A 121,896-nucleotide genomic window follows, 5' to 3' on the forward strand; every position below is an offset into this window, starting at 1 on the left:
ACCCCACCACACACACAACAGCAGCCCAAACACACACAGCACCCCTCGCACACAGCGCACAACTCTCTCACACACACACTGCACCCCTCACACACACAGACTGCAACCCTCACACACACACACTGCACCCCTCACACACATAGTGCACCCCTCACATACACACACACTGCACCCGTCATTGTCTGTCTGTGTGTATTCAGCAGTCTGTGTGTTTGCATTCAGCAGTCTGTGTGCGTGTGTTCAGCAATCTGAGTGTGTGTTCAGCAGTCTGTGTGTGTGTACTCAGCAGTCTCTGTGTGTGTACTCAACAGGCTGTGTGTATTCAGCATGTACAAAAAATAGGGAATAATCTGCTAAATCAATGATGAGAAAAGAACATAGTGTATAACTGTGTATATGAATGAACCATAAGTGTAAAATTCACAAGTGGCCACTCACACTTTCACTGAAGTTAGAAAGCCTTTAGCATAAATTCCTTTTTTTCAGCATAAATGCCTTTTCAGAATCAATTATTCCATCTATATTCAATGTCTCATGAACCAGCTGAGATGTAAGTGCTCAGGATGAGGAAGTCCCATACACGGACGAAACGCGTAGGACCCCTGGTGGCGACAGAGAGATTACACCCATTGTTTTATACTGTGATGTAAGTTATTAAATGTATTTTTATTATACTTCTGAATGTGCACTACAACTTTATTGCATCTTTTCTCCTGAGCACATACATCTCAGCTGGTTCATGAGACATTGAATATAGATGGAAGAATTGATTCTGAAAAGGCATTTATGCTAATACAAGAGGAAGTCTTTGGGGAAGTTCTACCCTGTTCAGGGAGGTTCTTTTCTGCATACATTTTACTGAGCACCTATTGCACTGTGGTTTGTGTACACATAAATTGTCTTTTTGCACCTGTGTGTATTCAGCAGTCTGCATGTATTCAGCAGACACACAGAGCACCCCTCACACACACAGCATTCTTCACGCACACAGCATCACTCACACACATACACACACACAGAGCACCCCTCACACATACAGAACACACACAGCAGACCTCACAAATACACACACTCACATACACACACACTACCCCTCACACACACATAGCAGCTCCCTCACACACACAGCACCTCACCCACACCCCTCCACATACAGCTCCCTTCAAACACAGCAACTCTCACACACAGAGCATGCCTCTCACACACAACACCCCTCTCACACACAGAGCACCCCCACACACACAGTACCCCTCCCACACACAGCACACTTCACACACACAGAACCCTTCATACACACACACAGCACCACACACACACACACACACACACACACACACACACACAGCACCTAGCATACACAGCACCCCTCACACACAGCACACCCCTCTCTCAAACACACACACACACACTGCAACCCTCACAAACACACACACACTGCACCCCTCACATACACACACACTGCACCTGTCATTGTCTGCCTGTGTGTATTCAGCAGTCTGTGTGTTCAGCAATCTGTGCATGTATTCAGCAGTCTCTGTGTTTGTACTCAGCAGTATCTGTGTTTGTACTCAGCAGTCTCTGTGTGTGTACTCAGCAGTCTATGTGTGTGTCCTCACCACTCTGTGTGTATTCGCAGTCTGTGTGAATATATTCAGCAGTCTGCATGTATTCAGCAGTCCGTGTGTACTCAGCAGTCTGTGTGTATGTATTCAGCAGTCTGCGTGTGTATACAGCAGCCTGTGTGTATTCTGCAATCTGTGTGTATTCTGCAATCTGTGTGTGTGTATTCAGCAATCCGTGTATGTGTATTCAGCAATCTGTGTGTGTGTATTCAGCAATCCGTGTGTGTGTATTCAGCAATCTGTGTGTTTGTATTGTATGAATTAATTGCGTTTCTTGGAGGTACCAATAAATATAAGCTTAATCACAATCCTGCAGCAGATAATCTGTTTTTGAAGTGCTTGAAATGTATCTGGGTTCCACAGGCATCTCTGGCCTAGCTGCTATTTCTGACACATCTAAGGTGTAAGTTCCTTTTCTGTAACAAATATATCATAAATTTTAGTTCTCTAAGTGGATGAAATTAATTGGCTGGGATCGTAATTTTACACAGGAGGAAATTCCATCACTAATGTAGGGGCATATTATTATATTAAAAGAGGAGGCTTGATCAGAAGTGCCTGGATGACTAAAAAAGAGAAAATGGAGCTGATATTGTAAACACCAACAAACTGGGAGTTAATGAATAGACACATTGCCACCATCACCCCGTCGCACTCAATCTGTCAAAATCGCCCCCCCCTCAGACAGTCACCATCATACACACACAGAAACCTCTCAAAACACACAAAACAAACCTCACCATGCTTAGACACACAAGTATGCATTCCAGGCACAGTCATAAATACACATACACAGAGAGATGCAATCAGAGATATATTTCTGCCAGGTTATACCTATGACTCATATTTCATGGTGACCAGGAATTTATAAGTACCTACTTAAAATAAACATAAATAATAGATGGATACAGAACACAATAACAATCATCTGTTCCATGTTAGATCTTAAAATTAGGTAAAATACAGCCTCAGATGAACAACAACTAATGGCACCGTGTCATAATTTATTTAACAAAATTAAAGCCAAAATGGAAATGCCATGTGTGAAAAACTAAGTAAACCCTTTCTTAAGGACACTGGTGGGGCTAGTTTGCTGACACTGGCCTGCTGTTGCGAGGTCATGAGGCCCCTAGCATACTCTCTTTCAGCCGATGCCCTCTTTATGGAAGCGATGTGTGCTCGTCGCTGGGTCTCGGCATCCTGCCGCTGTGCGGGTGTCAAGGTGGGCGTCCCTCCGGCCTCGGGCTGGTATGCAGGCCCGCATCCTTAGGCCACAAACTCGGCTACCACTAGGGTCCGGGTTTCCTCCACTTGTGGTGATACCGGAGAAACTGACGGAAGCCAAGCACAGAGAGATGGACACAGGTTTCTTCAGGAAGGAAGAGATTCTTTATTCGGTTCACCGATCGGGACTCAGAGGGACTAATGTCACCAAAATACAACAAGTTCTGAGCCCCGGACAATAGTGCAGGCTCCTTATATAGGCACATAACTCCTCCCATATTAAGCTCCACCCGCACATTCTCTTAACCAATCAAAACAAATAAGAATTAACTTCCTGCTTGACCGCATGGCTTGTCCAGCACAATGGAGGAGGGGAATACTACATCCGGTATTCTTGCACATGCTCCGTACACTACTGATCGTATCTTTGCCACGTGCAATCAACCGACCGATACGTCAGCATATGCACGTACGCATGCCACGTGGTAATCTCGGCCTACTAAATTTATTTTTACCGAGATTCCACCACATTCCCCCCTTTGATGCCTCTGATATTTCATAATTACTTGAGGCATCACTTAACCTTGGTTTGCATACACCTCAGGTTACCATGAATCAGACCAGACTTTTCTATGATGTGAATCCCTCAACACTCCTCTTCCTGCATTGGTTCTCCCTGATTTAGAGCCTCATATTTATATATGGCCATTATCTGTGCTGCAGCCTTCCTTTCTGCTATATTTTCTATCAGGCTCTGCACAGACCTAACTACTAAAGGAATAAGACATGGCAGGAGTAGACACAACATTAAAATCAGTATGACTCCGCCTACCAATGCTTTAAGCACTCCAAACTGCTCATACCAGTTACCAAACCAACTACTTGGATTATACCCTTTCCATACCTGAGTAGGCACATGCGCTAGTTTAACCATATGGCTAGTAAGCTCAGCTATTGCTTGCCCTTCGTCATCTATTTGAAGACAGCAATTGCTCAGGTTAAACTTCCCACATACACCTCCCTCTACTACCAATAAGTAATCCAAGGCTAATCTATTTTGGTACACTGCTGTCCTCATCCTGGTATTATGCTTTGCTAGAAGATTGAGCGCTTGTGAGGTCTCATTAGTAATTATCTCAACCACCGCCTGTAACCTTATAATGCGGTTGAGCATATAAATTGGGGTTCTATATCTGAAAGTACCATCCTCTGCCCAAGTGGCTGGCCCATAATAGTCTATAATACGCTGGGGAGGCCATTCATCATCTTCCCAGGCGCCTATCTCTATGGGTCCTCTTTTCTTTCTATGATTCACATCATACACTTTAACTCCCAAAGTCTCACCTGTTTCAATAGGTAACAAGAAGAAGGCTGGTTTGAGCATACCCAACACACATGCCCCTTCCCAATCTTGTGGCAACTCCGAATAGGCCTTCTTACCACAGATCCAGTACAAATTTGCTGGGGCTTTCCAACTAGATGTGATGGATAAGTAAAACCATACGTCCTTTAAATTGGCATATCTTGCAAACGGGTTAGATGGTTCTGAGACATTTGAAGCCGACCACCAAGTTGTATTCTTTGTATCATCATCATAAGCTTTTTGCCCTAGACAAGTTAATTCTCCTACAGAAGTATTAAACATCATTCCTTTCCTTGCTATGCAAACATAACCTATGATGGATGTTTTCAATCTCCACTCAGATTTACTTCTAACACTCATCTGATAATCGGCTTGTGTAGATATTAATTGTTCAACTGCCTCAGAACCGGACATTACCTCCTTTGCTTCCCAAGGCCATTGGTCTCCCATGTTAGTACCTCCACACACATAGCAGTTGGTTACATTAAGACTACCAGCAATACTCTCAGCTAAATCTATGAACAGGTTTTTAGCGTTATGGGGGATCTTATTATCTATACTCATCTCTTCATAAAAGGAATGGAATACCTGATGCGTTTGGGAGGTTACAGTATCGGTCTCTATCCCTATAAACAATATTGTCCCAGGGTCTACACCCGTCCCATATATTTGAAACCCAAATAAGTTACCATATTTATCTAAGAATTGGTCAGTATTATTTATAAGAATATGGACTGGATTGCATTCCGTAGACTTACAGTATGGATTGGTAGGCAACTTAGTAACAATCATATCCTTGTCTGCTGTCTGTCCCCAAGTTGCCCACCCCACACAAGACCAATATGGGCAAAAATGATATTCTCTATTTGGGCATCTTGGACTCACATACTTATTTTTACTACTGGGGCAAATATATTTATCATTAGACCCATATGTTCTCTCCCATCTAAGATCCCCACATACATTCCACGGCTTTCTACCACTTGATATCGCTTTACATGCATCAAATAGCAGAACACCCGAAGAATGTACGGATTCTAACACTGTTTTATTTATTAGGGTCCCCTGAGGATCTCCATTCCTGAGGGTCAACCAAATTGTACGGGGTTGATACTCCGGATTGAAGCACTTAGGTTCTCCTACTCCTAAATGGCATACACTATACTCTACATTTAAGAATCTACACCTAGACACATCACCTTTACACTCATATTGCGAATGCCAAATTAGGGTCTGGGAAATATGATTACCTGTTCTTGTAGACTTAATGCAAACCTCACAGCTAGGAGTGTCGGTACCTCTACCTTCCTGAATATAAAAAGACATATAAATAAACATTATCATAAGCACATCTTTCATCGGCTGCATCCTCAGTCTTCGTCCGTGCGATGGCACCTCAGCTTCCAGGATGTAAGGGCTGCAGGGAATGGAGTTCTGCTCGTCTTCACAGGGGTCCCTTCGAGACTTTCCTGGCTTTTAAATAACACGTTGGTGAGCGGACAAGCGTTATTATGGCCGTCTAAACACTCACTTACCAATCTCTGAAACAATAAAATTTGTAATCCACAAGGTTTCCTCGTCACTCCGACTGAGTCGTGCGCTTTAACCGGATCTTGCAGGGATTCTCTGGATCTGGTGTAACTTGCCAAGAATCTACTGCTGCTGGTTTAACCCTGGAGTGATGAATCCACGGAGTCACTTCGGCCACTTTTATCGCTGTAGGGGTAGACAAAAGAACAACATAAGGACCCCTCCACTTAGGCCCTAACGGTATATTATTCCACTCTTTAATCCACACTTGGTCTCCTGGATGGTAACTATGAACAGGGGGATAAATATTCACAGGTAATCTATCTTGTACCCATTTCTGTACCTCCTCCATAGTCTTACCCAACTCTACAACCTGCTGCCGGGTAATTCCTTCTCCCAACTGACTCAAATCCCCCCTTAAGTTACCAAGTACGGGAGGTGGACGCCCATACATGATTTCAAAAGGAGAGAGGCCCATCCTTCTGGTAGGTGTACTGCGAATTCGCAACAGAGCTATAGGCAAAAGAACGTTCCACTTAAGCTTGAGTTTCCTGACACATTTTTGCCAACTGATTCTTAATAGTTCTATTCATTCTCTCTATTTTACCAGAACTCTGAGGTCTATATGCCGTATGAAGTCTCCACTTTATACCAAGCATATAAGTCAGTTGTTGTAGGCACTGATGAACAAAGGCTGGACCATTGTCCGATCCTATAGAGCAGGGTAGTCCATATCGGGGTATTATTTCTCGTAGCAGGAATCTCACAACTTCTCCTGCTTTCTCTGTACGAGTAGGACATGCTTCTACCCAGCCTGAATAGGTGCACACAACTACTAGTAGGTAGTGATGTCCACCAGATTTAGGCATAACTGTATAGTCAATTTGTAGATCGGACATAGGGAGTCCCCCCATATACTGAACTCCTGGTGGTTTTACTGGTCCTTGCCTTGCATTACTTTTAGCACATGTTGCACATCTTCGTACAATGGCTTGAGTTAAGTTGGACAATCTTGGTATGTAGAAATGTTTTCTGAGAGATTCTTCTGTACTATCTCTTCCAGAATGTGTCCCGTTGTGATAGTTTTGGACAATTTCTACCGCTAGTGATGCTGGAATAACTATTCTCCCATCTTCTAACTGATACCATTTGTTCTCCAGGTACTTTCCAGGTTCAGTCTTTAACCACTCCCCTTCCTGAGCTGTATAAACTGGAGTCCATTGAGACAGTGGAGTCGGTATAAGAGCAGCTATATGTTCCACATATTCCTGTCTTCCTGATTCAGCGGCACGCTTAGCTGCATTATCTGCCATCCGGTTTCCTTTAGTTACATCACCATCTCCTCTCAGATGCGCTCGACAATGTATAATACCGACTTCTTTCGGTTCCCATACTGCTTCCAATAGTTGTAATATTTCAGCTGCGTACTTGATTTCTTTGCCCTCTGAATTCAATAGTCCTCTTTCTTTATACAAAGCTCCGTGGGCATGAGTGGTTAAAAACGCATACTTGGAGTCCGTGTAGATGTTCACTCTTAAACCTTCAGCCAATTGTAACGCTCGTGTTAGTGCTATCAATTCTGCCTTTTGTGCTTATGTTCCTTTTGACAGTGGCCGAGCTTCTATCACCTTGTCTATCGTTGTTACTGCATATCCTGCATAGCGAATCCCTTCTTTCACATAACTACTGCCGTCTGTATAATATTGGACATCAGGGTTCTGGATGGGAAAGTCACGAAGATCTGGTCTACTTGAAAATACTTCATCCATCACCTCCAAACAATCGTGTTGACTTTCAGTAGGTTGCGGCAAAAGGGTAGCTGGATTTAAGGTATTGACAGTCTCTAAATGCACTCTTGGGTTTTCACACAACATTGCTTGATACTTGGTCATACGGCTGTTACTGAACCAATGATTGCCTTCGTAATCCAACAACGTCTGTACTGCGTGTGGGACTCGTACATAAAGTTCTTGACCCAGAGTGAGTTTATCGGCTTCAGCTACCAGCAGGGCGGCTGCAGCTACGGCTCTTAGACAAGGTGGAAGACCACTGGCCAGTGCATCCAATTGCTTAGACATATAGGCAACAGGTCTTTGCCATGATCCTAAGTACTGTGTCAATACTCCCACAGCCATTCTTCTTTGCTCGTGTACATATAAGTAGAATGGTCGTGTGTGATCAGGTAGACCTAATGCTGGGGCACTCATCAAAGCCTTCTTCACATCTTCAAATGCCTTTTGTTGTTCTGGGGTCCATAGGAAGGGGTCGTGTTCTGTACCCTTGATAGCTGCATACAGTGGTTTCGCCAATATCGCATAACTGGGAATCCATATCCTACAGAAGCCTGCTGCCCCCAAGAATTCTCGCACTTGTCTTCTATTCTTGGGTATTGGTATTTGGCACACAGCTTCTTTTCTCTCTGGCCCCATTATTCTTTGACCTTCAGAGATATGGAATCCCAGATATTTGACAGTTGGCAGACACAACTGAGCCTTCTTCCTAGACACCTTGTATCCTGCCTTCCAGAGAATGTGTAGTAGATCATGTGTTGCTTGCTGACATATTTCTCTTGTGACTGCGGCTATCAACAAGTCATCTACATATTGTAATAATACACACTCTCCTGGGATGGACTTGAAATCCAGTAAGTCTTGACTTAGAGCTGAACCAAATAGGGTAGGTGAATTTTTAAACCCTTGGGGCCAGGGGAGGGCTGGCAGCCTTTGGCCTGGGGGGCAAATCCAGTCAAGTGGCCCATTGCACCAAGAGGAGAGTAAAAACACCTTTCCCATGTGATTGAAAGGGGGGGCGGGGGGAGCAGTCACCTAAACAGACACTCAATGACAAGCACACACACACTTGCTGATTTGGCGCACACTAAAAAACACAAACTCACTGACAGGCACACGCACACACTCACTGACAGGCACACAGACACACACAGAAAGACACACTGTTACAGGCATACTGACTCAGACAGACAGACAGACATACTGACACACACACACACAGGCATACTGGCTGACATACACACACACAAACTGGCACACACTGAGACATACTTGCACGCACACACAGACATACTGGCGCACGCACACACACAGACTTTACACTTTTAAAACCAGTAGACAGTGGCTGAGTATAGGGACAGGGCTGTAGTGGGGGGACAGGGGCTGTAGTGGAGGGTATAAACTGTAATTGGGGGGTTTAGGAAATGTAGTTGGGGATAGGGGCTTAAGTAGGTTGATGGCTACAATTTGGGAAAGGGGTTGTGGTGTGGGTGATATGGGTTGCAATTGGGGGAAGAGGGGCTGTAGTGGGGATGTTATGGGGCTGTAGTGGGAGGCATGGGGCTGAGAAAGGGGGCAGGAGCTGAGGGGGAAAAAAGGAGCAGGGAAAGGGTGGGACAGAGCCTTACTAAGGGACCAGAGCCTGACTAAGGGACAGGGGATGGCTGAGGAGGGGGCCAGGGATTGAGGAGGGGGGGAAGGGGCTGAGGAGGGGGACAGGGGCTGAGGAGGGGGGGGGCAGGGCTGAGGAGGGGACAGGGGCTGAGGAGGGGGGCAGGGCTGAGGAGGGGACAGGGGCGAGGAGGGGACAGGGGCTGAGGAGGGGGGGCAGGGCTGAGGAGGGGGGAAGAGAGGGGGCAGGGCTGAGGAGGGGAAAGGGGCTGAGGAGGGGGGGCAGGGCTGAGGAGGGGGGAAGAGAGGGGGCAGGGCTGAGGAGGGGACAGGGGCTGAGGAGGGGGGCAGGGCTGAGGAGGGGGGAAGAGAGGGGGAAGGGCTGAGGAGGGGGCAGGCGCTGAGGAGGGGGGAGGTAGGGCTGAGGAGGGGGGCAGGGGGCAGGGCTGAGGAGGGGAATAAAAAAAAAACCTAAAGTGTATTTCCCCCTCCCTGAGTCTTACCTTAAGCCAGGGAGGGGTGGGCAGCAGCCAGCATTCAGCAACAGTCAGTGAAGTCTGTAGCCTGCAGTCAGTGGAGTCGGCTGGCCTCTCCTGATGATGTCAGGAGGAGGGGGCGTGGCTTCCTCTGCTCTTCTCCCAGACTCCCCAGCGGTCCTGGGAGAAGAGCAGTGAAAGTCACGCCCCCTCCTCCTGACATCATCAGGAGAGGCCGGCCGACTCCACTGACTGCAGGCTACAAGAAGAGTGAGGTAAGTCAGCCAGAGGCAGGGGATTCAGATTTTCCTTTTTTTGGTGGATGTGGGCAGCCCTGGCCCCTGGGTTTAGGGCGGCCTGGGGGGCAATTGCCTCCCTGCCCCCCTTCCCAGCCCGCCCCTGCTTGGGGCAGTCTTGTCCAAGTCATCTGGCGTTTCGAGCCCGTTACAGCCTTTTCCCATTGGAAAGCGAAGATACATTGGCTTTCTGCGGCAATTCGGAGGCAAAAGAAGGCATCTTTGAGGTCTAAGACTGTAAAATAGGTAGCCCCGCCCGGAATTAAAGCAAGCAGGTTATACGGATTGGGCACAACTGGATGTATACTGACAACCGCATCATTGACTGCTCTCAAGTCCTGCACAGGGCGATACTCATCTGTACCGGGCTTTTGAACAGGCAGCAATGGGGTGTTCCAGGGGGAAGTACAGAATTTTAGGATACCATACCGTATGAACTTATCCAGATAAGATTGAATATTCTTCTTAGCCTTCTGCGGGATATGATATTGCCGTAGGCTCACTGGATAAACCCCAAGTTTTAGTTCAATTCGAATGGGTGGAATATTGCGGGCCAGTCCTGGTGGGTTGTTCTCTGCCCAAACTCCTGGTATGTTGAATAAGGATTCATCACTCTTAGGGTTTTGGCTAGTCAATGCTGTATAAAGTCGCCACTCTTCTTCCTTTGGTACAGATAATGTCATAATACCTGAAGGTCCATTAAACTTTAAGGATGTTGTTCCATTTGGTAGGAACGTTATCTGCGCTTGTAATTTTGATAGCAAATCACGTCCCAGCAATTGGACTGGACATTCAGGCATATAAAGGAATTGATGTTTTACTACGTGGCCTCCCAATGCACATTGTCGACTTTTAAGAATCGGTTTTGCAGCACTTCTTCCAGTTGCTCCTATTACGGTAATAGTTCTTCCAGATGGAGGAGCAACCAGATCAGTCACCACCAAATGTTCAGCACCAGTATCAATCATGAATGCACTCTTTTTTCCCCCTATTGATACTTCGACCATAGGCTCCACTCGGCCAAGGGGGATGGAGCCCGGTCGGTATCAATAGTCATCCATGACCGTGTCAGCCAATCCTACAAAGTCCCTATCTTCTCTATCGCGGGACCTTTGCGCTGCGGGATAATATCTGTCTTCCCTAACACTACCTCTGTCATTACCATTACTCCCTCTGGGACCTCCTCTACCTCTCGCTCTACCTCTAAAGTTTCCATATCCTGCCCTGGGTGGGTCTCTCTCATACTGCTCTCTTTTTGGACACTCGCTTCTCCAATGCCCTTCTTCTCTACAGTAAGCGCGCTGATTCCTACTCAGGGGTTCCCTATTCCACTTGCTATCGCCTCTATCCGGGCCCCGTCTATCTACGCCTGCGATCGCTACCGCTAGCATATCCGCCTTTTTACGCATCTTGCGCTCTTCCTCTTTCTTACTCTCTGATTCCCTATTCATGTAAACCTTATTAGCTACCTCCATTAGTTGGGTGATAGACATTCCTACGAACCCTTCTAACTTTTGTAGCTTGCGCTTAATGTCTCCGTAGGCTTGGCTGACAAAGGCAGAGTTTATCATTCGGGAATTCTCAGGGGCTTCCAGATTAAAGGGGGTATACAAGCGGTATGCCTCCAATAATCGGTCATAAAAGACACTAGGTGCTTCATCACTTTTCTGTATCACCTCAGCCGTCTTAGACATTGTAACGGAGCTCCGTGTACTCCGACCGAGTACCCTCCATTGATGGATGCTCCTAGCGCTCTCAGAGGACTCCAAGCACTGCAGACGACACCACAACCACCGCACGCTCCACAACCGCCGGAGCTTAACTGGAGCCGCGCCGTCTTCCTTCCACCCTGGAATGAACCTCCAGCATTCAGGACCGTGTGGGGAAGACCTCTCCTCCAGGAGAGCGTATCCGGAACAAGCTCTTAAAAGAGCTAAGTGATTAAGCTCAGGGGAATATGCAGAGCATAGCAATCCCCAGTGTGATACAGCAATTCCCTCCAATAACGAGACAAGGCTACGTTTTGAAGGGTCAAGAAGAACTGAGGACTGGAACACCCAGCCTGCTTTTTATTAGAAAAAGGTACACACAGGACACCCCCAGGGGGGGGATGAAATTAACCAATCATATGCATGGTAACACCCCCACGTCTCCTCCCCTCAGATAACCAGTTAACATAATTAAAACGTACATTATTTTACCCAAGTTCTGGATGTACCCCAAAAACAGGGGGTACAGCTTTAAATCTGGTATCCCCAGATAGCCCTTGTTCAGGGGACCAACATACCTAAAAATCAGTCAATTCGGATGAATAATTCGGGAGATACAGAGTTCCAAAGTTTTGACCGACCGCACAGACCAACTAGCCGAAAATAGTTCCATGAGTTTTGGCCTTGCGGTCGGTCTCCGTTCGCACGGTGAAAAGACACGAAAATCTTGCCATCCATTCGAATCTTGGTGTTCGCTGAAATCCCCATAGACGATTAAGTATAACTACCGAATGGTGGGACGTTCGGTAGTTTCAGTACGAATTTATGGAGGTCTGGAGGACTCAGCGGTGTTCGCCTGTTTGCGTATCCGTTTTTAGTTCCATGCGGTTACAGGCAAACACCGCTGTTCGTGCGCAAGATGGCCGCGAACACGTGTAAAGTCCCGAAATGGCGGCCACCTATTCAGAGCACAAAGAATTCGTATGAAATCATACGAACGGCTGCCTTCTCCAGTAATGGTATTTCCATGCAATATATATTCGTATAAATCCCCCGGCTGTTCGGTTATATTAGCAGTCCAGACCTACAGCATAGTTAAAGGGCTAGAGTCAGCCTAATACAAATCCATATGCCCAAATATAGTGTTTAAAGTGCAATACAGTCCAGGACCATAGTCGCAGGGGAGGAGGCAGGCAAGCAGGCCTCTCCAGGACAAAGTGGCGAAGGGCACTTCGTCACAGACATATTTATGGCTTTCTTCCCTCCGGCTTTCATGCCAGCAATTATAGCGTCTCTATAGGCTTCTTAATGAACCATGTCTGCGCCATTAACATCCCATTCGGGGTCAGCATTAGGATAATGAGTTGCGGCCCATGCTGCTGGATTAGCTTGGTTTAAAGTACGGGCTTCTTCTTCCAGCGCTTTAATGGCAGCTTGGTTTATCCTAGTCCTCTCCTCGTTGTTAAACAATGTCATTAATAATTGCTGGCAATCAGCCCAAGTTGGATTGTGCGTCTGGACTATCGAGGTGAACAGGTCGGTCATGGCTTATGGTTTGTCAGTATACGAGGAATTATGGGTTTTCCAATTCAAGAGATCGGTAGTTGTGAATGGGACATATACGAAGATTGAGTCAGCATACACCATTTGACCTAAATCATTAAGGTATGCTGACCCGGGAGTCAAACGAAGTGGCATCTGATAATTTTTAGGTTTTTGGGTACCGGTCAGTTGTCGGGTTAGTACAGGGCTTCGTTGAGGGGCGTCAGTTAGGGGTTCCGGTCGAGGGGTAGTAAGGCATGGGGATGTGGAAGCTTTATTGTGGGGAAGGTCGGTGAATAGAATATTCCGAGCCGGGCTAGAGGAAGCCTGACCGGAAGCTTGAAATGGCGCCAAATCAGGATATGTGGGTTTAACGGGGGTTGGTACCGGAAGGGGGGGTTTAGTAATGAGGGGGATGGACTAGAGGAGCTAGAGGAGGAAGCGGATGGGGACAACGGGGGAAGGGGTGTAGAACTTCCTGTATCACTTCCCCTTGAGGAGAAGTAAGGGGGCGGCATAGGGATCTCGGACTCAGGGGGCGTGTCCAAAATGGGCGTAACCATGGCCCTAGTGGACAAACGAGTCCTGGCCACCATGAAGCGACATTGCTCCTCGTGGCATATTCGGATCCATCTCGGCGAGTCGTTTACGGCCTGTCTCCAACAATCAATGTATGGAAACTGTCCGTAAAGTTCAGGCCTACCTGATACAGCCACGTGTACACGCTGTACCAGATTTGGATCTAAACTGCCACGTGGCGGCCATGCGGCAACCAAAGTAGGCCATTCCCTAGTACACAAAGTGATCAAACGTGCAGGAGACATTTTAACCCCAAAATCACATACTGTAAATCCCTTTTTAAAATTCTTTATCATACAACCTAAGGGATCTAAAATCGTCGACTCCGACGCGCCCATACTTATCAATGGAGCGTCGTTTCCAACAAATACTACACACGCACTCTATTCAACGGTCACACCCGTTCCCTCGGCAACAGCACCACATGGTACAGTTACCAAGTGAAACGTACACAATAAAAACACTCAGGGAATTCCCGTACACACACAGCTGTTACACCAGTCACTAAATAATAGATACTATGCCCTTTGGCGAAACTATACCGTCACCCACGCTATAATTCCTATATATGAATTACCCGTCTATAACATACCACAGTAACATCGTCTTTACAAACAGTAGTTACAGTACGGTTAGCATAGGTCAAGTACAATTTAAGGTCACAATACAATTATTAGTGGTTATGGTGTTAGACATGCAATAGACGACAATTATTAGTATTCATATACAGTGTCAGTAAATATACAGGGTTATGGTACCGTGCACTATAATACAGCTACACACTATTAACACTCTCGCTAGACGGCAGAGCTCACGCTATCTAGCAAGATATACACGCTACTAAACAGTCTTTAACACATATACAATCCCAACTAATCTATTGGCCAGTACCTTGATGGACTACCTAAAACTATCTACATCCATTTTGGTTAGCCACACTGCCCAAGCACCACATATAGCGAACTAGAGGGCGTAATTTACAACAGAACTCTTTTAGTCTATCTACTATATCAAAAGTCTAGTGGGTTCCAAATTTACACGCCTTCCCACTTAGCCAAGATAGGTTGAGAGCTAGCGGACCGAATTTACACAGACGCCGCTTAGTCTCCCGGTCCCTCCGACCTAGCGAACAAATTGTACACCCTAGAACGCTAGTCTAGACAAGACACCGGTGTCCGGCTAGGGCTATTTACACAGAACCCCGCCTGACTCCAAACCAAATTAAACGGTCTTACTAAAGAGCGTTCAATTGAGCGGTGCGCCTTTGCTCCTTCCCTCCGACAGAGGGGGCAGAATCCGTACACAAATAACCCCTTATGGGCCTACCGCACAATCGGTATACCCCTAGTGGGTCCGCCGTCTAGAACAGCGGTCGTCTTACCTCCTCGTTCCTGAACCTGAGTTCACACTCATCGACGGGGACACCCCAGCACTTACTACGTAGAGGCCGATGATCTCCTGGACAACAGACCAGTGGCGCCGAGACGAAGGGAGGTCCACGCAGAAGTTCAGGGGTGCAGCCGTAGAGAACGTGGGCAAAGATAGACCGTCTCACGCCTCTGCCTCTCAGCTACCGTTGAACGATGAGCTTCCCGGCCAATGCACCAAATGATACCGGAGAAACTGACGGAAGCCAAGCACAGAGAGATGGACACAGGTTTCTTCAAGAAGGAAGAGATTCTTTATTCGGTTCACCGATCGGGACTCAGAGGGACTAATGTCACCAAAATACAACAAGTTCTGAGCCCCGGACAATAGTGCAGGCTCCTTATATAGGCACATAACTCCTCCCATATTAAGCTCCACCCGCACATTCTCTTAACCAATCAAAACAAATAAGAATTAACTTCCTGCTTGACCGCATGGCTTGTCCAGCACAATGGAGGAGGGGAATACTACATCCGGTATTCTTGCACATGCTCCGTACACTACTGATTGTATCTTTGCCACGTGCAACCAACCGACCGATACGTCAGCATATGCACGTACGCATGCCACGTGGTAATCTCGGCCTACTAAATTTATTTTTACAGAGATTCCACCACAGTGGGAGTGACAGAGGGGCTAGTTATGGTCCGTCTCTTACGTTGCTTGTACCTCCGTTGATGTGGTCGATGCTTCTGGGCTCTCTGCCCTGTGGCCTGTGGCCCAGGTGGGCTACATAGCGTGTGGGGGTGTAGTTGAGGTGGCGTTGTGCCCAGGGGTGCCCCCCTCACCCCCCGCCTTCTGCGTCTTCGCTCATCCGTCGTCGGTAGTGTAGGTAGCTTGTTTAGGGCTGCTTGTTGCCGCTGTATGAGGATATCCCAGAAGTGGTTCAATATCGCCTATATGCTCTGCAGGGGCTCACTCCAGTGCGGCTGTGTCAGTCGCATGGTCATCCTGCATGTCCCGCTGCTGCCCGCCATTTTAGGTGCGCCTTGTAGGGGGTTGCAGCCTTGCATGTCTGGGTCAGGCTTGTACTGCTGTCTCAGCTGGTTCTTGTGGATGTCGAGTGTGGGTCAGGATGACCCCCGCCAGCCCGGGTGAGGAAGGCGGGTGCACTGACGGTTGTGTGTGCGGTGTTACCAACCAGAAGTGCGGCCGCCTCTCCCTGGCTCGGCCGCAAGTAGGCCCTGTGTGCTTTGCTTGGGATCCCGGGCAGTGTGAGTCTCGCTTGTGGGTTCCTTCGATGCCCCCGGGTTTCCCCAGCTCGTCTTGTGCCCTATGACTTGTGGGTGAGTTTGTGTTCGGAGTATTTATCCCCATTATTGTCACTTCTTGCAGGAGATGATTTACAGCACGTCTATCCTGCTCGGCAGTCAGGCTCCGCCCCCGGGAGACCGCTCTCTTAATGCTTGATTACCTACGAAACCTTGCCCATTAACATTTCCATTGGTGCCTTACACAAGGAAGGCATAACTTTTCAAATTATTGCTTTTCCTTCTTGTCCCGTAATATTAGGCTTTCCTTGGCTTACTAAGCACAATCCTCATATTGACTGGGCTAATGGGAAAATATTGGAATGGGGCAAGGATTGTACTGAGAGGTGTATGTTACACATTACCAAGAGAGTGGGCATCATTACATTACCCACTACTACACCTCAAACCTCCGAAGTTCCCAGACAATACTGGGAAGTTAAGGAGGTATTTAGCAAAACTCAGACCAATATTCTATCTCCTCACAGATCATATGACTGTTGCATACACCTGCTACCCGGCGCTATGCCACCCAAGGGAGCAGTATGTGCGTTATCTCCACAGGAAAGTAGAATAATGGAGTAATATATCAAAGACTCCCTTAGTAAGAGCCATATACGTAAAGCATCCTCACCTGCTGGTGCAGGATTGTTTTTGTGTCTAAAAACGATGGTGAGTTATGCCCATGCATTGTCTACAGAGCATTGAACAAAATCACCATTGAAAATGCCTACCCCATTCCCCTCATTTCCGAATTGTTTGACAGACTCCAGGGTGCTAAAGTTGTAACTAAACTTAACCTTAGGAGTGCGTACAATTTGGTAAGGATTAAGGAAAACCATGAGTGAAAAACGGCATTTAATACCAGAAATAGGCTCTATGAGTACCTTGTGATGCCCTTCGGGTAATGCTCTGGCTGTGTTCCAAGACTTTATTAAATATTATTATTATTATGATGTTATTATTTATATAGCGCCAACAAATTCCGTAGCGCTTTACAGTGGGTGGACGAACAGACATGTAGTTGTAACCAGACAAGTTGGACACACAGGAACAGAGGGGTTGAGGGCCCTGCTCAATGAGCTTACATGCTAGAGGGAGTGGGGTAAAGTGACACAAAAGGTAAGGCTAGTATTAGACTAATTATTCTTGCAAGAGAGGAATCAGTTGGGAGCTATTAACAGTTTAATTGATACGCTTTTATGAAGAAGTGGGGTTTTAATGATTTTTTTGAAGGAGTGGAGACTGGGAGCGCATCTAATGGAGGAGGGAAGTGAGTTCCACAGGAACGGTGCATTTAAATGTAGGAGGTGCCATGATGTCTAGTTGAGATGAGAAGGTGGAATTGTAGAAGGAGGTTGCAGAGCTAGGACAGGTGAGGTTTGACATAGGTAAAAGGAGAATTTGGAGATTGGCGGAGAAATGCTCTAGGTCAAGACATTGGAGGTTTCTGTGAGATTGATGTTCAGACGGTGGTGTCAATTGGGTCTTAGGTATGCCGATGTCAAAAGCCAGCAGATGGTGGTCAGATAGAGGAAAATGAATATTGGAGAGATTAGAGGTCGTACAGAGATTGGTGAAGGCGAGATCAAGAGTGTTTCCCACTGTATGGGTTGCTAAATTGGACCATTGCGTAAGGCCAAATGAGGAGGTTACAGAGAGCAGACGAGTGGCATCAGTGCAATTGGGGTTGTTAATGGGGATATGGAAATCACCAAGTATAAGGGAAGAAGTGCTAGATGAGGGGAAGTGGGGAAGCCAGGAAGAAAAGTGCTCAATGAATAGTCTAGGATACCTAAGGGGGGGGAGGAGGCGGTAGATTATAGCAATTCTTAAAGGAGTGGGTTTAAATAGGCGGACAGTGTGAACTTCAAAAGAAGAAAAGGATTGGGCAGGTGGAGTTATGATAGGTTGAAAGGAACATTGAGGGGAAAGAAGGATGCCTACAACACCTCCTTTACAGTTGAGTCTGGGAGTGTGAGAGAATTGTAGCCCACCAAAACATAAAGAGGGACGGAGCAGGTGCTCGAGCTGAATGGGCGCGTGAGGATGGAGCTCCCGAGCTAGCGGCTAAATAAGCATATTAATCAGCGGCAAATCAGCACGAAGTTACCCCTACCTAACGAATAACTCACCATGTCACATAGGGGAACGAGAAAAGCGGCAGACACCAAAGAAAAACATTCTTTCTTTGCGGCAAAACCAACAAGCCAAAAAACGCTGGTGCACACAGCACAAGATGGCGACGGCAGTGGCAACGACAGAGAAACATCTCGGCCTCAATCTCCTCTGGACACCATGCAGATACAGGGTGACCTGTTCCAGAGAATGCTGGATGACATGGCGGCTAAAATTCAAGCTACAGTACAATTCGCCATAGCGGACCTCCGGCGAGATATAGCAGACATAGGTAACTGCACAGCCCACATGGAGGGCAAGATGGCGGAATAGAAGAAATGGGAAAAAATAGAAATGGAAAAAATAGAAGAAATGGAAGCACGGCTGGAAAAACAAGAAATAAAAAATACGGACCTCGAAGACAGATCCTGGTGCCAAAACCTACGGGTGAGACGGATACCTGAAGAGGTACAAGCAGCAGACCTCATGGCCTACCTCCCAGGCCTATTTCAAGCTTTAGCCCCCAACATACCATCTAATCTGATGGGTTTATGTATATATGGATGGGGGGATGAGTGAAGTCGGTGTAAGGAGAGATTCTTATACTGAGGGAGAAGGAGGAAATAAAGAGGAGGAGAAGACAGATCATTGCTAAACTGTGAAAAAGTAAATTGGAAATAATTGGAATATCAAGAGCAGGTAAATATTACGTTTTATGGGTTAAGAAAGTGCAGGAGTGTACTAATAAGAGGCAGTGTGTACACCTATTTTTACTTATCTAAAATTTGGGTGTGACAGACAATCTATAAATGTAATAATGAGCATGGGGTGGGGTGGTGAGGGGAGGGCGGGCGGGCATCAGACTTTCAGCAGTATTGGGATTTGGAAATCAGGCTTGCTTATTGCAGATGATCAGCTGATGGAGCACTGAGTTTCTTACAGCAATATTGGGGTTTGGAAATCAGGCTGTTGAAAAAAGATATGTGAGGGTCAGATAGACTTGCAATAAAGCTGAGGCAGGGGGATATGTATCTAGGCACAGAGATGCAGGGATGGTTATTCAAATAAAAACAAACATATCAATAAAAGAAGGGAGGGGTCAGAGGTCAGTAAGAAATCAGAGGGGAAATAGAGGAATGCGTTTAGGTGAATAAAACAATTACATGCTCTACATAATTCATTTTCTGCACTTTCAGAGTGTAGTGGTGTCGTGGAGAGAGGCACTGAGGCTAGTGGTGTTGTGCAGAGAGGCACTGAGGCTAGTGGTGTTGTGCAGAGAGGCACTGAGGCTAGTGGTGTTGTGCAGAGAGGCACTGAGGCTAGTGGTGTTGTGCAGAGAGGCACTGAGGCTAGTGGTGTTGTGCAGAGAGGCACTGAGGCTAGTGGTGTTGTGCAGAGAGGCACTGAGGCTAGTGGTGTTGTGCAGAGAGGCACTGAGGCTAGTGGTGTTGTGAAGAGAGGCACTGAGGCTAGTGGTGTTGTGAAGAGAGACATTGAGGCTAGTGGTGTTGTGCAGAGAGGCTTGGTGAGGCCTAATAGAAAGCAGTTGTTGGTGGGGGATTCCATCATAAGAGGTGTGGAGATGGACAATGGTGGTCTTGTGAGGTGTCTTCCCGGAGCTACTGCTCACAGAGACAGGAGACGTATCGGTAATATTGTTAAGCAAGCAAAGCAGGAAGGGGAATTGGATGTACTTGTCCATTTAGGGACAAATGACTTGGCTTGCAATGAGGTTTCAGAGGTTAAGGAAGTTTTTAGTGTTTTTGCCAATGATATACGGCAGGTTGCTTCCACATTGTCATTCTCTGAAGTTCTGCCTGTGCATAACACTCAGAATGACAGGCGGATGCGTATTAGGGACTTTAACTTGTGGCTTGGTGAATGGTGTCGGGAGCAAGGATTTGGCTTTATTGCTCATGGTAGCTCTGTTTGGAATGGAAATAAACTGTACAAAAAAGATGGTTTGCATCTTTCTCAAAAGGGAACAAATGTTCTCAGTGAGCAGTTCAGAGGTTTTGCTAGGATGTATTTAAACTAGGAGGGGGGGGCAAAAGGGTGATAAAACATCAATCCAATTGTCCCCCAAAACAAGGACAGAAGGTGCCTGTAGCAAGTGTGTTAAAAAATGATAAGCTTAGAGTCATGTCTACAAATGCTCGCAGTTTAGGGAATAAGATCCATGAACTTGTGGCAATAATGGCAACTGATAGTGTAGATTTAGTCGCTGTTACTGAGACATGGTATAATGAGAAAAATGACTGGGACATAGCAATACCAGGGTACTCTTTATATAGAAAAGACAGGGAAGGCAAGAAAGGGGGAGGGGTGGCCCTGTATGTAAAGAATAGCATAAAATCTAGCCTAATAAAGGTTAGTGAGGCGAACATAGAGTCAGTTTGGGTTACGTTAGAATTTGGTAATCACACAGTAACTCGTGTAGGTGTGATTTATAGGCCCCCAGGACAAATTGAAGAGTTAGATAATCTACTAGTTGAAGAAATAGCTAAAATGACAATGAAGGGGGAAGTTATCATCATGGGTGACTTTAATCTTCCTGATATAAATTGGAAAACAAAAATAGCTACTTGTGCCAGGAGCACACATATTCTAAACTCCCTACTGGGATTGTCTCTAAAACAAGTCGTTGAGGAGCCAACTCGTAAAGAGGCCATACTAGATTTAGTGTTAACAAATGGAGATTTGGTATCAGATATTACTGTAGGTGAAAGTTTAGGATCCAGTGATCATCAGTCAGTGTGGTTTAATATAAGAACAGTGACTGAGTCACACCACACAAAAACAAAAGTTTTAGACTTTAGAAAAACAGACTTTTCCAAAATTAGAATATGTGTAAAGGAGTCATTATCAGACTGGAGCAATTTAAATGGAGTCCAAAAGAAATGGGATTATTTAAAAGTTGCACTACTGAAGGCAACAGAAAATTGCATTAGGCTTGTCAGTAAAAGCAAAAAATTCAAGAAACCACTGTGGTACTCCACAGATGTAGCCAAAATAGTAAAAAACAAAAAGTTAGCATTTAGTAATTATAAAAAAACCCAGAGTGAGGAAGACAGAATGACCTATAAGATTAGGCAGAAAGAGGCTAAGCAAGTTATAAGAGCTTCCAAATCACACACAGAAGAGAAAATAGCACAGTCAGTAAAAAAGGGGGACAAAACCTTTTTTAGATACATAAATGAGAAAAGAAAAGTAAAACAAGGATTAGTTAGATTAAAAACAAAAGAAGGAAGGTATGTAGATGAGGATAAAGGTCTAGCTGACTGCCTCAATGAATATTTTTGTTCGGTATTTACAGATGAAAATGAAGGAAAGGGACCTCAGTTAAGAAAAAGGATAAATGAGTCATTTATTACACGTGAGTTTACAGAGGAAGAGGTTCTATTTCAACTGTCAAAAGTAAAGACAAATAAGTCAATGGGACCTGATGGAATACACCCAAAGCTATTAAAAGAGCTTAGTGGTGTACTAGCAAAACCATTAACAGATTTATTTAACCAATCATTGATAACAGGAGTAGTCCCAGAAGATTGGAAGTTAGCGAATGTTGTGCCCATTCACAAGAAAGGTAATAGGGAGGAGTCGGGCAACTATAGGCCAGTAAGCCTAACTTCAGTAGTGGGGAAAGTGATGGAAACCATGTTAAAGGATAGGATTGTTGAACATCTAAAAACACATGGATTTCAAGATCAGAGACAACATGGGTTTACTTCAGGGAGATCATGCCAAACTAATCTTATTGATTTTTTTGATTGGGTAACTAAAATTATAGATCAGGGTGGTGCAGTAGACATTGCTTACCTCGATTTCAGTAAGGCTTTTGACACTGTTGCACATAGAAGGCTTATCAACAAACTACAATCTTTGAGTTTGGATTCCAATATTGTTGAATGGGTAAGGCAGTGGCTGAGTGACAGGCAACAGAGGGTTGTAGTCAATGGAGTATATTCGAAGCTTGGGCTTGTCACCAGTGGGGTACCTCAGGGATCTGTACTTGGACCCATTCTCTTTAATATTTTTATTAGTGATATTGCAGAAGGTCTTGATGGTAAGGTGTGTCTTTTTGCGGATGATACTAAGATATGTAACAGGGTTGATGTTCCAGGAGGGATAAGCCAAATGGAAAATGATTTAGGTAGACTAGAAAAATGGTCAGAGTTGTGGCAACTGACATTTAATGTGGATAAGTGCAAGATAATGCATCTTGGACGTAAAAACCCAAGGGCAGAGTACAGAATATTTGATAGAGTCCTAACCTCAACATCTGAGGAAAGGGATTTAGGGGTGATTATTTCTGATGACTTAAAGGTAGGCAGACAATGTAATAGAGCAGCAGGAAATGCTAGCAGAATGCTTGGTTGTATAGGGAGAGGTATTAGCAGTAGAAAGAGGGAAGTGCTCATGCCATTGTACAGAACACTGGTGAGACCTCACTTGGAGTACTGTACACAGTACTGGAGACCCTATCTTCAGAAGGATATTGATACCTTAGAGAGAGTTCAAAGAAGGGCTACTAAACTGGTTCATGGATTGCAGGATAAAACTTACCAGGAAAGGTTAAAGGATCTTAACATGTATAGCATGGAGGAAAGACGAGACAGGGGGGATATGATAGAAACATTTAAATACATAAAGGGAATCAACACAGTAAAGGAGGAGACTATATTTAAAAGAAGAAAAACTACCACAACAAGAGGACATAGTCTTAAATTAGAGGGACAAAGGTTTAAAAATAATATCAGGAAGTATTACTTTACTGAGAGGGTAGTGGATGCATGGAATAGCCTTCCAGCTGAAGTGGTAGAGGTTAACACAGTAAAGGAGTTTAAGCATGCGTGGGATAGGCATAAGGCTATCCTAACTATAAGATAAGGCCAGGGACTAATGAAAGTATTTAGAAAACTGGGCAGACTAGATGGGCCGAATGGTTCTTATCTGCCGTCACATTCTATGTTTCTATGTTTATACAGGACTAGCAAAACTATACTTTAGCATAACAGACACGATATAAAGGCAAGAAAATATACAATGCACACAGGATATATAAAATAAAATAAATGTACAGGGTGGTTAAATTGTATTTTATTGTACCCTAATGTAACAATGCAATGTTTTGTGGACCCAGCATATACTTGAAAACGAGAGAAATCCCAAGAATATTTCCTGGTAAAATATTTTATAAAAAATTAAATATAAACGTTGCTGTGCAGAATAGAGTCATAGTGTGGTCTTCCAGAAGGCTACCTTGCTTATTGCAGCCGATCAGCTGATGGACCACTGATTAATGACGTACTCAGGGATTATGTTTATTCATTTGTCTTAGTCTATCTAGATGATATCCTTATTTATTCCCCTGACCTTCAGACTCACCATGAACATGTCAAACAAGTGTTGCAAACCTTACTGAAAAATCAACTTTATTGTAAACTGGAAAAATGCATTTTTGATCAAACATAAGTACAGTTTTGGGGGTATAACATTTCTGCCTCTGGGTTTCAGATGGACCTTCAGAAACTTGAAGCTGTTGTACATTGGCTACTACCCAATGGACTAAAAGCCATTCAAAGGCTTATTGGGTTTGCCAATTATTACAGGAGATTTATCAAAGGGTTCTCTTCTGTGATAGCCCCCATCACCAATATGACACGCAAGGGGGCTAGCAGTATGATATGTTCTAGAGAGGCTTTTGAACTTCTCAAACAAAGGTTTGACTTGGCTGACATATTGAGCCACCCTGACACAGGCAAACCTTTCATACTGGAGGTTAATGCATCCAAAACGGGGGTAGGGGCATGAAGATTGCTCCCAGTTTCCTTGGTCCGTTCCGTATCATTAGGAAAATTAATCCTGTCTCTTTGCGTATTCCCAACACCTTTTATGTCCTTGCTCAAACCACTTATTTGCAATATATATACTGTCCCAAGTGTTCCTCCTCCTCCATTGGTTGTTTCTGGACAGGAAGAGTATGAGGTCTCCCAAGGCCGGCCTTAGGCATTTGGGCGCCCTGTGCAAAAAATCTTCACAGCGCCCCCCCCCTCCCCCACTCCTTACCCCTTCCCACACACCCTGTCACACACACACACACAGGCAGGCAGACAACCACACACAAACACACACACACACAGACATAGAATGTGACGGCAGATAAGAACCATTCGGCCCATCTAGTCTGCCCAGACAGTCACACATAGGCAGTCACACACAAACACACACACACACACACACAGGCAGACAGCCACACACACAGCCACACACAAACACACAGGCAGACAGCCAAACACACAGAGGCAAACAGCCACACACACACACACAGTCACACACACACACACAGACAAACAGTCAAACACACACAGACAAACACACACTGTCAGACAGCCACACACACACAGACAGACAGACACACACACACACTGGCAGACAGTCACACACACACACGCAAACAGTCACACACACACACACACACACACGCGCAGACAGTCTCACACACACACAAACATAGGCAAACAGTCAGACACACACAGGCAGACAGCCACACACACACAGTCAGACACACACACTCACTAACAGACAAACACACTCACAGACACACACTAACAGACACAGACACACTAACAGACACAGACACACACTAACATACACAGACACACACTAACATACAGACACACACTAACATACACAGACACACACTAACAGACACAGACACACACTAACATACACTAACAGACACAGACACACACTAACAGACACAGACACACACTAACATACACAGACACACACTAACATACACACACACACATACACTAACAGACACACACTAACATACACAGACACACACTAACATACACACACACACACTAACAGACACACACACACACTAACAGACACACACACACTAACAGACACAGACACACACTAACATACACACACTAACATACACACACACACACACTCACCCACATTAACACATTTTTTTAAATTTATTTAGACACCCCCCCAGCCTCCTTACCTTTGGGAATGCTGGGGGGGGTCTCTTCCTCCCTGGTGGTCCAGTGGCTGCTGGGCTGGGTGGTCGGCCGGCCGGCGAGGGAGCACTTCCCCTGAGCTGTTTGCTCAGCTCCCTCGCGCACCGCAGAGTGAGGCTGGGAGCCGGAATATGACGTCATATTCCGGCTCCGCCTCCCAGCCTCACTCTGCGGCCGGCGAGGGAGCTGAGCAAACAGCTCAGGGGAAGTGCTCCCTCGCCGGCCGCCCGCCCGATCGCCCAGCAGCCAGGCATGTCTGTTAGCCGCAAGGCTAACAAGACATTTGCCTTGGGCATTTGGGGGCGGCTTTTTTTGCCGCCCCCTGGAAAATGCCGCCCAAGGCAAATGTCTTGTTAGCATTGCGGCTAACAGACATGCCGTGTGAGCTATGCGGCCGCAGGGCGCCCCCTGCACCATGGCGCCCTGTGCGGCCGCACAGCTCGCACACCCCTAAGGCCGGCCCTGAGGTCTCCTCCATAACTAATTCCAGGTTTTCTTGTGGCACCTTACAGTATTTGGTTGAGGGGGACCTTCTGAACGTTCTGGGGTTACAGCCTGTGACATCCATTCTGGCCGCAAAATTTGTTCTTTCCATGGCAAATTTCCTCTCAAGCCTGCTCCATCTTGCCCGGTGGGCTGTCTTCAGGTGTGGGGTAATGTAACATATTCCTCCTCACCTTGTGGTATTTGCACCCAGCTGCCACGCGTCTGTATAACTGTCTCTTGCAACATGTTAATGGCCGCTGGCCGCTGCGGATCCACGCTAAATTATACCCCCACATCCGCCCACGTTGATGACAACGTCGACGTGTGCATAACGTCACGCGGGAGATGCGCGTGCACATTTGGGGTCAAAGACCATTTTCGGCCAATCAGAACTGTAAAGCACTTATTTAAGCTAAATTTTACTTTTCCTCATAGCCCTGTCATGGTTTCCCTAGTAGTTGTCCGAGAGTGTGTTCTTGCGTTTATTTCTGGTTATTGACTTAGGCTTAGTTTGACTTCCCTGTATTCCGGTATCCTTGACGTCTGGCTTTCCCTTTTTCGTTGTGTCTCATTCTGTGCCCCCCGACCTCAGCAAGTATCCTGACTATTCTTTGGTGTGTTAAGTCCGGCCATTCTAAGGCCCGGTACTACATTACCTTTTAGTCCTAGATGTGACACAATTCTACTTGCTGGATCAATTAGTATTCCTGACAGTTCTGACACGATAATAGCATTGATTACATTTGAGGTGATAACATTCATTATCAGTTTAATAGTTCCCGATAAGCCTTTTATTTATTCAAATTGATTTATTTATCTCCATTATAGGGTCAGGGGGAGTCTATAAATATTGCTTTGAATAAGTTTCAAAAAATATTGGAAATAAATATTGTATTTAGTATTGAAAATATCTGATGCTGCAATTCAATGCTTATCTGTCTATCTATAATCTACACTAGGAGCCAGCCATGCTGTGATTGTGGGTATGTCTGCTAAACCTGGTACAGGCTCCCCTTATGCCACTATCTATGGGCATCATCGAGGAGTCAATTTTAAAAAATGCAGGTTGGACTCTGTCCACCCTCTCTGCCCCCCACAGTGGGGCTTTTAATTTAAAGAGCACTGGGGGGGGGGGGGGGATGAATAATAATAGTAAATGGAGGGGACCTATTGTCCACCAGCCCCCACCTATGAACGGTGGGTGGGGACTCTAATTAATAAACCCAGTGGGGACCTAGTGTGCCCCAAACACAAACATTGCAGGCAGGTTGGGGCTCTAATACTATTAACCCCCATCTATTAAAGGCTAGTGGGCCTCTATTTCCTAATACTAAATTGGGGGGTACTAATGTTCCCAATAGACTTATTTTATTATTTTGTCCTATGACATGATGCTTTACCAGCTTATTAACTATTTGGGAGGATTTTCTATATGTTTATATAATACAAATGTAAAGGCATCTCTCAATTGTTCTTAAATAAATATTATGGGCTGGATTGTTCAGGGGAGTAAGGGTGTAGTCTGCCTACTGATTAACAGTTTTCCCTGGAGGAATTATGAGTAAACAGAGTAAACTTTTACAATCTGCTACAAGAAACCTTGTGATACTGTTTGTAAGTATAATTTGTGTTTATTTTACTCAATGTTCAAGGAAAATAGATCATGAGATGTTTAACATATAACTGCCAGTAACATTTACAAATCCAGTTTATGATAATTTCTATAAGAATGGCATAAATTACTGTATTTCATTTTTTTTTTTTTTTTACAAATGTCAGTGGTGTAGACATATTGAAGATATCAGGAAGAAGCATTAATGATGCGAAGAAAATGTCACAGAACTACAATACAATAGAATAACCTAGTAGATATTACAAAAGCTTCACAGTAAAAATGTATTGCTCGATTACTCAGTGAGCTGGTTTGGGTAGAAAAAGGCATAATAAATAGTCAGATAGGACTGTGGGAAGGTAAGAAGCAGGGAGATATAAGAACTTGCAGTCCCAACCAGCAGAGTACCGGGTCCAAGGGTAGACAGCAGTCAGTGCGTGTTCCATGCAGTCTGTGACTTTGCTTACCTGGGAACTGCTATAGCTTAGTAGATATTTCCAATAATTTGCATCTGTGAACATGTAATATTATAAAGAAATGTTATATTTCTTTTCCAAAAGGAACATTGGAAATGTTCTGTTTTCACAAGTGCAAAACAAAAGACAAACAAACCAAGCTCTATTTCATATCTGCCTATGTCAACACTTCCCAGTAGAAGTTTATTATATACGGTACATAGATTTGCTTTCATTTTCAAAATAAAACTAAAGATAAAAAAAATATAAAATAAAAATTTGCACTTACTTTCATTAAATATCTCATGATGATTATTCCCTCCTCCCCTAGAACCCATTATGTAGATTTATCAAATAGGTGCTAATCTCAGTGCAAAATGCTATTGGTTTCCATGGTTTCCATTGCTCTTTATTAGCTTTTGACGCCAAAATGGCACCAGTTTTTGCCTTGATAAATATCCCTCATTGTGTCTCCCTGGATGTTGCAGAGACAACATAATGATGTCTGTCCCAGCAGTATGGCCATAATGGTGGGCAAAACCTAATGTAGAGCCAAATTTAAACCAGCAAAGCAAAGGTCAGTGGAGGAAAAAAGGCTTTATTTAAGGTTGCATGGATTATTCTACCCTTCCCTTCCTTTATATGGATTTTAGATATCATGTTTGTGCCTTTTATTTCAGCAATTTTTTTTCTTATAATTTTTGGACACTCTTTTATAAATAATCTATTTGCATGGTCACTTATCTTTTGTGAATTTAGATGTATTAAGCATTGTTTCACATTGTATTACGTATTTTCATAAAAGGATCGCTTTGTAATGTTTCCACTTCATGCATTTCAGCCTGACAGCCACTTTTCCTGTTTTTGTTGTTGTTTTGTTTTCATGTTGCATAGGCAGCTCTTTCTGTAGCTGGGTCTCCTAGACAACTGTGTAATGATGTAATTGCGCTGCTAGTTTTCAGCCTTGTGACTGCATCTTGATATTTGGAGGAGACTACCATATAGGGTTGTATAGTTTCTTTATTTTTCTTTTTTTCTTTCTTTGTCATTGTCACATTATTTATAACATTTAGATTTTTTTTTTTATATATATGTGCTAATTTGAAAGTAATTGTCGATGTTTGGTCATGTTCTGCATGACCAAATGGTTACCACTGTGATTCTGTGGTGGAATCTCGGTAAAAATCAATTTAGTAGGCTGAGATTGCCACGTGGTATGTGCACTTGCATATGCTGATGTATCGGTCGGTTGGTTGCATGTGGCAACGATACAATCAGTAGTGTAAGGAGCATGTGCAGAAATACAGGATATACGAGTATTCCCCTCTTCCATTGTGCTGGGCAAGCCAATTGGTCAAACAGGAAAGTTAGTCTTTATTCTGTTGATTGGGTTAGAGTACATGTAGGTGGAACTGATTATAGGAGGAGCTATATGTCTATATAAGGGACCTACACTGTACGATCAGGACTCAGATTTTAGCTGTTTTTGGTGACATTAGTCCCTCTGAGTCCCGGTCGGTGAATCGAATAAAGAATCTCTTCCTTCCTGAAGAAACCTGTGTCCATCTCTCTGTGCTTGGCTTCCGTCAGTTTCTCCGGTATCAATTCACGTCAGTGATGTACCCTTTAAACTGTTTTGTGATACACCTTACTGGTAGACTTTATAATAGGCCTTCAAGGGTACTCCAACCCTTTTTCGATTTTATAAGAATAATGCCCTTTTTACATCATTATTTAAAACCCCTTCCCCACCCAACGAACCGCTGAAAGAGCGTTTTAAAATATGTTTTACTAACCTTAATCCAGCGCCGGAAGATACTCTTAGAGAAGCCTTTGATTGGAGGATTTAACAGGCTCAGAGTGCATGTGCATGGTCTGAGCCTGCAAGTGTAGGAGAAAAGAGAGAAAGGGATGGAGGAAAAAAAAGAGAAGGGAGGGTGACAGAAACATAAAATATAAGTGGAGGGGACCACTTCAAAGAGCAGAAGTGGTCATGGTGGTTGGAGTAACCCATTAACCAGGCTGAAACGTTGCTTGTGTGCTCATAATAAATCTGTTATCCTGGGACTTCACATGTGCTGAATCCTGTATGAAATTCCTGTTTCAATGCTGGGAGTGTGGGGCTCTGTAGTATGTGCTTCCCATTTTGGGAGTGCCATTTTAATTTGCTTTCTTTATTCTAAGCACCAGACACACATTCATAGAGACTTCTTTCACATTATATTATTAACTGCAATTTTAAATACAACTGAGAAATGCATGCTCACAAATTTATAATTTGAGTCTAAGGTAGTGGCAGAACTACTATGGTGCATTTCACACAAGTACACCAGCTGCACCGGGGGGGGGGGGGGGGGGCGACACCTGATGGGTAGTGCTAAACAGGGGACCTATCAGGTACAGCAGCCCTTTAAGAGCACAACTGGACCCCTCTAATATTGGATGCTGGGAGGAAGTCACTTTCTCCGAGTTTATATAGAAAGAGCAGTACGGGAGGAGGAGGCAGCTGCACAGACAGCAGGGGGGTAATAAGCACAGTAGTGTGCTGCTGCAACCCTACACTCCCATCAGTCTCAACCCCAGCAGCAACAGTACCCAAGCAAGCCACCCTTCTGAACACAAAAGGTATGCTAACAAGAGGGTGGGTGCAGTTATAAAAATGATGACATGTATGTGTGTTTGTGTCTATGTGTGTGTCAGATTGTGTGTGTGTGTATGTTAGTTTATGTATCTGTGTGTTCAATTGTGTGTAGGTATCAGTGGGTGTGTCAGTGTCAAGGTGTGTTTCAATGTATGTATGTGAGTTTGTGTGTATGTCAGGGTATATGTGCCAGTGTGTATATGTCAGTGTGTATCTGTGTGCCAGCGTGTGTGTCAATGTGTTTGTATGTGTGTATTTTTGCATTAATGTGTGTATTTGCATACATTCCAGCAATAAAACACCAACACAAGATGCACCCCTGCAATCAGACAATGTTACATACAAACACACCACTGCATTGAAACACTATAATTATATACATACACCCCATTCAAACACCAAAACTGCACACAATTGCACACAAATACATCCCTATATACACACACATATATTCTGTACAAAGACATGCTTACATTCAAATGCACATAAACTGCACAAAAACTTTGCAAGTATGGGCAAATGGTAGCTGGCATAGCAACATTGGAGTTGTAAGAAAGATAGGGATCTACCTTTTGGCCTCTCTTGCACTTAAGGGGGACCTAAAAAAAAGTCTTGCATCAGGGCCCTCTCTACATTAGTTCCACCGCTGGTCTAAGGAGTGGTGTGTGCAGATAACACATAAATAAGAACCAATCAAATTGCAGTAGGGAGTATAACATCCACAGCACCTTAAGCTCCTCCTCTTTCTTTGCTGCTCCATCAGCAAATAGGTCAGAGTTTTTGGCTCTTACTTTATTGTACACTGCTCAAAAAAATAAAGGGAACACTTAAACAACACAATGTAACTCCAAGTCAATCACACTTCTGTGAAATCAAACTGTCCACTTAGGAAGCAACACTGAGTGACAATCAATTTCACATGCTGTTGTGCAAATGGGATAGACAACAGGTGGAAATTATAGGCAATTAGCAAGGCACCCCCAATAAAGGAGTGGTTCTACAGGTGGTGACCACAGACCACTTCTCAGTTCCTATGCTTCCTGGCTGATGTTTTGGTCACTTTTGAATGCTGGCGGTGCTTTCACTCTAGTGGTAGCATGAGACAGAGTCTACAACCCACACAAGTGGCTCAGGTAGGGGGTGGTATGAGGGCCTGACGTCCACAGGTGGGGGTTGTGCTTACAGCCCAACACCGTGCAGGACGTTTGGCATTTGCCAGAGAACACCAAGATTGGCAAATTCGCTACTGGCGCCCTGTGCTCTTCACAGATGAAATCAGGTTCACACTGAGCACATGTAACAGACGTGATAGAGTCTGGAGACGCCGTGGAGAACGTTCTGCTGCCTGCAACATCCTCCAGCATGACCGGTTTGGCAGTGGGTCAGTAATGGTGTGGGGTGGCATTTCTTTGGGGGGCTCCTAAAGCCCTCCATGTGCTCGCCCGAGGTAGCATGACTGCCATTAAGTACCGAGATGAGATCCTCAGACCCCTTGTGAGACCATATGCTGGTGCGGTTGGCCTTGGGTTCCTCCTAATGCAAGACAATGCTAGACCTCACGTGGCTGGAGTGTGTCAGCAGTTCCTGTAAGACGAAGGCATTGATGCTATGGACTGGCCCGCCCATTCCCCAGACCTGAATCCAATTGAGCACATCTGGGACATCACGTCTCGCTCCATCCACCAACGTCACGTTGCACCACAGACTGTCCAGGAGTTGGCAGATGCTTTAGTCCAGGTCTGGGAGGAGATCCCTCAGGAGACCATCCGCCACCTCATCAGGAGCATGCACAGGCATTGTAGGGAGGTCATACAGGCACGTGGAGGCCACACACACTACTGACCCTCATTTTGACTTGTTTTAAGGACATAACATCAAAGTTGGATCAGCCTGTAGAGTGTTTTTTAATTTTGAGTGTGACTCTAAATCCAGACCTCCATGGGTTGAAAAATGTGATTTCCATTTTAAAAATTTTGTGTGATTTTGTTGTCAGCACATTCAACTATGTAAAGAACAAAGTATTTCAGAAGAATATTTAATTCATTCAGATCTAGGATGTGTTATTTTTGTGTTCCCTTTATTTTTTTGAGCAGTGTATATTGTATATTGCTTTCTACATTATATGCCGTTTACCTATCTTTTGCGGCATTGTGTTGCTTGCTATTGTACTTTATTTTCATGTTTTGAGTTAACTGCCCCTTCTCCCTGTTCCTAAGTTTTTCCTCCCCTCCCTCTACCTGCGCGGGTCGCGCTGCGTTTCTGGCGCGCACGGTGGCTTCTCCCGCCGAGTCTATGCGTTTCCCACTGGGTTTTCTTATCTGAGCAAGCTCCCTCGTGGCTCTCCTGGCCGCACACGCCCATGAGCCCAGCGACGGCTGGATCACAGCTCCTCACATGCCCTGGGCGGTGGCCATCTTGGATCTCGCATATCGCGAGATCAACGGACGCCATTTTAGTTTGTTGCGCAAGTGCAGCAAAAAGCTCTCTCTCCATGCTGGTCTCAACCGTAGAGTGCCGGACACCTAATGTCTCCCCAGGAAACTGTTCCAGACTGCTGTCAAGGACTATTGCTTCTGTGGATACTCCTGACAGGGCTGAATAAGGTCAGTGTGTATCTCTCTGACAGCTGAGGCCTGCACTATAGGGCTTATAGGTATAATACCCTGTGCATCTGGGACGAGGCCCCTTACTGTTGAGTGGTGCTGAGTGGAGGTCTGCTTTTGCAACCTCTGTCTAACTGGGTGAGACCCAACTGCCATTCTCTGGTTTTTCATACCCTGCTGGGGTTTTACCATTAGTACTGCTGGTACTTTCACTACTATAGTGAGACTGAGGCCTACAGCTTTAACCTAACGCCTGCCACTCACCCTGTGCCTCGTTGTGCCTAATAGGGTCCCTGCCCCTGCCTTGTACCAGAACACCCCTGCGTACTTCCAAGCTATGATTAACACAGCTGTAGCCTACGGAGAAAGCACTTTTTAAAGTGATGATGGCGAGTGCTGAACATGCTAAAGCCTCCATGCCCCACCGCTCCCACTATGACTCCGATTTTGAAGCCTCAGATTCCCACGTTAAGGACGCTCGCCCTGGAAAACGCCACTGAAAAAGCGAAAGCGTGCAGCCCAAGCTATACAAGGGCAAGGCACCAGCTAAACGCTACAGATCGGCAACAACCTCTGCCCCTGCTCCACGACACACCTGATCCTCGGATGAGGACGAATGGCAGGCAGTAGCGTCAGATTCAGAGGACGACGCTTGGGGTTCAGATGCTAAGTCAGACTCTGCATTTGTGCAGGAGAATATTGTGGGTGAGCCTCAGATGGCGGAGGGTGCTGGCCCCGCACAAGAGGATGGAGAAACTATCCTGGACCCGACAGGTCAGAAGCTTTTTGACCCACGGAATATAAAACACCCACATTTCGGTGATTGGACCCCCCCCCTCCCCCGACCATTTGTCCAAGTTCATGCATTTATGGCTCCATAAGCCTCTAGACAAGGTGGGACCCAACCGACTGAAGTCAGAATGCCAACGCCCTTCCCACCTGATAACGTGGCGCAAACCCCTAAATTCGACCGAGTGATGATGACCTTCATGACGAGAGGTAGTTGTGCCCCCGTAAAGGGGTGGAGAGGGGCTTTAGAGGTGCCCAAGATAAATAGTTGGATTCCATCTGACCCCTCTCACAGCTCTTGTACCTGGCAGATGACGCTTTCAATTTAATGCCAGCACTGTTTGGGAATGGGCACACAAATGTAAATGGGCTTTATCATAAACACAAACGTAGCCCTCTCCTCTAAGAGGCACAAAGCAGCACTGCTCCGCATTGACGGAAAGTTGGTAGAATTAGGCACCAAAGAGCTCTGACCCCAGGCACAGGGCAAACTGTTTGGGGAAGCGTTTCTAAAGGAGCTTAACATGCATATTAATGTCTTCACTTTGCTCACTAAGGCACAGACATCAATGCGGAAGCTCTCTTGGGGTAACCCACAAGAGGGTTTTTTGGCAGGGCTGGCTGACAATGGGGCCGTGCCGCCAGCCGATTCTGGTCTTCAAGCCCCCGTTCCTCACAAGCGCAACCGTTTTACCCGAAAGTTTACCCGACCTATCAACTGCTCTGCGGACGAATCCTGACTCATACACTCCGAACTCCGGAGTCCAGGAACTCCACACAAAGGGCGATTCCACCTGCTCGGGAACCCAGAGTATTTTTCAGCAACATGTTCCTGGGGAAAAAAAAACAGGGATTTTCAACCTCCGGGAGCTCAACGCTCACGTGGTATATTGCCATTTCAAGAAGGAGGGTATCCATCTTTTAAGGGACCTTCTTATGGATGGTGATTGTTTCACGAGGTTGGACCTCAAAGATGCGTCAGTACCCATTCACCCTTCGTGTCATCAGTTCCTCCGATTCATGTGGCTCAACCAACCTTGGCATTTCATGTATCTCCCTTTCGTTCTTAGCTCGGCTCCCTGGTGTTTCACCAAGCTCCCCGGGTCCCAAATACTCACATTTGTGGGATGTCAACGTCATCCTCCGATTTTTACGGGACTGGCCTCCTAATGACAGGCTTTCACTTCGCCAACTTTCGGCCAAGTTCACGATTTTGCTTTGCCTCATCTCTTTCCGTCCGGTTTCAGACGTACGGGTGTTTGTTGTCGAGGCTTTCTCGGTATCTCCGGACAGGTTCCTGTCGCACTAAGTTGGACTCGACATCGGTCTTTTATCCTTTTTTTCGTTTCCGACCCTCAGTTGTGTGTTGTTTCAGCCTTACAGTATTATGTGGAAGTTACCTCTCCATTATGACCCTCTGCCTCCAGGCAGTTACTGGTGTCTTATGTTAGACCCCATAATCCTGTGCCGGTTACTAAGCTCGCCAGATGGATCCGCTGGGTATTATCTCTGCCGGGTGTGGATGACTAGTCTTGTTAGACCACGTTTCAGACTTTCTATTTTCATCCGGGATCTAATGCAGCTTTTTCTCTCCTTTCTCAGCATTGACAATGCAAAATATGAAGCCTCCTGTCATGTTGTAAAAGTGAAGATAATGCTAGCTTTAGTGTACTTATCTTAATTTTAGTAATGACAGGAGGAGAGTATTTTCACACACATGTTCTCTTCCCTTTGTTTATGGGACGACATTACGTTTTTTTTCCCCGTCTGGTTTCTTTATGGAACTTTGTGTCTCCTGTCCTACTTACACGGTTTTCTTATTTTCCTTCTTTTCCATTTTTTATTTCCTTTTCAGTGGTCGATTTCTGTTACTGTTATTATTCGAAATATATGTTTTCATGTGGAGGACATAGATATAGTTATTTTTTGGTTTAGTTTGGAATGCTTATATTTATACTTATTTAGGTTAGTATATGTATTTTAATATCTTCAATCAATTTAAGGGTTACTTCTTTGTTTTTCGTCATCTTTGAACTAGTGTCCAACCCATTTCACATTCTGTTTTAGGTTTAATTTGTTTCGGGACACTGATTCGTTTTCGGTCCTGGTTTCAGGGATTTTCGTACTTTTGGTGGTTGATCCCTGATGTTCCTGTTATGGACTTTATTTGTCTGTGATGTTGCTTTCTGAAAGAGGAGGAGCTTAAGTCACTGTGGATGTTATACTCCCCACTGCAATTTGATTGGTTCTTGTTTATGTATTATCTTTGCTGCTGTGGAGTTAGTAAATAGAGTTTATGCAAAATACTCGCTTTCTGTCATTACTAAAATTAAGATTATAAATACACTAAAGCTAGCATAATCTTCAATTTCATTCATATGGAGTTTTAGTGCAGAGGAATTATGTTCAGGGAAACAACTCAGAAAAACTGATTCAGATGAACCAAAAAAGCACAAAAATTGCACTGCGGTGTACTGTAAAATACATGCATAATATAAATATCATGTATATATTTTGTAGTACCTTGATAGGCGCATTTTGGTTCAAGGCTACTTGGCCCACAGATCAAGAGAGAAGAAGCAACCAACAGAAGGAAAAAAGAGTTTTACTGATTGGTGTAAATGGCACTGGCAGTGGCTATACAACAGTAACCACTGCACCAGTCTGACACTATGATCAGTGACACACAGGCTATCTCCCACTCCCAAACATGTACAGCAATGAAAACCAATCACTCTCTGCTGATCTGTCTCCCTTAATAGCTGAAATCAAAATGTTTGGAAGAATCCTTCTTGGAATTATATCGACTTTTTACTGCTCCTCTTTTTTCATGCTATTACGGTAGTCTCTTCTCACTTCATCTTTGACTAAAAAAAAATACAATATTTAGTGGCTGTCCCCTAACCATCAATCAGGGTTGGACCTCAATGTTCCATTTCTTTATTGTTTTCTTTTGTTTCATGATTCGGGCATACGGCAATTTGGAATTCAGTCATTCAAACAACTCTCCGATCAGCCAACTATTTGTTTTAAAAAAGCAAATGCACAAGTCTATCCTCTATTGACTTTCAATAATAAATTGTAACTTGAAGAAGTGTTATTCAATCTTTTTTTTTTTCATTTCATGGAGAAGCTTCAGCTGCTGTACTGTGCATGCTTTATTGTCATTAAAAAAGTGTTGGATATGAGTAGTTTTGTTCCGGGTGTGACAGGGACTTTTCTAGCTGTTCACTTTTCCTCTTGGAAGGATGTAGAGCAGGGGTACCAAAAAGGTAGATCCCCAGATGTTGTAGAACTGCAACTCCTATGATGTTTTGTTTTGAATATTTTTATTGGAGTCGCAATTAATTGTGAGCAGGCACATTGCGGATTCACAGAAATAACATTTGTTTGCCTGCGCAGAGGCATAGATATCAAAATAAACTGGCATTGGAGTAAATGTAATGTTTCTAAACTTTGCGAGAGGAAAGATGCCATACGCTTTCAATCGGTATTTTTACGCATTATGCTAGCTGTAAATTCCTCCTAGTCATTCCTGGTCGTATGAGGCTCCTATGGCATATGTTATTAAAGGTATCCTATGGTTGCCTGTGCAGAGGCCTAGAATTCTCAGCCATCATGCATGTTAAACTTATAGTAACTTTGTGGAATTATCTAGGTCTCAGACCGAGCGTGGGAAAGCAGTATACCGGTGCTGTATGTTAACCATTGTAACTATACGTAGGCCATTAGTAGCATTTATCTGGTTAATTACTCAGGCAACAACTAAAAGATGCATGCTTGCAGGATCCAGTAAGCAATTGGTGTGGAGTATAGACTTAGCATTAAGTCCTAGCTGCCTGGTCTGGGTCTTATCAATCTATTTTGCGTATTTACAATTCAATCAAACATATTAACTTGTACGTTACGCTAGCTGTTAGTGTGTAAGCTAGTAATAGTAAACTTTAGCCTCTGTCGAAGCGTTTTAGCATTTCTAAGCAAAACAATTTATGCCATTTCTACTGGTAACTAGGCATTCATTTCCTGTATCAGTATGCGTATCTAGAGGTTGCGTCTAGCACGCATATTGTTAACGATATGGGCAGTAGTAAATCAGTTACATCTAGCCCGTGTTGGCTTATGTGTTCGTCCTTCATATGCTGCAGCAGGCAGGCTATACTGTAAGTGACATATTGTATGCAGCATTGGTATCCTAGCTGCATGCCTAGAAACTGTGTAAAATAGAAGCAAATGGTCTACATCAATAGGCAGTCATGTCTAAGTTGGTATATATCAACATTATTGACTAGAAGAACATAGCAGGACATTCGATTCAAACTTAGTAAATCATAGCTGTCAGCATTATGACCTTGTCTCAGTATTTGCGCAATAGGCATGCAGTGAAATAAATGCACATATATTAAAAACTTATATCTTATGTTTAAGGGCTTATGCGAAAGGAGACATTAACTTGGTTAGCTCTAGCATAACGGATTCAACATTTTAACACCTATGTCCCTTCTGACTCAATATTGCTCAAAAGCATGCGCGTGCTATATGTTAAGCTTAGTATGCTTTAAATAAAACTAAAATAAAAGGCTGGCAGGTAGAAACCTGCAATAATGCCATAGCCCCAAGTTAAGGTATTTGTTACGCGATCAATCAAAGCAGGGAAAGACTAAAATTGCATAAAGAATGGTTCCTCAAACGAATTATCGTGTATCAGTCCCTTTATCCTTATCTGTCCTCCGTTGTTTTATTCCTTCTTTGCTTGGGACAGTGCTCAGACGAAGCAAATAATAGTAATTAAGTCTCTCCGCTGGAGGTGGCCTATCAGTGCCTGGCAAGATAAGGTGCAACTGTGCAGGCTGCTCCCTACTGTAGCCTCGTACTGGAGCTGTATGGCAGTCTGAGGGGGACCTCGCATGGCACAGCTTCGGTGCAGTCCTCTGGTCGCCAAGCTTCCGCCCGTCACACCCACGCTGGCTCCCGCCCACCGGCCGGGTCCTCCGCGGCACTGTGGGCACTCAGGGGCTAAGATTATCCACGAGACCCCACCACAAAGTCCGTGGCCCTCCCGCCCCCTGCACCTCCCCAGTATCACATTGTTCCCCAGGGAGCGAGCACCCCCGTGTCTCTCCCAGTGTCGGCCTCACACTTAATGCTGGTACACTACTCCCCTGGCCACCGGTACGCCGGCAGAGCAGCGCACTCCCGCCTCACAGGGCTCACGACAGTGGGGACAGGGTTCTCCGGGGACCTCCCATACCCGTAGACCGGGGTACTCACTGCTTCGGGCGGCGTGTAAGCCGCGCGGGTGCTCCGCCCAGTGCCCAGCGTAGTCCGGGCCTGCACGAGCCGTCCACGCCAGACCCCCATGGTAGGTTGCGCTACAGCCCTCTGAGCGAATGAAACTGTAGTGAAGCGCCTCCATTTCAGTGCTGGGCATCTCACGACTCTTGGTGGGTCGTTTTGTCAGACGTTGAGCCATTTGGGATCCTTATGTCGCTGTCCTTCTGCTGGCTTGCTGTGTCTTCCACAGCCTTTGCCAGTGTAGGCGGCCAGCGCGCGCTCCACACGGGATCCCCCGTCGTGTCGCGGGTCGCCGCCATGCTGCCGGGATATCCCCCGCCGGCCGGGGGGGGGCAGCGCCGTGCCCCGGGCCTGGAGTGAGCCCCTACCTGGGGGTTTCGCTGTGCAGTTTCTCCCGATCGGGTGTCACGGGGGTTGCGCCTCTTTACAGCTCCTTGCCGCGTGTTGCAGCCCTGGACAGTCTGGTGCTCTGCCGTGTAGGCCGCGCTCGGCCTCTGTTGCCGGCCCGGCTTGCGATACGGTTAACGTCTGAGGCTGTGATGTGCCGGGGTGGCTCCCTGTGCATTGCTGTCGTGATGTCCGACTTTTAAACAGCCAGGAGTGGTTTCTTATGCCTTTTGGCTCGGGTTAATGCTGGAGCCCATGTCCATGGCGTCCAGCCGGCCCGGCGGCCCGGCCCCGCCCCTCCTATGATGTTTTGCATGCCTTATAAATGACAAAGCATCATGGAAGCTGTGGTTTTAAAATGTGTAAATAAATATTGTGAAAAAAACCAAGAACCAAACAAACCATGACATTAAGATAAACTAAAACTAAATAAACAAACAAACTAATCTGTGATATTTGCATGCTATCTCTGCAGGTGCATATTTGCACCTTGGCTGTTTAAATTGTCCCTTTAATGCTATTTTCTAATATAATTGTTATTATTGATAAGTGATAAGTGCAATATAGTATTGATCATTTGATCATCACTCAGTTCATGCTTCCTTTTAATTAAAGAAAACAGATAATAAAATATTTCCAGATTCAGATATTATTAAAACGAGCATACAGTCTTACATTGCTGGAAATACTGCTCTCCATATAACTCCTTTATCTCCGCAGGAACTTTATCCCAATAACTTTTCAGGCTCTTCATCATTGGATCAAACATACACACTGCAGTTCTGAAAGAACCAGGCTCTATGATGGAAACTTTAACTCCAAAGGCCCTCATCTCCCTTCTGCAATGGAAAAGTAATAAATAAATGAATAAATACCTTAACAATGAACATAAAAATGGCAACCAAGAGAGAGTGTTTATCTAAGGGAGAATCTATAGTGAATTAATATAAAAAGACTTAATCATAAAAAAGTAAAATTTTTAACATAACACAGTTACTTAATTTTTAGTAATGGACATAGAGGTATTGGTAAAAGGAGGATCTGGATTTGGCAGAATTTGGCTATTTCACTTGGATACACTGGTAGGTCTATTACGATTTTAACCCATTGACGCAATTAGTGCAAGCTATGCCGTACTGCAGGAGGTAAACTTAACCACCCTAACGATTTAACCCTCCTTCCGGTCTGTCTCCTTTCCCAAGCTGCAAATCACACTCGGGGGATCTGCTGGTGACTCAAGCAGTCCCTCTGCATCCATTTGAGGTGATCGGCAGCACGTGATCACGGTGACAGCCTGTACCTTGTTTTTTAGGGTACAAAAATTAATTATTTTACCCTTTTTGTCAGCTACAGCAGATTTTTTTTTTATTTGTAACCCCTACAGTACTGTATCAGTGATCAGTGTGCTCTTAATTTTTTTTCCATAAGAAATAACCCTTTTAGTGCAGGTTGCAGATGTTCTTATCTTATCTTAAATTGTATGTTAATTATTGGGTTGGGTGTTGGAATTTCTGTCGGCGGAAGTCGGAATTGAGGTGTGGGTGTTGTAGTGTGTATTAGGCAGGTAGGCAAATTAATTGAATTAAACCGTTAGTGACATAGCACAAATGTACCGCAAGAATAACCCACTCAAACTCAACAATCAGCCAATGAACACTCCCAAAGGGGTGGGAATGTGAGAAAAGAAAGGACGCTTGGTAATTGCCTGATTTTAAGAACACATTTTCAATTCCACTATGTATAATAGGGAATCCAATAGTAACAAATGTTTGATTGTTCTTCTGTAATCAAAAGTTGAGCTGGAAGATATCAGTCGAAATATGTGTAAATTCATGTCTGATTCTTACATATATTTCGACTGATATCTTCCAGCTTGACTTTTGATTAAACAAGAACAATCAAACATTTTTTACTATTGGATTCCCTAATATACATAGTGGAATTGGCAGGGCTGGTGCAAGGATTTTTGCCGCCTTAGGCAAAGCCTCATATTGCCTCCGCATTGGCTCCGCCCTTGACTTCGCCCCCTCCGGTAGTGTGTGTGTAGTGGATGAGGTGTACGTGTATAGTGAATACAGTGTGTGTAATAGATGTAGAGTGTGTGTTTATATGGTGAATGCAGAAGTTTGTGTGGATGCATTGTGTGCAGTGTCTGTGTAATTTATGCAGTGTGTGTAGTGGATGAAGTGTTAAGTTGATGCAGTGTACGCAGAGGCGGCTCTAGAATTTATGAGGCCTTAGGCGAAACTCAAACATGAGGCCCCACTAACACCAAAGTGAAAAAAATAGAGTTGCAATACATGCACACTGTCACATATACACATTGATGCACTGTTTACCTGTGTATGTGCCTGAGAGTGTGTCTGACAGAGAGTCTCTGTGAGCATGTTTGCGTTTTTATCTGGGACCATATGTGTGCATTGTGTTTATGGCAAAATTATGTTTCCTGACTTTGTGTGTGTATGATGAATGTCTTCAGCTGGTGACTGTGACAAGGTGAGTAAAGGGGTACCAGTGGCAGGGAGAGTGTGACAGGGCGAAGGGGGTAAAGAAACAGAGTGGGGGGGGGGGGGGATTGTGAGCGAGAATGGTTTTACATGGTTTGATGAGGAAGTGTGACAGGGCGAGTGGAGGTAAGTGTGTCAGGGTGATATTGAGAGGGGGTGATGGTGAGAGGGAGGGGGGTGACGGTAAGAGGGGTGATGTGAGAGGGATGGGGGTGATATTGAGAGGGGGTGATGGTCAGAGGGAGGGGGGTGATATTGAGAGGGGGTGATGGTGAGAGGGAGGGTGTGATATTGAGAGGGGTGATGGTGAGAGGGAGGGGGTGATATTGAGAGGGGGTGATGGTGAGAGGGAAAGGGGGTGATATTGAGAGGGGGTGATGGTGAGAGGGAAAGGGGGTGATATTGAGAGGGTTGATGGTGAGAGGGGTGATGTGAGAGGGAGAGGGGTGATATTGAGAGAGGGTGATGGTGATGGGGAGGGGGGGGGGAATAAATACCTTTATTTATTCCATGGTGGTCCTGTGTGGGCGTGTGGGCTCCCTGGTGATCCGGTGACCATTACATCAGAGCTGCAGACCATGTATCACTGCAGATCTGCAGACTGGTGTCTCTGATGCAGACAGGAGGGGCCTCGCACCCGGCGGCATACTGACCGAGGGCCCGACACAGTCTGCCCTAAGGTGGCTTAGGCGGCCGCGAGGCCCCAGCCAGCGCGAGGCCTTAGGCGGCCGCCTAAACCGCCTAATTAGAGAGCCGCCCCTGATGTGTACGTATAGTGAATGCAGAGTGTATATTTGTGTAGTGAATGCAGTGTGCATGTGTAGTGGATGCAGTGTGTGTTTGTGTAGTGAATGCAGAGTGTGTGTTTATGTAGTGGATGCAGTGTGTGTTTGTGTAGTGAATGAAAAGTGTGTGTTTGTGTAGTGAATGAAAAGTGTGTGTTTGTGTAGTGAATGCAGAGTGTGTGTTTATGTAGTGGATGCAGTGTGTGTTTGTGTAGTGAATGAAAAGTGTGTGTTTGTGTAGTGAATGAAAAGTGTGTGTTTGTGTAGTGGATGCAGTGTGTTAACCCCTTAAGGACACATGACATGTGTGACATGTCATGATTCCCTTTTATTCCAGAAGTTTGGTCCTTAAGGGGTTAAAGGGAATCTCCAGTGCCAGGAAAACAATCCGTTTTCCTGGCACTGGAGGGTCCCCTCCCTCCCACCCACCAATCCCCAGTTACTGAATGGGTGAAAACCCCTTCAGTCCCTCGCCGCTGTCTCCTCCTCCGCGACGCTCCTCCTCTGTATTGCATCGGCCGGTGGGCGAGACTGATCCTGCCCACCGGCCGAGGAGACCTAATGCGCATGCTTTCCTATGGGGATTTGAGCGACGCTGGAGGTCCTCACACAGCGTGAGGACGTCCAGCGACGCTCTAGCACAGGTTTCCTGTGCTATAGAGCAGGAAGTGACCTCTAGTGGCTGTCTAGTAGACAGCCACTAGAGGTGGAGTTAACCCTGCAAGGTAATTATTGCAGTTTATAAAAAACTGCAATAATTACACATGCAGGGTTAGGAGTAGTGGGAGTTGGCACCCAGACCACTCCAATGGGCAGAAGTGGTCTGGGTGCCTGGAGTGTCCCTTTAAGTGGCAGTGTGCATAGTGCAAGGTAAGATTGTGTTTAGTGTAAAGTATCAGTATGTATAGTGGAAGGTGGCAGTGTGTACAATGTAAAGTAACGGTGTGTATAGTGTGAGGTGCCAGTGTGTACGGTGGAAGGTGGCAGTGTGTACAGTGGAAGTGTACATAGTGCAAGATGTTACATGCGCATTCAGCCGATGACGACGACAAGGAGGAGAGGAGGAGAGTCCCCCGCCCGGCGCTGGAAAAAGAGGTAAATTTAACCCCTTCCACCCCTAGAGCCCGGCGGGAGGGGGACCCTGAGGCTGGGGGCACCCTCAGGGCACTATAGTGCCAGGAAAACGAGTATGTTTTCCTGGCACTATAGTGGTCCTTTAATGCGGCACCGGTGGGCGGTAAGGAAATGTTACCATGAAAAAAGATACATAAGTGGGAGGTAGGTATTTGTTACAAATCGCTATTTGTAACTGGCCCTTTAAATGAGAAAGTGCCCTGCTTCCCTGGATTGTGGAGAAGCATGTTTGCCAGCCTCCTGCCTCATGACTATGGCCCCTGGAAGATTGTGCCCCTGAAAATGTATTAACTTTAATTGGGTGTGTATGGCCCTTTAAGAACCGTCTGGGGACATATTGTGACTTTGCTGAACAATGCCCCTTTAAGACTATGTCCCCAGACCGGTAAAATAACTTGTTCCTGGCTTTCCCCCACTTGGTTCAGTAAATAGGGCTTACTGAACCAAGTACCACACAGGCGGACCACCCAGAAGTTAAAGTGTGCAGGCAATTTACCTCCCAGGCTGTGAGGTTACTGCCGGTCAATTGCACGTGGCGGCGGCCATCTTGGTTTCCTCGAATGCGGTCAGCGGTGTATGCTAAAGATTCAGTGGAACTAAAATCGGCTACACATTTTGCCGAACACCGCTGACCCTTACCTTCTCCCATACGGAACTTGCAGCTCCAGAGACTAAGTCCCGTTCGAAATGGGACTTAGTCGTTTTTTCGCATGAAATTGACCGACCGCACAGCCCAAATCTATGGAACTGTTTTGGGCAGGAAATTGTGCTTGCGGTCGGTCATAAAGGACTTCCAGCTAACTTTTGATCCACTGGAGGGATTTGGCTGATTTTTGAAAGTGTTTATGTTTGATGTATGCTGAATCTGAATATGCAATTTTTATTGAAATTGAATGTATGGTTTTAAAGTTACAGTGTGTATGTGAAAACTGTATTTTTACTGTATGTAATAATTGGTTTAACTGTTTATCTGAGGGGAGGGAACCTGTGGGCTGTACTATGCTGTTATTGGTTAATTTCATCCTCCCCCTGGGAGTGTCCTATTTGCATGTAACCTCAATAAAAGCCAGGCTGGGTGTTCCAGACCTCAGACCTCTTCTGACCCTCAATACGTAGCCTTGTCTCGTTATTGGAGGGAACTGCTATATCACACTGGGGATTGCTATGCGCTGCATATTCCCCTGAGCTCTTAATCACTTAGCTCTTTTAAGAGCTTGTTCCGGATACGCTCTCCAGGAGGAGAGATCTTCCCCACACGTTCCTGAATGCTGAAGGTTCATTCCAGGGTGGACGGAAGACGGCGCGGCTCCAGTTAAGCTACGGCGGTTGTGGAGCCTGCGGTGGTTGTGGTGTCGTCTGCAGTGCTTGGAGTCCTCTGAGAGCGCTAGGAGCATCCATCAACGGAGGGTACTCGGTCGGGGTACACGGAGCTCCGTTACAGTATTAAAAGGTTGACTACCTCTGGTCTACTCTTCCACAGCCCACTGTGAAATCTTATCACAGTGCGTGTTGAAGATGGAGGCAGATGGGGTGCAAAAAAAAGCTCATCTACCTACCTACCTACTATATAATAGAGTGGGCATGATTATCATTAATATTGTTTAGCTCCTTGAACAGAGTTTGACGAAAGGCTTCACAACAGTATTTCTTTCAGCTCTGAGCATTCTACAAGCATAAATCCAAGTAAACATTAGGTTTCAGATTCTTTACCGCAGGCTGTCGGAGAATGCTTGCACGCCATATTTTGAGATGCAGTATCCACCACCAAACATAGATATTCTCCCAGCAGCACTGGAAACATTCACAATACGTCCTCGAACTTTTCTGATTAGAGGCAGCAAATTCAGAGTCACATCAACCATACCCAGCAGATTTATATTTAGCACTTTAGCAAAGTCTTCCTTTGTTTGCCATTCATTGGGAGAAATTGTATGTGCAAACCCAGCATTATTTACTAAACCCCATAGTCCTGCAAAACATGAAATATGAATATTAAAATAAAACATTGTAGTGCTCTATACATAAATTAAGAATACTGAATTCAAAATAAAATTTACGCTGCTGTTTACCAAACATCTATATTCTTTAAATTCATGAAATATATCCATATATGTAAATAATGTAAGTTCTTTAACCCCTTAAGGACACAGGACATGTGTGACATGTCATGATTCCCTTTTATTCCAGAAGTTTGGTCCTTAAGGGGTTAAAGGAACACTATAGTCACCAAAATAACTTTAGCTTAATGAAGCAGTTTTGGTGTACAGATTATGCCCCTGCAGTCTCACCATTTTAAATTACTTTATTCTTTATTTATTTTCTTATTTATTTTTGTTGGGCGTTAAAAAGACACAAGCAGCTTACTAAGCCACAACAGCAGTAGTAGGCACAGAAACACCAACATATCAAAACAGTGGTATGGCAATGACGTTACAGCACATTTTTATATGTAGAAAAAGGTTCGCTAGTAACATGTAGAGAGTGTCGACTGGAGGTTTGTGGTATCAACCCCAGCTGGTAAGCAACTAATCCTCGATCACACTGTCTATTGATAGCATGTCAGACTGACTAGGTGTAGCTGCCTACTAATCAAGTGAGTAGTTGAGATAGTAAGATAAGCGTCTCTCCCTGCGCCCCTGTACCTTTTACCTTGCTCGTGTCTTCGTGTATACTATGGAAAAACCCTGGTTAAAGTGAGTGCCTATATAATTAATTGCCTCTGAAATCTGGGTATCTTAGAGGCAAGTGGGGGGAAGAGAGATTTATCGACTCCACTGAACGCGTGGTACGCCATATCTATAGTAGTAAAATATAACAACCCAATGTTTGTTAAAGAGGAAATAATAAAAGATGAAGTAAAAAAAGAACTTAAGAACCATTGAACAGCTATATACGGTTCCGTTCAATTAGGTTAAATAAAGCCCAGTAGGTGGTGTGAAGCCTCAAGTAGTGGCCGTAGCGTAGCGTCCAAGTGTGTCTTCTGCGGGATAAACGGCAGGACCTTTGTGGGATCCCATATGTGGGCTGATGTGGGTGCTCCTCTCTGTCCCGGCTGTGGCAATAGTTCTTACGGAATGCCTAGGGTCTCCAGTAGAGCAGCCGCACTCTGCATATCATGAACAGGGTGAGTGGATTCGCCGTGTAGGACCCCGAGAGTCTACGTGGGACGCCAGCGGTACTGGATGCCACGGTCTCATAGTAGGGCAGTGACTGATTGGGCTATCAATAAAAAAGAGCAGGTTGTTTGCGTAAGCAGCCACCTTGTGTTCCAAGGGTGTTCCCTGTAATATCCCTGTCCTGTCTGACTGCCTTATTCCAGAGAGAGGGCAAACAGGATGGTGGACAGGGGACACATCTGTCATGTACCGTTGTGGATCGAGAAAGAGGGTATGACAGCACTATTGATCCATAGGCATGCCATTGGAGTCATATAAAGCGAGTGGACCCAGGAGAGTATGTTCGGGCCGAATCCCATTTTGCGGAGCACAGCTAACATTGACTGCCATTCCACCCGGTCAAACGCCTTTTTGGCATCTGTAGGGAGGAGAAGGACTTTCCAAGTGCAAGTCTGGGATGCATGGAGTATATTTATCTCTCTGTGTTGTCCTTTGCCTCTTTACCAGGAATAAAACCAACTTGATCTGGGTGGACCAGCTTTGGGAGTTCTCTAAGTATTAGCCTCCCTCATACTGCTTTGAGGCAGTCCTCATTAACTACAAATACTAATAGCTGAAGTGTCAACAAAAACAAAAACCACAGGGTTTGAGAAAGTTGCCATTGCGGCAAGTCTGACAGCTTCCCAACATGGTGATTTAAAAAATAAAAATATTTATTTGCAATTTTCTAAGTTTTTAACAATGTGTACAAAAATCATGTTCCAACATGGTACCTTGCAGAGAGACTTAATTTCGTAGTGTACATCAAGATATAGTGCAGTACCGTTAAATACATTGAATTTGAACCTATTACATGGAAATATAGTACATTATTCTCTTAAGGACGTACGACATGCAGCTCTTTTTTTTTTTTTTTTTTTTTTTTATATTCTTTATTTTTGTTGTGCAGATAATTACAATGATGCCTGCCATACCACAACAGCAAAAACAGGCGCAAGAATTTCAACATGGTTAAACAAATGTGTAGCATTAGAGAAACAGCACAATTTTTTAAAGGTAGTGTTAAACAAGAAAACATGCATTTTAGGATACGTTAACCTCGATTTAAGAATTGCATAGCATGCATATTCTGGTACCTGTGCTTTCACTGAGTGTTAGGATAAGGCTTATACTGAACAGGCTATTCTAAGAGCTGACTGCTGCATAGCATACTATGGTTGTATATGAAGTTGAAGATCAACGTTTATCGTATATACTAGTTTAACAGGTTGATATGGGCTGATTGAGTTAGGTCAGCGCTGATATTGCCTGCTAGTCAAATTTAAAGGGGAACTTTCGTTCCTACAGGTGAGTTTTTATTGCCACAACAGCATAAACAATCAACACATTGTTTTGTAGTTTGGGACAGTCATATGGCAATTGTAGAGAGAACTATTGCGTTGACATATGGTGAGAGTATTAAGTGGATCAGTGTGCAATCTAACATGTCTGCAGCTAAAGAGAAGTTAAAACAGTAATGGTAGCATACTTTGAATTTGTAACAGGCTTATCTCAACAGAAGAACTAATGGCATGCTGCCCCTAGGAGGCTCTAAGCAGGTTGCTTGGTTAGATAGGGAGTAAGTATAGAGGTGTAAGTGCCTAGTAGGTGAGCGGATATCTGCCAGAAAATGGTTACTGGTACTTGGGCTGTATTTGTGAGAGGCAGCCAGAGTGATGAGGAATAAGTCTACAGTCAACCTATGCCAGTAGTTGGTAGATCAGAGTGCATGAGTATGCAGGGACACTACGTAGAGGTCTGTCCCCCGTGTAAGATACTTCGGCTTGTCGACTGACTCGTGGTATTGTCTCGTGATATCTGTGTTGGTGCCCAGCAAAGAGGGAAACAATAAGTCCTTTGATGGTTGGTGAAGTCCCCGTGGTTCCAGGTGGTACAGTAGAGGTGAGTGGCGCGGTCCGATGCAGTCTGGGGATGGCAACATCTGAGTGGGGGTGACGGTGCCTTCTTTCTGTTTAGGTGGTGACTGCGGCATATGTTACTGGCGTGAGATTTCGAGGCACGAATGGGGCACTGCCCGCCGGGTTCCAGCTGTGAATCGGTGTTGTGGTGGCTTTGGGGCCCGCCTGGAGGAGTGAGTCCCATGTTAGGCCCAGGGTCTGTAGTAGCTCTGCTGCGTCTTGTGGGTCGTGAATATGGTGGGTTGTTTCACCTCGCTGCACATGTAGTGAGTTGGGGGACCGCCAGCGATATGGGATATTGTGTTGCTGGAGTGTGGCGGTGAGGGGTCGGAGTGACCTACGCCATGCTAGGGTACCCCCCGACAGGTCGCCATAGAATGTCAGCTTTGCACTCTCAAATTGTAAGGGGGTTTTTCCCCGGAGGGCGGTAAGGACTGTCGCTTTGTCCACACCGTTTTTAAAGGTGAGTATAGTGTCCCTTGTGGCTGATTTAGGGGCCTTGGCAGATTTAGGGATCCGAAATATATTTGTGGGCATGACAGGTATAGGATTACCTGAAGGTAGTATGCTGGTCAGAAGGCGTTCGATCTTGCGCGGGACTTCTGTCTCCGGTAGCTCTTCTGGGAGCCCTCTGATCTTGACATTGTGTCGCCTTTTAGCGTCCTCCTGGGCATCCAGGCGCCGTTCCAGCAGCACGTTTTTGCGGTGCAGTTCCCGCAGTTCGCCTTGCAGTGTGGCGATAGTGCTCTCATGTTCCTGAGTGGAGGCCTCTAGCACCGTAATGCGGCCTGTCAGGCCCTGTAATTCACCCTTTAAAGCCGCGGTGTCTGTGAGAATATTGTGTTGCAGGTCCGCCAGTAGGGCTTTTAGCACCCCCGTGGTCACGAGGTCGGCATCCAGGTCTTTCCTTGTGGAGTTTGGGGTGTGCTTTGGCTTCGGGTCTGGAGTTGGGAAGTATTCCTCCTCTGCTCCTTCGGAGTATTCATCCGAGTAGTCTGTGCAGCCTCCATGGAGCGCCGCCATATTGGCTTCACTCGGGCCGCGTGCCCGCCTCCACATCTCCCCGATTGTGAGCCCCGGGGCTGTTATTTCTGTCGCCTTCTTCTTGTGTTTACGTCCCATTTGTTGTGTGGGGTACCTGCGTGCCCGCAGCGGTTAATGGGGGTAAGTTCGGCGTCGATTAGGTGTGCTTTCCCCGATTTAGGCACGGAGCTCCTGTGTAGTGCGTCTGTTCGCCTCGATCCGTCAACCGGAAGCTCGACATGCAGCTCTTTGATCACATATGAGCTTTGACACATATATATTAACCTTTATTTGTGTGGTCTTTACTGTTTCAAGGTATACCTTTATTGTTTCAAGTTAATGCCCTTCTTTCTTGTTGCATTCTGTACCTTGAGCTTAATTTGTACCCATTTGGTGGTGACCTGTGTGGTGTTAAGGGGTTTGGAACTTGGTTATATAAACCGGGGTGAAGAACAGAAGGTGGGTGGGTAAGGTGGAGGGGGGGGGGGAGGGGAAATATTGCCCTTTGTGTTTCTTTTCTATGATCTAATTTTACCTTCTCATGTATCATTTTTCCCTCGGTTTTTCTCTGCGTTAGTGTTGCTTCCCCCTTGTTTAGTCGTTTTAGCTTAGAGTTGTACTGTAGTGTTCGGAGGTGTTGTTTGGGTGTTTTGATGCCTGCCCCATATATCCCATGCCTCTTTCCAGAATGTTTGCGGGGGTCTATGCGCTCTGGCCATCACTTTGTATAATTTTGTATTTTCAGTTTGTAGAATACATGCATTAATATGCGGGGGAGTGGATTGCAGCCAGTTAAGGCTGATGGTTGTAAATGTGGCTGAGGTAATGTGGTATATTAGATGCTGGTCAGCTCTTTTGATGTATGTTGGCAGGTATTGTAATGGATAGTGTTTGGGAGTTCGCGGTAGTGCCATCCCCACTACTATCTGTATCAGTGTGTGTATGTCTGTCCATAGTTGTGCTAGACCGGGGCACGTCCACCACATATGTAACATCGTTCCCTGAAATTTGTTGCATCTCCAGCATATCCCTGGGTGTGCATGTGTTATGTGCTTAATTCTCGTAGGGACCAGATACCAACGATATAGAATATTCCTTGCTATCTCCAGATGAAAAGTATTTAGTGTGAGCTTTTTGTTTGCATTGAGTATTTGTGCCCACTGTTCGTTTGTCAGTTTTTTGCCTATGTCCGCTTCCCATGCTTGAACAAAAGCGAGGCTATGCGGATCTGAAAGGTGGTAGTGATGATTATGTAATATATATATTAGTTTTAGTGGTTGTTTGTCTTGGAGACATATTTTTTCTAATTCTGTTATGTTTGCCCAGGTTTCCTTGGAGGGAAATATATATTTTTTTTTTCTCAGCCAGGAGCTGATTTGTCTGTGTACAAATTCTGCGAGTTGGGTAGCTGGTATGCTTTTTGTAGTTGTTTGAATGGTATTAGTGTGCCTTGGTCAAAGAGTTGGTGGAGGTGCGTCAGTCCTTTTGTGCGTCAGAGATTGATATTAATAAAGGGTATCAGGTCTGTGAAGAAATGCAACAGCATTGCTGGTTACAGTGTCGCGTGCGTTTTGCGCATTTTGTGGTATCTATCCCATTCTCTCAATATTGTCGATGTTGTTGGGGACATGTTTTTATATTTATTCCTGTGCTGTGGTAGTAGCCAGGCTAGTGACGTGAGATATTGTCCCTCAGTGTGTGCTGCTTCTATGTCTGTCCAGGGGTTTGGTGTGTTATGTTGGTGTAAAGGTGAGACTGTCTTTCCAATCATACGTGTGTGTCTGTTTTATGTCGTTTGTTAAGTGTGAGGGCGTGTGTAGACACATAGCCTGCCGTTTGGTGGTGTTCAGTTTGTAATATGAACAATCACTGTATTGTTTCAGAAGGGCATGTAGGGCGGGTATGGAGTTGATCGGGTCATTTACAGTGTCAGTAAGTGAAAGCATGACATCATACGCAAACATGGTAATTTTGTATTCCTTGTCTGCAATGTGTACTCCTTTGATCAAAGTGCTATCTCTTATGGCTTGTGCTAATAGTTCAAGGGCAAGAATGTAAAGGATGGGTATAGTGGGCAACCTTGGCGTGTGCCATTGGTGATTCTGAAGGGTTGGGATACAAAGCCCCCATTCGCTACTTGAGCAGATGGTGTAGAGTATAGTGCTGACAGTAAGTCTAAGAATTCAGGGGGGAATCAAATTTATTTTCAGAACGGCCCTAAGAAAGCTCCAGTGTAGCCTGTCAAAAGCCTTCTCAGCGTCCAGTGACATGAAGACTCTGGGTTGGCCGATAGCTTTCTTTCCATATAGCAAGCTATGAAGCTTCTTTGTGCCATCTGCTCCCTGTCTCCCTTTAACAAAGCCCACCTGGTCATGGTGTATCAGAGAAGGTACAAGGGCCACCACTCTAGTGTCATTGATTTTTGCGAGGATTTTCGTGTCTGTATTCAGCAGGGATATGGGTAGTAAGTTTTTTGGATGGTTTGGTGTTTTCCCTGGCTTTGGTAGTGTGGCTATGTGTGCTAATAACATTTCAGGTGGCATGGTCCCTGATTGTACAGTTTGGTTTAGTGCCCTGACTAAGTGTGTCCCTATGGTGTCCTGGAAAGTTTTATAATAATCGTTTGTGAACCCATCAGGCCCCGGTGATTTCTCAAGTGGCAGTGAACGTTTTGTTTGTGTCATTTGTTGTAGAGAGATTGGGCTTCTTAAGGAGACCCTTTGGGACTAGGTTAGTCTTGGTAATTTTATGTGGGAGAGGAAGTTTTGGATTTCACTGTGTGTGTGGGTTGATGCGTTTGTATGTCATCTTTTAGATTGTAAAGGCATTTATAGTAGTTAGCAATATCTGCACTGATTTCTTGAGGGTTATACATTTTTCCTCCTGCGCTGGTAAGCAAGTACAAGATCTTCGATTGGGCTTGTTTGTGCCGTAGTAATGATGCAAGCGCTTTACTAGCTCTGTTGCCTTGGGTATAGTATTGTAGGTTTAGTTTTTTGAGGTTTTGGGCTGTTTTGTGGAGCAGCAGGTCATTGATCTGCTTGGTAATTTGTGTTATTTCTAGTTGTTGGGCGGCGGTGGGGTGTAAGTGCTGTGCATTCTTAAGGTCTCGCAGGCCTGTTAGTAAAGTGAGGTATTTTTTGGGGTGCTTCGTTTGATGTAAGCTGCTCTGCTGATGAGCAGTCCCCTGGCTACTGCTTTGTGGGCTTGCCAGATTGTGGTAGGTGAGATTTCAGAGCTTTGGTTTGTCTGAAAGCACTTGCTAATGTCCTTCTCTAATTTGGTTTTAAAGTCCGTGTTAGTCAGCAGGGTATTGTTTAGTCGCCATGGGGCCTTTCCTCTGTGAGTATATGTGTCGTGGATCGAGAGGATCATTGGGACGTGGTCTGACCACACTATGTCCCCCAGTTGGCATTGTTTCACCTGTAGAATTATATCGCGCGACACCATGGTAGGATGTTGTGTGCGCCAGATGTCATAGAGGCTGTAGTCTGAGATTAGTTTAGTGAGGGCCTTGCATAGCGGTGTTAGAGCTTTGGATCTAGGGGTGGATGCGGGCACCATTGTGTCCATGTACGGGTGTAGCACGTGGTTGAGGTCCCCACATATTAATATTTGATGGCATGTCATGTTGTGGGATTTTGTTCAATACTTTATGCAAGAAGTTGCGTTGGTTGGTGTTTGGGCTGTAAATACCTACTAGGGTGTATAGTGCGTTGTTGATACTGCAGTGTAGTATGAGGTAGCGTCCCTGGGCGTCCTTCCTGATTTGCAGGAGTTCAAACATGAGGGACTTGTGGAACAGAAAAGACACTCCCCTAGTTTTTGAGGTGTAAGTGGCATGATATTGGGTCGTGTATTCTTGCTTTCAGAATTCGGGGACCCTGCCATGGACAAAATGGGTTTCTTGCAGGCACCTTGTCCTGTTTGGCACCTTCTACACCCTGTTCCAAATTATTATGCACATTATATTTTTCTCATTTACCTAAATAATTGATGTAAATAACAGCCAGCACAATTCTCATGTTATCAACTATTAAGAGTGCAATTCAAATTTTATTGAACAAACCTCCTAATGATAACAGTATTTTTTTAAAACATAAAAAACTTACAATGCACTGTTATAAATTATTATGAACAGTAAGTTTCAAAACACTTTATAGGTTGTAAAGAACTGAAAATTGTCATTTGTTGTGTTTGTAGCATATTTACTGACATCCAAAGCTATTTCAATCAAACTTATAACAACATTTTAACAGGTCACGTTAGATTTTAACATAGGACCCCTTATTTGATAGCAGCTTCACAAGTCTTACATCCATTGAGCTTGTGAGTTTTTGGACAGTTTCTGCTTGAATTTGTTTGCAAGATGTCAGAATAGCCTCCCAGAGCTGCTGTTTGGATGTAAACTGCCACCCACCCTCATAGATCTTTTGATTGAGGATGCTCCAAAGGTTCTCAATAGGATTTAGGTCAGGGGAGGATGGAGGCCACACCATGACTTTTATCCCCATAGAAGCCATTGATGCAGAGATATTCTTTGCCGCATGAGATCGTGCATTGTCGTGCATGAAGATGATTTTATTACGGAAAGCATAGTTCAGCAAGAAACTCCACATACTTTGCAAAGGTCATCTTTTGTCAGGATCGGGACAGGGATCCAACACGCAGAGTACAAACAGTAGCCAGATACGTATACCGGACCTTAGAATGGCCGGACTAACGTAAGTAGTACAGTATAGAATGGTCAAAGACAAGCCGAGGTCGAGGGTAACAGAAGACAGGTAAGCGAGAGACAAGCCGAATCAAGGGTAACAGAGATAAGCAGAGTAAGGTAAACAAGCCGGGTCAAAACCAAAAGGGATAATAGAATACACAAGCACTGAGTGACTAGAACAAGCTAGAACCACGACAGGGCAATGAGCTAATGAAAGAAGCTCTGTTAAATACCCTGTTCATAGCAGTAACCACGCCTCTGAGGCGTCCTGATTGGTCCTGCAGCAATTGAGTGACAGGTCATTCCGGAGGAGTGTCCTGATGACAACTTCCTGCCTAGATGCTGTAAAAGGCAGTCACTCCCTCGCGGCCGGCCTTGCATGACCGGATAGACCGTGGGAAAGGGAGCCATCAGGCCGTCTGGATGGAGGAACAGCTAAGTCTCTACCTCTTTCGGAGGTAGAGACCGCAGGTACCCTGACAGTACCCCCCCTCTCAGATATGCCCACCGGGCGGAATACACCAGGGCGAGAAGGGAATCGAGAGTGAAACACCCTGCGGAGACGGGGAGCATGCACCTCCTCCTGAGGTACCCAACTTCTCTCCTCAGGACCATAACCCTTCCAATCGACCAGATATTGCAGTTTCCCCCGGGAGATTCGAGAATCAACGATGGAATTGACCTCATACTCCTCCTGACCCTCCTGAACTGAGCGGGGAGGGGCGATCGTGGAGGAGAACCTGTTACATATTAATGGTTTTAGCAAGGAAACATGAAATGAATTAGGAATGCGTAAGGCATTAGGCAACGCTAAACGATACGCAACTGGGTTAATTTGAGACAGTACCCTGTAAGGTCCAATATATCGAGGAGCAAACTTCATGGACGGCACTTTTAACCGAATGTTTCTAGTACTTAACCATACTCTATCGCCTGGAACAAACACCGGTGCTGCCCTTCTACGTTTGTCAGCGTGTTTTTTAACCAGCGTAGAATTGTGCAGAAGGATTTGTCGAGTTTGATCCCACAACTCTCTTAAATTGGCAACATGAACATCCACCGACGGTATCCCTTGAGAAGAAGACTCCGAAGGAAGGATGGAAGGATGAAAGCCATAATTCAAGAAAAAAGGGCTAGAATGCGTAGAATCACAAATGAGATTGTTATGTGCAAACTCCGCCCAAGGAATCAAACCGACCCAATCGTCCTGGTGTTCTGAAACGAAACAACGTAAATATTGTTCAACTTTTTGGTTAGTGCGTTCAGCAGCTCCATTGGACTGAGGATGATAGGCAGAGGAGAAATTCAATTTGATGCCCAGTTGGGAGCAGAATGATCTCCAAAAACGGGAAACAAATTGGGAGCCTCTGTCAGAGACAATTTGGGAAGGTATCCCATGCAAACGGAAAATCTCCCTGGCGAATATCTCCGCTAATTCGGGCGAAGATGGGAGTTTAGGTAAGGGAATGAAGTGAGCCATTTTAGTAAATCTGTCTACCACAGTGAGGATGACAGTGTGCTTTTTAGAGATAGGCAAATCAACAATGAAGTCCATTGCCAGGCAGGACCAAGGCTTTTCAGGAACCTCTAAAGGGTGCAGAAATCCGCATGGAAGCGAATGGGGTAGCTTGGTCTTGGTACAAACTTCACATGCCCCGATGAATTCTTTAATATCCTTGCGTAAGTCAGGCCACCAAAAATCTTTAGAGACCAGCGCATAGGTCTTGCGGATGCCAGGATGCCCAGCCACCTTGCTGTTATGGAGACAGCGTAGCACCTCCAGTTGGAGAGCGGCAGGAACGAAGTGTCGATCCCCAGGAGTCTGTTTGGGTGCCAAATGCTGAAACTTCATGATCTCAGAAAGCAATGGAGAGTGAATCCTGAGATTCGTGTTCGCGATGATATTCCCCTTAGGAACTATGGAGGACAGAAGTGGTTCAGTTATAGTGGATGGTTCATATTGACGAGACAAAGCATCGGCTTTAGAGTTCTTAGAACCAGGTCTATACGTAAGTACATAATTAAAGTGAGTGAGGAACAAAGCCCAGCGAGCCTGCCTGGCGGACAAGCGCTTAGCCTCCCCAATATAAGACAAGTTCTTATGATCCGTTAGGATAGTAACAGGGTGTAGAGTCCCTTCCAGTAAATGTCTCCACTCCTTTAAAGCCTTAATGACCGCTAACAGTTCCCTCTCCCCGATGTCATATCTGCTCTCAGGCCCAGAAAATTTTTTAGAGAAGAAACCACAAGGGTGTAACGGTTTATCCACCCCTAACCTTTGAGACAGAACAGCCCCAACTCCTGTCTCAGAAGCATCGACCTCGAGCAAGAAAGGCAGAGTCGTATCAGGATGAACTAGAATGGGAGCTGAGGCAAAAAGGTCCTTGAGAGTCTTAAAAGCACCAAGAGCTTCCTCAGACCAGAACTTAGTATCAGCCCCTTGTTTGGTCATATTGGTAATAGGCGCAATGATAGAGGAGTAACCCTTAATGAAGCGCCTATAGTAGTTGGAAAAACCAATAAACCTTTGGATAGCCTTGAGTCCTTTGGGCAAAGGCCAGTCTAAAATAGATTGGAGTTTACCAGGATCCATTTTAAAACCTTCCCCAGAAATCACATACCCAAGAAAGTCTACCTGAGACTGATCAAAACTGCACTTTTCCAATTTGCAGTATAGACCATGTTGCAGAAGTTTGTGTAACACCTTTCTGACCTGTCTATGGTGAGTCTCAATCTCCTTAGAGTGTATTAGTATGTCGTCCAGGTAAACAATAACACAATCATGCTGAAACTCCCTAAGTACCTCATTAATCAACTCTTGAAATACTGCAGGAGCATTGCATAATCCAAATGGCATAACAGTGTATTCGTAATGGCCATACCGGGTATTGAATGCCGTCATCCACTCGTGACCTTGCTGGATTCTCACCAAATTGTAAGCCCCTCTGAAATCTAACTTGGTGAAGATTTTGGAGCCCTTAAGGCGATCAAATAACTCGGTAATCAGTGGGATAGGATAGGCATTTCTGACAGTTATTTTATTCAAGCCTCGGTAATCGATACAAGGTCTCAGCGTGCCATCCTTCTTCTTAATGAAAAAGAACCCCGCCCCGGCCGGAGAAGAAGACCTCCTGATGAATCCCTTTTCTAAATTCTCCTGAATATACTCCTCTAGAACCGAGTTTTCCTGAACAGACAAAGGATATACATGGCCCCTCGGAGGCATAGTCCCGGGTAGAAGCTTAATTTTACAGTCAAATGACCTGTGTGGCGGCAAAGAATCGGCATTCTTCTTGTCAAACACTGACCTTAAGTCTAGGTAAAGATCTGGTATTTGTCTTTCTGTGGACTGAGTAGGATTCTCCTGTATGTTAATATTAGCTAACGGAGAAACCTTGCACAAACACCGATCCTGGCAGCCCTGGCCCCACGAGAGTATCTCCCCTAACTCCCAATCAATAATAGGGTTATGTTCTTTCAACCATGGGTACCCCAGAACTATGGGAACGGAAGGAGACGAAATGAGCAGAAGAGATAAATTCTCCACGTGTAGGATACCAACATTTAACTCAATGGGTATGGTCTCACGAAAGATAACAGGGTCTAGTAGTGGTCTACCATCTATGGCCTCAACGGCCAAGGGTGTCTCCCTTAGCTGGGATGGGAAATTGTTTTTACTAGCAAAGGCTTGGTCGATAAAATTCTCAGCAGCACCGGAATCTATCAAAGCCATAGCCCTTACTACTTCCCTCCCGCAAGTTAAGGAAACTGGTAGCAGAAGCCTGTGATCTTTATAATTAGGAGTAGAGGACAAAATAGAAACACCCAAGGCCTGTCCTCTAGAGAGACTTAGGTGCGAGCGTTTCCCGGGCGGTTAGAACAGTTCGAGAGTAAATGACCCTTAGCTACACAATACATACACAAACCCTCTCTTCTCCTGTACTGTCTTTCCTCCTCAGAGAGGCGGGTATACCCTATCTGCATAGGTTTAGGAAGCAAAGATACCGTGGAGTCAGGACTTGGAAAAGCGAGGCTAACCTAAAAGAAGGTCTCCGGTTCCTCTCTCGAGTGTTCTGTCTCTCTCTTAAACGTTCATCTATACGAGAGATGAACGAAATTAAATCCTCTAAATTCTCAGGGAGTTCTCTGGTAGCAACCTCATCAAGGATTACTTCAGATAAGCCATTCAAAAATACATCCATATACGCCTGCTCATTCCACTTGACCTCTGACGCCAGAGACCTGAACTCTAGTGCATAATCCACCAGTGTTTGGTTCTCCTGTCTCAGACGCAACAGTAATCTGGCTGCATTAACCCTTCTACCTGGAGGGTCAAATGTTCTTCTAAAAGCAGCTACAAAGGCGTTATAGTTATAAACTAATGGGTTATCGTTCTCCCATAATGGGTTGGCCCATCTCAGAGCTTTCTCAATAAGTAGGGTGATAATAAATCCTACCTTTGCCCTATCTGTAGGATAAGAGCGAGGTTGCAATTCAAAATGGATACTAATTTGGTTTAAGAAACCACTACACTTCTCAGGAGCCCCACCATAGCGTACTGGGGGGGTAATGCGAGAAGAAGCACCCAGTGTGGCTACCTCTAGACCTGAACCGACAGGAGAAACAGGGGTATTACGTATCTCCTCTGGTGGGTTATTGGCACGAGATAATAGAGCCTGTAGCGCAAGCGCCATCTGATCCATTCTGTGATCCATGGCTTCAAACCTAGGATCAGGAGAGGCAAGCTGACTGTTTGTACTCGCAGGATCCATAGGCCCTGTCGTCAGTGGTGTATCCTGGTTTTGTGCTGCCCTAGGCAGGACAAAACTCAGGCGCTCCCCTCCCCCCGCGCCACCCCCACCCAACCTTTCCCCCCGCCCCGCATTCTAAATACACACACATTCACTGACAGATACGCATACACTAGCTAACAGAAACACACACATACTAACAGACTCACTCACACTCAGTAACAGACAAACACACTCACTAGCAGACACACACACTCACTAACATACACACACACTCACAGGCAAACACACACTAACAGACACACACACACTAACAGACACAAACACTAACAGACACACACACTGGCACACACACTAACAGACACAAACACTAACAGACACACACACTGACACACACACTAACAGACACACACACACACACACACTAACAGACACAAACACTAACAGACACACACTAACAGACACACACACACACACTAACAGACACACTAACAGACACACACACTAACAGACACAGACACACACTCACCCACATTAACACATTTTTTAAAATTTATTTTTAACACATTTTTTTAAATTTATTTTTAACACATTTTTTTAAATTTATTTTTAACACATTTTTTTAAATTTATTTTTAACACATTTTGTTTTATTTATAACACTTTTTTTAAAATTTATTTTTAACACATTTTTAACACATTTTTTATTTATTTATTTTTAACACATTTTTTTTTACATTTATTTTTAACACTTTTTTTTTTTATTTAACACCCCCCCCCCCAGCCTCCTTACCTTTGGGAATGCTGGGGAGGGGGGGGGGGGTCTCTTCCTCCCTGGTGGTCCAGTGGCCCAGTGGCTGCTGGGCGATCGGGCGGCACTGCCTGGCGGGCGGGCGGCCGGCTGGCGAGGGAGCACTTCCCCTGAGCTGTCTGCTCAGCTCCCTCGCCAGCCGCAGAGTGAGGCTGGGAGCCGGAATATGACGTCATATTCCGGCTCCCAGCCTCACTCTGCGGCTGGCGAGGGAGCTGAGCAAACAGCTCAGGGGAAGTGCTCCCTCGCCAGCCGGCCGCCCGCCCGCCAGGCAGTGCCGCCCGATCGCCCAGCAGCCCATCCGGCATGTCTGTTAGCCGCAAGGCTAACAAGACATTTGCCTTGGGCATTTGGGGGGCGGCTTTTTTTGCCGCCCCCTGGAAAATGCCGCCCAAGGCAAATGCCTTGTTTGCCTCGCGGCTAATACGCCCCTGCCTGTCGTAATGTCAGGATCGGGACAGGGATCCAACACGCAGAGTACAAACAGTAGCCAGATACGTATACCGGACCTTAGAATGGCCGGACTAACGTAAGTAGTACAGTATAGAATGGTCAAAGACAAGCCGAGGTCGAGGGTAACAGAAGACAGGTAAGCGAGAGACAAGCCGAATCAAGGGTAACAGAGATAAGCAGAGTAAGGTAAACAAGCCGGGTCAAAACCAAAAGGGATAATAGAATACACAAGCACTGAGTGACTAGAACAAGCTAGAACCACGACAGGGCAATGAGCTAATGAAAGAAGCTCTGTTAAATACCCTGTTCAGAGCAGTAACCACGCCTCCGAGGAGTCCTGATTGGTCCTGCAGCAATTGAGTGACAGGTCGTTCCGGAGGAGTGTCCTGATGACAACTTCCTGCCTAGATGCTGTAAAAGGCAGTCACTCCCTCGCGGCCGGCCTTGCATGACCGGATAGACCGTGGGAAAGGGAGCCATCAGGCCGTCTGGATGGAGGAACAGCTAAGTCTCTACCTCTTTCGGAGGTAGAGACCGCAGGTACCCTGACATCTTTACACCTTCGGGGAGCCTAAAGGGGCCGACAAGCTCTCTTCCCATGATTCCAGCCCAAAACATGACTCCACCACCGCCTTGCTGACATCACAGCCTTGTTGGAACAGGGTTGCCGTCCACCAACCATCCACTACTCCATCCATCTGGACCATCCAGGGTTGCACGGCACTCATCAGTGAACAGGACTGTTTGAAAATTAGCCTTCATGTATTTTTCTGTCCAATTCAGCCGTTTCTGTTTGTGAGCATTGGTTAGTGGTGGCCGAATACAAGGTTTATGCACAGTTGCAAGACTCTGGAGGACTCTACACCTTGATGTCCGTGGGACTCCAGAGGCACCAGCAGCTTCAAATATCTGTTTGCTGCTATATAATGGTATTTTAGCAGCTGATCTCTTGATCTGATGCATGGATCTGACAGAAATCGTCCTCAATGTGCCTTTATCTGCACGAACCCGTCTGTGCTCTGAATCAGCCACAAATCTCTTAATAGTGCGATGATCACGCTTACGTTTTCGTGAAATATCTCATGTTTTCATACCTCGTCCAAGGCATTGAACTATTTCACTCTTTTCGGCAGCAGAGAGATCCTTTTTCTTCCCCATATTGCATGAAAATGGTGCTGTGCTTAATAATGTGGAACACCCTCCTTTAGTAGTTTTTCCTTAAATTAGGCTCACCTGGCAATCTAATTCTCACAGGTGTCCGAGATTGTTTTCCGTGATCAAAAGAGCCCTGAGACACAATGCCATCCATGAGTTAAACTGAAAAACAAAATATTTAATCTTTGACACTTAAATAGAATTTGCATAATAATTTGGAACAGGGTGTAAGAGGAGTCTGCGTTTATGTGGGGTGTTTAACCCTCTAACATTATGTGATTGTATCTTCATAATTTAGTGTGTCTAGTGTTCAGTGCTGTGTGTTCGTCTCGAGTCTTGCGGTGAGTGCCTGTAAGGTTTGTGCTGGGTTGGATGGGCAGCTGTAGTTTCGTTGTTTTGCTCCTCGTAATGGGCGGCCCTTGTATTGTGAGTTGGAGTGTGCATGGAGGGGAAAGGAAGGTTGAAACTGTTGGTGAACATAAACTAAGTATTTACATAGACTCTGGTTTTGAGGCATGGTACCTGTGTGTGGTACCGTGGGGGTGGAAACTTACTTGTCTCCGTGAGGTGGCTACGGGTCTAAGTGTAAGAACCGTTTCTTATGTAACCCATCCTGAGGTGGTGACGTTCCATTTGGAGTTTTGGCCCTCTCATCTTTCGCTTGTCAGTACTAGTTGTATGGTCTCTGTGTGATTTGTGTAGATTGCATTAACATCAACATACATATACACATGACATTTGCCAACACTGAGTTTTAGCGTCATTAAGCATTATACCTTGTCACAATTACACATCTGAGATTGTTAAAGTAATATTTCTAAGACATTTTCCCATTCATATGTCTTGTTTGTTTATCTTTACGCCCTCGTAACTACCCTGTACTCTGCGTGCCGTGTTGAGAGTTATGGCATGTCGTGGTATCATGCATTCCGCTGAGTATTTTGTGTTTTGGCATTGTATGCATGTGGGCATGTGGTTTTCCCTAGATTAGAGCATCTGCCTGTCCATCCCCGGTTGCATTCATCATTCTTTATTTAAGATAGATGTCCCCCCTGGACATATGTGCACCATATTATACTTTTTCTCAGTAGTTTAAGGTGTCTGCGTGCTGATGCTTTATCTCCTCGGTTGTCAGCCACCATCATCCAGGTCAGTGTGTCTCATGACAGTTTAGCTGTGGTGAACTATGGACTAGGGTGAACTATGTTTTGGCGGGATAGCTGTATGGGCCCAGGAATCTGTCGGTCTCAGTCTCCTCTTGGTCTAATCTTACATATAGTTTTGCGACTTCCTGTGCTATGCAAGCAATGTCATTTATGGGTAGTTGGCGTCTGTATAGGTTTGGGTGGTTGTTTTTTCAATTTAATGGATCTCAGCTATTGGAGCCAGTCAGATTATGAGTAATGATTTGAGACCGTGGGGTGTGCTTGGGTGGTCCGTAGTAGCCCTGAGGGGGATCCCTCGGGCTAATAGGGCATTGAGCTCCCGCCATTGTGTGACAGAGATAGTCATGCTCAGTCTCATTGGATCCTTCGTGCCATGTTGGGGCTAGTCACTCTATGGGAGTAGATATATAGTTAACCTTTCTGTTAAATCTGTTCCTTCCTTCCTTCTTTTTTTTTTGGTAATAGATTTAGTTTCAGTCCCGTTGTGGAGAAATGTGTTATATTGCCTCCATATGTGTTTGTGGAGAGAATCATTAGTTAAGCAGTGTATTTACTAGTCTGAGAATGCCAACTTAGCTTATGCAATAGTGTGCTAAACAGAAAAATAACATATTAAGCTATCAGCCAAGATTAAACAGAAATTAATAGTGGAAAAGTAAAATTGAAGGATTAAAAAAAATATTTAAAAGAAAAACATAGCTGGTCCCTGGTGTGTGCCTGGCATAATGTGTCAGTGCAGGCATACTTGCAGTCTTTATAGTGCTGTGCTTGTTCCTGCTCTGCTCCACTCCAGTTGTAATCAGCCAGGTGGAGGTGATGTGCTGGTGGCAGGTTTGGACTCTGTGAATCCCCACGAGTGCAGCTTGCGAAAACCATCCTCTGGTGAGGAGATGATCTATATCTTTCAGTCTTTGGTCACCAGCATCTTGGTCGGGAAGCCCCACCAGAATCTAATGCCGTGCGCCCTCAGGATATCTGCTACTTGGGAGAAGTCCCTTCTTCTGTGGAGTGTAGAAGCAGAGAGGTCTGCAAACACTTTCACGTCAGGGAAATCATCCGGCGGTTTGCTTGTGTTCCAGCTTGCACAGAGTATATGCTCTTTGATGTGGTAGTAGTGTGCACGCATCAGCACATCCCTTTGGGGCTGTTTCAGGTAAGAATTTGGGACGTGGTAAGCGATGCTCCCTATCTATGAGCAGCATATCCGTTGGTATTTCTGGCGAGTATGCTTGTAGTAGGCCTCTAACATGGGCTTTTTTTTACCAGGTTTTCTGGTAAGATTGTCTCCACTTCTAAGGCACAGATTATTCCTGTGTGCCCTATCTTCAAGGTCTGCGATCTTTGTTTCCGTTGCTATCAGCTTCTGTTCCATTTGTTCCACATGTGTGGCTAAATCATTATGAGCAGACGCAAACTTCTCCATCTTGTTTTCCATGTGGGAGGTACGATTTCCCAGTTCATGCATGTCTTTTTTATAAGTGAGTCCATTGAATGCTGCCACGTTGAGATCAGTTTGTGGGACAGGGCATCCAGTGCCATTTGTAAGTGGCTCTTTGTAAGTTTGTCGGTGTCCATTTCCGGCTCCGCCGAGTTAGCAAAGTCTAGGTTATCTTTGCTGGCACCGCCATCTTGGGATGCGGGCTGCGTTTCCATCAGCTCGGCGTGTGTTTTGTTCCCAAAGAAGTTTAATTTCTCCGCTTTGTTTGTGTTCTTCTTTCCTTTTTGCTGTGCCATATTATCATTTGGTGAGTTCTGGGTACTTAAAAACTCAGGATGGTTGCGGATTGACGTCCCTGTTTGCCGGAGCTCGGGATCAAGCGTCCATCACTCTCTGCGGTTAGAGAGCCCCCCATGGTGATTTATTTTAACATCACTTAACCCTGTGCTTTTTGTTTTATGTGACATTATAGCTATTAGTATTGCTAGTTAATAGGGACTGTCTCGAAGCAGTATGGGGGTGGCTAATACTTAGAGTGCAGGACAGCTTGTGAAACTGAAAGTTGAGGATTTACTGATGGTGATCAAGCTGTACCCTAATCTGCAACTTTCTTAATTAAATATTGTAACTGTTGTGACAGAGGAGACCTGGATTAGGGAAGTTTTCCCTGGGTTTGCTATTTTCATAATTACATTCATTTAATAATGATGTTATCTGTGTCTTTAAATAGAGGAAACACCTTAATGGAACTCCCTTAATAGGGGAGACACCTTAATCTTTGTATTAGCTGAAACGTTTCTCCTCCATCTCTAAACAATATGAGAGTACAATCTGTAAAGGTAGAATTTACTTGCAATTGACTACTTCCGGGGGCTTTCCCTACTTTTTCTATACATGCTAATCCTGAACTATATGCTTTCCCTGTAGAACAGAGGTTCCCAACCCAGTCCTCAAGTACCCTTTCTAAAAACACTTTAGACACAATTGGGTAATCCTTAAATCCTGAACTGTTAGGGGTACTTGAGGACTGGGTTGGAAACCACTGCTGTAGAAGATAAGACATCACCTAACTTATTCAACCTACTCTGCACACATATAATACGTGTAATAACCTCTATCCCCATCTAAACCATATATAAGCTGAATGACCTAGAAGTGTCACTATTTTTCAAACATTGCATCTAATCTAAAGCAAATTGTCACTTAGAAACTTTGGAAAATCTTTTGAACTGAATTGAAGGAGTGAGTTATAATGTACAGTATTTTAGCAGCGGTTTCAAAATTGTGTGCGCCGCGGCACACAGTTTGGGAACCGTTGCTATAATATTAATAATAATGCGTGAACACAGGGGCGCCACAGAATGTTTCCCAGATGCTATGATTATAGCACCGGGGAAACAATAACTGCTGAACTGGGGCCCGGTCGGGTGCTGCGGTCCTTTAAGACCACGATCGAGCCCCTGAAGTGTTTGCCGGCAGGGAGAAAGTGACAGCCTGTCACTTCCTCCCAGCTTCATGCAGGGAGACCGTGCATGAGGGAGAGGAGGCAGCCACAGCATGAGGGGAGAGGAGCATTCCAGGAGCTGCTCCAGACCCCTGGCTCCCACCAGCCAGCAGGACTCCAAGCCACCCTTTTGGACATGCAAGGTAATCTAACAGGAGGGTGGTTGGAGATATAAAAAATATCACATGTGTATGAGTGTGTGTCAGGGTATGTGTGTGAGTGTATGTATTTGTCAGTGTGCTTCTGTGTGTGTTAGTGTGTGAGTGTATGTGTCAGGGTGTGCATATGAGTGTGTGTGTGTGTGTGGTAGGCTGTGCATCTGTGTGTGTATGTGTGGGTAAATGTCAGTCTGCTTCTGTTTGAGTGTGTGTCTGTGTGTGTCCATACATCTGTGTTTCAGTGTGTGTGTGCACATATCTGTATGTCAGGATGTGCATCTGTGTATGTGCATCTGTGTGTCAGGGTGTGTGTTTTTATGTTAGTGTGTGTATCTGGGTCATGGTGTGTGCATCTATCAATGTGCATGTGTGTGTATATGCCGGTGTGTGTATGTGTCAGTGTGTGTATGTGTCTGTGTGTATCTATATGTATGTATGTGTTGGTGTCTATAATAATTTGTGCATATGTGTCGGTGTATTTATCTGTGTGTTAATGTGTATGTATATCTGTGTAAGTATGTAGGTATGTATGTGGTAGTGTATGTGCACACATCCAAGCAGTCAAACACCAGTACAACATACAAACACACTCTTGCAATCTAACATAAATATTACATACAAACACCCCTTCACTCAAACAGAAATACTTTACACAAATGTACATCTGCATTTCAAAGTAAACATTACATTCAAACACACTCCTGCAATCAAATGCAAACATTACATACAAACAGAACTCTGTATTAAAACACTAAAACTATATACAAGCACTCCTTCAAACATTAACACTAAACATTACACTATAGCGCCAGTAAATGCCGCAGCACTATACAGATATGCATCCTAGAAATTTTGATTTGGGGTGCCTTGAATAAATATTCAAATATTAAGAGCGCCTTGGACCCTAAACGTTTGGGAACCACTGTATTACAGTATTGTAGCAAGTCTAAAAAACAAACTATAAACCACAGTAATTATCACTTAATTTTTTCATGTTTTTTGACACAGGGCACATTGTTTGTTTTTGTGTTTTGTTTTTTTGTTGTTGTGTTGCTTTTGTTTTAATCTAACACATAAAATTAGTTTTACCTCAAAAAAGTGCTTTACACATCCCTTTGAGGGCTCTCCTCTCATCTGTTCCAAAATATTTAATAACGGTTACCCCCTATTTAGACTACCATTTAAAAGGACACTGTAGGCACCCAGACCACTTCAGCTAATTAAAGTTGTCTGTGTGCTGTGTTCCTATTGCACTTAGTACTGCAATGTAAAACATTGCAGTTCCAGAGAAACTGTAATGCTTACATTGCAACTCTAAGTCTGCCCACAGTGGCTTCCGGAATCCAAATGGACCTTTGGTCCGTTATCTGATGCTGGACATCCTCACGCTCTGCATGAGGACCTCCAGCATCATATTTTCCCCAAAGGGAAGAATTTAATAATGCTTTCCTATGGGGAGGTCTAATGCGCAAGTGGCCATGTCAGTGCATGCGCATTAGGTCTCCCCCGCAGGCTGATGTTGGTGGGGAAAGAGCGCGGGCAGAATCTAACCCAGCGCTGAGGGACATCGGCGCTGGATTCAGGCAATTGGCTGAAGGGGATTTAACACCTTCAGCCCCAAGGGAGGGGGGGTTCGAGAGAGGGGGGGACCTATTAAACCTATAGTGCCAGTAAAATGGCTTGGTTTTCCTGGGACTATAGGATCCATTTAATCCACTCTTTGGCTTCAGCATACTTTGCATATCTGATTGCCTTTCTTTTTTTGAGTTTTTGTAGTAGGTAAGAAAAATGATTTTACAGGCAGGCTTGGGGTAGCTAAAGTGTGATGGGTCATATTAAGTCCATGGATTTCTAGTTTAAACCCTGCTTCAATAGTATTAACATTTTAAATCATTAACATTTTCTGGCCTGCTTTGCTGTTACACAACAGGGATATAAAAAACAAAATAATAAATAATGGAAACCAAAGAGGTGAAGAATGAGAGTACTACATATTATACACCGTACACGCACATCTTGTTAGCAATACAATTTTTTTAATATTTACAAAACAAAATTTACCTGCTTCTCCTACAATGTTTGTAACCCACTTGGCAGCAGAGCTGACACTATGACTATCGGTGACATCCAGGATTACAGTCTGCAGTCTATGTGATGTCTCCTTCTTCAGATCCTCAGCCCCTTTCTCTGTCAGACAGGACGCCAATACCAGCATCCCACGCCGCTCCAGCTGCTTCGCCAGGAGGTTACCAAATCCAGAATCACATCCAGTAATCAGGACATATTTTCCAGAGAGATTATCCAATATTTGGCTTTGTCTGTGCCATCTATACAGGAGCATTAGAGCCAATACAACTAGCAGCAGATAGAACCACATGATGAAAATTTGTGACTGAAAAAAAATATACAGTATTGTGGGTGTGGATCATATTTAGTATCAGTGGGGTAATATACATTAAATACATTTCCTTTACTCTTTAAAGGAACATCAAAGCACCATAACCAATGCAGCTGTATAATCAGCTGTAGATTGGCTTACCTGTGTGGGGCACCTGTGCCCCACCAAAAAGGGCTATGGGATTCTTATGAGGCGCCGTGCACGTGTGCAGCATGTGCTTTGTTGCTGGAACGTGGTGAGTGTGCAGGAGACGTGTTAATATGACATCAAACTGCACATGCGCAGTGTGGGGGTAGAGTATATTGGCGGTGCAAGTGTGCATGTGGCTAAATCAGCTGTGTAGGACGCATGTGAAGTACAGTGTATTGTATTCTGGCAGTGCAACTGTGGCAGTGATGTCATCAACATATGCCTCGGGATGGGCCACCGTCGGCACATGCGCACCCGCAACATCACAGCAATTTTTACAGGGTAGGGAACTTCAATAGAACAATGTGCCCCATGTGCTGGGAGGAAGTGATTACACTCCCCTTCTCCCTGCACATTGTCAGAGAGCAACAGGGGGGAGAGAAGGCAGGGTAATATTGATCAGGAGAGGAGTGTCACAAACTCCACTGGGTCACCAGGGACCGGACACTGACTCACTGGCCACCAGTTAATAGGGAAATGTGTCCTCTACCTAAAGTAAGCAGAGAGGGGGCAAAAATATATGTATTTATTTTTCTATTGTACATAGAATATGACGGCAGATAAGAACCATTTGGCACATCTAGTCTGCCCATCTAGTTCTAAATACTTTCATTATTCCCTGGCCTTATCTTATAGCTAGGATAGTCTTACACATATCCCACACATGCTTAAACTCCTTCACTGTGTTAACCTCTACCACTTCAGCTGGAAGGCTATTCCATGCATCCACTACCCTCTCAGTGAAGTAATACTTCTTGATATAATTTTTAAACCTTTGCCCCTCTAATTTAAGACTATGTCCTCTTGTTGTGGTAGTTTTTCTTCTTTTAGATATAGTTTCCTCCTTTACTGTTCCTAAACAGGAACAGTAAAGGTTAAATATAGAAAGAAATGAACAATGCTAAGGTAGTACCCCTTTAAGGGGGTAGCTTCCAAGCAAACTGGTAAGGTGTAAGAAAAAAACACTGATTTTAAACATGTACTGCCTAGTGCTTAGTTAGAGTCAGTAAGGTACAACAATACATATAAAAATACTGGTGATTGATGGTAGATAGAGGTAAAGAAAAAACGGAATGCTAACCGATAAAAATACGGTACCAAAAACCCTGCATCAACAGTGCTACATGTAAGCTTTAATCACTGTTGCATGGAGGGGATACAAGTGGAACCAATGTTGCAGTAAAGTTGCTGTTGTGCAAACTACTACAATAATCTCCACAAAATCCGATTGTACACGTCTATCTAGCAAAACAACCCACACAGAATAATAGAGGAAACAGCTTGAGTCATAGGAAGAATGTTGCTGGTGCCATTGTAAAAGCAGTGGTAGGGAGAAGGTATCTTGTAGATACGAAAAAGACCAGTGGACAACTAGCTAATAATGATCGTAATGATCTAATGAAATGCTGCTATATGAACAACTGGTCTAACCAATACCCTATATTCTGCTAATAAACACCTTTGTGGGTGTTCTGCACTAAAAGGCTGCCTAACTGCTGTTCCTCTGCGGTTAGACTCTAAACTAAGGCAACATAAATTATCAAGTTATAGTAACCAAAGGTGAAGGTGAAAAGAAAGGATTCCCATTCATGCTTAGTGATGTGCACAGTGAAGTGCCAGAGTGCCAGAGTGTGGTGAGTGGGAATCACGCTGAAACCCGACGCGTGTTTCAGAGTGCGAGACTCCTTCGTCAGGGGCTTAAATTTGCCGCCCAAACCCCCCCCGGTATTTAAATGTAGATGGACCAATCACCGGTAAGGTCCTGATGTCGTCAGTATATCTGCTCAAAGTGGGCGGAGTTAAAAGTCCGTTTGCATCGGATAACTGACAGGATTCTTTTCAGTGGACGGACTACCTCTATATTCTACTCAATATGCATATACATTCAATGTGGGAAATTCATTAAAAGGTGGGGTTATTATGCATAATGCAACTGTTTGTAAAGATCCCTAAGGTATCTATTCTGAATAAATAGCAATTATAACCCTGCATATTATGAAGAGTAACAGTATTGCATTAAAGTAGAAAATACGGGGAGAGGATGAAAGTAGAGGGTCAACAATGTATATACAAGAGAAAAGAAGGGGACTTGTAATTTCCCCTAAATATAGTGTATGAAGTAAACCACTATAACTTATAAAGTCCTATTAAGGGCTAAAGGAAAAATTAACTAGTCGCAAAACTAACTAGGATGTAATTAATGGACTAATTATTAGTGTTCAAAATGATGTATTGTAGAGAGACTTCTAAATAAATGGAGAGTATGAAAACCCTTCATTAAGACCCCTAGGGGACAGGGTTTTTAGGCGATAAATCCAATAGCATTCACGTCTTCTTAGACGTTGATCCCAATTGCCTTTCCTTTGGTCAGGTTTAATTAAATCCTTTAACTTTTCCTGGTAAGTTTTATCCTGCAATCCATGAACCAGTTTAGTAGCCCTTCTCTGAACTCTCTCTAAGGTATCAATATCCTTCTGGAGATACAGTCTCCAGTACGGCGTACAATGCTCCAAGTGAGGTCTCACCAGTGTTCTTTACAATGGCATGAGCACTTCCCTCTTTCTACTGCTAATACCACTCCATATACAACCAAGCATTCTGCTAGCATTTCCTGCTGCTCTATTACATTGTCTGCCTACCTTTAAAGGACCACTATAGGCACCCAGACCACTTCAGCTTAATGAAGTGGTCTGGGTGCCAGGTCCAGCTAGGGTTAACCCATTTTTTTTATAAACATAGCAGTTTCAGAGAAACTGCTATGTTTATAAATGGGTTAATCCAGCCATCAAAGCCTCTAGTGGCTGTCTCATTGACAGTCGCTAGAGGCGCTTGCGTGATTCTCACTGTGAAAATCACAGTGAGAGCACGCAAGCGTCCATTTTTCTAGTTTACCTAACGACCATTTTTCTAGTTTACCTAAATCATTTGCCATTTGACTTGTCACTTTGGAACATCAACCCTGTTACATATCTTAGTATCATCAGCAAAAAGACATACCTTACCATCAAGACCTTCTGCAATATCACTAATAAAAATATTAAAGAGAATGGGTCAAAGTAAAGATCCATGAGGTACTCCACTGGTGACAAGACCATGCTTCGAATATACTCCATTGACTACAACCCTCTGATGCCTGTCACTCAGCCACTGCCTTACCCATTCAACAATATTGGAATCCAAACTTAAAGGAACACTATAGTGCCAGGAAAACAAACTAGTTTTCTTGGCACTATAGGGTTATTAGGTCCCCCCCTCCCTCGGAGCTCCCTCCCGCTGGGCTGAAGGGGTTAAAACCCCTTCAGGCACTTACCTTAATCCAGCACCGGACTCCCTCGACCCTGGTGACCTCTCCTCCCCCTGCCAACGTCAGCTCCTGAGTGGAGCCAAATGCGCATGTGCGGCCAGAGGTGCCCGCACATTCAAACCACCCATAGGAAAGCATTACTCAATTCTTTCCTATGGATGTCCAGCGTGAGTTCAATGCGATTTTCACAATGAGAATCAAGGAAGCGGCCTCTATTGGCTGTCTGGGAGAGAGTCACTAGAGGCTGGATTAGCCCTCAATGTATATATTGGAGTTTCTCTGAAACTGCTATGTTTTCAGCTACAGGGTTAAAACTAGGGGGACCTGGCACCCAGATCACTTCATTGAGCTGGTCCTTTAAAGATTGCAGTTTATTGATAAGCCTTCTATGTGCAACAGTGTCAAAAGCCTTACTGAAATCTAGGTAAGCAGTGTCTGCTGCACCACCCTGGTCTATTATTTTAGTTACCCAATCAAAAAAGTCAATAAGATTAGTTTGGCCTCCCACCACCCTGGTCTATTATTTTAGTAACCCAATCAAAAAAATCTGTAAGATTAGTTTGGCCTCCCACAGTCTGAGCACTACTCTACCTGCACATTCTCCTCAGTGTTTCCCATACACAGCCACGCACATCACTCACAGATAATTCAGAGCTACTTACACACAACACATACCAATCACAGCTACCCATAAACAGCTGCACGTACCACTCGCAGCTACTTACACAAATCCCTCGCTGTACCCACTCTCATCAACACACATCACTTACAGCCAGCCTACACCTAAACACACAATCACCACACATGCACACACAGATAACATAAAACTGTCACCTCACACTCACAGTCAGAAATATAAAGCCACAACACAGATCACACAAAACTACTTTACTACACTATAAAACTTACAGCCACTCTACACCTAAACAACATGCACGCTGTCACTCCACACACAGCCTCAATGCACACGCATCCAGCCATACACTTGATAATACACACATCATACAAAACTACAATATTTAACCCTTAAGGACTGAGGCAGTTGTACAAGTTAAGATTAAAAAAAAACGTAAACAAAACCTTTGAGCTATATATCTGTTCAACCATAATTCACCTCTTTCATATTCAATGCACCTACACTTATTATATATAATTTTGTTTATGAGAAACAAGGCTTTCATGTCACATCAAATATTTATATACGAAACATAATTTAATATGAATAAAATATTTTTAAAAAATGAGAAAATATTTTTTTTTTTAGTTCTGCATTGCATTTTAACAGTGAAAGTCATAATACTGGTAATTGTCACTGCAATAAAGTTTACATATTTGTATTCAATGTGATGTCTCATAAGTAAAATAGTACCACCATGTACATGTTTATGGTGTTTGTAAAGTTACAGGGTCAAATTAAGCATGTTACATTTTTCAGTTTATACACATAGAAATTTGCCAGACTGATGTTGCCTTTAAAAAGTGTATGGTAGCCCAGGAATGAGAATTACCCCCCATAATAGCATACCATCTGCAAAAGTAGATAACCCAAGGTATTACAAATGGGGTATTCCAGTCTTTTTTAGTAGCCGCTTAATTACAAACGCTGGACAAAGTTAGCGTTCATATTTGTTTGTGTGTGAAAATGCAAAAAACGAATTGCTAATTTTGGCCAGTGTTTGTGACTAAGTGTCTACCTTTACAAATGGTATGCCATCATGGGGGTAATTCTCATTCCTGGGCTACCATACTGTCTAAAAGGCATCATAACCAATCTGGAGATTTTAAATGTGAAAAAAATGAAATACAAGTCTTATATTTGACTCTGCAACTCTTGAAAACACCATAAAACCTGTACATGGGGGTACAGTTATACTTGGGAGACTTCGATGAACACAAATATTAGTGTTTCAATCAGTAAAAGTATCACGACAATGATATCGTCAGTGACAGTGCCGAAAAATGCAAAAAACTACACTTTCTCTGATAATATCATCGTTGTGATACGTTTTATTGTTTTGATACACTAATATTTGTGTTCAGTAAAGTCTCCTGAGCAGGGTCGCCATTAGGGGGTGACAACCATGATGGTAGTCACGGCCTGGCTGTCCTGGGGGGCCCAGACTGCTTTGGCAGTCCCGGGCCCCACATTCCCTCTCTGCACATATATAGCGATGATCGCTTTATATATGTGCACCTGTGGGCCCCCGGCTCCCTGTACTTGCTGGGGGGCCCAGCACACTGCATCTGTACATTAAAGCTCCTTGCGCTCATTAACTCTCATGAGACGTGCAGCCGTCAGAGCATTGCCACAGGTTACCATGCGCGTGAAGAGCTGTAATGTACAGATGCAGTGTGCTGGGCCCCCCTGCAGGTACAAGGAGCCGGTAGCACCACCATGCCACCGGACCACTAGGGAATGGAATCTCTCCCCTCCCCATTACCTTGATCCTATTAGCTATTTGGTGACTCTATAGTATTTAAAAGAGTTTCATCTGGAAATTTAGACCAGCCTTTCGGCAGATATAGCTCAAATAGAAATCACCATACGTATTCCCCAGGTACCACTGATCTCTCCCTAATATACCCTTTCTTGTTTGGCAGCCTGGGGCTAGGGTTGTGGGGTTGATGTCTCCCCATTTTTTTCTCATTTTGTTATTGGACAGCTAAAGTAAAAGGGGGGAGATGATTCTTACTTTGTTTCTTCCCCACTACTATTTTCTTTCTGTCAAGCACCAGGAACCTTAGCTGCTATTAGGATTTCTTTAGCCATATTTGGGGGCTTATCTATATTACTGTATGTTTTTTTTTCTCAACACACATTATCGTGATCCTACAAGCTAACTGGTGACTCTATAGTATTTTAAAGACTTTAATCTTGGGTTTTAGTTCAGCCTTTGGCAGACATAGCTCATATAGCAATCACCATATGTATTCCCCAGGTACCACTGATCTCTCTGAGCCTAATTTACCCTTCCTTTATTGGCAGCCTGTGGAGGATGAGAAGAAGCTGTCGATGATCAAAAAGTGTCAAAAGCTGCAGATAGGTCAAGGAGAAATAGGATAGAGTAGTGACACAAGATTTTGCAGCGAGTAGATCATTGGATACTTTGGTCAGTGCCGTTTCCACAGAGTGCTTAGCGAGGAAACCAGACTGAAGCGGGTCTAGCAGAGAGTTGGACTCGAGGAAGTCTGTCAATCTCGCATACACAACTCTTTCAAGGATCTTGGATGCAAAAGGCAGTAGCGAGATAGGACGGTAGTTGGACGGGGAGTTAGGGTCAAGGTTGGGCTTCTTTGGAATTGGGGTTACAGTTGCATGTTTGAAGGGCGATGGAAATATGCCAGAGGAGAGAGAGAGATTGAGAATTTGAGTGATAGGTGGAGAAAGAGAAGAAGACAGAGTATGGATGAGATGCGAGGGAATTGGATCTAGGGAGCAGGTGGTGGGGCGGGGGGGACTGGAGCAGAGCATAAACCTCTTCCAGTTTGAGATGAAAAAGTCGTGTATGGCTGTTGATTTTAAATTACTGCAGATGGAGCGGGCATTCCAGAGTGCACACTGAATGTTGGTAAGTGAGGGTAAAGGGCACGGTATTGTGATGAGGTTTGTGGGGTTTCTGGTTTTCTTAGTGTGTGTAGAGAAGGTGAAGGGCCCTGGATTGGGAGAGACATCACCAGCTGCTAGAAGCAGGAGGAGAGAAAGTGACAGGAGTTGTGAATGGGTTTTGTATGCATGGGGTCTAGGATGAGATTGATTGTGGGTAGGAGTGAGAGAGTAGAAAAATTAGTGCAAGGCATGAGATGAGAGAAGGGGGGAGTGTAGCAGAGAGGGGCATATGTAAATATGGATTGCGGGTGAGTGAAGTGGGTGTAAGGAGAGATTTTTATACTGAGAGAGGAGAAAAAAAGAGGAGGAGAAGACAGATCATGTAAACTGTGAAAAAGTAAATTGGAAATAATTGGAATATCAAGAGCAGGTAAATTTTGAATTTTATAGGTTAAGAAACTGCAGGACTGTACTAATAAGAGGCAGTGTGTACACCTGTTTTTACTTAACAAAAATTTGGGTGTGACAGACAATCTATAAATGTAATAATGAGCATGGGGTGGGGTAGGGTGGTGAGGGGAGGGCGGACATCAGACTTGCTTATTGCACACGATCAGCTGATGGAGCACTGAGTTTTCTTACAGCAGTATTGGGGCTTGATAGTTTGGAAATCAGGCTGTTGAATAAAGATATGTGAGGGTCAGATAGGCTTGCAATAAAGCTGAGGGAGGGGGATATGTATCTAGGCACAGAGATGCAGATATGCTTATTAAAATAAAACAAGCATATCAATAAAAGAATTTACAAATGCCTCCATCCTTAACCCCATCCCAACGCTTGATGGAAAATTTCCGTCATGGCAGTCCTACCCTTAAGGACACATGATGGAAAATGTCTGTCATTTACTAAAATTAACCCAAGATCACCGCAATTGTGATATATGTATGTATATTTTATATATACACAATATACACACACTGCATCCACTACACACGCACTACAATCAAACGCAAACATTACATACAAACACAACACTGTATTAAAACACAAAAATTATATACAAACACCCCTTCATTCAAACACCAACACTACACGCAAAGCACACCTGCATTTAAAGTCCTACACTACATACAAACACCCCTGCATTCAGAAGCAAACATTACAAACAAGTACACTACTACATTCCAATGGCAACAGTACATACAAATACACCCATACAGGCACACATATAGTTAATACAAAAACATACTTACATTCAAACGCTCAAACACTGCTCACAAATATAACCCTGCAACGATGCGCAAATGGTAGATCCCCAGCTGGCATAGCATTGTTGAAGTTCTCAGACAGATGGGGATCTACCTTTTGGCCACAATTGTACTAAAGCGGAGCCCAGAAAACACCAGGGCCCTCTCTACATTAGTTCCACCACTAGGATTATCAATGTGAGGTGCCTGTATGAAAAAGCAGGACACAGCACTTCTGATTCTGACTGAGTCTGTGAGAAAGTAGCAGTTGTATGCCTCTAAAAGTGATTGCCATGATTTGCCAAGTTTCTGCCTCTGAAACTGCCATTATAGGCCAAAATTATGCCTCTACAGCTGCCAAGATTTCCCATAATTATGCCTCTAAAACTGCCATGATTAAGGTATCTAAAACTGATTGCCATGGTGTGCCAATTGTATGCATCTAAAGCTGATTGCCATGGTGTGCCAACTGTATGCCTGTAAATCTGATTGCCATGGTGTGCCAATTGTATGCCTCTAAAGCTGATTGCCATGGTGTGACAACTGTATGCCTCTAAAGCTGATTGCCATGGTGTGACAATTGTATGCCTCTAAAGCTGATTGCCATGGTGTGACAACTGTATGCCTCTAAAGCTGATTGCCATGGTGTGACAATTGTATGCCTCTAAAGCTGATTGCCATGGTGTGACAACTGTATGCCTCTAAAGCTGATTGCCATGGTGTGACAACTGTATGCCTCTAAAGCTGATTGCCATGGTGTGACAACTGTATGCCTCTAAAGCTGATTGCCATGGTGTGACAATTGTATGCCTCTAAAGCTGATTGCCATGGTGTGACAACTGTATGCCTCTAAAGCTGATTGCCATGGTGTGACATTTGTATGCCTCTAAAACGGATTGCCATGGTGTTCATTTTTTAAATAATCTTTAAAAGCAAGTGGGTCTCGAAAAATTACCGTTTTCAAAAGTGGGTCTCGGCCCATAAAGGTTTGGGAAACCCTGCAATATGGGGTTTTGTACAGAAATAGCACAAACAAGCTTTATGAAATGCACATTAAAAAATACCTTGTTATATGAGTATATGTAAAAAAAAACTGAAAAAAACACAATTTTACAATATTTAGTAGAGATTGGTGGTCAATGGCTATGTACAAGTGTCAAACTAACCTTAGGTAAATAGCCTGTGATGTCTACTTTATATAAATATATACTTTTGTGTGGTAATTGTGTTTTCTGTGACGGCTATCACATTTACAAGACAAACATACCAACTTCTAAAATTGTTTCACATTGAAATTTTATTTTACCCCTTGTATTTTGTGACCTGTAACTTTCAAAATAAACTGAATTCCTACATATATTAAGTACTCTGTGCATCCAGATACATAAAATAATTTATTTTGAAAAACTTTTCCTAATCTGGACATATTATGCACACGCTATTATTGCCAAAACTGGTGGGGGGGGGGGGGGGGGAGGGGGGGAGGATTGTGCGATTAAGTGTATGTCCAGCTTCTGAAGCTGTGTCCTTAAGGCGTTAAGGGGTTAAAAGACACATATATATTGAGCACATCTGCCTCAAATACATACACAACTACATACACAGACACACATACAGATACAGACACACAGATACAAACATGCAGATACAGATATACAGACAAGCATACAGATACACACACTGGCAAACATACAGGTACACATATACGGATATACAGACACACAAACCGATACACATATACACACACTGACACACATACAGATATACACAGTGACACACATACAGTTACGGATATACAGATACACACAGTGACACTCATACAGTTATGGATATACAGACACACACAATGACACATACAGTTACGGATATACAGATACACACAGTGACACACATACAGTTACAGAAATACAGATACACACAGTGACACACATACAGTTACGGATATACAGATACACACAGTGACACACATACAGCTATGGACATACAGATACACACAGTGACGCACATACAGTTACGGATATACAGATACACACAGTGACAAACATACAGTTACGGATATACAGATACACACAGTGACAAACATACAGTTACGGATATACAGATACACACAGTGACACACATATATAGTCACGGATATACAGATACACACAGTGACACAAATACAGTTACGGATATACAGATACACACAGTGACGCACATACAGTTACGGATATACAGATACACACAGTGACGCACATACAGTTACGGATATACAGATACACACAGTGACGCACATACAGTTATGGATATACAGATACACACAGTGACGCACATACAGTTACGGATATACAGATACACACAGTGACGTACATACAGTTACGGAAATACAGATCCAAAAAGTGACACACGTACAGTTACGGATATACAGATACACACAGTGACGCACGTACAGTTACAGATATACAGATACACACAGTGACGCACGTACAGTTACAGATATACAGATACACACAGTGACGCACATACAGCTACGGATATACAGATACACACAGTGACGCACATACAGCTACGGATATACAGATACACACAGTGACGCACATACAGCTACGGATATACAGATACACACAGTGACGCACATACAGTTACGGATATACAGATACACACAGTGACGCACATACAGTTACGGATATACAGATACACACAGTGACGCACATACAGTTACGGAAATACAGATCCAAAAAGTGACACACGTACAGTTACGGATATACAGATACACACAGTGACGCACGTACAGTTACAGATATACAGATACACACAGTGACGCACGTACAGTTACAGATATACAGATACACACAGTGACGCACGTACAGTTACGGATATACAGATACACACAGTGACGCACGTACAGTTACGGATATACAGATACACACAGTGACGCACGTACAGTTACAGATATACAGATACACACAGTGACGCACATACAGTTACAGATATACAGATACACACAGTGACGCACGTACAGTTATGGATATACAGATACACACAGTGACGCACGTACAGTTACAAATATACAGATACACACAGTGACGCACGTACAGTTACGGATATACAGATACACACAGTGACGCACGTACAGTTACAGATATACAGATACACACAGTGACGCACATACAGTTACAGATATACAGATACACACAGTGACGCACATACAGTTACAGATATACAGATACACACAGTGACGCACGTACAGTTACGGATATACAGATACACACAGTGACGCACGTACAGTTACGGATATACAGATACACACAGTGACGCACGTACAGTTACAGATATACAGATACACACAGTGACGCACGTACAGTTACAGATATACAGATACACACAGTGACGCACGTACAGTTACGGATATACAGATACACACAGTGACGCACATACAGTTACGGATATACAGATACACACAGCGACGCACATACAGTTACGGATATACAGATACAAAGACACACATACTGATACGGATATACAGACATATACAGATACACACAGTGACGCACATACAGTTACAGATATACAGATACACACAGTGACGCACGTACAGTTATGGATATACAGATACACACAGTGACGCACGTACAGTTACAAATATACAGATACACACAGTGACGCACGTACAGTTACGGATATACAGATACACACAGTGACGCACGTACAGTTACAGATATACAGATACACACAGTGACGCACATACAGTTACAGATATACAGATACACACAGTGACGCACATACAGTTACAGATATACAGATACACACAGTGACGCACGTACAGTTACGGATATACAGATACACACAGTGACGCACGTACAGTTACGGATATACAGATACACACAGTGACGCACGTACAGTTACAGATATACAGATACACACAGTGACGCACGTACAGTTACAGATATACAGATACACACAGTGACGCACGTACAGTTACGGATATACAGATACACACAGTGACGCACATACAGTTACGGATATACAGATACACACAGCGACGCACATACAGTTACGGATATACAGATACAAAGACACACATACTGATACGGATATACAGACATATACAGATACACACACAGATATATATATATACACAATGACAAACACACACACAGATATTATACAGAATGACACACATACAGTTACATATAAACAGTGTATGTAGTGTTGTATAGAATAAGTGTGTGTGTGTGTGTGTGTGGGGGGGGGGGGGCATTTTGTATTAATTGTGTTTACCCCCCCCCCCCCCCCCCCCCATCTGTGGCCAGGGAGTGGGGACACTAGATAACCCAGTGAGGAGGGGCTCAGTAATCTCCTCTTACTTCTCCAGCAGCAAGTCCTGTGTTCTCGCGATCCGCGAGCGCGTTGCCGTTGGTTGCCATGACAACGATCCGACAGGTCGCGCGGAGCGTTGCCTTGGCAACCCGCGGCAATGCTCTGGCAAAGCAAGAGAACACACGCCTTGCTGCTGGAGGAGACTGCTGCCCCCCCCCCCCCCCCCTCCCCCTCCCTGGATGCATACCGTATATAGCGGTACTCATGGTGCCGCCTGGGCCCCATGGTCCCCCTTATCAGTGACACCGGGTGGTGGTACACCACTGCCTGCAACACCATCTGCGGTGCTTTCAGTATGTAAATGGCGCGAGAGGGGATGGTGTTGGCATAGTCTGCCCATAGTCATAGGCTGGTGTAGGTAGGGAGATTTCCATTGAGGAGCAGGGAAAGATCTCCGAGGGAGGGAGTTGGAGGAGACAGAACAGGCACAGCCAGGGCCATGAGAGGAGGCAGGTCTCTCCCCTAAATGAAAGTTATGGAAGGGCACCATCCCCCAACCGGGGAGCCCCAACAAGTCTCCAAGTTCCCCTCTGGTGAGATCCAGGAGCAGGTGGGCCTATTCTCCATAGAGGTTGGAGCATCAGAGGAGAAAGCTACCTGGGTCAGCATGAGGCCAAGCAGCTCTGTTACAGGGTCAGCACAGGTTAAACATCACTGTTAGTAAGCACATGAAATATTAAACAGGATAGCCTCAACAAATTGCATTAAGTTGAATTTTACAATTCCCTTGCAAATTCACCTCAATATCCTTTTGTTGGAGAATAGACTCTTAACCCCTTAAGGACACATGACATGTGTGACATGTATAAATATAGAACATATGAGCACACAATTATTTACTTGTGCTCAAAAAATATATATTTATTGCCGGAATGACATACAGAAAATAAATATCTTAATATAGGGTATCAGCTTACTCTAAAGCAGCACTGGGTAAATAATACTTTTCCATAAATGGCATAAAATCTTTCTTGACATACAGCAATTACAATCTAATAAGCAAAATACATTTGCAATGTGATGTTTAAAATATTTTATACTCCCCTGGCAGAGTGTTCAGTCTAAGCTAACAGTAAAGCTATCAGTATTGGCAATAGAATACATTATTCTTGTCAAAGTCTCAGAGCTGCAGAAGCTGATCCTGTGAACCATTCACTGACTAAGAGAAATCAGCTGACCATTCTAAGCCAATGAGTGGCACGCCATGCAGGGAAAGTTGCACAAAATTGACAGTAGCCAGTCCAGAATTCTTGACATCGCAGAGATGGTGTCACAACTTTGGCAGCATTGGGGTTCATCTCCGTATGTGCAGCGTTTCGGACACCATGAACACGTCAGATCACTACAGTAGTCATGGTATTTGGAGTAACCTTTTAAATTATATGTGATAATTGCAAATCCAGAAATCTATGCTAGATTTGTTTACAACATATAGAAAAGGTTACTTTTGTCATTCACTCACAAGCCTCCCTGGGGCTCACACACACTCCACCCCTCACACACACTTCGCCCCTAACACAAACACTCTGCCCCTCACACGCACTGCCCCCCTCAGACACACACAACACCCTTCACACACGCAACAGCACCCCTTGCACACACACAACAACCCTCACACACACATTGCATCCTTTACACATGCACAGCACCCTTCACACACACACACACACACTACACGCTTCACACACAGCATCGTTCACACACACTGCACCCCTCACACACACACTGCCCCCTCACACACACACTGCACCCCTCTACACACTCACACAGAAAAAAAGTAGAATAGAAACTAGAAAAAAAAATGATAAATTTAAGTACATTTAAAAAAAACCTCCTTTCTTAAAAAAAAAAAAAAAATCGCACTTGCGCTATAGAATTTGTTTCTGTGGCACTGGTGGGCAGTAAGGAAATTTTACCATTAACAAAGATACAAAAGTGGGCGGTTGGTATTTGTAGGTTGAGTACTCCTGATGTATATCATTAAGATATAAACTGTAAACTGTAAAACTTAAATTTATGACAATTTCTGCAAGAAAGTTTTGAATTACTGAATTTCAACAGCAGTCAAATTTTATTATTACCGATATCAGAGGTGTAGACATATTTAAAGGGATATCCATCACTTTAAGACAACTGTCTCATTTAAAATCTTTAGATTTGAATTAGACAGTTACCTCACTCTGCAAGCTGAAAAAGCAGGTACATTTTGGTTTTAAATTTTTTTTCCCATCAAAGAGCTTAGTGGTGTACTAGCAAAACCATTAACAGATTTATTTAACCAATCATTGATAACAGGAGTAGTCCCAGAAGATTGGAAGTTAGCGAATGTTGTGCCCATTCACAAGAAAGGTAATAGGGAGGAGTCGGGCAACTATAGGCCAGTAAGCCTAACTTCAGTAGTGGGGAAAGTGATGGAAACCATGTTAAAGGATAGGATTGTTGAACATCTAAAAACACATGGATTTCAAGATCAGAGACAACATGGGTTTACTTCAGGGAGATCATGCCAAACTAATCTTATTGATTTTTTTGATTGGGTAACTAAAATTATAGATCAGGGTGGTGCAGTAGACATTGCTTACCTCGATTTCAGTAAGGCTTTTGACACTGTTGCACATAGAAGGCTTATCAACAAACTACAATCTTTGAGTTTGGATTCCAATATTGTTGAATGGGTAAGGCAGTGGCTGAGTGACAGGCAACAGAGGGTTGTAGTCAATGGAGTATATTCGAAGCTTGGGCTTGTCACCAGTGGGGTACCTCAGGGATCTGTACTTGGACCCATTCTCTTTAATATTTTTATTAGTGATATTGCAGAAGGTCTTGATGGTAAGGTGTGTCTTTTTGCGGATGATACTAAGATATGTAACAGGGTTGATGTTCCAGGAGGGATAAGCCAAATGGAAAATGATTTAGGTAGACTAGAAAAATGGTCAGAGTTGTGGCAACTGACAAACTGACATTTAATGTGGATAAGTGCAAGATAATGCATCTTGGACGTAAAAACCCAAGGGCAGAGTACAGAATATTTGATAGAGTCCTAACCTCAACATCTGAGGAAAGGGATTTAGGGGTGATTATTTCTGATGACTTAAAGGTAGGCAGACAATGTAATAGAGCAGCAGGAAATGCTAGCAGAATGCTTGGTTGTATAGGGAGAGGTATTAGCAGTAGAAAGAGGGAAGTGCTCATGCCATTGTACAGAACACTGGTGAGACCTCACTTGGAGTACTGTACACAGTACTGGAGACCCTATCTTCAGAAGGATATTGATACCTTAGAGAGAGTTCAAAGAAGGGCTACTAAACTGGTTCATGGATTGCAGGATAAAACTTACCAGGAAAGGTTAAAGGATCTTAACATGTATAGCATGGAGGAAAGACGAGACAGGGGGGATATGATAGAAACATTTAAATACATAAAGGGAATCAACACAGTAAAGGAGGAGACTATATTTAAAAGAAGAAAAACTACCACAACAAGAGGACATAGTCTTAAATTAGAGGGACAAAGGTTTAAAAATAATATCAGGAAGTATTACTTTACTGAGAGGGTAGTGGATGCATGGAATAGCCTTCCAGCTGAAGTGGTAGAGGTTAACACAGTAAAGGAGTTTAAGCATGCGTGGGATAGGCATAAGGCTATCCTAACTATAAGATAAGGCCAGGGACTAATGAAAGTATTTAGAAAACTGGGCAGACTAGATGGGCCGAATGGTTCTTATCTGCCGTCACATTCTATGTTTCTATATACACTCGCTTCTTTCTTATGTTTTCCACACCCACACCACATGGAACACTGATGTAACCAATCAGTATCATATCCCTAAAAATGATGGAGATGTGCATTGGGCATTCCCAACAGATTTACACATGTATAGTTGGAAGATCTCTTCACCTTGCAACATCCTGACAGAGGAAAAAGAGAGGGAGTCTGATCAGAGTCATTCATGCAGGGCAGGCTCCATTGTTGGATTTTTCTCTACTGCTGCTGCACAATGATAGCTTATTTCTGTTATAGCAGACTGTGGACTGGTGCTTCCTATAGGCCACTAGGCTGCCTAGGGTGGCTCCCCTCTATCAAACCAGGCTATATATGAAGTGGGTTTGGAAGGTCATGGCACCGGGCGCTAAGGCTGTCTAGAGTCTAGTATCTACCTCAGCTTGAGATGTTTAGTTGGAGTCATCGCCTCCCCACCACCCTTCCAGGTAGTGCAAGGACGCATCGTTCGCTCGCTCCCGCCTCTTTCCCTATACTTGGAGACATGGGATGGGAGCATAGCAGGAAGAGGGGCTGAGACAAGAAGAGTAATGTCTGCCTTGCAGTGCATCAAGATGCCTGGGATCTGGTAGGTAACATGGCTACAATAGTCAGTAGGTGTCTTGCTGAACAATTTGACCCGCAGACAAGACTTCGATATCTAGACAAGGTCTAGCACTCTAGCTATATCAAAAAGGTAAATCCACTTATGAATATGTTAAAAGTGATGCTATTTTTTATAGCTGAAAAGACATAGCAAAAAAAAAAACTGATGTGCATTAATATTCTTAATATTCATTCTTGTGACATCATTTATACATTTGTTTTTCATCAGAAAACAATATATATATATATATATATATATACATATATATATATGTTTTGCTGATTTGACTATGTTATACACAGAATGTAGATTTATAAATAAAGTTTTACAAATACAAATTTCATAAGTTTTGCACATGTTGTTGTAGTCAGAAGAAATAGTTCGCTGCTCTAGTTCCATCACAGAAAAGTTGATGAACCCAGAGCACTTTAAGCTGTGGAGGCCAGAGGCAAAAAATATCCCCTAAATCCCTTTCCCAGCCCATTAAACGTCAGTCTCAAGGTGTGACTAATTTTACACCTAAATTGAGGTTGTAGCTGCAGGAAAGTCTACTGAACAAAACAGTCAAGCATGGTGGTGGGAGTGTTATGATCTGGAACTGCATGAGTGCTGGGGAGTGCTGTCAGCACTGAGGGAACCATGAATGCCAACATGTACTGTGACATACTGAGCATGATCCCCTCCCTTCGGAGACTGAGCTACAGGGAAGTATTCCAACATTATAATGACCCCAAACACACCTCCAAGACGACCACTGCCTTGCTAAATAAGCTGAAGGTAAAAGTGATGGACTGGCCAAGCATGTCTCCAGACCTAAACCCTGTTGAGCATCTATGGGGCGTTCTCACACAGAAGGTGGGTGAGCGCAAGGTCTCTAACATCCACCAGCTCCGTGATGTCGTCATTGAGGAGTGGAAGAGGACTCCAGTGGCAACCATAGGAAACTCTGGTGAACTCCATGCCCATGAGGGTTAAGGCAGTGCTGGAAAAAATTGGTGGCCACACAAAATATTGACACTTTGGGCCCAATTTGGACATTTCCACGTAGGTGTGTACTCACTTTTGTTGCCAATGGTTTAGATATTAATGGAAGTGTGTTGAGTTACTTTGAGGGGACAGCAAATTTACACTGTTATACAGGCTGTACACTTACTACTTTACATTGTAGCAGAGTGTCATTTCTTCAGTGTTGTCACATAAAAAGATAATAAAATATTTACAAAAATGTGAGGGGTGTACTCACTTTTGTGAGATACTGTACATATATGTATATTTATAATTATATGTATTGTGTACATATATATAAGCAGAATATAATTTCTACAAAACAATTACTATAATACCCATGCATTAATATACAAGGATAAAACAGACATACTATTTCTCTCAACTGGCGACCAGTGTTATTCTGAGATTGTCTGCTTATGCTCCCAGACTATCACTGTCTGCCTGGCTAAACCATCTTCATACTGTTATTGTTATGGTTCTTGGAGAGTTCCTATAATGAAACATACAATTTGGACTATGCTTAAACAGGATTATTCACCAAAGTGAGAATTGCTGGGAATTCAAATGGATTTAGAGTGAATTTCAAATGTATGCATCTCCAATCCAGCCAAGTTTGCTGTTTGGCTATTTTTACCTAAATACAAAATTCAGTATGAATTCCTGACAATTCTATGAAATGTCATGACATGGGTGGATAATATGGGTTGGGCATTGTAATATCACACCATGGATGAAGTGAATGGGGTGGCAATTTTTTTTTTTTGCATAGGGCGGCAAAACTCCTTGCACTGGCCCTGAGCAGACTGTTAAAAAATGGAGATTGGTGGGAAGGGGGGAGGTGGTGGGGCTATAGAAACTGCCCTTTCTAAGAGACGTGCCCAACAATGCAAGCTGGACAAAGTTCTAGTCAGTTTATAAACTTTTATTACATACTTTTCAAAGTTTTCTTGCTTTATTTTGGTTTGTATATATTTTTTTAAACCGTGTATGCTTGCTGTTTTAAAATAAATGTCATGTGATGCATGTCTCTTTAAGATATCACAAGGCAATATTCATAAGAATATGATTTTGAAAAGTCACAGAATTACAATGCATAAAATGTACATTATCAATAGAACAATTAGTACAGGGGTTTCACAGCAAGAATTCATGGCTTGTTTGCTTGTTGAGCTGGTTTGGGTGCCGACCAGCATAATAAATAGTCAGATAGGACTGTGGGAAGGTAAGAAACAGGGAGGAAGTAGAGTTTGCAGTCCCAACCAGAAGAGTATCGGGTCCAGGGGTAGACGGCAGTCAGAGCGTGTTCCATGCAGTCTGTGACTCTGTTCAGTTTAGGACTGGAAATATTTATGAGTGTGTTGAAGCTCTCAGCATCTGGAAAAAAAAAAAAACATAGAAAGAGCACAATTATGTTATGTGTTTTTACAAGTGCAGGACTAAAAAAACAAGCAAGGAAAAAGCCTGTGTTAACCCTTTCCCGATGTACTGTAGAAATCTGCTGGTGTTCCCATATACATAGATTTGCTTTAGTTTTAAAAACAAAACTTAAGATAAAAAAATAAATAAAAAATTTGCACTTACTTTTCTTAAAACTGGTCATTCTGTCCTTGCCTCGAACTCTTTTGGGAAAATCTATCTAAAAAGTAGTAATCTGCCTGCAAAATGCCCCAGATTAGCACCTGCTTTTTACCCCATTGTGTTTTACTGTAAATTGCAGTGGCATTATAATTATCTTAGAATATAGTAGCAGCAACAGCAGTACAGCCATAGGGGTGTGCCCAGGCTTACTTGAGCCAACATAGCATTTTATATGTTTTTGGTAAGACAAAATGTAGTCGTCAGCCCTAGCAGTACAGCAGCCCAGCAGCTACTGTTTGTTTGAAATCAGAAAAGCTTCATTGTAGGCAGCATGGATTCTTCTACCCTCCACCTTAAATCATTTGGATTTTAGATATATTTGTTTTGCCTTATATTTAAGCTTTTGTGTTATGAATTTCTTAATCCTTATGTGCTTTTGTGTATACTGTCACTTTAAAACTTCTTATGTTAAATGTGCATACCTCCCAACATTTCAAATGGACAAAGAGGGACACTTTCATTTAACGTTTGTGAATAGAGGTATAGCCAGGGCTGTTCTGATAAATTTAAGGTGACTTACTGATAACAATTTATGTGACTAAAATGTAATTTAGAACATGAACAATGTATCCTATTTACACAGACTTTTTTTTACACATTGATTGTAGTTTAAACACTCTTTACTAGTTGACCCATCTTCCTATTGGAACAGTGTATAAAATAATGGTGCATTTTTTTAAAACAAAAAACAAACAAACTTGATATTATTTAAATGAAGGATGTTTTTTTTTTTTTTGCAACCCAGCTGTTTGAAGTGGTCTTTTAAAGGGGTATTACAACCTTTCTTTTTAAGTATCTGAGCCCTATTGGGCACTTTGCAACAAATCCCTAATTTTTTGTAAAAAAAAAAAAAAAAAAAAAAGCTGTAATAAAAGGAGTTCAACTTACCTATAGCCCAGCGCTGGGTCAAGTCCTCCACGATTGTGTCTTTGCCTCCTCTCAAGTAATGCTGCGTCATCTGTACAGAGGGTGATGAAAGTGGCGGTTGGAGGGCAAGAGGCTGGCTGGCTTGAGGGATGTTGGGCTACTACTTGCAAGCACTCACAGGGCCTGCAAATGAAGACTGTAATTATGTCCGTTGCCAGCCTACATACATAATTTTTGCACAGAAGTAATATTAGTCAGCCTGGAACAGAATTCTGGGCTGATTAACTCTTGTGAGCAGGGGGCGTAATTACGGTTATCTCTATATCGTCATCTGTAGAATATTGCATATTCTATTCACATTAGATATGGGTGTCTGGATTGAGGATAAGTAACAAATGGAATCAAAAAGTCACATGGGGGCGTGGTTTGGCGGGCGGGCAAGATGGCTGCTTGAGACCTTGGCTCCTGACACCGGGTCCCGCTTAACGCAGCTAACAGCAGCCTACCCGGTCCAGGTGGGCCGAACACGCAAGTCCTGTCCTCCCCAGCCACCGTGCAACACTCCGACGCCTTACTGGGTCGGACCAATGGACAAGCTCCTGTCCACGCCGGCGGAGCTCACGGGTACCTCGGCCACACACCACGTGGACGTCTCCTCGGAGCCCGACAGACCAGGACCCTCCGTGCTCAGAGAGGCATCCTCACCCTACCCCATGTCGCAGCTGATGGCTGACCTGCGTTCCATCTCGCAGGCTATGTTCACCAAGGTGGATGCAGGGGCACTGGAGGCCTCTCTTAAAGGTACAATCTGGGCTGAACTGGCTGTGATCAGGCATGATGTCTCTTCCCTTCAAGCCAGGGTGGCCACACTTGAGGCTACAGCTACCACTTCCACCCAGTGACACCAGGCTGCAGAACTAGCAGCCACAAGGCAGGAGAACATGCTGCTAGATGTCAGGAGACAGGTAGAAGATCTGGACAATAGGGGCAGGAGATGCAATATTAGGATCCGAGGCCTACCTGACAGTATGCAGGGGGAACCGCTTGAGGCCACGCTGCAAGCACTCTTCAATTTGATCCTGGGAAATGATGACCCAAAAACCTTCCAACTAGATCGCGCACAGAGCTCTCCGCCAACCCAGGTAAGATGGCACGCCCCGAGACGTAATTTGCTGTCTACACTCGTTCCAACAGAAAGAACGTATAATGCGTCAAGCCAGAAACCGCCGGGTATGGCAATTCCACAATGCAGCAGTTAGTTTATACCAGGACCTGTCACCGCTCACTCTGGATGCCCGTCCGGCATTACACCCCATCACAAGTCTCCTCCGTAACCACAACCTGATATACCGGTGGGGCTTCCCCTTCTGCCTACATGCAAGGTCCGGTGAAGCCTGGGCTACCATCAAGACGCCAGATGATGTGCCAGGTTCCTCAGAGCCCTTGAGCTACCCCACATGACGGTTCAAAACTGGATCCTGCACCCAGCCCAGAGAACAACGATCTCGACCGCACCAGCTCCAGGCACTCCACTCACCTTTGCCACATCTGGCTGGGCCACGCCGCACAGATCGGAGGAATGAGAGTGATGAGATTCACCCAGGAGCTGTGACCCAAGTTTCAGGTCTGGGGCTGTTCTGTGGGGGGGAGTGCTTCAGGAGCGTGGAGGCCTTGACAGGGTCTGCTGTCACACTGGTGACATTCATGCCAACTTTCCGGACCTTTCAGACAGTGCAACCCATGCCCCTATATACACATAGTTTATTGGCCACCCGGAACATGGGGTTTGGGAACCTGCCCCAGGGGCAATAATTGGCGTCTTGCTACATTACGATCCTGTCAGGCAGGGATTCTGGGCTTCTTGTTTTGGGTGGTCTGAGCCTCTGGAGTGGCTAGACAGGGCTTGGGACGGGGGCGTCAGTACGCTAGCTGGGGGGAGTCTGGGTACTGGTGGGGCTGTCCCTGGCGAAGGTGGCACGGGGTGTTTCTCTGCCCGGACTATGTGGGGGTCTATACTCCAACCTGCGAATATCTCCGCTGACCCCCGGAGTGGAGGCCTCGGGACCGACCCCTGGGGGAACTTTAGGGATGAGCTGCGGTGACCTACGTGCCTCACGGGGGGCACCCGTGGCCCTCTGCTCTGGGGGATTGAGGGCTTGGGAGGGGGAGTGCTCTGAGAGGTCCGGACTTCTCTAGATAGAGGTGGAATGCTAGTACCCTGTACTCCCCTTCACTCATCTCAACAAGGCTACCCCCAGGGGTACAGGTCCACAACAGTTCTCATCAGCTATTATTTGAGTAATAGTTTTACTCCTTTTTACCGCCGCTTCCCCCTCCACCCCACCCCCCATGTTCCCAACCGCACGTAATGCCAGACAGCAGTACATCCTAACTGTCTAAGTTAAAAGTTTTGCCGTGTTGAAAGTTAATCAAGGGCATGGGTGGTGCCACAATGAGGATGGCTCGCTTGGGGCTTGCGGGGAGGTGGTGCGGAAGGAGTCTAGGTATGCATCACGTATTATATAGTATAACACACAGTTATCTGATACCGTGGTTGCCCCGCTTCTCTCTCCCCCTTTCCTGGCTCTGGCAGGTAACAAAACACAAAGCTGCCCCAACTGCACTATATCGTAACACACAATAAACTGACGGCCTTGGGTAGTTACATGCTAAGTCCTCTCGGTGCCTCTTAGCGACTCATACCCTCAGGGGCAACTGAGGATGGGGCTTTTGGGGCCGCGCTTGCTCCCTGGCTGCCTTTAGGCCAGGCCAACATATAGATGGGATCTCTGGACAACCCACACCCACGTCTGACTGACGACATCTGGACCGGGTACACACCGGCCGGGACTACCGGGGTAGGAGACTGAACCAACACGGTTGAGACTAGCACCCGACAATTAGATAAGACAACCCGGGTAAGGGGTATGTGGCGAAACCAACCTTGCCACTGGGCCCTGGAGAAGCCTGTTTGCTAGCCTCCTACCTACTGACTATGGCCCCTGGGTTATTTGGGGCATATTGTACTTTATATGGCGGCTACTGGCCCTTTAAAATCATCTATGGACAGATTGGGACTTTTGGGACTACTGTCCCTTTAAGACTGTGGAGCATATTTCAGTATATTGCCTTTCATATTATATATGTTATACTGTGTTCAGTTTTACCTGGGATATGTATGCAGCATTCATCTGATTGTTCGGTAGAATCCCTCCATTCATTATATTGAGGGAAACTACCGAACAACCAGACCACCCAGGACTAAGTGTGCCTCCAATTACCGTTTGCAACAATGTTGCAAACGGGTAATTGGCAATCCGTGCAGTGTGGTCTTTGTCCTCTGGGTGGCCGCCATTCGGGAGCCGAACACGTGGCGGCGGCCATCTTAAACTACCGAACAGCCGTGTTTTGCCGTCGAGTGTCTGGAACTGAAAACGGACACTCGACTAGGCAAGCACCGCTGAGACCTCCAGACGTCCAGGATTTCGTGGGGAAACTACCGAACGGCCCGCCGTTCGGTAGAAAGAAACTCACGAACTAGGGGATTCATGCGAATTCCCCTTAGTCTCTATAACCCAGGCAATTCGTCTGTTTCATTCCCTTTTCTGTGACCGACCGCAGGGTCAAAATGCATGGAACTGTTTTCGGATACTTTACCCATGCGGTCGGTCAAATCTTTGGAACCCCATATCTCACGAACCGTTCATCCGAATGACTTGAATTTTGAATATGTTGTCCCCCTGAATAAGGGCTATCCAGCGATGCTTTTAAAGGTGTACCCCCTGGTTTTGGGGTACATCCAGAACTTGGCTGGAAAAGTGTACCGGATAATTGGGTTTAATGTTATCTGAGGGGAGGGGATGTGTGGGCTGAACCATGTATGTGATTGGTTATTTTATGCCTCCCAATGGGTGTGGCCTGTATGTGTATTATTGTAATAAAAGCCAGGCTGGATGAGACAGTCCAGAGTTCCTGTTTTACCCTCAAAGTGAAGTGTCGTCTCATTATTGGGGGAAGGATTTATTGCATGCTGTTCCAGTTTGACTGCTAGGAGTGCAAACCTATTCGTATGGTTCCTATTCAACTGTCTACAGCATTCCTATGCTTGAGAAGGTTCATATGCTGCATCGGTTCGGTGATTGTGGTGTCTGCCAGAGTGCTTGGAGTCCTCAGGAAGCACTAGGAGCATCCATTAACGGAGGTACCAAGTCGGGGTGCCAGGCGATCCGTTACAGGGTATTGTCCAGACGTCAAGCCGCAAATCCCTAGGGGGCGCTAACGTGGGAGGAGTGACTAACTTCTACACAGGCACTGGTTGGACTGCCACCCTAAAATTGGTGGTCCCCAGTGAACCGGGTAGACACGTGTTGTCCATTGGGCACCTAAAGTGCCTACTACATTTGTAAATATTGTACTTTCTTCCCTGCTCCCTCGGGGGGCTTCCTCCTTTCAACTGTTTTTCTACTAGCTCTTCTTCTTCCCTCCTTGTCTACTCCACCTCTATCCCTCTCCCCTCCCCTATTTCAATTCATCTCCACAGGTCTGGATCATGACGCCCCTGGCCTTCTCACCGCTCCCACTACACGTCTGTATGCTTAATGCATGGAGCCTCAACGTCCCCGAACGATGCTCCAGATTGCTGAGGGAACTGTGGTCATTCCAGACGTTGGTCGCTATGATACAGGAGACACACTTCAAGCTGGGTTCAGAACAAGCGCTAAAGGACAGGCGGTTCCCTACTGGTTACTTGGCATCACACTCACTGGGCTAAAAAGCCGAGGTGGCAATCCTGTTCTTACAAGGGACCCCGTTTGTCCTCTTAGACCAAAAGATGGACTCTGAAGGAAAATACTTTTTTTGTGAAACTCGCAACTTTACACCTCCGCCACGATATTGTCAGGAACTGCTCTGCTCTGTTCTGATGTCTGACTATGGCTTCTGGTCCAGTACTCTTTTTACAATTTCTAGTTTTCTATTCTATGCCTGGTTTTCTTTATGCTGGGATTTCTGGGTTAATTCCTGTATTCCGTCCCTGGAATTCCCAGTCTCCAGGATTCATTTAAATGTTTGTTTTATGTTGCTACACCCGTTCCATTTCCATGGTTCCTTTTGTTTCAGTTGGTTCCTGCAGGCGGTTGCTTCAATTCATCTGCTCCTTCCTTGCAGGTAAGTGCTGTATGTTTTATTATGGTTCTTTTAGCGAACATTAGGCAGAGTAGGACCTGCCGAATATGGGGTACATTGGCGTTGTGGCAGGCTTATGTAATGTATGATCATATAATGTAACTAAATCCCCATAGTTTTCATATATAGTACTTAGTTTTGTCTCCTCTTGCTTTGCCTATTATATCTTGTCTTGTTTTATTTTGTATTCCCAGTCCTGTCCTGTCCTTCCCCAGTTCAGTTAATGTTTCCCTTGTGTATTGTGTACATGTTTTGGGTTTAGCTTTCTATCCTTCTCTGGTTCTGGGTTCTACTAGTTCTGTCTTGTTTTCTTGTAGCCTTGTCTTGTTTCTAGTACTGGATACATCTCAGCATTTATCTGCTCTGGCTTCCACTAAGCTGCAACAGGGTCTTGGTATGTGGCCGCACAAACACTGGTGCTCAACACCAGTGGGCGTGCGGTTACCCTGCACCAGGCCCTTCCTATCCACTACCATGCTAAAGACTCCGCTCATCTCCACATCAGGCACAGGGGTCCCGGTCTTTGGACTGCCACCCTGACAGATATATGCCCCCAACTCCCGCCAACACATATTCATCACAAAGACGCTGCGGCTGCTGGCAGACTTCTCAGAAGGACTATTGATACTGGGAGGTGACCTCAACGTGTCATTGGACCCTTCGATGGACACATCAAGGGGAAGGAGTGAGATTACATATCCGCATATTAGATGTATCAAGAAAGCCTTGCGGACCTTACACTTGGTAGACTGCTGGAGGACTTTCCATCTGGAGACAAGGGACTACTCGTACAAGGGACAAGGGATAACTCGTATTATTCGGCGGTACATGGATCGTACACTAGAATAGACTACCTCACAAGAGTGTGATCTGAGGGATTCTCATCTCCATAGGAGCGCACAAGAAGAGAGTCGGGGCGGAACGAATCCGGAGCGTCCTGGACGGGATTGCGACTGTTGAACTCCGTCACAAACAAACTCTCAGCGACTTAGACCTCAGCGAGCTCCTCTCGCTTAGGAAGGACCTGGCGACACTTATCACTCAACAACATTTCTCTATTCTTCAAAAATCCAGGCGATTCTTCTACGAACATTCCAATAAGTGTAGTCGCCTTATGGCGAAAATGCTTTAAAAAACGGCGAGAGGTGTCAGGATCGGGACAGGGATCCAACACGCAGAGTACAAACAGGTACAGGGTACGTATACCGGACCTTAGAATGGCCGGACTAACGTAAGTAGTAAGTAAAGAATGGTCTAGAGACAAGCCGAGGTCGAGGGAACGAGAGAGCAGGTAAGCGAGAGACAAGCCGAGTCAAAGGGTAATAGAGGTAAACGAGGTAGAACAGACAAGCCGGGTCAAAACCAAAGAAACTAACAGAATACAAGAGCACTGAGTGACTAGACAAGCTAGAACCACGACAGGGCAATGAACAAATGTAGAAAGCCCTATTATATACCCTGGTTCCAAACAGGTAATCACGCCCCCGACGAATCCTCATTCGTGCTTGGGGCTTGATTGACAGATCGGGTTGGGTTGTCGTCATGACGTCGGCTACTGAACGCCGCGTCATAAAAGGAAGTGGATCCCTCGCGGCCGGCGTGTGATTCAACCCTTTTGCGAGGAAGAACGTCCAAGTGTCTCACCTCCACAGAGGTAGAGACAACAGGTACCCTGACAGTACCCCCCCCTCAGAAACGCCCACCGGGCGGAAGGAACCGGGACGAGATGGAAAACGGGAGTGAAAAGCCCTGCGGAGGCGAGGCGCATGCACATCCTCCTGAGGTATCCAAGACCTCTCCTCAGGACCATATCCCTTCCAATCAACCAGATATTGTAACTTCCCCCGGGAGATACGAGAATCGATGATGGAATTGATTTCATACTCCTCTTGTCCCTCAACCTGAACAGAGCGAGGAGAGGATGCAGTGGAGGAAAACTTGTTACATATTAGGGGTTTTAACAAGGAAACATGAAAGGAGTTAGGAATGCGTAAGGCAGATGGAAGAGCCAGACGATACGCAACTGGGTTAATTCGAGTCAGGACCTTGTAAGGTCCAATGTAACGAGGAGCGAATTTCATAGAAGGAACCTTCAAGCGAATGTTTTTGGTACTCAACCATACCCTGTCCCCTGGAACAAAGACTGGAGCCGACCTTCTATGTTTTTTTTTTTTTTTTAATTCTTTATTTTTGTAGTGCATATGACGGTAACATACAAGCACATGGTACCCCAAAGGCAATCCACGTGTATATTGCAAAACAAAGATTACATAGTATAGAGAGCATTGGGGTGTAGTAGTACTGTGCACTATTTTTTATATATATGTGATCACGCTTAAATCATGCTGAGTAGGTATTGTATAGATTGCGATTCTATGAGATATCAAGAAAATATACAGGAAGATAGCTTTGCGTTAGATTTATACGGTTACGTGCAGGTAATAAGCTTATTTTAGGTAAGTACATGCTTAGGTATGAACGATTTATTTTCACCCCTTACTCCCCTTAGCCACACATGGATGCAGTAGGTAACGCTCGAGAGATATACTGTAGCCCTAGCCGCTGATAGCTATACATGAATACAGAAAATACTTAAAATACTTAAAATACAGTAAGGCAGGTAGCATTTCGTTATATTTACACTAGGGAGGGTAAGGACTATTCAGATCATGCTTAGAAGGTCCCTTTGTGTCTGGAAAGTCCTGCCTTCTGTGGAGTCAATTTGGTCTCCCTGTTGTCTGGTGTTCAGCTCGCGTTGCGGCTGCTGTGGGCTGGCTAGCCGGTGCTGCATGGGGTGCTTTGCGACATCGGATTTTCTGGGCTTGGACCCCGGAGTGTCCAAGTGGTGATGTGGTGCAGAGTGAGGGCTGATATGCTCTGCTGGACTGGTGGTTGCAGGCTTGGTGCGTTGTGCCCTTTTTCCCGCCACTGGTTGCTGATCCCTCTCCTTACCGGAGCTGAGAGCCTGAGGAGGGATCCACGAGGTAAGTGTCCCAGTATGGTGCCTTTTTGCAGGTACACGGCTGGAGTCTATGGGTGTTTGATCCTGCAGCGCTATGGAGCCGCGTTGGATGCGGCGGTCGTGGGGTAGTTCTCTCCTGCCGAGATCTTGAGGTTAAGTGTGTTCCCCGCCATTTTAAGATCTGGCAGTACTGCAAGGCCTCCGTCCCATTCGTGGCGGTCAGGGTGCCAGGGTTTCAGGGTGAGGACCGGGATCACCCCCCCGGTCCAGGGGGGGGGGGGAACAGGGCCGGTTCCTCGAGGGCCCAGGCCCCCGGCTGGGTACCATTCGGCGGGATAGCGGGGCAGCGGCCGTCCGCTCCGCTCACCGCTGGAGTAGGCCTCAATTTCAGCCTCGAAGATTACCCTCCCAGGGGACTAAAACTCAGCGAGCTAGCCTCTCCCTGGGTCCCGGGCACTATGCCCATCGAGGGCCGCCACTGCCGGTCGGAATATGTGGCCAAAACTGCAGATTAATCGCTGAAAAGCTCATGTTTTGCTGGAGCTGGTCTGTCTTGCGACCGTCCAGCTCGGCGTCCGGCCCCGCCCCCCCACCTTCTATGTTTATCAGCGTGTTTCTTGAACAACATGGAATTATGCAGAAGAATTTGTCGAGTCTGATCCCACAACTTCCTCAAATTGGCAACATGAACATCAACCGACGGTACTCCTTGGGAAGGAGAAACCGAGGGAAGAATGGAGGGATGAAAGCCATAATTCATGAAAAAGGGGCTAGAACGAGTAGAATCACAAACGAGATTGTTGTGTGCGAACTCTGCCCAAGGAATCAGACCAACCCAATCGTCCTGGTGTTCGGAAACGAAACAACGCAAATATTGTTCGATCTTTTGATTAGTGCGTTCAGCAGCTCCGTTAGACTGGGGATGATAGGCAGAAGAGAAATTCAATTTGATACCCTTTTGAGAGCAGAATGACTTCCAAAAACGGGAAACAAATTGGGAACCTCTATCAGAAACAATTTCGGAAGGTATCCCATGTAAACGAAATATCTCTTTAGCGAATATCTCAGCCAATTCAGGAGAAGATGGAAGTTTAGGTAAGGGCACGAAATGAGCCATCTTAGTAAACCTGTCAACCACCGTGAGAATCACAGTCTGTTTTTTAGAAACAGGTAAATCGACAATGAAGTCCATAGCCAAACAGGTCCATGGTTTCTCGGGATTTTCCAAGGGATGCAAAAGCCCACATGGAAGCGTCTGCGGTCGTTTAGTCTTCATACAGACCTCACATGCTTCGACGAAATCCCTAATATCTTTACGTAAGGAGGACCACCAGAAATCTTTGGCTATTAAGGAGCATGTCTTACGAATGCCAGGATGCCCAGCCACCTTACTATTGTGAAAGCATTGTAGCAATTCTAGTTGGAGTTCAGCAGGAACAAAATACCGTGACTCAGGACTCTGTCTAGGAGCCAGATGTTGTAGCTTCATAATCTCGGCAAGCAACGGAGAATTAATCCTGAGGCTAGTGTTGGCGATAATATTGCACTTGGGAACTATAGAAGACAAAACCGTCTCAGATATAGTAGAAGGTTCATGTTGGCGAGACAAAGCATCGGCCTTAGAGTTCTTAGAACCAGGTCTATAAGTGAGTACGTAATTGAAATGGGTGAGGAACAAGGACCAACGAGCTTGTCTGGCGGATAAGCGCTTGGCCTCCCCAATATAAGACAAGTTCTTGTGATCCGTCAGAATAGTAACAGGATGCAAGGTCCCCTCCAATAAATGTCTCCACTCCTTTAAAGCCATGATAACAGCTAGTAGTTCCCTGTCACCAATATCATATCTGCTTTCAGTCCCAGATAGTTTCTTGGAAAAAAAAACACATGGATGTAATGGTTTATCCACGCCTAACCTTTGAGACAAGATGGCACCTATACCCGTCTCTGAGGCGTCTACCTCGAGTAGGAAAGGTAAAGTTGTATCGGGGTGAACTAAAATTGGTGCAGAAGCAAAAAGTTCCTTAAGTGTCTTGAAGGCAACGAGAGCTTCAGTAGACCAAGTCTTAGTGTCAGCCCCCTGTCTGGTCATATTGGTAATAGGAGCAATAATGGAAGAGTATCCTTTAATGAAGCGCCTATAATAATTGGAGAATCCAATAAACCTCTGAATGGCCTTGAGACCCCTGGGTAATGGCCAATCTAAAATAGACTGGAGTTTATCCGGATCCATTTTAAAGCCTTTCCCAGAAATCACGTAACCAAGAAAGTTTATCTGAGATTGGTCAAAACTACATTTCTCCAATTTGCAGTACAACCCATGTTGTAGGAGTTTGCGCAATACCCTTCTGACTTGTCTGTGGTGGGTCTCAATTTCTCTAGAGTGTATTAGTATATCATCCAAATATACAATAACACAATCCTGTTGAAATTCCCTAAGAACTTCATTGATCAGATCCTGAAATACTGCCGGTGCATTACAGAGCCCAAAAGGCATTACCGTGTACTCATAGTGCCCATATCGAGTATTGAACGCTGTTTTCCACTCGTCTCCCTGCTGAATTCTCACCAAGTTATACGCCCCTCTGAGATCTAACTTGGTGAAAATCTTGGAACCCTTTAAACGATCAAAGAGCTCAGTAATCAAAGGGATTGGGTATGCATTTCTGATAGTTATTTTATTCAAACCTCGGTAATCAATGCAAGGCCTTAACGTGCCATCCTTCTTATTCACAAAAAAAAAAACCGGCCCCGGCAGGCGAGGATGATCTCCTAATGAATCCCTTGTCTAGATTCTCACGGATATACTCCTCTAAGACTAAGTTCTCCTTAGTGGATAAAGGATATACATTGCCCCTCGGAGGCATAGTACCAGGTAGGAGGTTAATCTTGCAATCAAAGGACCTGTGTGGAGGTAAAGTATCAGCATTCTTCTTGTCAAAGACTGCCTTTAGATCTATATACCGAGACGGTATTTGTAAGTCTGTAGACTGGGTGGAGTTAACCGGTGTATTACCTACGCAAAGTGGTGAGACTTTCTGTAAACACCTGTCCTGGCAACCCTGACCCCATGAAGTTATCTCCCCTAGCTCCCAATCAATAATAGGGTTATGTTTCTTTAACCATGGATACCCCAGAACTATAGGAACAGAAGGGGAAGAGATAAGCATAAGGGATATACCCTCCTCGTGTAAGATACCAACAGTCAAAATAACAGGTATAGTCTCATGAGAAATCACAGGTTCAGATAATGGTCTACCATCTATGGCCTCAACGGCCAAGGGGGTGTCTCTTAGCTGAGATGGGATAGAGTGTTTAGAAACAAAAACTTGGTCAATAAAGCTCTCAGCAGCTCCAGAGTCTATCAATGCCATAGTCTTTATTACTCCCTTCTCCCATGCTAAAGAAACAGGTAGCAAAAGCCTATGATCTTTATAATTGTGTATAGAGGACAAAATAGAAACACCCAAGGCCTGTCCTCTAGAGAAACTTAGGTGCGAAGGCGAAGGTGCCCTCTTACTCCACAATACATACACAACCCCTCCTTTCTCCTGTACTGTCTCTCTTCTTCTGAGAGGCGAGTATTGCCTATCTGCATAGGTTCAGAAAAAACTGGGATAGTGGTTTGAGGACTTTGAAATAAAGGAGCTAGTTTAAAGGAAGGTCTACGAATATTATCTCGAGTGTTCTGTCTCTCTCTTAAACGTTCGTCAATACGAGAAATAAAAGAAATTAAATCCTCCAAATTTTCAGGAAACTCTCTAGTAGCCACCTCGTCTAGAATTACATCAGATAATCCGTTTACAAATACGTCTATATAGGCCTGTTTATTCCACTTAACTTCTGCCGCCAAAGACCTGAACTCTAGTGCATAATCCACAAGGGTTTGGATATCTTGTCTAAGGCGCAATAGTAATCTAGCTGCATTGACCTTTCTACCTGGAGGGTCAAAAGTTCTTCTAAAAGCAGCAACAAAGGCATTATAATTATAGACTAACGGGTTATCATTCTCCCACAGAGGATTGGCCCATCTCAGAGCCTTATCAATGAGGAGTGTGATAATGAATCCAACCTTTGCCCTATCTGTAGGGTAAGAGCGAGGTTGTAATTCAAAATGAATACCAATTTGGTTTAAGAAACCACGGCACTTCTCCGGAGAACCACCATAACGTACAGGAGGTGTAATACAGGAAGGAGCACCTACAGTGGCTACTTCTAGACCTGAACTTACAGAGGAGATGGACGTGGCTCGCATCTCTTCCGGTGGATTACTAGATCGAGATAATAAAGCTTGCAGCGCTACAGCCATCTGGTCCATTCTGTGATCCATGGCATCAAATCTAGAATCGGAAGGGCCAACCTGAGTGTTTGTACCTGCAGGATCCATTGGCCCTGTCGTAATGTCAGGATCGGGACAGGGATCCAACACGCAGAGTACAAACAGGTACAGGGTACGTATACCGGACCTTAGAATGGACGGACTAACGTAAGTAGTAAGTAAAGAATGGTCTAGAGACAAGCCGAGGTCGAGGGAACGAGAGAGCAGGTAAGCGAGAGACAAGTCGAGTCAAAGGGTAATAGAGGTAAACGAGGTAGAACAGACAAGCCGGGTCAAAACCAAAGAAACTAACAGAATACAAGAGCACTGAGTGACTAGACAAGCTAGAACCACGACAGGGCAATGAACAAATGTAGAAAGCCCTATTATATACCCTGGTTCCAAACAGGTAATCACGCCCCCGACGAATCCTCATTCGTGCTTGGGGCTTGATTGACAGATCGGGTTGGGTTGTCGTCATGACGTCGGCTACTGAACGCCGCGTCATAAAAGGAAGTGGATCCCTCGCGTCCGGCGTGTAAACGACCGAGGGATCCGCGAGGAACGAGTGATTCAACCCTTTTGCGAGGAAGAACGTCCAAGTGTCTCACCTCCACAGAGGTAGAGACAACAGGTACCCTGACAAGAGGTTCCACATACATAGACTCTGCGTAGGTCCCACCCGTCACTCCGAACATCCGTCTGAAATGGATAAACTATTCCACGCCTACTACACAAAGCTCTATAATATCTCTGAAGCCGCGGAACCAGCACCCTCAGCCAGACTGCTCGAGGAGATGGAGGTGTACACAAGACAATCTCACTGGACGTAGCATCCGCCCTAGATCGGGAAATCACCACAGAAGAGCTTCAGGGGGCCATCAAGTCCTCAAACACCGCTGACGGCCTCATTTAACTCGTTGTTACAAGACGGCAGACTTGGTAAAGAATCACTCATGGCTCACATCACCATTCTGCCCAAAGAAGGCAAAGATCCAGAACAATGTGCCAGTTATAGGACAATTTCTTTGCTTAACTCCAACTGCAAACTGCTGGACAAAATACTAGCGTCCCGTTTGAAGGCAATCCTCCCATCTCTGATACACCCCGATCAGAGTGGGTTTATACCGGGAAGGGAAGCGAAGGACAACTCCATTAGGCTCCTCAACCTTATGCACTTAGCTACCACTTCGCGCCGTCCCCTGGTCATACTCTCAACGGACGCAGAAAAGGCGTTTGACCGGGTGGACTGGCGATACATGTTCAGCACACTATAGAAGATGGGCTTTGGGGAACCCTTCTGCAAGTGGATCCAAGCTCTTTTTTCCGAACCAATGGCTAGAGTGTGTGTGAACGGGCGACTCTCCACGCCAGTACGAATTACAAATGGGAGGCGGCAGGGATGCCCTCTCTCCCCCATACTATTTGTCCTCACGCTTGAGCCTTTTCTTTGTGCACTTCGGTCTAACACCTCGATCCATGGAATCTGATTTGCGGGGGTGGAGCATATGGTCTCGGCCTATGCAGACGATCTTTTGTTCTACATAGAGCAAGCGTGACTCTCCCTCCCGAACATTATAGCCGAATTCAAAACTTACGGAAACATCAGTAATTTCAAACTGAATCTGGACAAGTCAGAGGTGCTTAATGTCACGGTTCCAGCACGAGATCTGGACAACCTAAAGACACACTTTCCCTTTCGCTGGTGCACGGACCGCATCAAATACCTGGGGATCTGGGTCCCTAAGAATCTACACCAGCTGTACCAACTGAATTTTTCAACACCTGCTCTTCTGCCTTTTTATGGATATGAAATCGTGGACTACACCACATTTTTCATGGACGGGACGCATCAACTCCATCAAGATGAATATTCTCCTTCGCATCCTATACCTGTTCCAGACCATTCAGATCGGCCTCCCACCCACCTTTTTCCGATCCCTTAACTCGGCTTTAATAAAATTCATATGGAAGGGGCGCAGTCCACATATACGACTAGGACACCTGATAGGGAGACTTGGCCTACCAGACATAATAGGTTATTATAAAGCAACACACCTGTCTAGCCTGGCATGAAACCGACTCATAGAGGATCTGGACGACGCTGGAGAGAGATGCTTCGAAGTGACGATACGGCAAAAAAAATTTACACAAACCTTTATTGGGGCGACTCTGAAGGTCCAGACACACTTTCGGCTCTCCCTTACAACGCTAACCGGCCCGATGTACCCAGTCATAGGCAACCCAGCGTTCCCAGCTGGACAGGATGTACAGTCCCTGGGGTTCCTAGGGAAAGGCCAACACATGCGTCTCTCGGAGCTCTGTAGGGGCCGTGCTCTGATACCCCTGCGGGAATTCCTGCAAGACTGCGGACCAACTATGATTGAGTGCTTTCAGTACCACCAACTGATCCACTTTCACAAGTCGGTTGCTCACCAACTACAGCTTACGAGACCTCTGCTCCCTTTCGAGGAGATTTGCTCGAAAGGTGAAGGCCTCCATCGTAGTATATCAGTACTCTACACACTCCTGCGGTAGGCGGATGCAGTCCCTCCTATGAAGTTCCAGGCGCAGTGGGAAGGGGCAGTACGTACCTCGTATACTCCACCTGAGTGGGACAAGATGGCCATGTGCACGTCCCTCAGCTCTCGATGTGCCAAGAATCAGGAAATCAACTTTGAAATATTTACTCAGTGGTATGACACACCACAGAAGATCCATAAATACCTGCCAGAAGCCCCTGAGCACTGCTGGAGATGTGGGGAACTCTTCTTTACTTTTTCTGGGCATGCCCACTCATAACACAGTACTGGGAACAAATATACGAGGCGCTGCGGAAGGTGGCTTAGGAGGAGGTTGCTTTTGACCCGGCAGATATCTTACTCAACAGAACAGACCTACCCATATCGAGTGTGACGAGACCACTCTCGCCACATTGCATTGGTGAAGCATGGTTGCCCATCTACTGCCTTTAGACTTTGCCACATGTTGAAACGCTTGATTTTCCCCTGCAAAGACATGAAAGCTGGGTCATTCGGTGCTTGCCCTGTTTGAGCGGGGATACCCCAGATAGCTATGCCATGGAGCCCATTCGTATAATGAAAGACTATGGGAAAGACTTTGGCTCCATGGCAATTGAACTGTATGTGTGTGGTCTGAGCGCCATTCAGTAATAATGTGTGCTCAGACCTAAGCTATCTGGGGATATGTTGCATGTCTGTATTTTAGGTAATAAATGTAACCTTGTGTATTTTATTGTATTTTACTGTATTTTACTGCCATGTGTTCAATGGAGTTTTGCCTCTGTCCTCGGAGATAATTGGATTACTTCCCAATTATCTCCAGGATAGAAGACTCTGTGGAACTGGTTTTGGGCAGAAAAGCCATGCTTCATTTGGTCACAAAGGACTTCGATCTATCTTTTGAACCAATGGACCAATTTGTATGATTTTGACGTGTTTGTATTTGGAGTATGCTGATTCTGAAAATGTGAATGTGATGCATACTTTTAAAGTATGAATAATGTGGAAAAACTGTATTTCTCTGCTTGTGATAATTACATTACTCATTGTGTAAGGTAATTGTATCACAGGCAGAGTGGAGGATTTTGCGTGGGAGTGTCTGAGTGTATTGCACATGTTTATTGGTTGTTTTCCAAAACCCTGTGGGTGGTACTAATGTGTATATAAGAACAATAAACCCACAGCTCTGTCTGTTCACTGCTTGACCCTCAACACGGAGCTTTGTCTCGTTCTTGGGGAGATTTACTGTATGCTGTTCCAGTTTGACTGCTAGGAGTGTAAACCTATTTGTATGGTTTTTCCTATTTGGCTGTTTACAGCATTCATATGCTTCTCCGGTTCGGTGAATTGGTTTCTACAGTAGCTGTACCTGTGTCTCTGGAAGGGAAGATCTACTAAACGGCGATTTAACCCTTTTATGCCTGGGGGTGCCGTTACATCGAGGTATAAGAAAACTGTGTCCCGACACCTCCTAACGGCAGCAAAATCGCTGATCCCAGCACTATGGCGGCAGAAACAGCCACCAACGTTCACAGCCTGGCTCCAGAGAGTGGAGGAGATCAGGCAAGTGGAAGCTGGAATAGCGGCGGTGAGTGGAAGGCTGGAGAAACACAAGGGAGGACGTGGACCTACTACCTGTGCAACAGGGACGAATCTGGAAACCGACCCGCCGGGTAAAAGGAGGAGTAAGGGCCCTGAGCATGCTCTCAACGTGATGGATGGGGGAGACCTGTGAGACCGGGGCCGGGCATCCAAATCCAGCCTGTTCCTCACCCCATTCCTTCTCTCTATCACTAATTCCCCCATGCCTTCTCTTTCTCCCCTCTATCTCTTCCTTCATGTACGTACAGTGGGGCTAACTTATTAAACCTACCTAATAGCGAGCGTGCATCCGCCTTTTCGATCTCTCAATTCACAGCTGATGCTCCAACCCAATTAATGGTACCAGCACAGCATTTCACTCCTCCTTCGGGCGCCTAAAGTAGGGAGGCGAGGTATACCTCGGACACATACTAGGGACTCTTCCTTAGGGCACACGAACTGGAGGCATTCATGCCATTCGCAAGCAGGTTAGACAGTCCCACACCACCCCCCATGGGTATATGATATATGACAGACAATAGGTAGAGAGGACAGACGAGTCTCTACGGGAAAAGACGGATTACCCACATGACCCGCACTACACCGGGACTCCTGACACACGCTACAAACAAACACGGGAAAAGGCATGGGGATCCTTGGGATGTAGGAAAGGGGCACAGAGGCTGAAATATGGGAATGTAACATCTCTATACTTCCCATACCTTCCAAAGGAAGCGCAGTGAACCTCAGCAAATTAGATAACTAGGGGTCACGCAAAACGAGCTCCATTCACCAACGCACAAAAGTTCCCAGCCACCTAACTCCCGATGCATATGCTTAGACGGGGGAGCAGCCTGAAGGATGTATTCACTCGAATTTATGTACCTTAATGTGTTGTTTGAATGCTATTCTATTTCTTATTTCTGTATCGCCTACTACTATTGAAAAAACATGCTAATAAACAAAGATTGACAAAAAAATAAAAAAAAGGTCACAGTTTTTTTTGGTCTGAGAATTCTGGAATGTGGTTGCATATAAAGAGGGTCTTCATATGTGTCTTTATATGGCAAGAATTTTAGCTAAAAAGCCTGACGTCATTGTGGTCATAGCTATGTAGAATAGTGGACAAAGGACCACAAGGCTTGTTGCCGGCCTGTTCTCTGATTTTAAGGACAAAGACTCTATCTCTCCCTTCCTGAGTCCAGCAATTAACATCTGCTGTTGGACATCCATCATCCTGTGACATCCTTTGCTGTTTTATTATATATTAGTAATTAGTAAAAAAAATTAAATAAAGAAAACACTATTTTGATGTGTATTAATATGTCCAACTGACAAACAGAAGTGAAACTGCACATATTGATTGCTACTATCATGACCACTTCTAAAAGCAGGCATGGTCATGGAAGTTGGAGTAACCTTTTAAAGGGACACTATAGTCACCAGAACAACTACAGCTTGTTGAATTTGTTCTGGTGAGTAGAATCATTACCTTCAGTTTTTTTGCTGTAAGCACTGTCTTTTCAGAGAAAATGCAGTGTTTACATTACAGCCTAGTGATAACTTCACTGGCCACTCCTCAGATGGCTGTTAGAGATCCTTCCTGGGTCATTGCTGCCTAAAATGCATCAAAACATTCAGTATCTCTGCATGCAGACACTGAACTTTCCTCATAGAGATTCATTGATTCAATTCATCTCTATGAGGAGATGCTGATTGGCCAGGGCTCTGTTTGACTTGTGCTGGCTCTGCCCCTGATCTGCATCCTTGTCAGTCTCAGCCAATGCTATGGGAAAGCATTGTGATTGGATCAGGCCACCACTTCTGATGATATCAGCATCCAGCTTCCTATTCTGAGGCAAACGGAATGCAGAGCACCTTCTTCAGACTTGAATACAAGTAAGATTTTACTATATTTAGGGAGGCATGAGGGACACAGGGGGGCTAGATGGTGGTTTTAACACTATAGGGTCAGGAATACATGTTTGTGTTCCTGACCCTATAGTGTTCCATTAATGCTATTTTCTAAAAATTTTGATTATAGATTCCTGATTAGCCCTGCGTAGTATTTGTCGTGCATAACCTCCATTCAGTGCTTGTTTCCCCTTAATTAGAGAAAATGGATAGAAAATGTTTCCATATCCAGATATTATTAAAACAAGCATACAGTCTTACATTGCTGGAAATACTGCTCTCCATATGACTCCTTTATCTCCGCAGGAACTTTGTCCCAATAACTTTTCAGGTTCTTGATCACTGGATCAATCATACACATTGGAGTTCTGAATACACCAGGCTCTATGATGGAAACTTTGACCCCAAAGTCACGCATCTCCCTTCTGCAATGAGAACGTAGTAAGTAAATGAATATATACCTTGGCAATGTAATGTCTCTAATGTAAGAGAGTGTGTTTGTTTAAAGAAGAATCTGTCATAAGTTAGTAAAAAAAACAAACAAAAAACACCTATTGTAAAGGAGTTACATTTTTAGCATAATGCAGCTACTTCATTTTAGGAAGCATCATGAGAGTATGGGTAAAAGAAGGATCTGGACTTGGTTGCATCTGGAAAATTAACTAACAAACACTAGTGTTGATATGTTCTATTTTCTTAAAATATGAAAGCAGCTCAGTTGATTGCAACAACAAAATGCATAGACCTGGCAAGGTCTGATTGTATTTGTATGAAAAAGGCGTGGGTCAGACATTTACCCATTCCTGGCATGGGGAAAAATATGGAAAGTTCCTTTCCTATGTGCCACCCCTCCATTCCAGTCTTTCTCCTTATGCTCCATCACAGCCCACTGGAAGCTTGCACTCTATACTATGTAGTCTTTTCACGGTACGATCAGCATGGGCCAGATGGCGTGCAAGCATAAATCTCACCTACCTGTCTACTATTAAACATCATTAGTAAATACTGAGCAAAAATATTCATTGAGGCAGTCAGCTAGACCTTTATCCATAGAAACATAGAATATGACGGCAAATAAGAACCATTCGGCCCATCAAGTCTGCCCAATTTTCTAAATACTTTCATTAGTCCCTGGCCTTATCTTATAGTTAGGATAGCCTGATGCCTATCCCACGCATGCTTAAACTCCTTTACTGTGTTAACCTCTACCAACCACTTCAGCTGGAAGGCTATTCCATGCATCCACTACCCTCTCAGTAAAGTAATACTTCCTGAGATTATTTTTAAACCTTTGTCCCTCTAATGTAAGACTATGTCCTCTTGTTGTGGTAGATACATACCTTCTACATACATGTGGTAGATCCATACCTTCCTTCTTTTGTTTTTAATCTAACTAATCCTTGTTTTACTTTCCTTTTCTCAACTTATGTATCTAAAATAGTTTTGTCTCCTTTTTGTTACTAACTGTGCTATTTTCTCTTCTGTGTGTGATTTGGAAGCTCTTATAACTTGCTTAGCCTCTTTCTGCCTAATCTTATAGATCATTATGTCTTCCTCACTCTGTTTTTTTTTTAATAATTACTAAATGCTAACTTTTTGTTTTTTACTATTTTGGCCACATCTGCGGAGTACCACAGTGGTTTCTTGAATTTTTTGCTTTTACTGGCAAGCCTAATGCAATTTTCTGTTGCCTTCAGCAGTGCAACTTTAATAATCCCATTTATCTTGGACTCCATTTAAATTGCTCCAGTCTGATAATGACTCCATTACACATATTCTAATTTTAGAAAAATCTGTTTTTCTAAAGTCTAAAACTTTTGTTTTTGTGTGGTGTGAATTAGTCACTGTTCTTATATTAAACCACACTGACTGATGATCACTGGTTCCTAAACTTTCACCTACCATAATATCTGATACCAAATCTCCATTTGTTAACACTAAATGTAGTATGGCCTCCTTACAAGTTGGTCCCTCAACGACTTGTTTTAGAGACAATCCCAGTAGCGAGTTTAGAATATGTTTGTTTCTGGCACAAGCAGCTATTTTGGTTTTCCAATTCACATCAGGAAGATTAAAGTCACCCATGATGATAACTTCCCACTTTATTGTCATTTTACCTATTTCCTCAACTAGTAGATTATCTAACTCTTCTATTTGTCCTGGGGGCCTATAAATCACACCTACACGAGTTACTGTGTAATTACCAAATTGTAACGTAACCCAAACTGACTCTATGTTTGCCTCACTAACTTTTATTAGGCTAGATTTTATGCTATCCCTCACATACAGGGCCACCCCTCCCCCTTTCTTGCCTTCCCTGTCTTTTCTATATAAAGAGTACCCTGGTATTGCTATGTCCCAGTCATTTTCTCATTATACCATGTCTCAGTAACAGAGACTAAATCTACATTATCAGTTGCCATTATTGCCACAAGTTCATGGATCTTATTCCCTAAACTGCGAGCATTTGTAGACATGACTCTAAGCTTATCAATTTTTAACACACTTGCTACAGGCACCTTCTGTTCTTGTTTTGGGGGACAATTGGATTGATGTTTTATCACCCTTTTGCCCCCCCCCTCCACCCCCCTCTAGTTTAAATACATCCTAGCAAAACCTCTGAACTGCTCACTGAGAACATTTGTTCCCTTTTGAGAAAGATGCAAACCATCATTTTCTTTTTCTTTATTCTTTATTTTACACTCAATAGGTGTGACAAGTGCACAGAAACGTTTGGGCTTACACAGAAGCCAACATGAATATCATAAGTGGTAACATAATGCAGTTTAAGTAGGCAATGCAAGTCCATCCTGTATCCTAGCACAGTTTGTCTCCCATCGAGGGATTTCTATTTTTATTCAGGCATGTGGGTGGCATAAGGGGCCCCATCTTTTCTAATTTTCTCATAACTAACCCTGCTTATGGGCTTCACAGTTCCTCCGACGCAAACCATCTTTTTTTGTACAGTTTATTTCCATTCTAAACAGACCTACCATGAGAAATAAAGCCAAATCCTTGCTTGAGACACCATTCACCAAGCCACAAGTTAAAGTCCCTAATATGCACCCGCCTGTCGTTCTTAGGTTCAGAACTTCAGAGAATGACAGTGTAGAAGCAACCTGCCGTATATCATTGGCAAAAACACTAAAAACGTCCTTTACCTCTGAAACCTCATTGCAAGCCAAGTAATTTGTCCCTAGATGGACAAGTACATCTAATTCCCCTTCCTGCTTTGCTTGCTTAACAATATTCCAAATACGTCTCCTGTCCCTGTGAGCAGTAGCTCCGGGAAGACCTCTCACAAGACCACCATTGTCCATCTCCACACCTCTTATGATAGAATCCCCCAACAACAACTGCTTTCTATTAGGCCTCACCGTAGTCTCCAAGCCTGTCTCCACAACACCACTACACTTGGTGCCTGAGCCTGTCTCCACAACACCACTACCCTCAGTGCCTGAGCATGTCTCCACAAGACCACTACCCTCAGTGCCTGAGCCTGTCTCCACAAGACCACTACCCTCAGTACCTGAGCCTGTCTCCATAACACCACTACCCTCAGTACCATAGCCTGTCTCCATAACACCATTACACTCTGTAAGTGCAGAAAATGAATTATGTAGAGCAACAGACTGTGCAATATGCCTTTTATACACAACTCTAAGTCTACCAGATCCTACAGTAATCCATCTACCATTCCTAGTACATCTCTGCGGCAGTGGCTTTGCAGCAGTTCCAGCCTGAGTTTGTTTACCAGATAATTTACAAATCTCAGACTTCAAAAATACAATCTCCTGCCACAATATAGAGAACTGTCTACAGATTAGACAGCATCCAAATCTCCAAAAAGTGGAACGTGAAACATAATTTAAACCAAACAAATCTTAAAAACAATTTTTTGTTTTTGTCCTCCTGAATACTTCAGATTACCTCCAGAATATCTCCAATCACAAACTTTGTGGCAGCTCTTAGAAGCAGCTGTCAAGCTCTATTAGCCAAGCTAATATCTACAGCCCTTATATACACTCCTAAAGGCACCACCTACTAGGAATGTTTAACACCTAGGTAGGCCTATGCTTATTTGCAAACAATAGCGAATTAACCAACAATCAATAGCAAGTACCTACTAATCAACTCAAATGCCTTACCGATTACCAACAGAAAATCAAACCATGTGCAATCAGTAACCTTTTCCTACAGATGAATCTTACCTGTAACAGTAAAAAAGAAAACTCTTAGCAAAATCATAGACAGTTGAAGATTCTGTAAACCTCTTCAGAATATTTCCAATCACACACTTTGTAGCAGCACTTAGAAGCAGCTGCCAAGAAGGAGCAGAAATTAGCAGGAAGGGTCAGCAAGGAGCAGGAAGGGTCTGCAAGGAACAGCAATGAGCAGGAAGAGTCTGCAAGGAGAAGGAAGGGTCTGCAAAGAGCAGAAAGGGACAGAAGGAGCACTAAGGTAAAGGAGCAGAAAGAATCAGAAGGAGCACAAAGGTAAAGTAGGAGAAGGAGCAGAAAAGAGTAGCAAGGAGCAGAAACGGACAGCAAGGAGCACAATGATAAAGTAGGAGAAAGAGTAGAAAGGGATCAGAAAGAGAAAGGAGCAGAAGGGCGCAAAATAAGCAGAAAGTAGCAGAAAGGTAAAGGAGCAGAAGGAGCCTAGGAGGAGAAGAAAAGGAGATTGGAGCAGGAAGGACAACTGAAGTGAACCCTCCACTTTATTCTTTACACCACATCATACGGTTTTGGTACCTGGGCCTGGCAGGGAAACTTTGGACCTTCTCATCTCCCCAGGTAAAAAAATAAATATTAGTGTTAATGTGTTCACTTTTATTTACTGAGTGTCAGGAAGCACAGAGTGCCGCTGGGTACGGGTGTCGCTGATTGGTTAGAGCAGTCAGCTGGCACTCTAAGCCGATCAGTAGCTCCCAATTCATAAAATATTTAAACATTTATATGAACCTGGAACTAGCAATTGACTTAGAGCGTCAACTGACCACTCTAGCCAATCTGTATCACTAATTCCTGACTTCAATCTGCACTTCCTGACACTCCATTTCAGAAGCCGAATACCACTGAGCAACCTTAGCTGGAGGAAGCCTTTGGGATTAAACCATTTGAGAGCGGTTTAACCCTGTGACAAACTGCCCGTTTGTCACTGACTTTTTATGTGACAAACTGCCCTTTGCCCCTGGCTTTTGGAGGAGCCTGATTGCCAGCCTCCTGCCTTATGACTATGGCCCTAGGGTGTATGGCCCTTTAAAAACATTATTTGGGCATATTGGATTGTAACATACTTTTTCTGCCCCTTTAATTCCATGAGAAAATGTGCCTCTTCCCTCCCCCTTTTTCCTGTCTATTGTTTCTCCAGCAGGGCGTTGTCCCACGGACACTGCCAGACGGATCGGAGCGCTAGTGGCCCAGAGTGGGGGCCAAGCAAACATGACATATCGCTATGAGGGTGCTGCTTACATTGATGAAGAAAAGGGGCGGCTAACCGGGTATGGCCCAGATCCTTCGGCGGAGACGATCATGGCAACCATGCACGAGCTAGACGCTGAGAACCGAGCAGCGCAGCTTTTCGAGCTCAAGCTACACGCAATATTGGGGCTATCCAAGAACAAAGGACATATACCAGGAGTAGGGACAGTCGGTCCTACTCCCCAGCGGCAGTGAATCTCACAGGGAGAGGAGACAACCGGTCTCTCTCCCTAGCGGCGGCCTGAGTTCCAGGAGGAGGTGATGGTCGATCCCTCCACCTTACAGCAACCAGCGTCCTGGGGAGAGGAGGCAACCGTCCTCCATCTCCAACAGCAGCCAGAGGTACCCGAGGTAGCGGACCTCCAAATGGCAGGTGGAGATGGGACCGAGGTCTCTCTACCGGCCCTACAGAGATGCTGAGCAGCCAGCCCAGATCCCCAGCGGCAGTGCATCTCACAGGGAGAGGAGACAACCGGTCTCTCTCCCCAGTGGCGGCCTGAGTTCCAGGAGGAGGAGATGGTCGATCCCTTCACCTTACAGCAACCAGCATCCTGGGGAGTGGATGCAACCGGCCTTACCCTCCAACAGCAGCCGGAGATACTGGGAGAGGGTACCACTGGTCCCTCCCCTCAACTACATGGGGAAAGCAACCCTAACTCCACTGGCGCAGATGGGACAGCGGTCTCTGTGCCAATCCTACAGGAATGCTGGACGGACGGTCCAGATCCCCAACCATCCACGCAGGGATACCAGGAGGAGGAGGTAAGCAAGCTCTCCCGTCCCCAGCTACATCCCAACCGGGTCCTGGGGGCAGTGGATGAGCTGGCGTCCGGGCAGAGCGCTGTTAGCCTCTGCCCTCCCTTTTCCCCTTGTCCAGAGCCTGCAGGCTACCCCAGCGGAAGAGCTGGCATCAGGGCAGAGCGCCGCTGGCCTCTGCCCTACCAACCCCCTTGTTGCAGGGCTTGCTTGTACCCCCCTTACCGCAGCAGAAGCACTGGCCTCAGAGCAGAGCGCTGCTGGCCTCTGCCCCCCAAGTACCCCCAGCTGTTTGCCTAGCTGCACCAAGAAGACCGAGGATGCTGAACTTTCACGCTACAACCTGGGATCTACAGGTCAGTACCATTTATTGTAGGGGGGGGTACTTTGCTAATTTTTATTTGTGGCTGGGTTGCTCGACTAACTCAGGCACTGACCGACAGAAGGTTAGGTTACCTGGTTAGTCTCCCCCCAAAAGGGAAGATATGTGACAAACTGCCCTTTGTCACTGGCTTTTTATGTGACAAACTGCCCTTTGCCCCTGGCTTTTGGAGGAGCCTGATTGCCAGCCTCCTGCCTTATGACTATGGCCCTGTGGTGTATGGCCCTTTAAAAACATTATTTGGGCATATTGGATTGTAACACACTTTTTCTGCCCCTTTGATTCCATGAGAATGTGCCTCTTTCCCTCCCCCTTTGTCCTGTCTATTATTTCTCCAGCAGGGCGTTGTCCCATGGACACTGCCAGACGAGTTTAAACTGGCTGCTTTGTCCCTCCTCAATCTCTCATCAGCCCTTGCTAAACTTTAACCCCATGGCGATTTTATTCTGTTCACGGGATCTGAGCACTGTTCGGATATATTGAGCGTTCAGATCCAAGCTATCTGGGGATAGGTTGAATGTGGGGGTTCTGTTCAGTATAATAGGAATTATGTATTTTTATGTATTTTTACTGTTGTAAATGGAGATATTCCCTGTACCTGGAGATAATTAAGTTACCACACCCACTTAAGCCAATCATCTCCAGGATAGAGGAGAAGATAGACCGGCTGCACAGCCTAAATCTGTGGAACTGTTTTGGACAGGAAAGCCATGCTTGCAGTCGGTCAAATAGGACTTCCCCGTATCTTTTGAACCACTGGACCAAATTGTATGAGTTTTGAATATGTTTGTATACTGATTATGCTGGTTCATAATATGTAAATTTTATGGAAATTGCAGGAATGGTTTGGAAGTTATGAATATTGTATAAAACTGTATATTTTCCTGCCTGTGATAATTAAGTTAACCCATTGTGTTCAGTAATTATATCACAGGCAGATGGGAGGGTTTGTGTGCCTTGGCTGGGAGTGTATGACTGTACTGTTCTGATTGGCTATTGTAACTGCATGTCCTGTGTACCACCAGGTCACGTGTGTGGTAACCTGGTGGGAAAACTTGTATAAAAGAAAGTCCTTTGATGCTCATTAAACAGACCTGCTTGACCCTTTCTTGAAGACTTGGCTCATGCTTGGGGGATGGGATAACTACACTAACTCTGGGGATGCTATAATCACACTATACTCCCCAGGGTAAGCTCTTGTAAGAGCTGTTCTTGTTCCTGCTACGCTCTCTGGAGGAAGAGAGGTCTGTCCACTGGAAGCTGGATCCTGGCCTTGGGGCACGGGTGGGTGAAGGACCCTATACTCCCCAGGATAAGCTCTTGTAAGAGCTGTTCTTGTTCCTGCTACGCTCTCTGGAGGAAGACAGGTCTGCCCACTGGAAGCTGGATCCTGGCCTTGGGGCAAGGGTGGGTGAAGGGTGGGGTCTGCAGTGCTGATGGTGTCGGTTGGAGTGCTTGGAGTCCTCGGCAAGTACTAAGAGCATCGATTGGCGGAGGTACTCGGTCGGAGTGCCAGCGTTCCGTCACAAACCCCTTCCTGGCATCATAGCATTTTCATTCAGATGAAGTTGTAATGGTCACCAGAATGTTCCTTTAATTTGTATTCCTGACACCATAGTTGTGAAAACACTATTCACCCTGGCTTTATGTGATAATGACTATGCCACTTCCCTTTTATGACACTTTCAAAAAGGGACCAACCATGGATGTCATTACAATTATGCCCCCCCCCCCCCAGGAAAAAATCCTGCGAACCTCCTGTGTGAGATTAAAGTTACCATCTGATCGAAAATGAAGAAAAAAATGTCGTGCAGGCTGTAAGAGTCACAGACTTTGTGCGTGTGTGTGTCTGGCATTTTGCTTCTGCGTCTGTGTCTGACAGTGTGCATTTGTGTATGTGTGACACTAGCTGTGTATCTGAAAGTGTGTGTGTGGCTAACAATATGTAGCTGTGTGTCTGAAAGTGTGTAGTAGAGTGTGATGCAAAGTGTGTAACTGTGTTTTTGTTTCCATGTATGTGTATCTTTGTTTTTTGAGTGTGGGGTCAGCTTATGGCTCTGTTATGGCCGCCATGACAACAGTATTTGTTTCACCTCTGAGCATTTTATAAGCATAGATCCAAGTAAACATTAGTTTTCAGATTCTTTACCGCAGGCTGTCAGAGAATGCTTGCACGCCATATTTTGAGATGCAGTATCCGCCACCAAGTATAGATATTCTCCCAGCAGCACTGGAAACATTCACAATACGTCCTCGAACTTTTCTGATTAGAGGCAGCAAATTCAGAGTCACATCAATCATACCCAGCAGATTTATATTTAGCACTTTAGCAAAGTCTTCCTTTGTTTGCCATTCATTGGGAGAAAGTGCATGTCCATACCCAGCATTATTTACTAAACCCCATAGTCCTGCAAAACATGAAATATGAATATTAAAATCCAACATTGCAGTGCTCTATACATAAATTAAGAGTACTGAATTCAGAATAAAAAAATTATGCTGCTGTATACCAAACATCTAAATTCTTTAAAGGGACTTTCCAGTGCCAGGAAAAAATATCAGTGTAGCGGATTACATTTGGCTGTCCATAATTTTTCTTATTACAACCTTATTTCCTATGGTTTTGTACTTGTATGTACTGTATTTCATAAGCATTCGTCTGGTTGTTCGGTAGGAACGCAATAGATATAAAGTGGAGTAACCCCGTTCGACATACGAAGAAACTACCGAACAACCAGACCACCCCGGAGAGAAGTGTGGCTCTAATTTACCTCCCCATCGTTTTTCACACCGACCTAATTACAAAGTATACGAATGCACTGTGTATTCCCTGGGTGGGTGCCGTTCGCCATACGAACACGTGGTGGTGGCCATCTTGCCATACGAACGCCCAGCGGTGTTTGGTCGTCAAGTGTCTAGAACCCAAATCGGACACTCGACTATGTGAACACCGCAGAGTCCTCCATACTTCCACCTGTTCATGAGGAAACACACGAACGGCCCGGTGTTCGGTAGAAAGATGCCCACGAACAAGGGGATTCACACGAATCCAAGCAAAGTCTATTCTGGCCAGTATTTTGTTTTGTTTGTCTTTTACCCCGCGAACAGAGACCAACCACAAGGCCAGAACACATGGAACTGCTTTCGGCTATTGCCTCGTGTGCCGTCGGTCAAACGAACACTTCCATGAAATTCCTGAACCCCTGATCCGATCTGTGTGATTTTTTAGTATGTTGCTCACCAAGATCAGGACAATCAGGGATGTATCATTTAGAGGTGTATGTCATGTCTTTGAGGTACATCTGGAAAACAGGGAAAAATGTGTGTTGAAACTGTTCTGGTAACTGTATTATTTCTCATGCTGAGGGGAGGAGATGTGTGGGCTGTAACCTATATGTAATTGGTTAATGTACATTTTTCTGTGGGTGTCTCCCTTGCATGGGAGAAATGCATAAAAGCAGGGTATGTGGCATTAAACATCAGTTCTGCTCCTGATACTGTGTGTCGTCCAGTTATTGGGAAAGGTGATGGGATATTCGTGGATTGTTTTACATGCTGCTTATGCTGTGTTAACTACTTGTTCCTGAGCTACTCTTGGATTACCAGCGGAGAAAGTCTATGTTAACCTAGCGCTCCGCTACAATCAGTTTTCCTGGCACTGCAGGACCCTGCGGTTCCCCTCTCCCTCCCACCCCCATCCCCCTTCAGTGACTTACCTGAATCCAGTGCCGATGTCCCTCGGTGCTGGGTCAGGATCCTCCCACGCTTCTCCCCTGCTGAGGTCAGCTGGCTGGGGAGACGTAATGTGCATGCACGGCATTGGCCGCACGCACACATTTGACCTTCCCATAGGAAAGCATTATTCAATGCTTTCCTATGGGGATTCCGGCATAGCGTGAGGACGTCCAGCGTCATTTAAAACACTTCAGCCACTAGAGGAGGACTTAACTCTGCAAGGTAATTATTGCAGTTTATAAAAACTGCAATAATTACACTTGCAGGGTTAAGAGTGGTGGGAGTTGGCACCCAGACCACTCCAAGAGGCAGAAGTGGTCTGGGTGCCTGGAGTGTCCCTTTAATGTAAATAATTAAGTAGTCATTGAGTAAAGAATTTGTATTTCAATTTTATTGTCACAATCGCTGTACACCAGGGCTGGCCAAAAGTCAGCCCTAATCAGTTTTAGCATTAAGACTGACAAACCATGATTTGAAGTTGTTGCCTTTTGGCCACCATTATTATCGATTATATTATGCATTTCTGATAGATTTTAGTTCTGCTCTATTTGTTTGTAAATAACATACATTATATGAAGCTCTTATGTCCTAAATGATTCATTTACATTGCAACAATTCACTTAATTCTGCTTGTGATATAGGGAGTTACACTATCTGCATTTTTGTTAACACAACAATATATGGATGATTGACAATGATAACAATAGCATATTCAGTGCAAAGTAGTGCTTGATAACAAGGCAAAGGCTGGAGCCCAAAGGGTATATTATGTACCATATGGTAAGATAAATATTTACTTAAAGTTAATGAACTTAAACTAAAGAGAGGAAATCAAGGGTCATTACCATGTACAAAAAGGCAATCTCAACTACATATGACAAATATGGTTATGCATAGACCTACACAATGTTTACCATTTATGGTGGCATATCAGGATTTGTGTAGGCCATATTGGACAGTCTGTGCCATATGCCAAATCACACTGATTTGTCACAATATGCTGTAGATCTAAGACAGGGATAGGCAACCTTCGGCACTCCAGATGTTGTGGACTACATCCCCCATAATGCTCTAACACCCATAATGCTGGCAAAGCATCATGGGAGGTGTAGTCCAAAACTTCTAGAGTGCCAAAGGTTGCCTATGCCTGATCTAGGATATTGTTATAATGCAGAAAAAGGAGCACAACCAACTAAAATACAAAATACTTTTTTATACAGATACAAAGGTAACAGGTATCACAAAATATCCAATCTATGAATCAAAGCATAAATTTAATAATGCATATATAGTCAATTAGAGAGCTCTGACATAAACAGAAAAATAGAGATAAGCATTACTGGATATACAGACTAGATGATACTGATCCCAATACAAGAAGGAATGGATACCTGTAAACAAATGTAACCCAAACAATACATACCAGAACAGTAGAACATATCCAAATGAATGAGAGGAGGGTGAAAAAGTAAAAAATAAAGCCCCCAGCGTTTTGGCACAATACGCCTTTATCAATACTAGGATATTGTTATAACAGGCCCAAGGTAAACATGCTGGACTGTTTTGAATGTGTTTTTTAGTTGTGCAAAGCTGTACAAAAATGCCCAATCTTTTTTCTTCAAAATGATTGATTTATTTTGTAGTAGATTAAAAAAAAAAAAAAAAAAGATTTTACAGGCAGATTGGAGTAGCTAAAGCAGGGGAGGGCTGGCAGCCTTAGGCCTGGGGGGCAAATCCAGTCAAGTGGCCCATTGCACCACCGAATCTGCTCACCATCCATGCCCACCTTTTCCTGGTTTTATAAAGGATATTGATGTTATGAAGCAAGGCAAATATAATACTATGTGTGGGTGATGGTATGAGGAAGGGGGGTGTTGGTGAGAGGAAGGAGGGTGATCGTGTGAGGGAGGGGGGTTATGGCGTGAGGGAGGGGTTAAAAGTGTGAGGGGGTGGTAATAGTGTGAGGGAGGGGGTTAAAGGGGTGATGGTGAGAGGGAGGGTGTGATGGTGAGATGGAGGGGGTGATGGTGTGAGGGAGGGGGGTAAAAATGTGTGAGGGGGTTATAATGTGTGGGGGGTAGTGGTGAGAGGGGGGGGGGGGGGGGTGATGGTAATTCCATGGTAATCTAGTGGGCTTCCTGGTGGTCCGGTGGTGATATCCGGTCTGCAGCTCCACAGTGTGCAGAGCAGCAGACCATATCTCATGAGACCCAGTCAGAGCATTGCCGTGGTAACCCGCTCTGATTGGCCAAATCTCGCGAGACACATGGTCTGCAGCTCTGCACACTGAGGAGCTGCAGACCTGCTGCCACGGGCCCCCTCCTGGTGTCGGGTCCTCGGTCACTGACTGAGGACTCGACACCGTCTGCCTCACGGCTGCCTAAACCACTTAATTAGAGAGCCGCCAGCAGCTGTTTTAAAAATAATTTAGGGCAGCCTGGGGGGCAATTGCCTCCCTGCCCCCGTCCCAGCCTACCCCTGAGCTAAAGTGCGATGAGCCACATTCAGTCCATGGATTTCTAGTTTGAACCATGCTTCATTAGTATTAACATTTTCTGCCATGCTTTGCAGTTATACAACAGGGATATAAAAAAACAAATATTACATAGTGGAAGCAGAAACAAGTAAAAAAAATTACTGTACACAAAACAAAATTTACCTGCATCTCCTGCAATGTTTGTGACCCACTTGGCAGCAAAGCTGACACTCTGACTATCTGTGACATCCAGGATTACAGTCTGCAGTCTGCTGGATGTCTCCTTCTTCAGATCCTCAGCCCCTTTCTCTGTCAGACAAGCTGCCAGCACCCACATCCCACGACGGTCCAGTTGCTTCGCCAGGAGGTTCCCAAATCCAGAATCACATCCAGTGATTAGCACACATTTATCAGAGAGATTCTCTAATATTTGGCTTTGTCTGTGCCACCTGTACAGGAGGATTAGACCCAATACAACTAGCAGCAGAGGAAACCACATGATGAAAAATTGTGACTGAAAAAAATATACAGTATTGTGGATTAAATTTAGTATCAGTGAGGTAATATAGATAAACGCATTTCCTATTCTATTCCTAAACATTCCAAGCAATATAACCAATACAGCATGGTATAATGGTTGAACTTCTTACCTGGGGTTCACAATGAATCGCTCCCCACCTCATGTACAGCTGAGTGGGCTCAGCACCAAGAAGATCCAAGGAAAGAAATCAAACCTATTCATTACAATGCAAAGTGCCATGGCACTCCTGGAACCATAACCACTACATAATCAGTAATTACAGTTTGGCTGGATTGCACAGGAGTTTGGGAAGATTGAGACTGGTGAGCCTGCCCTTTTGAGTGCTCACTCAATGGATCCAGTGGCAAGCTGCCTTTTCTCTACAGGCAGTGCATTCTAGAATTGTGCACTGAATGTAGTGACTGAAAGGGAAGGGATGTTGGTAGAGGAGTTGTCACGTATTGTACGTCTGTAGTAACTGATAGGGACATGGACTACATCTGTCCTGGGCCAAGCATGAATGAACTCATCTACAGCACAGGACCTATGGAGATGGTAACAAAATGTTACACAGACTACACTCTTGTACCCCGCAGGTTCTCTTCACCTCTTATAATGGCTTTGG

General features: G+C 44.6%; 2 protein-coding genes across 2 annotated transcripts; both read right to left on the bottom strand.

The window, feature by feature from the left end:
* Positions 1-27,975: 27,975 nt before the first annotated feature.
* On the bottom strand, positions 27,976-69,898 carry LOC134596320 (retinol dehydrogenase 7-like). The gene is made up of 5 exons (XM_063444762.1): positions 69,875-69,898; positions 68,580-68,904; positions 45,980-46,238; positions 40,519-40,682; positions 27,976-28,187 (listed from the first exon to the last, which is right to left on the bottom strand). Exons 2-5 carry the CDS (start codon positions 68,893-68,895, stop codon positions 27,976-27,978), a joined length of 951 nt encoding a protein of 316 aa, XP_063300832.1. The 5' UTR covers positions 68,896-68,904; positions 69,875-69,898.
* An 18,185-nt stretch (positions 69,899-88,083) lies between these two features.
* LOC134575121 (retinol dehydrogenase 7-like) lies at positions 88,084-121,250 on the bottom strand. The gene is made up of 4 exons (XM_063434354.1): positions 120,935-121,250; positions 116,690-116,948; positions 108,181-108,344; positions 88,084-88,310 (listed from the first exon to the last, which is right to left on the bottom strand). Exons 1-4 carry the CDS (start codon positions 121,248-121,250, stop codon positions 88,084-88,086), a joined length of 966 nt encoding a protein of 321 aa, XP_063290424.1.
* Positions 121,251-121,896: the final 646 nt, after the last annotated feature.

The sequence above is a fragment of the Pelobates fuscus genome, chromosome 1 (genome assembly GCF_036172605.1).
Source record: "Pelobates fuscus isolate aPelFus1 chromosome 1, aPelFus1.pri, whole genome shotgun sequence".
NCBI classification, from domain to species: Eukaryota; Metazoa; Chordata; class Amphibia; order Anura; family Pelobatidae; genus Pelobates; species Pelobates fuscus.

Coding starts and splice junctions, on each gene's coding strand:
- LOC134596320 (XM_063444762.1), bottom strand. CDS start 68,895: ATGTGGTTCTATCTGCTGCTAGTTGTATTGGCTCTAATGCTCCTGTAT. Junction 40,683..45,979: donor GCATTCTCCGACAGCCTGCG/GTAAAGAATCTG, acceptor TTTCCATTGCAG/AAGGGAGATGAGGGCCTTTG. Junction 28,188..40,518: donor AGAGCAGTATTTCCAGCAAT/GTAAGACTGTAT, acceptor ACATGTTCACAG/ATGCAAATTATTGGAAATAT.
- LOC134575121 (XM_063434354.1), bottom strand. CDS start 121,250: ATGTGGTTTCCTCTGCTGCTAGTTGTATTGGGTCTAATCCTCCTGTAC. Junction 108,345..116,689: donor GCATTCTCTGACAGCCTGCG/GTAAAGAATCTG, acceptor TTCTCATTGCAG/AAGGGAGATGCGTGACTTTG. Junction 88,311..108,180: donor AGAGCAGTATTTCCAGCAAT/GTAAGACTGTAT, acceptor TTTTTTTTCCAG/ATGCTGAGAGCTTCAACACA.